Source organism: Lissotriton helveticus, chromosome 9 (assembly GCF_964261635.1).
Source record: "Lissotriton helveticus chromosome 9, aLisHel1.1, whole genome shotgun sequence".
Lineage (NCBI taxonomy): Eukaryota > Metazoa > Chordata > Amphibia > Caudata > Salamandridae > Lissotriton > Lissotriton helveticus.
The window spans coordinates 901012271-901156449 of record NC_136070.1 but is presented as its reverse complement, the minus strand read 5'-3'; positions in this window follow the sequence as shown (position 1 = coordinate 901156449).

Genomic DNA, 144179 nt, shown 5'->3' with positions numbered 1-144179 from the left:
ATATACATTTCTAACAAAGTCACAGGAAGATATTTTCTCGCCCTGGGCTTTCTTTTAACAAATCAGTACAATATGGGAATGAAGTCCAGGTTCAGAACAGTTGAATGAATTGGGTGCTAGAACACCTGAAAACGATGATTCCCAGAGGAAATCCCAGGATTGGAAAACAAAAGTTGTGTTCTGGTTACAGGGGTTATATTGTAACCCCATGCGACTAACTTTGCTTTTTCCAGAGAACGTATTTTGGCTTGTCTTCCTAATTGCAATATTGCAATCGATAAAGCGAAAGACGGCTAGGGTGTTAAATAAACGCAGCAGCTTTAATAAAAAGCAAATTTACTGTTACCGATAATGGCAACACGGCCATTAAGACAGAATGTAAAACTAGACCTAGACCTGACAGAAAATGTAAATATGGGGAAAGAAAAAATAAAAGTGATGATGACTGAGAGCAGATTTCAGAACTGAATTTGCATAGTATATTGCATCCATCGACAACACAGGTCGGTTTTACATGCCCTCCCAGTGCAGGACTATGAAGCTAGCTCCTCTGCAGGCAAAAAGCACAAGAAGGTCTTTTAAATAAATCGTTATTGCTCCAGAAAGTGGTGTTGCGACTGCTATTGCCTCCGTATAATAGCACCTACAGCCCTACATTCTGGGGCAATGGCAGCCACAGCCCCAAATTCCAGAGCAACAGCAACCATAGCCCCACCATCAGGGGCAAATGCAGCCACAGCCCTACCCATGTAACGGCGGCCAAAGCTCCCTTACGTGCAATGGCAGAAAAAGCACACCTTCCAGGGCAATGACAGCCACAGTCCTCTCTTCATTGCCTCAGAAGGGGTCAGCGCTGGACATCTTTGCTTCAGAAGCAGGGACTCTGACCGCCACTACCCTGGGGGGAAGCTTGGCTGCCTTTGGCACAAGGGTGACATTGGCTTCCATTGCCTCTTTGGGACTGTAATTGCCTCTGCTTTTGATGTGGGAACTGTGTTCATCACTGCACTAAGGGGGTAGGCTCTCACAAAGGGCTTGTGGCTGCCATTGCAAAAAGGGTGGAGTATCATGCCCGCTGTGAGAATATGGGTTGTTGTCCGAGCAGGATGAAACCCTGCTCAAGCAGCAACCACAATTCTTGTCATGGTGAACCGCAAAAGTCACTAAATATACCTGTGCTTTACCCTCTGGTAGCTTGGCACAAAAGCAGTTAGTCTTAATTTAGAGGCAATGTGTAAAGTATTTATGCAGCACTTAAAGAGTAATAAAGTGAAAACACAACACAAGAAAAATCCTAAACCAATTTAGAAAAAATAGAGTAAAACTTAATACATTATTTGAGGCCAAAATGACAAAAATCCCATCAGTAGTATCGTAGATATGCAATTTCAAAGATTTAAATAAAAAGTAGCACCAAAAGGTGCAAAGTGAAAACTGAAGGTATCTAGTCGACCTGGAACTGGGCAAAGTCACAAGTTCAGGCTGACCGTGATGGAGCTCTAGCCAGTCACAGGACCAAGTTTGGCCTGCTGAGGATTGTACCTTATGTCCTTGGTGTGCGGTCTGCATGGCGTTGCTTTGCGAGGCTTCGCGGTGTCTGTCACTGGTTCTGAGAAGCTGCAAGGGCTGCAATGCGAGGTCCTGCGTCAATGTGCATTGCACCGTGGCAGTTCTGATGAAACTGTGTGGTGAGGCTTTGTGGGGAATTTGCATGGCTCAGCATCAGTTCCGATGAAGCTGGCAGCTTTTCGGCAATACTTTGTGGCTTTCTGCATCCCTTGCTGTCAATTCTGACGAGGCTGGCAGCTATGCGGCAAGGTTTTGCATCACTTGCTTTCGGTTCTGATGAAGCTTGCAGCTGTGCGACGAGGCTTTGAATCGCTATTCACTGGATTTGGTGGAACTTTCAGTTAGGCCAGGATAAGTTCTTTCTGATACCAGCCAAGGACCCAGGACTTCGATAGGCACTACTTGGGGATCAGAACTCACACCAGCAGAGACCAGCAGGGCTCAGGCAGGTCCAGTTGCAGGTCAAGGCAAATCCCATTGCAGGTCGAGGCAGGTCCAGTGCAGCAGGTCAGCTGGGCAGTTGCAGGAAGTCCTCTGGAGCTTGATATGTCTCTGTAGCTCACACAGGAGGTCAGTCATATGACCCTTGGAGTCACCCGGCCTGTGATTAATGGAACAGGTCTAGTGTTCTTTCTCAGCAAGCAGGGCAGATCTCAAGCAGCAGGGCAACAGTGCATCATCATCTGTAGTATTCACACGTCCAAGAGTGTACTGAAGAGCTGGGTCTGAGGGTCCAACATTTAGACCTGGTGAGTGTTTTAAAGTGGGGAAGCTTCTGAAGTTTCTCCCTACAGAGGTGTATCGAATTTCCTTTCTTCTTGCCCTGGTCCCAGCCTGCTGAGGGCACAATAGGTTAGTGTGAAGTCCTTTGTGTAGGAACAGAGCCAATGCCTTTGAAGTGCAAGCGTGGTAGGTGACAGCTCCGCTCCGTCCCTATCAAGTTAGAGATGGCCTATCATGGCAAGATCCAGACCCTCTTTTGTGATACTGTCTAGGAGGGATACCCAAAAGCCAACTGCTAATCATGGGACCCAGGAACAGACTGCAGACACCAAATGGTTAAGACAAGAAAATTCAAACCTTCTAAATGTGGCATTTTCAGAATTGTTACTTTAAGCCGGACTTTACCATTAAAGAATGTTATAAATTACAATTCCTCAGACACCAAACATGACTTTCCTTCCTGCTCTCAATCAAAAGTTATTACCTATTAAATATAATACGTTAATTTGAGAGATTTTCACTACCAGGACATGTAAAACTTAAAAGCACATGTCCAACCTTTCTAAATACAATGCACTCTGCCTTACAGGCTGTTTAGGCCCTTCCATAGGGGTGATTTATATGTATTAAAGAGGAAGGTTTAGGCCTGGCAAAAGATTTGTTTTGCCAGGTCGAAATGGAAATTTAATCTGCACACAATGGCTACAATGGCAGACCTGGGACATGTTTGAAAGGCTATGGAAGTGGGTGGTGCAACCAGTGCTGCAGGCCCACTAATGGTATTTAATTTATATGCCATAGGTACTTATAGTACCACTGTACAAGGGACTTACAAGTAAATTAAATGTACCAATTGGTTATTAGCCAATTTAACCATGTTTAAAAGGAAAGAGCCCAAGCACTTTAGCACTGGTTAGCAGTGGTAAAGTGCATAAAGTCCTAATAGCCAACAAAAACAGGTTTAGAAAACAGGAAGGCTGAAGGCAAAAGGTTTGGGAGTGACCAAGTCCAACACCCACCATTGCACCTTGGGGACTGTGTATCCCTTTGTCCCATTGGGATCTATGGCATTATTGCTACAGGAATTTTTCTGTGCTTGAATGTTACCATGAGAGCTCAATCTAAGTAGCCAATGTTGTCTCTTATTTTATGTACTCTTTCATTTTATGGGAGACTTCTGGCCACTTTTGCCCCATTGTTGGGGCGATGCAGCTATTTTTGACTTTGGGGCTTGTGGCTGCTGTTGCCTTTTCTGGATGGCTGTGACCATAATACCTCAACACTGCGGGCCACTTTGCCATGTGTGTGGGTTTCTGTGTCATCCTTTGCTACAAGAGTGGGAGGTTGTGGCAACCTTTGCACTGACATGGCAGAGCTATGGCTGCTGTCGCAGCCATGCCTTACAGGGGCTGTGCACTTGTGGCTGTAGTTATCTCAATGTTCCTGTGACCACCTTTTACCGAAGTGGCTTTTACCACCATTTCCTGGGAAGAATCAGAAAACATATACGGAGAAAACTCACCAAATAATAAAATACGAGAGCAATCTTCCCCCATCCCCGCCCCACCCCCTTATTGAAGGTTCATAACCCCCTAAGAGATGAAGATCTTAACATTTCTTCCCATTGAGTAATTGAGTAGGGGCAAATGTCTGCACAAGTAAACCGGGTAAGTGCTTCTATGCTCAAGGAAGTAATCAATAGTCTTTTGGTGACCCTTCTGCAGTCATATGGGATTTGAAAATTGCATTCTTCTGCCTCGTTAATGAGCCAATCGGACATTTGGATTTTTGACATGTAATTATTCCTCTGATCAGTCAAAATAAGCGATTTCCAAGCTCCTTGAAATGTAGACAATTTTTTTTATTGGGCAAGGTGGTGCTTGGGTCTGACACCTCCTTTGTCCAAATGTGATTATCTATTTCTACTAGAATTACCTTTTTCTGACAGTTATCTTCTGCGCTCCCGTGTTTTCTCATGCTGAGAGAGCTCTATAACATAGATGACGGGCAAACGGTATTTTTAACTTGGTAAGATCAGGAGACTTAGTTGCAGAAAACAGATTAGTCACCTATGGGAATGATGATGCAGATAAGATGACAATCACTCTCTGCATGTGTCATCCTTCTTGCTTATGCCTTTGTGCCTTCTAGAGGCAAGATGGATTCAGGGGATTCTTTCAGTCACGGGCTTCTAGGAGACATCTGCATGACACCAATGTATTCGTCCAAATATGGATCCTGCTGGTAATAACTTGATGCATCTTCCACTAAAGATAGGTATTCAAGTAAGTTAATGTAGTAGAAAGAAGATAAAAGGATCAACGGATTGTGATTCCAGAGTGGATAAAGAAGGATAGAAGCTGTGGGCCTGATTCACAAAGGTAACTTACACTTTTGAGCAACTCTGGGGCATATTATCAAGAACGGAGTTAAGATTATCACCGCTTTAGCAGCAGGAAACTGCAGCTAAAGTGGTGATAATGGGCTTGATAATATGCCGTAGAGAATTCTAAAAAGAAGCCCATGTTCACACCAGATTATGGGCTTCTATGGGAATTCACAAGGGCATATAATCAAGCCCATTATCGCTGCTTTAGCGGCAGTTTCCTGCCGCTAAAGCGGCGATAATTTTAACACGGTTTCTTGTTAATATGCTCCTCTATACTTTTTAGCAAGTTTACTACTTTTCGATGCTCTCAAGTTTCACTTTTGTAGTAACTAACACCTATCTAGTAAGCTTACAATTTTGTATTTAGTCCAGTACTACACCTGCCAACAACTGACATTGCAACACCACCCCATTGATATTAATGGAGGTAGGGACTTACTCAAAAGAAGTTACAAAAAAAGTATAATTTACTACAAAAGTGGTTTGTTAGTAGCACTTTGTAGTAAGTTTTGTAGTGCTACTGTAGTACTTCAAAACCTACTCCAAAGTGCAGTTTGTGATTCAGGACCCCATTGTTTAGGTGGGTGGAGTGATGAGGATAGAAAAAGCGACTCAGACAATGAAGGGTGAGGAGAAACCAGAAGGCATCAAGAGACGGAGTGCTTCCAACTTAGGCAATTAAGATTGGAGAAATAGGAAATAGTAAGCAAATGTTTACGTGTTTGTGTGATACAAGGAAAGCAGAAATGAAGCTGACTTGTTATGAAAAGAGCAGAAATGCGGAAGAGATAGCAACATGTGTGCTGAAGGAGGTAGATTAATAAGAAGAAAGAAAGTCAAAGATAAATTGCAGATGTGTCTTACAGTAGTGGGAGTCCAACATGGAGAGATTTCCAGTAGTTTAACTAGAGGGCAAATGTAACAAGAATTTGCAATGCAATAGGTCTTGCATTTATGCGAGTTTGAGCTATTGACATTGCAAATAACAATGCCTTTTATTTTTGTTTTCGTTATCAAAACATAAATATGAAAACAAAACTAAGAGCCATTGTCATTTACAATGCCAATAGCTCAATCTCGCGTAAATGCGAGACCTATTGGCTATGCCAATGCTTGTTTTATGTTTGAGAAAGACCAGAGAGCTTTTGACCAGAGAAACAGTGCATGCCGAAGTAGGAGGTGATGGTACAATCCGTTGTAAATCTGCCACGCAGTAAAGATTGTTATCAGTGTTGAAAGAAGCATCTGTGTTTTTTATTGCACCGTGACCATGTAGTAGTAAATGTTCCCATTAGAAAGTGCTCGCATACGGGTGGGGTGGGAGGCATGGGGGCTGGAGGTTAGAGGAGGGCTGTTTAACCATGTTCGGGGACTGCAAATTGACTCTCGCAGCTTTTTTTGTTTGAAAACTTGAAGGTGTAAGTATAGTAGAAGGTCCTTTAGCCTAAAAGCGTTTGAATACTAAATTAACTTTGCAACGAAACTTAGGAACCTTTGGTTGCAAAGATAGTAAATTAGTAAAACAAAAAGGGTGGAGCAGCGGAACAGGTAGAATGCTTTGTAGTTGTGCGCAGCTAGAAAGACTGCTATCGTCCTTCTAAGAAGCATGTCTGTGTTTTGTTGAACCGAAAACAGTTGTCTCTGAAAGTAATCAACAGGAAAACACATGGCGGGGGCTGGTGGGAACGCAGGGGAGTGGGGTTAGGGGACTTTCTGTATTAACTATGTTGGGGTCATTGAACACGGTGTGCTGAATACGTTATGTGCACTTCATTTTTGTGCAAACAAAATCCCTTCCATCTGAAATAAAAACAATTTAAGCCAAAGAACACAAAACAAATTGTAAAATAAAGCAAAGCCCTTTGGAAGAAAAAAACACAGTCCGTGCCAAACAGGGAAAAAAGCCCTTCCATCAGAATTAAAAGCAGATCTAGCCAGGGAACAGAAAATATTTCTCAAAATAAAGCACAATTCCTTCACAAGAGAATAACATGGTCCGTTCCTCACAGTGAAAACGCAACCGCTAATGAAGCACAAATCAGCCTTCTAGTGAAGATTGTTATCTTTAGGTTTACCGCATCTGTGGAATACACATTACCTAAATTAAGAGAAACAGCAAAATGTTAAAGTTGGAAAAAAATGCAGATCACTGCTAAAGCCCGCAAGGCAAGCTGCATGCACGTTTAAATCAAGCAACCCAAAACCCCTAAATAAACACGTTCCGTACAACAAATAAATATCGCAAATGCAAAAACAAACACTTTATCACACCGGTGCAAACGATCACCTCCACGCACGTTCTAATTAAGGAACCAAAAACAAAAGAGTTCCAAACCAAAGACTTCATCCCACTTCTGGCAAGTTTACAGTAGTTAAGCGGTGCTGCGTGGGCGTTAACAAGCAAAGAAAAGGAGGAACTACAAAACATATAAACCACTAGAAACAAAGAGATTTTATGACACAAGCAAACTAACCAATAAAAAGCTAATAGGAGGAGTGCCAACACACTTAGTAATTACTGAAAGTCTCGGAGAGACAGCGCATGCGCTGCCTAGGCCTCGACCTAAAAATGAGGATCAATGTGGCATGGACGACTTTTTAAAAACTTTGTAAAGCATGCGTGGACCACTGAGAAACAAATATGAACTGTAGAAATAAGCAGTGGAGTTAATATGACATCAAGATTATTAACATTCTTTGAGTGATGGAAGAACTAGCGAATGGAATAAACGAGGGCAAAGGAGAGGAAGGCCAGGAGAGAAAGGCACATGAAAAATGAGTTTTTATCGTAAAAGTGATGAAGAAAGATTGATAAAAAGATTGTTAAAAATTACCACTCTAAGCAAAGTTGTAGGAAGAGAAAGACAAAAAGGGTAAATCATTGACATTGATGTGACAAGATAGATCAAAAGATCTAAGACTAGAATCAAGTTGATTAGAAAAGAACACTGTTCACTCAAAGATTCTCTGGGAAGAGGACTACAGAGAAGAATCATCTGGAAAGATGCTTATAGAACTAGGGGTGCAACAACTGAGAACTCAACATAAGCACAAAAGAAGAGACTAAAGTGACCAACTTGTCAAAAGCAGAGTGTAAGCCATTGTCGTCTGGGATTCTGCTTGTTTGTTGCCCATTCCTCTTTGTCAACCATAAAATATACACCCTCCTGCCTTTCTGCTAGGCCTTTGAGTGTCTGACGGGCCCTTAGGGACTATGTGTATTTCAGTCATACCCCCATCACCAAGGATGGCCTGCGTACCACATGTTCCCTGAGATTGATTGATTGCCAATGCCTGATGAGGCTGTGCTTGTGTGGCCAACAGTGCCTGGGTGGGATGAGCCTCTGTACCAACATTGCCCTTAAGGACTGTGCCTGTGTAGCCAACATTGCATGGATCATGTGTAACTGCATGCACAAATTTGTTCAGGGGTGGTGAGAGGAGGATGCAATTGCATGGCTTACAGTTTCCTGGGTGGAGGGCTGTACCTGCATGGCGGACATTGCCTCGGAGGAGTTCTGTATATGTGTTGCCCTGGGTAATATGCTTCCATGCTTGATTTTGCCCCAAAGCACTTGTGCTTATCACTACTATAGGACCAGTTCCAGTGTGGCAATCATTGGCCAAGGGCAGTGCCTGTGTGGTGCCTTGGAGGATCTCTGACCTCCATACTCTTGCAGGTGGGTTTGTGGCTTCAATGTCTCCTGGTGGGTGAGCTTTGGCCACCATAAACCTGATACACTGGAGTAACATCAGCCCCCACTGCCCCTGCTGTGCAGGGGGGCCGAGCCCCAGGGAAACCCCTCTTGCTCTGTGCACAGGGGCGAGCCCCTGGCCTGAGAGTGCCTGACTGGACCTGGATCATGGGGACCCCGTCCATATACTTTGCAGGGGGGGCTCAACTTTAGTTATGCCACTGCCCTGGTAGATGGGTAGTGGTTGCCACATGCCTACAATTACCACAATGGTGTGGGCTTTGGCTTCCATTGCTCCAAGGGGGTGGGCTGTGACTGCATTGCCCCAGGAGAATGGACTGCTTCTGTCATTGCCTTGAAGGGTGGGCTGTGGCTTCCATTGCCTCGGGTGGGATATGTGGCTGCCATTGCCCGGGGGTGGAAATCTGTGGCCACTGAGTTTTTCAGGACAAACCGGTTTATTGCTTGAACATTGGTTGTTCAACAGCAGCAACAAGTAGGTTTAAGAAAAGTTGGCTAATTAGTAAGAGCCATATGTATCAAGCCGTTTTCCCGCTTGCAAACGGGCTGATTCTCAGAATTGGCCCGTTTGCGAATTGGAAAAAGCCTTTTGGGATGTATCATCCCAAAAGGCAATCGCAAAATAGAGAATTGCAAAATTTGCTATTCTCTATTTTGCGAATGCAATTAAGGAATTGGAAATTGCGATTCCTTAAATGCAATTCTGAAAGCACCAGAAATTGGCTATTTGGCCTTAAAGAATTACAAATTACACCACCAACTTCAAGTTAGTGGTAATTTGGGATTTTCTTTAAAAAAGCACTTTTTAGATTTTTTAAAAGGGCCATATGTCGCACATACATGCCCTTAGGGCATGTATGTGCGTAAAATGTACACACATGCATATTTCAGGGGTGCAACAGGGTGTTTTTTTGGTACCCTTGCAACCTTGAAATTGCATTCTCTATTTGCGATTCTCTAATTGGAAATCGCAAATTGAGAATGTCTTCCATTCATTCCTATGGGCCTCCTAGCCCATAGGAATGAATGGGATGAATAGGAATGAATTTTTGCTAAAAATAAAAAAATAATTTTGCTAAAAATGTTGTGAATATGTAGGATTCACAAAATGTTTAGCAAATCCTACATACATTGCATTTTGCGATGCTCTAATTGCTAGTCGCTAAAAATCGCAATTTGAGAATCGCAAAACTCTTTATTGATAAATATGGCCCTAAGTTACATAAAGCAGGTTTTCGTTTTCATCTCCTAAAGTGAGATAAAGAGCACTGTTGAACCCAATCTAATCTCTGTTGGCGGTGCGATACTTCATTTTTCAGTTAGATTTGTACACAGCTGGTTTTCTTTTCACCCGAATTGGGAGGCCAGAGATTACCCGCTTATCATATAACAAATCATAGTTGGGAATTTGAAATGATTTCTTATAATTGCTTGCAATGATTATAGGCACCTTCATCAGTGCCAAGTTGACTATGCTGCTCTGAAATTTCGAGGCTGTCACTTTGAAATACTACATGGTGAGCTAGCGTCTGGCATCCAAGCTGCTCAAGACACCAGTGTCTAATTGGACTGCTGCCATCAGTATTGTCTCTTTGAGTGAAATAAAGTATTTGTCTTTTGAAAAAGAGAAGCACTGGGCTTGACAATCATTTTATTTTGCTTCTGTGTGCGGTGTTGAGTGTTGACCCTATGTACCCCCACACTTCCCTCCCTGTGAAGCCTAAGACTGCTCACCATCACTACCACTGAGAGTCAAGTGCTGAAAGGGTTGTACTTGTCCAGTTTGTAGAGCCATAGTACGACAGACCCTGGGAAAGTAGAGGCAAACAACTCCAGGCCCCACAGATATTGCCAGTAATCCCTACCTGGTCTGTGGCCCCACAAACATGGTCTGACAAATGGAGTTAACATTTGTTACAAGTGTAGCCCTGAGGGTCCCCTTAGAAATGAAAATGGTAAATCCTGTCATGACTCCACTGGTAATTCCTCCTTTTTTAATGGTATTTCACCAAGCAGGTGTAGTGTCCAGGTGAAACATAACAGATCCATGAAGTGCCACAAATCTTATGATCTCAGTTGGACCATAACTCCTGCCACTGGCCATATCTTGATTACAGGGGCACCTGTTTGAAGGCCAATATTGATACTGTAATGAGGCCACTCATGATCATAGCAGAAGTTAAGCTTTTCATTCCAGAGCTCCAGCAGCCTTAGTAGGTTTGTGGGTGTTGCACAACTCTTGACTATTTCTCAGTCCTTGGTAGGTTTCCGAAAATCAGGTTTTCCTTTGAAATGTTAAGTAGGCTACCCCCTTCTCACCTTGACTTCACTTGGTTTTGGGAATGACAAATCAAAGCTGCAGTGTCACAATGTACTTGCAAAGTGACTTGAGATAACACAGAATAACTTGACGGGAGATTACAGAGCCCACGCTCAGCAGACTCGCAGGCGTGATCTTGAGAGGAATAAAAATAAGTATAGAACATACCTCTAACGAATGACACCGCTACTTGTTATGTTCCATCAGAATCTTCAGATAATACTTTATCTTTCCAGCGTGTGCTTGTAGATCTCCAGCCTAGATATGAACAACTAAGGGGCTTATTTACAAGCCCCTTGTGCCGCCAGTACGTCACGTCACGTTGCACACCGGCAGCACAACCTGCTGCCTGATATTTACAAGGACACATAAAGCCACCCTGCATGGTTTTATGTGTGCTTGTAAATATCTCCCCTTCTCACGCAACACTATGCGTGTAAGGGGCATGACATGGGTGTTGCTGTGGGTGTTCCAACGCAACACCCATGTATTCTGATGCATTTTCAGATTTACGACAAATCGTAAACCTGGAAATGCGTCAAAGTTCTACGCCGTAAGGCACACCGAGGAGAAATGTTGACATTTCTCCTTGTTTTTTTCCTCTTTCAATGCGTGCTGCATTATACAACACTCATGGAAAGAGGAAATCACCTCAATTAATTATTTTTGTGCAGGAAGGTGTCCCAATCTCCCCAAGACGCAGGCCTCCTTGCACCATGGTGCAAGGGTGCCTGCACCGGAGCATGGGAGCCAAATGTGCGCCAGCGCAGGGGAAAGCACAGGGATGCGACATATTGTTGTAAGTATGTCACATACCTGTGCTTTGAAATTGAAATGTTTTAACAAAAAGGGGTAACCCTGTGTCCCTCAGAACCTGGGTATGCGTGATTAACAACAAAATTGGTTCTGTCGGGTGAGCGCTAATATTGCTTTAAAGGAAGGCTGGAAAAGCTCAGAACACAAACACAAAAACCTCTCTCTGAGAAAAACGTTTTTTATATAGTAAAAAGCTGGGAACACAAAACACGGCAATTACTTCATTCCGTTTTCGGTTCAGTATTATAAAACATGTTATTTGTGACTGTTGTGAACATAGTGACTAGTGCAAAGCATATAGTGACACTTATATACAAATATATACAGTTGGGGGACGGGGAAGGAGTAATGTCTTTTGTTGGAGGGCCAGTATTATAAAGTTAGGATTCCAAGGAAACTGATGGTAAATGTCCAAGTTCCTGGTGGTATCTTGGCCAAGTAAGAGCGTCGACGTTTCGACCCTATAGCGCCCCAGTTGGTGGTCGCGGCGGGTCTTTATCAAGACAAGGGGTTGAGGACCTGGAAAGGAAGGGAACGAGGTATCAGAGAGGGTTCTGTGTAGTTACTTCGTCATAAGTAACAAACATGCAGATTTACTCACGGGTGGGTCTGGATTCCCAAGGGAAGCTTGTCAGTCGACCTGGATGGGGGATGAAACTAATTTCAGACCTTATGTAACTGAGCACGATCGAGATTCTATTTGAGGTGTGCCTAAGTGAATATTTAAGCTTAGGCGATATTGGGTAAGTTCAAGTGATTAGTGTAAGGTCAGATTACGCTGGGAAAGGTCTGCAAGGTGGTGGGACCGGTTGCTTACCCTCGGTTCTGCGATCTGGAATAGTAATGCTGGCGGTTCGAGCAGTGTCAAAGCGCCATCAGAGCTGTCAGGGTAAAGCTCGAACAGAATGAGCCCAGGAAACCTAGGACGATAAGTATGCTCGTTGTTAAGCATCGCGTGTCAGCGATGATGACGCGACACGGCTCACCCAATCAACGTGGGGGCGTGGATTAAGGAGACGTGAGGTGCTGCTCCTCGAGGACTCATGGCACGTCCGTTGCTAGACAACGCTGTTTCTGTATCTTACGCCCTGATTGGCCAATGTGACCTGTCAATTGCAAAGGGATATTGGTGGTCGGGACCAACGTGTAATACTTAGAAACAAGATTTAGGGTTAATAATTGCAACAGTATATGGTGTTCAAATATACATACACAATAACAAACACATTAGTTACATCATTTTGAGGGTGGATATACAGTTCAAATGGCCCAAATTGAAGAGGAAGCCTATAACCAGGTTATAATAGGCCCATTTGTTTTGAAATCTCCTCGTGTTCATTCAATCCCTGATTCACAGAGTTAAGGGTGTGAATCCATTTACACTCTTTTCTGTTCAGAGAATTGGACAAAGAGTCACCTCTTGGATTTACATTGATCTTTTCCAAGATGCGCCACCGCATACTTTCAGGATCATGATTGTGAGTTATGTAGTGGTCCACCATGGGCGCCCCTTGAACTTTGCACCGAATTCTACTCATGTGCTGTAGTATGCGTGCCTTCACCTTCTGTGTCGTCTGTCCCACGTAGGGTTTGTTGCATGGACATAGAACGATGTATATGGCATTATTGGTATTGCAATTTGTCAGTGAAGGCAATGTATATGTTCTGTTGTTGTGAATGAAGGAGGGTCCGTCAATGCAAAGGGGACATGCTTTGCAGGCACTGCACTTGAAGTGTCCTTTCATGGGAGGTAGACCCAGGTGGTCTCTGAGGGTGGGTGGTTTAGATGGTTCAAGGAAAGCTTTTACTACGTTGTCCTTTATGTTCCTACCCCTCTTAAATGCAAAGAGTGGACTTTCATCAGTGTTGAGCTCGGATGCCACCAAGTTCCAGTATTTTAGTATGGTTTTCTTCATTATGTTGCTCCTTGAGTGAAAGGTCGTGACACAGACTAGGCTGGCGGAGGTGGACTTCTTTTGTTTAGGGATTAACAACTCCTCTCTCAGGCAGTACCAGGCTCTCTTCTTGGCCCGCTTGAGGAGACCTACAGGATAGCCGCGTTCCCGGAGGCGGTTCGTTAGTGTCTCACATTCTTTAAAGAAGTCTGTTTTCTTGGTACAGTTACGCCTCATCCGTAGGTACTGGCCAAATGGCAGGTTGTCCCTTAAGTTCCGCGGATGGTGAGAGTTATACTGTAGTAAGGTATTTTTCTCCATTGGTTTCCTATAGAGATCACATAGTATTAGACCCTCTTCTGTTTTGAATAGTAGATCAAGAAATGCAATGCTCCTTCTGTCATAGCGAATGGTGAATTGAATGTCTTTGCATCTTGCATTTAGCCATAGGTAGAAGTCTTTTGGAGCAGCTTCAGTGCCAGTCCAGATCATGATCACATCATCGATAAATCGCTTCCATATCGATATCGAATTGATGAATGGATGTTCTTCCGTGTACAAGTGTTGTTCCTCATACTGGTCCATATACAGATTCGCCAGACTAGGGGCATACGTCGCGCCCATCGCCACTCCCTTGCATTGAAAATAAAACTGTTTTTGGAAGATAAAGTAATTGCGCTTCATGGCGATCTCCAGTAGGCTCTCAAGAAAACTCGTTGGTATCCACTGTGGTGCTGGACGTTTGTCTAGTATGTCCTGTATGACCTTGATTGCATTGTTTTGGGGTATCGACGTATATAATGAAGCAACGTCTAATGTGACCATGAATTGGGTGGCTTCATCGTATGGTTGCCCCTCCACTAATTGGATGATGTGCATCGAGTCCCGCACATAAGATTTGGTTTCTTGTACCAAGGGTTGCAAAAAATGATCGATGAATTGGTTCACTGGTTCTAGTACGGACCCACAGCCGGATATGATGGGCCTTCCTGGAGGATTATTCAACTCCTTGGGTAAGGTGTAGATAGTCGGGATCCGGGGTTCTTTTTTGATTAGGAAGTCTCTTTCCGGTGGACTGAGGAAGCCCTGGTTGACCCCTTCCTCTGTCAGTGTTTCAATCAGTGTTCTTATACTCGCTGTAGGATCTCTCGGTGTCGGCTGATAACTCTCTCTTTCAGCCAGTTGACGTTGGATCTCTGTTATGTAGTCATCCGTATTTTGTAATACCACGCTCCCCCTTTATCTGCTGCTTTAACGATAATGCTGGTATTGTTGCTGAGCTCTTTTAACGCAAGGTTCTCTTCTTTTGTGATGTTGTATTTGATGTAGTGTCTTTCTTCAAGACTCGTCATCACCTCTTGCATTACCATTTGTTCGAATGCCAGTATCCGTTGGCTCATACAATAGGATCCAGGGGTGAAGGTGGATGGAGGTTTGAATGGAGTCGCTGCTATCTTGGGAGTGTAGTCATTCCTACCAAAGTAGTATTTCAGCCGTATTTTGCGGAAGAATTTTTGTAGTTCCATTTTTGTTGTGAAGGCATCTGGCCTGCTTGTAGGGACAAATGAAAGACCTTTACTGAGAACACTTCTTTCAGCAGGTGATATCTGATGATTGGACAGATTGATGATGGGATCCGTGAGTGGGTGGGTTTCTGGTATTCGGCCTCCCGTGTGTTGGGCAAGGTTGTTCTGTATGCCTTCAGTCGTGGTGGATGGTAACGGGGTTGCTTCCCGTGGCAGTTCTATTACCTCATCCGTGTTGGTTGGTCGGAAGGTTGGATTCTCTCTTTGAGCACTGGTTATCACTTCAACCTCAAGTTGTCGGTCGGTGTGTGGATCATCTCTTTGTGCTTCAGATGTCTCTGGTGCTGCCATATTCCCATTAGAGCCGGAGGCATTTTCATCTACCGCTTCGGTTACCATCTGTAGGTTTGTTTTCGGGTTGAGATCTCCCCATGCACCTCTGGTTGGTAGAATCTCACTCGTGTGTTCCCTCTCGCCGCCCCTCTCGGCCTGTTCCATGTTCTTCTCGGTGTCCAACCTCGTTGGGCTGTACCGCCTCGGTTGGGTGGGCGGTAGCCTTGGTCCGAGAGGTCAGACCTCGTGGTAAATAGCAAAAACTTAGAAAAATGCATTTAAATGCATTTTTCTAAGTTGCATGTTACACACACACATGTCCTTTGGACATGTGTGTGCGCAACACCAATGTAGATTACATTTCAGGGGTGCTACAGGGTGTTCTTTGGACACCCCTGCACCCTTGAAATCGCATCCTTATTTGCGATTAGCTAATTGCTAATCGCAAATAAGGAATAACTCCCCATGCATTCCTATGGGCCTACAGGCCCATAGGAATGAATGGGGAGTTATTGCTTATTTGCGATTAGCAATTTGCTAATTGCAAATAAGGAACATGTAGGAATCGCAATATTGCTTGCTATTCCTACATGAATCCCGTTTTGCAAGTCCTTAATAGCGATTCCTTATGAATCGCTATTAGGGGCTCGCAAAACGGGAGATTGATGAATCAGGCTGTTAGTGATTTGCCCAGAATCACAGGATGTTGAGTGTCATTGCCGAGACTTAAACCCCGTTTCCCAGATTTGAGATCCATCGCCCTATCCCCATCATACTTTTGGGTATGCCAAAGTATACAGCTTTTCTCAATTAGAATCCCTGACTACCTCAGTTCAGAACTGTTCCACTTCGTGAATTTTCTCCTTTGATTCTCTAGGCCAGTCGCCATAGCAACTACTTATGCTGCCTTTCGTACTTAAAGTTGACATATAGAACTATAAAGGGACAGTGTGAAGGCAAGAGGTGAACTGTTATACTGCTGGAAAATAACCAATTACAGGTTATGCATGGTTGAAAAAGATAGAACAAATCCACTAAGACAATTGAAAACGTCTGGGACTGGATTGCAAACATTGTGCTGGGTGGGTGATAATGAGTTTTCCAGCTCAAAAAGATCTTTTTTTTTTCACTCTCTTCTGAAAGATGCATAATTGGTGGGTTGTAGCTTCCAACCTCAGTTTAGGGACACATGGAGCATGGTTTAGAGTTGCCACAGTGAGTGAACTTCCTCAAATTAGTGGTTGAACTCTTCAGCAAATGCGGTTTTTAGTAGTTGGAAATCCCTGAGTTTCTCCTGGTGGAGCCTCAGCTGGCTCCACCAGTGACAAACATTGACCTGGTTGTCTGCCTTCCCCATGGGCTGTCAGGTCACAGAGGCGATAGCCCTGCCACAATTAAGGCATAGAGACTGTCACTAGATCCCACACAGGGAAGTCAAACAATGCCTGTCAGGGCAATGATTTTATTTTGTTTAGCAAAAATGAACTGCAGCTTTAGGAGTTTGTCGAGGGAAACAAAAATAATATGGTGTCATCTTAACAAACTCTTCTGCCTCAAGAGCATTCTCCACACTGAGTGATGGTGTGAAAGCAGTGAGATCAGAACAGCTTCTCCGCTATGGCGGAGGAGTGTTGCCCCCGCACCAGTAGCCTCAAAACTTGAAAAATAAAACCGATAATAAAACAGGTTTATTATCCTTTTATTTGTCAAGCTATAAGGTCCGAGTATTGGGGCTGTGGCCATCAAGTGGGCAGTCACGGAGGGGGAGTGATGGCACTGTTGTCAGTGGGCATGTGGGTTTGGCTGGCCAAACCGACATGCGTACTGAAATGTCTCCAACCTGGCTGCGTTGCCGGGTTGGAGACAGCAGGCACAGGCTCCCAGTCTCTATGGGAGTGCTAATTCAGGCCACTCTGGCCAATCCTGATGCTGCTCTCATGCTGTCAGCAGAATGAGAGCAGCGTCAGGATTGGCCGTAGGGGAGATTGGGAGCCTGTGCTGCAGTGAGGAGCAGAAGAGCGGTGATGCAGCGGGCGGCAGGTAAATCATTTTTGCTGTTGTATTTTTTGTAGGGTCATCGTCCATCTCCCCCCCCACCCCGCCACTCTGCCCTGATACCAGCCGCTACTGAGGGAGATCCCCACCAAGCAGAGAGTATCTCACAATAGGGGTGTGATCCCCAGTCAGGGTGGTGGAGGTCACTGTCCACACTGGTCTCATGGTCTGTAAAGCTGCCAGTCAGGCTCTGAATTCGCTCATAATGCCACGCGATGCTTTTTAATATGCAATTCATTGCAAAACTGCAGCCCAGGCATTCTTTTTTTATTTGCTAAATTGTAATTATTTTTACAAATGAAATACCAAAAATGTATAATCCTGAATGATGTATGTGTTCTTTTTATAGTGGGTCTTGGTAAGATCGACCACGGAGGCAGTGCACGAGTTAAGAAGCTGTGACTCACACACTGCCATTTAAACTGAGAGAAACAGAAAAGGTGATATATTTCACATGCAACCTAAAAACATAAAAAATGTGCAGGCCTGTGCAAAAGTCCAGTCATCTTTGTTTCTGATGATTGCTTGATAGCTGTATTGCTTTACCAGGAAGCCTCTTGGAAGTTGAGAGACTTGAAAAATGAGGCATTTAGCAGCTCTGCTTTAAGTAGAAAACCCAACTACAATATGTCAAGGAAGGGGTATTGTGGTAGGAAGTTGGTGGGTAATTACACAGCTTTAGTTCGTCAAAGAAGTGCTTTCATTTTTCGCATTCTCGGTGAAGCATCCATTGGGTAGATGGGTAGAACAATGAGGGCCATATTTATAATTTTTTAACGTGCCAAAACGCAGCAAGACACCTTGCTAGGCTGCGTTAAAGGGAGAGGTCAGAAATACGTCTTAACTTATCTTTTTATAAAACTAGCACAGATAGAAGCTTCCAAAAGATAACCAGAGCTGACTCCTTTACCAGTGATCATGGTGAGAAAGCTTACTGCCCAAAATCAGAGTGGCTTATCCTGTCAGCCAGATGAAATACTACTGTTCATTTAAAGTGTATTCCTTTCTATAATTTATGAAACTTGGGTTTTCATTCACATACACTGTTAAATAAAATACGTCCGCTTTTCCCAATGGATGGTCAGTGGCGGCTCCTCCCCTATGGCAGAGGAGTGTCACCCCACTGCATTCAAGGATTGCGATGTAGAAACATCCACTGGGAGCCTATCCGACCCCCAGGAAGAATTTTCTCCAAGAGTGGAATCCCACACGGGACCTTTAAGGCTATACACAGGCTATTTGTTTTTCCTGACGAAGACCCTATTAGATGTTGGTCAACTCTCACAGGTTTAGAAGGGTTGAAACGTCGAGCTCACTTAAGAAGCGTTTGTCCATCTTGACCATCACAGTCATAAGATATATATATTTAGGTCATTGTGAGATATCACTGTGTCACGCTCTGTCTGTATTTTATTGTTTGTGATGTAAATAATTTATGTATGTATTGTAATATATGATTGTTGATGTAGTATTCGTGTTTCTTTGGTTATGGTCAAATCACTGAGTGTATATGCCCTGTGTTTTTGATATTTTGCACATGAAATGTTTTGTTTCTAAAAAAACACATGATTTTTTGAACATAGAAAACTGTAGTTTGCTTCCAATAACACAATTATTTCGTATTTTTTCAATGATGCACGTGTTTAGGTGAAAATTATTCTTTTTCTGTGAACATTCAATGGGAAAAAAAAGTCGATTTTGTAAAGTGTGTTGTGGCTAGGCCAAACATTAGCATACACCCATCCAAAGAAACCTTGTGCCTCATGGGAGAGGAGATGAGGAGAGACCACATTTGAATAGGTCTTGCACAAAATCACCTCTGCTAAAAAAATTGATAAATGCACACATTTTCTCCTAGTCTTGTAAGTAAATATTTGGCGGATCTGCCTTAACAGAATTATGCTACTGTTTAGACCTATTTTTAAGTACACTCTTCACTTCCCCACTTCATTCATTTTGAGGCTGTTTGTGATCACGAGGTTCAAAATCAATTCAATCTGGAGGGTGGAGGGGGGCTGTGGTGTTACTTCCATTTTGGCTTCTGTCCTTTAATACAATCTGTCCTATAAACAACAAACCATTAACAAGTACTTAGCCTTCATGCAATCAATTAAAACATAACATGTTGGCAATTTAGCAGCTTCCTAGCCCTAGTCATAAACAGTGTAAGCAGAAGTCTACATCACTTCCTGTTTGGTCCCTGTTATTTATGAAACTTTATATGCCTCTATATTAGTATTAGGGGTGTTGCCTGATGCTCAGGGGCTTGAACCAACTGGTCATTGGCCTGCATAATTTTCCTGGTGAGGCCTTTAGGGCTAATGCTGATGGCCCTTCTATGGTGCAATGGACAGGTAGGGGGGCTCGGGGGATATGAGCAGGGCAGATCAGGGTGAAAATTGTGTTTGGCTTCACTCAGAATGAGCACAGACTTTTTTTTCCCCGGAGTTTTATATAGCTCGAACTTGACCCGAAGGTATCAGGTATCAGAGCGCTTTAAATGAGCACCAGTTACATTACACAAGGACACATTCATTTTTGTTAGAAACGGGGAGATTAAGGGCCAGATGTAGGAGCCCTAATACCGGTCGGAAACGGCCGATTTTGGCCGTTTCCGACCGGTATTAGGGATTTCAGATGTAGGGCATGCATTTACAGAATCGGTATTTTACCGATTCTGTATTTACCGATTCGGTAAAATTACCGAATCGGTAAATACAGACTCGGTAAAATACCGATTCTGTAAATGCAGATGTAGCTGGCACATGTCAGAGTGCCACAGGGCTTTAAGAATCGGTATTTTACCTCCAATCCAATTGGGTGGTAAAATACCAAATCCAGGTGTGCATGCACATGTGTGCATGCACACCTGTGCCATGTGACACACAGACAAGCCCTTAGGGCATGTCTGTGTGCCACATGGCGCACATGCCTATTTTTGGGGTGCCAGAGGGTGTCGAAGTGACACCCCCTGCACCCTTGCTGGAATCGGTATTTACCGATTCGGTGATTACCGAATCGGTATTTCCCATTGATTCCTATGGGCTTCACAGCCCATAGGAATCAATAGGAAATATCGATTTGGTATTTACCGATTCGGTAAATACCGAATTTTAACGATTCGGTATTTCCACATCTGGAAATACCTACATCTCCCCCCTTAATATTTACCGATTCATAAATACCGAATCGGTAAAATTCGGTATTTATGAATCGGTAAATATCATTTACCTACATCTAGCCCTAAGTGATTTGCCCAGACTCACAGGATGTTGAGCGTCATTGCCGAGACTAAAACCCGATTCCCCAGATTTGAGATCGACCACCCTATCCCCATCATGTACTTTGGGGTATGCCAAAGTATACAGCTTTTCTCAATTAGAATCCCTGACTACCTCAGTTCAGAACTGTTCCACTTTGTGAATTTTCTCCTTTGATTCTCTAGGCCAGTCGCCATAGCAACTACTTATGCTGCCTTTCGTACTTAAAGTTGACATATAGAACTATAAAGGGACAGTGTGAAGGCAAGAGGTGAACTGTTATACTGCTGGAAAATAACCAATTACAGGTTATGCATGGTTGAAAAAGATAGAACAAATCCACTAAGACAATTGAAAACGTCAGGGACTGGATTGCAAACATTGTGCTGGGTGGGTGATAATGAGTTTTCCAGCTCAAAAAGATCTTATTTTTTTCACTCTGTTCTGAAAGATGCATAATTGGTGGGTTGTAGCTTCCAACTTCAGTTTATAGGCACATGGAGTATGGTTTAGAGTTGCCACAGTGAGTGAACCTCCACAAATTAGTGGTTGAACTCTTCAGCAAATGCGGTTTCCCTGCCTCATTTAGTAGTTGGAAATCACTGAGTTTCTCCTGGTGGAGCCTCAGCTGGCTCCACCAGTGACAAACATTGACCTGGTTGTCTTGCCTTCCCCATGGGCTGTCAGGTCACAGAGGAGATATCCCTGCCCCAATAAAGGCATAGTGACTGTCACTAGATCCCACACAGGGAAGTCAAACAATGCCTGTCAGGGCAATGATTTTATTTTGTTTAGCTAAAATGAACTGCAGCTTTAGGAGTTTGTCGAGGGAAACAAAAATAATATGGTGTCATCTTAACAAACTCTTCTGCCTCAAGAGCATTCTCCACACTGAGTGATGGTGTGAAAGCAGTGAGATCAGCGGCAGCTTCTCCGCTATGGCGGAGGAGTGTTGCCACCGCCCCAGTAGCCGCAAAACGTGAAAAATAAAACCGATAATAAAACAGGTTTATTATCCTTTTATTTTTCAAGCTATAAGGTCCGAGTATTGGGGCTGTGGCCATCAAGGGGCAGTCACGGATTGAGAGTGATGGCACTGTTGTGAATGTGGGTTTGGCTGTCTGTCTTAGGACGGCAACACCGACATGCGCACTGAGATGTCTCCAGCCTGAGCTACGTTGCCGGGTTGGAGACAGCAGGCACAGGCTCCCAGTCTCTATGGGAGTGCTAATTCAGGCCACTCTGGCCAATCCTGACGCTGCTCTCATGCTGTCAGCAGAATGAGAGTAGCGTCAGGATTGGCCGTAGGGGAGATTGGGAGCCTGTGCTGCAGTGAGGAGCAGAAGAGCGGTGATGCAGCGGGCGGCAGGTAAATCATTTTTGCTGTTGTATTTTTTGTATTGTCATCGTCCATCTCCCCCCACCCCGCCACCCTGCCCTGATACCAGCCGCTACTGAGGGAGATCCCCACCAAGCAGAGAGTATCTCACAATAGGGGTGTGATCCCAAGTCAGGGTGGTGGAGGTCACTGTCCACACTGGTCTCATGGTCTGTAAAGCTGCCAGTCAGGATCTGAATTCGCTCATAATGCCACGCGATGCTTTTTAATATGCAATTCATTGCAAAACTGCAGCTCAGGCATTCTTTTTTTATTCGCTAAATTGTAATTATTTTTTACAAATGAAATACCAAAAGTGTACAATCCTGAATGACGTGTGCGTTCTTTTTATAGTGGGTCCTGGTAAGACCAGCCTCCGAGGCAGTGCAGGAGTTAAGACGCTGTGACACACACACTGCCATTTAAACTGAGAGAAACAGAAAAGGTGGTATATTTCACATGCAACCTAAAAACATAAAAAATGTGCTGGCCTGTGCAAAAGTCCAATAATCTTTGTTTCTGATGATTGCTTGATAGCGGTATTACTTTACCAGGAAGCCTCTTGGAAGTTGAGAGACTTGAAAAATGAGGCATTTAGCAGCTCTGCTTTAAGTAGAAAACTCGACTGTAATATGTCAAGGAAGGGGTACTGTGATAGGAAGCTGTTGGGTAATTACACAGCTTTAGTTCGTCAAAGAAGTGCTTTCATTTTTCGCATGCTCTGTGCAGCATCCATTGGGTACAAGGGTAGAACAATGAGGGCCATATTTATCATTTTTCCATGCGCCAAAACGCAGCAAGATACCTTACTAGGGGATGTATGACGGTACGATGCGGGCTATTACCACGCGTACCGTTACAACGCGTGTTTTACAACGCAAGTCGTTACCACGTCTTGCGCTGTAGGGTGCGGACTTAGGAATAGTTTAATTTACTATTCCAACACCAGTCCCCGTGGATAGTAGGGAAGGTGATGGAATAGTAAATTAACTATTCCTTGCCCTTGAGCGCTCTCCAGCGCAAGTCGTGGTTACGACTTGCGTTGTAAGAGACGCGTCGTAATGGTAGCGCGGAGTAACATCCGCGTCGTAAAGGATGTTCCCCCTTGGTAGGCTGCGTGAAAGGGAGAGGTCAGGAATATGCTATATCTATCAAGTTATGATGCATTCCTGTTGTCGCGCTGAGGCACTTTTGGCTTCCTAGCGCAATGCAGGCACCCTTGTACCATGGTGCAAAGGTTCCTGCGTTGCAGGCAGGATTGTTTTTGTGCAGGAAGGGACACCTTCCTGTACAAAAACAAACTTCTAACAGCCACATGCATCATTGTAGGAATTTGCGATTCCTAAATTGCGAAAATTAAGGAATCGCAATTTAGGAATCGCAAATTCCTATGCATCAAGAAATCGCAAAAGTTTTTGCGATTCCTTAATTTTCCTTATTTGCGATTCCTTAATTGCGAATCGCAATTAAGGAATCGCTTTACGTTGATTCCTATGGGCCTAGAGGCCCATAGGAATCAATGGGAAGGCATTCTCATTTTGCGAATTCGCAATTAAGGAATCGCAAAATGAGAATGCAATTTCAAGGGTGCAGGGGGGTCCAAAGGACCCCCCCCTGCACCCCTGAAATGTCACGTAAGTACATTTTACTCAGACACATTTCCCAAGGGCAGGTGTGTGTGTAAAATATAAGTTTAAAAAATGCACTTTTGTGCATTTTTGAAACTTTTCACAAATTACAATGAAGGTTTACTTCATGGTAATTTTCCCCTTCCTAATTGCGAATTCGCAATTTAAAAAAAATCATGCATAGCATTTAAGAAATCGCAAAATTTGCAGTTTCCTAAATGCTATCGCAGTTTAAGAAATCGCAAAAAATTGTGATTTCTTAAATTGCGATAAATGAAAAAAAAATGATGCATCCCAATAAAGGTTTTTGCATTCGCAAACGGCCGAATTTTGCGATTCGCACCGTTTGCGAATGCAAAAAAGCTTAATGCATGTGGCTGTAAGGCTTTTGTCTCTTTCTATGTGTGTTGCATTCTGCAGCGCACATAGAAAGAGGTAAAGGCAAGGAGAATTAAACATATTTCTCCTTGTTATGGCTCCCCTGGGAAGGCGTACCATTTTGACGCATTCCCAGGTTCACTACTGTTAGTGAATCTGGGAATGCATCAAAAGTGGATGTGTGGATGTATGGGAATAACCACGCTTCACCCATGGAACACCTTCCCAGGGAGAAGTAACGCCAGGTTGTAATTTGCGCTACTTTGCATTAATCCAGATTTACTATGCCATGCAGAGCCATGCAAGGTAGTTTGGCGTGATATGGTAAATGTCAGTTATGTGCTTGCATTGACCTTGGGTCACCTTGCGTGACGCAAGGCAATGCAAGCCCTTGATAAACCTGGCCCAGAGTTTGTATGCCCTTCATGCACCAATAGAAATTTCAGGAGCAGAAGCAGCTCAAATGTTGTACTTCCTCTGCTACTTCAACTAAGAAAATATGAAAACAGGCTGTCAAAGGAGAAGCAGCAGGCTAAATGATGCACCTTAGTCTTGTTAATTTAAAGAAGTACGTCTGTACAGGTCACATTTTCTAGTATTTATATAGTTATGCATACTGAATATCGAAGGCAGAATATCGATGGTACTAAATATCAAGAACAAAATATTGAAAAAAATATTGATAGGTAAATCTACATTTCTATATCTAACTCCACATCTATGTACCTACGTGGTTCATCTATCTTCACAGTACATTGATGTGGAGTTAGGACTTGTAAATCTATATTTACCAACATGCACTTACTTTTTGATATTTTGTCCCTCGATATTCGGTCCTTGGTATTCTTGTATGGTGGTATTCTTCAAGTCAACATTTGGAAGTACAACTATTCACACAGAGCAACATTTCACTCTCATTAATCATTCTGATTAAATCTACCCACGACATAACTCCTGGTGGAAAAATCCAGTGGCACTGCTACCTCCGGGCCACAGGGAAGGTACAGCTCTAGCGGCAGAAAAACCGGTGGTGAATGGACAACCACAGTTTTGGATGTGACAGTGGCCCAATTGATAGGAACCTTCCCCTGCAGTGTTAGTCAACAATAAGGGAGTTCTCTGTGCTGTGGCTGCCTGGATCATTTTGCAAGAGCCTCCAACCCAGTGACGGCCGACACAGATAAATACTGGTGAGACGGATGGAGGTGGATGAAGAGGGCACAGAGAGGGAATGGAGGGAATAAAGGGGGACGATGGGAAGCACGGGGAGCACGCAACGGGGGTTTAATGATAATAAAAAACACTTACCTGGTGCTGCCACCCACCTCACGCTCCTCTGCTGCCAGTTCCTTGTCCCAGCAGGCCCTGGGACTGCATCACAACTCCCCATCTAATCCCCACACTGCTCTCACGCATGAGAGTAGTGTGGGGATTGGCCTGAGGGGGCTGGATTAACGCTCACTCGGGCGCAGGAAGCCTGTGCTGTTTCTCCAACCCTGCTCTGTAATACAGCTGGGTTGGAGAAAACAACGTGTGCATGTCAGTTTGGCTGGCCTAAGATGGCTGGCCAAACTGACATGCACACTTAAAAGTGCACAAAATCCCACTCCTCCTCCCCTTCCCAAGGCCTGTCCCTGTCCTTCCTGGCACACGCTGGCTCAGCCAGCAGCTGAAAATTAAACAATAGTAAAATAAAATTTTATTTTTCAGCTGCTGGCTCTGAGCGATGGTCCTACGCCATTGTGGAGGAGCTGCCGCTGTTCCAGCCCGTGGCACAGATTTTCAGTCTGCATTGCATTGTGCTATCAACAGCCTTAACCTGTGAAACCAACCTATGAGATCGAGGGGTTTGTGAGTTTGTAGACTGTGACTCAAGCACAAGCCTTTAACTAGGAGAGAAACAGAAAATGCGGTCCATTTTAAATGTGACCTGAAAATACACATATTTTATACAGGGCCAGACAGGGAACATAAACCAGCCCCGGCAATTCTGCCGGACTGGCCTTTTGTGGGGGGAGGAGGAGGATGCTAGTGAGAAGCAGCACTGCTTACGCTTTAACAATGCTGCCACTTTTGTTACATAGGGCCGATATTGCAGTATGCTGCAAAACCGGCCCCCATTACCAAAACCAGCCCACACAACTTGAAAATCAGTCCCCACCCTTCCAGCTCACCGGGAAAATGCCCAGTGCCCGCTACGGTTAGCAGTCCGGCCGTGATTGTATACCTTGTGTTAGAAATGGTGTTCTCTAGTTGGTAATGTTTTTCACCTTTGTTCAAATAGGGACCCTTGCTTCGAGGCAGGGAAAGGGGGGTACACTCCTGAAATAACCCCTGCTCACCCCCTTGGTAGCTTGGCACGAGTAGACAGGCTTATCTCAAAGGCAGTGTGTAAAGCATTTGTGAACACATACAGTAATGCAGTGAAAACACTACAAATGGACACCACACCAGTTTAGAAAAATAAGTAATCCTTACTAGACTTGAACAAGACCAAACGACAAAAATCCACAATACAATATGAAGGATATGACTTTAAAATGGTAGAAATAGCTTCTTTCAATGGAGAATGGTAAATGCAACACTTTACTCTCAAAGTACCTTGGATGAGTAACGCAATGCAAACAAAAGGGTCGCAGGGAAGGCGATGCTTCAGTTCCTTGTTTCGGGCGAGGCGGCGCACCTGTTCCTTACTGCAGCGCAGGGGAGGCGATGCGTCTGTTCCTTACCGGAGAGGAGGCAAAGCGTCTGTTTTTTACTGTGATCTGGTGTGATGCGTCAAGATGGCGCCTCGATGTGATGTAACGATCCAGTGGGATGCAACAAAATGGTGTCTTTGATGCGATGCAACAACGTGGATGCAATGCGTGCACACCCAATGGCCGTGCAGCGAAATCGATGGTTTCTTGAGCCGCGACAGGCCCAGCGACATGCTATTCCGGTGATGCGACGGCAACCTCTGCCACGGCGACACGCTTCTCTGGTGATGCAACACGCTTTGTCAGCGATGCGACGGGGAACCGCTGCGGTGGCGACACGCTTCCTCAGCGATGCGACTGCAACTTCTGCGGCGGCGACACGCTTCTTCCTCGTTGCATCGCGCTTCCAGCTCCCAGCGACATGCAGTCTCCAGAGGGCCCAAAACAACAGCAGGCACCTCTCTGCAGGTAGAATTCCCAGCAAGGGAAATCAGGGGTAGGTGGTGAAGTCTTTGTGGCCCTGAGACTTCAGAACAGGAGGCGAGCTCAACTTCAAGCCCTTGGAGATCTTCCTCAAGATAGTTAAAGTACACACAAAGTTCCTTTTCTGCTTTCCTTTGCAATAAGAAACCACTGCAGGCCACCCCCAGACAGCAATACATAGAAGGGCAAACCCAAATAGTACTGGGTCCTGGGTATCAATTGTTACAGGGAAAGGGGTCCCAGTGCGTACTGTTTAAATAAAAAACAATTCTTTAGACACAAAATTTGAAAGTAATAGTAAAACAGCAAATGGTATGAGGTATGTTGTTTAATCACATCCTCATTGTTGTATTATATTACAGAATTCGTTATACAGTATCTGCAGCGTGCCCAGAGGAAAGGAGGGGGGTGGGGTAGGTAAAGTGGTTTTGTGAAGATGAAATCAGTCGACGTTTCGACCCCTTATGGATGTAGGTTTATTTGTCACCTTACTACGGGGTCTTCCTCAGGACTGGGGTAAGTGGCGTGAGTTAAAAAGAAGGGGGCACCTGAAACCAATGAAACAAAAATTAAACTAAAGAAAAATGCACCTATTCAAGAATGGGCGAACAAAATTGCCAATATTTACTATTACTTTCAAATTTTGTGTCTAAAGAATAGTTTTTTATTTAAACAGTATGCACTGGGACCCCTTTCCCTGTAACAATCCCCAAACAGCAAACAGCACAGGGGCAGTCTCCTCCTTCAGCTTCATTGGTTTCTCTCCTTGGCAAAGGTCTGTCTTGATTCCCAGAAGTGATCTAAAGGTATGGGGTCTGGGCCCCAATATTTATACTGCTAAATCCTTTGTTCTCTGAAGGCAAAGAGTGTCTGTGCCCAGCCAAAACCATTCTGTCCTCCCTGGTGCAGCTTCCTGGCAGGAGGTGGGTGCAGCATTGTTGAAAGCAGACCTGGCCCAGGTAGCTGAAAGGAAATATCCTCCCCCTAATCTCTATACTATGAAGGCTCAGGCAAATGAAAGGAAATCTGCTCCCTCTAGTCTCTATTCGCTGCAGGTCCTATTCAGCCCAGTCCGGACCCATCAGACCGCTGGAGCCAAGGCCCTCTCCAGCCCCCTGTCACTCACAGAACAGACATGAAATACACAAACCTAGCAGAGGCATACTGGATGGTAAGGCAAGAAAATACCCACTTTCTAAAAGTAGTATTTTCAAACACAGAATGTAAAAATCATCCACACTAAAAGATGTATTTTAACCTTCTGCGTTCAGGCATACTAAACTCATTTTTCTACCTTATTCCATGGGTCAGTTAGGATTATAAGAGTTTATAGTCAAACTGCCCATTCTGGCCTATGGGAACAGGTTGCCTTGCAGTAGTGAAAAACTAAATTGACTGCAATTCACTACTAGGGAATGCTACACACATCAGGGTATGTCCTACCTTTCACATACAATGCACCCTGCCCTTGGGCCTACCTTAGGGGCGACTAACATGTAGAAAAGGACAGATTTAGGGACTGGCAAGTGGGTGCACTTGCCAAGTCGACATGGCAGTCCCAGACTGCACACAGGCTCTGCAATGGCAGGCCTGAGCCACACTTTACAAGCTGCTTCTGTGGGTGTTACAACCAGTGCTGCAATCCCACCAGCAGCATTTGATTTACAGGCCCTGGGCACACACAGTGCACTGTACTAGGGTCTGCCAAGTAAATCAAATAAGCCAATCATGAAGTCACTAATCCATTACAACAATTTACAATAGGGAGCACTTGCACTCCAGCACTGAATAGCAGTGGCAAAGTGCCCAAAGCATCTAGACCAGCAAAAGCATAGCAGAAACACAGGAGGCAACAGCGAAAAAATGGAAGGGAGATCCACACCAATGGTGCCAGGTCTAACACCTTGCTAATAGTGTTTGTTTAGCATGGCAAACTTTTGAAGATGGGGAGAGTAAAGGAGTGGGCAACTGCTTTCTTTGCTAATGCCTTTAAGCACTACACTTTCCCCATTGAGTAATCATATTTTACAAAGGTGTTTGTCAAATACACTCTGATAATAAACGTGAGGCAGGCAAGTCTGGAAATTTTTAAAATTACTCTGAAGCACTGCTTCAGAAGCAGAAAGAACCATGGCTGCATATTGTCTGTCACGCATTGATTGTGTAGATGAAGAAGAGTGGCTCACTGGATGAGGAGGCTTGAAACATCTTCCTGCTGTCATGAATCACAAACTATGGAAACCAAATGTTGAATTTCTACTGAATGAGAGTTAGCAAAAGGAGGCAGCACCAGGAGACATAAGAGAGATGAGGACAGACAGTGAAAGATCAATGCAGCATCATGCCGACTATATACAAGGTGCAGTAGAAGATACCTTCCCTGCAGAGACCCTTGCGGGTCCCTAACCAAGAAAAAGTAAGGAGAGTACCAAAGGGAAAAAATTAGATCAGGCATCAGATGGTGAATTATGGTCCTACAACACAGAATGTATTCATGTTTGCCAGTAGTACATGTAAGTACTTGATCCTAATGATGCACTAATGTTTAGGCACCAAACACGTATTTATTAAAAATAAAAAGGTGCCATTTCGAGACAATAAGTATGATTTTTAATTAAAAGTGTAATTTTGTTTGTGTGAAGCATGTTTAATGTTAAAAATGAGAAGTGTTAATATGATAGCAAAATGTATGTATTTTTATAAACCAACAAGCTGATATATAATTATTGTATTGATAAATAAATATTTAAAGCTGATTTCTGAGTGATAATCACTACTACTGTCTGAGACACCTTATTGTATAATTAGCGTAACCTAACTGCTGCCTGAACTTGCAAGGTATCCACCACCTGACTGATAGTATTGCTCCATTAAACTGTAAAAAATGATTATCCGCTCTTGTACTGCCTGAGATTGTGAGATTTGTATATTATTTTATTTTTCGCACCTCAGAGATAAATTAAATAACACTTACAAGGGAAAGAATAGAAAAATGGAAGAACATCAAAGTAAAATTGCATATTAATGCTATGTTACATGCTAGGCCATGTCAAATTGCATTCTCTGAACTGCTTCTATCACCATTATTTTTTAAGGAAATTATGCAGAGAAGTTCACAATTTTCTAAAATAGATCTTAGGGCAGGCAAAATTGCAACACTCCTCCAAGGGATTGTCAGGCTTAGGTGGCACACAAAGTGGAATACTTCATGAGTGCGGTTTCAGAATCAATGGAAAAATGTGCTATAAAAAAGTCAATACAATGTTTTTCAAAAATATTCAAGGGGAAGAACCTCTGCAAACATTTGATTTAGCTTACTTTATTCGCTTACTCAAGGTCAGGCCAGGCCTTATGCCCCATGTCTTTCAGAGATCATAAGGCATCGCCCTCATTGTAGGGATTACGGTCCGACTGCAGCCCTGACGGTCTCCTTGAGACAGTTATAAAAGTATCAGTCTGTCCTTACGACCGATTGCCGTAGCACAATCCGGCGGTTTGACAGATCCTATGGAAGGCGGTGGGACCGCCATTGACGGGATGTCGGTGACAGTCTCACCACCATCGTAATCAGGCCATAATTATTCGACAATATATACACCATGATAGCATCCTAACACACTATGCTGAATGTACAATGCTTATTTTGCTTGAGCAATGTTTTGTTATATGATGCTTGTTTATGGTACTACACCCTTCTGCTGACTTTAAAGGGACATTTAGTGACCAAACTAAGGAACAAAACTCTTTCTACTCACTTCAGCGGTACATCTTGTGACCTGTGATACTTCACCACTGTGTATTTGTTGGTTTAAAGAGGAAGGAGCAGATAAAGAAATCTCTGCTGAGGAGGAAAGGTGGAGAGGGTGTATTTTCATCAGCATAAGCACTGTTGGGATCATTTAGATCTTGTTGTGCAGCCTGCCATATACACAAGTTGTCAAAGGCTTGGGCCTCTAACCTGGTGGTGGAGGATCACCTAGAATATATAGAGGTCCTTCCCACCTGGCAAGGATCTCTTTGTCAACACCACATCTACCACGCGCTTTTTCAGCAGAGCAGAACGCTCAGTGAGTGCTCTGTTTTCTGGCAAATCACCATATATTCTGTTGATCACATATAAATATAAAAGTTGGAGTTTTGTTCAGAAATACACAAAATGAATGGTGCTGATCCACAAATAATTTTCTCCCCGGTAGGGGTGTCTTTGTTTCCCTTGTCACTGCTCAGGACTGCCACATCTCCATGATGGAACCAGGTATGCAAAATATGCATCAGGAGGACTACTGTTAGTACAGTGGATCTTTCAGTGCAGGAAAGGTGGCGACCCTACAATAGATGGATTGCAACCTCCGATTGAGTGCTCCACCAGCAGCCGTGCAGCAGGTTCACCACTCTTAATGAAACAGGAGATCCATGAGTTTGTGGATGCAGATGAGCCACTTGTTTTTTAGCGGTTCCCTCATTCTGACAATTTCTAACTGACCTCCTAAATCATTTACATTAAATGGTTATTGTAATACAAGTAATGTGGTGTTTGGTGAGAAATCTCAACATTCAATAATGATTACCGTAAAATGGCACAAATCTGAACATGCACTAGGATTAGTGAGTGGTGCAAAGTTGCTCATGCAGTCAAGTCTTCTAAACGATGGTGCAAGACTAGCATGACACTGAAGATTCCAAAAATGAGCAATCATTTATGATGAATGAGTGATGGTAAACATCTGATCATACACTAAGGATTGGTGAGTGATAGGACAACCCCAGAAATGCACTATAGATTTCTAAGTAATGGGGGAATTCTAAACATGTGGTTGGGATTGTTGTCGATGGTGCAAATATGAATAATGATTTAAGGATTACTGAGTGATGGTAAAAAGTCTAAATATACATAATGATGCAAATGGTGAATAATCTTGGCACTATCGTCTTCACCTTTGCATAATATTTGCAATGGCATAAAGGTGAAAATTCTTGCATTTGCTATAGGCTCTCTTGGAACAATGGTGCCCAACAATGGTGTAAGGTTTGCATTTCAATAATGTTGGAAATTTGTTACACATTCTGTGGCCATTCTTGTTATAATGGGCCATCACTGATACATTGTTTGCACAAGAATAATATTGATCATTCTTGGCTATTTAGAACATTATTACTCCAGATGTCCGAGGTGGTAAATATCCTTTATTACAAATTTTTTATCACGCGGACTTTGACTCCGCATAACTTTTTTCCGCATTGTCCCCTACCCCGCATGCCATTACTGCGCATTTTTTTACATTGCACGTGCATTTATCACGCATGCCTTTACAACGAAAATCGTTGTAAAGGTATGTATGGTAAATGCGCATACGATGTAAAAAAAAAGAATTTGGGCGATCCACGTCGTTGTGAGGAATCAGGCTTTTGCGTTTCCTCACATCGACGTGCACCGCCCCTGACAGAGAGAGGACGTGATTGAGGAAGCAGAAGCAGTGAGAAAATACGAGAAGAAAAAGAGAGAAACCACGAGGAGAGAGAGGTAAGGGGGAATGGGCCTGGGGTGAGCGTTAATTTTTAAGGGATTATTGTAGTGTTTGTATAGTGAAGGGAAGTGTATGTGTAGTGTAGGGTAGTGTTTTAGGTTTTAGGGTCGTGTTTGTGTGGTGTAGGGTAGTGTATGTGTAGTGTAGGGTAGTGTTTTTGGTTTTAGGGTAGTGTTTGTGTAGTGTACGGTAGTGTATGTGTAGAGTAGGGTAGAGTTTTAGGTTTTAGAGTTGTGTTTGTGTAGTGTAGGGTAGTGTATGTGTAGTGTAGGGTAATGTTTTAGGTTTTAGGTTCATGTTTGTGTAGTGTAGGGTAGTGTATGTGTAGTGTAGGGTAGTGTTTTAGGTTTTAGGGTTGTGTTTGTGTAGTGTAGGGTAGTGTATGTGTAGTGTAGGGTAGTGTTTTAGGTTTTAGGGTCGTGTTTGTGTAGTGTAGGGTAGCGTATGTGTAGTGTAGGGTAGTGTTTTAAGTTTTAGGGTCGTGTTTGTGTAGTGTAGGGTAGTGTATGTGTAGTGTAAGTTAGTGTTTTAGGGTTTAGGGTAGTGTTGGTGTAGTGTAGGTAGTGTTTTAGGGTTTAGGGTAGTGTTAGTGTGGTGTAAGGTAGTGTAGGGTAGTGGGTAGTGTTTTGGTGTTGGTGTAGTGTAGGGTAGTGTTTGTGTAGTGTAGGTTAGTGTTTTTTGCAGAGTACTCTCACTTACCTTTAAAACTTTTACAATGAGTATACCTTTAACATGCATGCCTTTGCGTTGTAAAGGCATGCGTGGTAAAGGCATATTCGTTGTAAAAGTTTGCGTTGTGTTAATTTGCGGAGTGGTAGTATTTGCGGAATCATTTTTGCGGAGTGATGGTATGCGGGGTATTTGTATGCGGAAAAACGTCACATAATCGTCCGAGGTATCTACCTGTAAATCTAGTGTAAAATGCATCCATTCATCCTCTACCAAATTAATCCAGTACTACCCTCCATCATTGCGCTCATGTATAAAGAAACAAATTGGTCTTTGAACTCAATTGTCCTATAGTTATCCACGCAAAGAGTCTCTCATTCATTTATGTGTGCACTTACTCATCCAGTCAACCATTGTCTACTTATCACATTCACACACTCAAACTATCACCCCACCAAACCCACAAACTCAAAAACAATCAAGAATCACTTTCACTTATAAAATTGCTGTGCCTTTTGGCTTTGCCAATGCTGGTTTGTTGCTGAAGTTCTCTTTTTGTCACCTCACTGGGTCCTAAACAAAATGCCTATGTCGTCTCAGAAGCAAGAGAGATGAGGATATTTAGACCCATATATATATATCATATAAATGGGATTTATCAAGCCACGCAAGGCCACCTTGTGTGACCCTGTGTGACTTGATCAAGCCAGAGTAATGCAAGGCAGCACAAATCACTGCCTTGCGTTACTCTGCAGCATGTAGTAGTGCCATGGGTGGAGCATCTGTGTATCTATGCATCCACCTATGCAGTCTGACATATTCCCACATTTAACAACACTAGTATACCTGGGAATGCTTCAGGATTGTATGCCTTCCCACGAGAGGCGCAATGAGGAAAAATATCTTTATTTCTCCTCGTAGTATCCACCTTCTAAGGGTGCTGTATTCTGCAGCACACTTAGAAAGAGGAACATGCCTCTGAGGATTGTTTTTGTGCAGGAAGGTTCTCCTTCCTGCACAAAAACAATCCTGCCTACAATTCAGGCATTCTTGACACATGGTGCAAGGATGTCTGCATTGGCCCTAGACAGCAGTTTGTGTGCCAGAACAGACAGAGAGCAGAAATGTGGCGTATAATGTTAAATACAGCATATTCCTGTCCTCTCCCCATCACACACCGCAGCAAGGTGTCTTGCAGATTTGATCATAGTGCCTCTTCATTTTTTAATTGAATAATCAAAAATAGTCGTTCTAGCTCAGCACCCTAGCATCAAATGAGCATATTTAATTTGTTTGGAATGCTGCTAATTCTCGTCTCGCGAGATTGCCAGATTCCACAAAAAAAAATATTAAAGGTGTTGAGTTTCTCTTTTGCACGAAGTTATGAGCATACCTCTTGAGGCGTATACATGATCAAAATCTGTTTATATCACAAAAGCTTGTCCTGATGCAAAAAACATTCCAGATTAATTTGCACGTCTTTCTTCTTTTGTAATATAGGATGAAGAAAATGTTTTTTGTTCCACAACAAAATTAATTTAGCAATATTTTTGTAGTTTACAGGAAATGGATAAAATACACCTCCTCCTTCGCAAAATGTGAAATCAGGCTATGTGTTTGAAACAAAATATGCTTGTTCTAACTTTTGTTACACAAATATCAAAAATATTGTTAAATCAGTTACTTTACTGTTTTTTTTAAAGCAACAGAAATTAATAAGGATATCTGGGTTGCTAAATTCTGCTTAACTCATTTAAAGGGTTACATAAAAATGCACCTAATGTATTAGGGTTCGTATTACAGAAACTTTGCATTGATACCTCAAGAAAATTTTAACTATTGTTGCGTTTTTTATGATAATTTTGCTCCTTGTATGATATGGAATACAGCATACTATATTTGCTCCAAAATATATAATGGAATCAGATTTGATATTATTGATGTTATGCTTTCATTATATGAAATTAAGCGAACTCTTTGTCTAAGATTAATCAAACTTTCATGAAATGTAACGCAGCAAGACACCTTGTTGTGCTGCAGTGCATGAAAGGGAGAGAACAGGAATACGCCATTCTTAACATTATATGGCACAATCCTGTCATCTCCTTGCACTGGCGCACTTTTACCTGCCTAGCGCCAATGCAGGCACCCTTGAATCATGGTGCAAGTGCTATATTCCAAATAGGTACCCTGATATAGGCTCAGGTAACATCATAACTCTTCACCTAGATTCTCCCCTACATTACATACATACCGGTTCTTAGGGACTGACCTTTTACCTAGATACAACACTGCACACAGAACGTGGCATTTTACTTGGTAAAAGCCTCATACATTATGCATGAGGATTCAGGGAAGCACAGCTGGACTACCATCTCCTGTATAATATCTCTGTACAAATTTCAATCCCAACATCATCCTAAGTCTGTCAAAGTAATACAGTGAGGTAGAACCCCCCGGGAGACCTATGGGTATATATATACATCACATCTTGCTAAGACAGGCAGAGGAGACCGGGACTTCCCAGCCGACACACTGACCGAAGATGCTGAGGTTCTTGCATGCAGATACTCCAGCTCACCGTGGTCTAACATCCCTTGAGGGGTGTTCAACTCGAGACTAAGACGGAGTCCCACAGTCCTTCAATCCAGGTAATGGGATTGACTTTATCCTAGAGGGATTCTTGGCTTGACACCTACACCTACACACATGATAGGTACACTTAGGTACATCTAGTTAGGTAGGCATCGTAGGAGTACGCTCCTTTTATCATAATGTCTTTTATATACTCGTATGTATTCATGATCATTGCAAGGTGGTAGAACTCTATCATCCTTTTACTTTCATAGTGCTTCTAATCATTTATATCTGTTACTGTCTAATAGTTGTTACAGCTCATCTACTTTACACCAGAATAACAACTGCTCAATAAATACTTATTGAAAAACGTCCAGACCGTTTATTCTGTGTATCTCTCTGAGACCAAGTGAGCACGAGTGACTGAGCGAAAAATAGTACGCTGTTTCCACAGTCCTGAGGGATCAGGGTTGTCATGTTCGAAGGTTGCCAAGAACTATTCTCTCCTTGGTAAGAGGAGATTCTAGAGGCACTGTGAGCTAGCTGATACAAAAAGGCCAACATACCTAGTGGGGGTGTTTAGAATCAGTCCTACAGTGTATGTCGCCCGAACGCGCAGATCCTGTATAGGTTTTATAGGAACTACACAACACAAGGGTGCCTGCGTTGCAGGCTTGATTGTTTTATGCAGAAAGGGAGAACTTCCTGCACAAAAACAATCTTCTGAGGCTTTTTCTTCTTTCTGCGTGTTCTGCAGGATGCAGCACATGTAGACAGAGATAGAAATGGGGAGAAATAAATACATTTTATGGGAAGGCGTAGCATTTTGATGCATTCCCAGGTCTACCACTCATGGGAATTCTAGGAATGTGCCAAAATCCATTGGTGGATGCATGGGAACACTAACACTTCACCCATGAGTAACACAAGACAACAACTTGCACTGCTTTGTGCTACTCCAGATTTTACAGGCACTGCAGGGCCATGCCAGGTGGCCTTGCTTGGCATGGAAATCTGACATCGACATCAGTGTCCTTGCGTGATGAAAGGGCAATGCAAAAGTATGATAAATCTGGCCCTTCATCTCCTCTTTTCAGTTGAGAAATGTGGGATTATGTTTGGAAAATTTAATTCAATTTTCCTTACTTAAGTAGCAAAACAGTGACACCTCTGTTTGCTCTATATTTAAATGAAGGTAATTAATGGAATACATTTATTTTGTTAAAGTCTCTACTTTTCACATAAAAGGCTTTAGAAGGAATGAACATATGTACAGCAATGGTATCACAAACTATTTCACACAGTTTTGCACTAGTGGAAAGTTCTTCTGTAATGCAGACTGCAGCAAAATTAGTTTGCACCATTCACTATTACAGAAGCTGAGCCCAACATTCTTTGCTATGGGTTTTCCATCAGTGGAAATGTGTTTTTTTTTGTATTGCCCTTGGTGCATATAAACGCTGCCTCCTTCACTCGTTCATCTCCTGCTCTTTCTAGATACATTTTTCCTTCACTTTCATTTCTCCACTTATCTCACCTACTCTCTTCCCCCACTTAATTAACAAACTATTCAAAATGCATGCACGACTCATACCCCCCCCCCAACCCCAACGAGAGCTCCCAGGTGATGGGCTGCTGTTTACCTCTTTCAGTAATTTCCCATGTGGCACATGTGGCTTCTTTGTCAATTAGCATTGATTAAATAAGTTGCTACATATAGTTAAGCCTTCTCTTCCTAATACCTTCTCTATTCGTATTGTTGTGTGGCCCAGTTTGTCAGCAAAATATGTGACAAACTAAAATAAGTTATTTTAGATTACTGTTAACTTTAACTATTGGTAGGGTGTTAGTTTTTTGTTTTACCCCCACCGTCAATTTAGTTGTAAAGGGAAAACTCACTCTACTTTTACTAATCCACACCAATTCCTAACTCACTTCTATTTTTAGGTCTATCTGCAGTTAGCTTAGGTGTCTGAGGGACCTCATATTATCAATAATTTAAAAAAGTACATTAGGAAGTGGTAGATAGACAGTAAGAGCTGGACTGGGGCCAGCCCTATTCAGCCATTGGCTCTAATGAGCTATTTAAGGAACGTTACTGCTTGGATGGGCTGGCTATACAGCTCATCGTAATTCGTTTACATTTTCCCATCACGATTGCAGTTTTTGCGATGGGCTTAAAAAAAAGTCCCACACACCTTCACTCTCTTGATTCCTCTCTTTGCTCCTCTATCACATGCTTATATCACGTTCCCACTGTCTCTGCCTCATTCCCTACCTTTGTTTCCTTTCACAGATCGATTTCCATCATCTATCACTTTCATTTTGCCCTCCATCAATCCTGCCTCCTGCCCCGCTTTCTATCATCGTAACTCGTTATCTCAGCCTCTCTTGCTTTCACTTCTTTTTTGCAGCCAGCTTGCTTGTGAAGTGGGTGCTCTCTTGGATGTGCAGCATACAGTTGTTTTCTCTTTTTTCCCACAGTTACACTCCAGCCGATGTTTCGGTAATGCCCCGGTTTTCCCCACCTCCTTTGCTGTCCTCTCCCAATGTTTTGATCTGGGTTTTCGCCTTGAATTATTCCCATCCTCGCATGACAAAATATTGTGTAAAACAATTTGCACTTCAAAAAATATCGCCAAAATAATATTGATTAGACAATGTCACCATCCTATACCTCACAAAAAACCTCAAAATATTGCTAACAAAAATATTTATTTTGAACAATATCGAACACACAAATATCGAAACACAAACTATTGGCTACTATTTAAATATATAGACAATAGCACAAATATCGAACACACAACTACATTAATGTCACAAAAAAGAAGAAACATTTAATATTTTAATTTTAATATTTACGATGATAGCAACCACTGGGCCCTCACCGGCCTGGTCGCCCCACGATCCTCGCTCCTGCTCCTGCGCCCTCCTTCTGCCTGTGCCGCCCGATCTCCATCGTCGCCTGCTCCCGGCGCCCCAGCCGCCGCAGGCCCGCCAGAGAAGCCCGCACCCGGTTTTCCCGCCGCCGCTGCCTGCAGACCCGCCCCCCCGCCAGCCGATTGGCTAAGACGCTCCCGCCTCCCAGCTGACCCGCCCTCACTGCTCCCTTCTTAAGGGGACCCTCTACTCCCGTTCAGGAGCAACCACTGCGCCCTCACCGGCCTGGTCGCCCCACGATCCTCGCTCCTGCTCCTGCGCCCTCCTGCTGCCTGTGCCGCCCGATCTCCATCGTCGCCTGCTCCCAGCGCCCCAGCCGCCGCAGGGCCGCCAGAGAAGCCCGCACCCGGTTTTCCCGCCGCCGCTGCCTGCAGACCCGCCCCCCTGCCAGCCGATTGGCTAAGACGCTCCCGCCTCCCAGCTGACCCGCCCTCACTGCTCCCTTCTTATGACGCCCCCTCAGCGACCACGCAGCGGACGCGCGCAGCGGGAGCACCGAATGAGCGCCGAAGGTGCGCCAAAGGTAAGCCCCTCTGCGCCCGTCAGCGCCTGGACCGCGCCCAGCGCCAGAATCCCTGGCCCCCGCAGACACCAGCCCACCTGCCGGACCTACGACGCCGCCACCCTCAACGCACTCAACACCGGCCGAGTCCCGGGATGCTACCGAGCCACCCCTAGACGCACCCACGGACCCTTCAGCTGCCACGCCTGCAAGTTCACCTGCATCCAGACCTGCCTCGCACCAGCACCCGTCAAGCCGAACACCAGCAGCGCCTACCTCAAGTGCATCCTGCTCAACACCCGCTCCGTCCACAGACACGCCATCGAACTCTGGAACCTCCTCGACACCACAGCTCCTGACGTTGCCTTCCTCACGGAAACCTCGATGAACGACTCCTCAGCGCCCGACATCGCCATCGCCATCCCAGAGGGATACAAGATCACCCAGAGAGATCGCGTCAACCAGACTGGAGGAGGCATCGCCATCATCCACAGGGACACCATCCACATCACGACCAACACCGACGACACCCTGACTACCGCCGAACACCTACACTTCCAGATCCGCACCGACCCGAAGACCACCCTCAGAGGCACCCTGATCTACCGACCCCCGGGACCACGCACACAATTCAGCGAGGACATCGCCGACTTCGTCAGCCCGCATGCCCTCCCCTCCGCTGACTACATCCTCCTGGGGGACATCAACTTCCACCTGGAGAACAACAACGACCGCAACACCATCACCCTGCTCGACAACCTCGCCAACCTCGGACTCAAGCAGCTGGTGCCCACCCCCACCCACCTCGCCGGACACACGCTCGACGCCATCTTCTCATCCAGCGAAGACATCGCCTTCAGCCACGCCACTGGACTCCACTGGACAGACCACAGCTGCGTCCACTTCACCTTCAGAAGAACGACGATCCACCACCACCAGCAACAGGTTGCTCGAAGAAGCTGGAACAAGATCACAGCCGACCAGCTCGCCGCTTCCCTGAGCCAGCACCCTCCCGCCAGCTCAGCGAACCCAAGCCAGGCCGCCGACAACCTCACGAAGTGGATCAGCAACTGCGCGGACGAACTCGCCCCACTGAGGACCCCGCCCAGCAGACCCGGCAGCAAGAAGGCCCCATGGTTCACCGACGAACTCAAGGGCTCCAAGAAGAACTGCCGAGCCCTCGAGAAAGCCTGGAGAAGGGAACCAACACCGGACAACATGACCACCCTCAAGCTTGCCACCCGGAAGCACCACCAACTAATCCGCGCCACCAAGAAAACTGCATTCGAGGACCGGCTGGACAACAACGCGCACAACTGCAAGGAACTCTTCAACATCGTGAAAGAGCTCTCCAACCCCAACGCCGGAAACAACGACATCACCCCATCGCAAGACCTCTGCAACTCCCTCGCCTCCTACTTCCACAACAAGATCGCGGACATACACAACACCTTCAGCACTCAACCGACGCACGCCACGAACAAACCACCGCCCCCCACCACCACCCTCCGCGCCTGGACCCCGATCAGCACCGAAGCACGGTCCGCATGATGAACTCCATCCACTCCGGATCTCCGACCGACCCCTGCCCTCACCACGTCTTCAACAAGGCCGACGATGTCATCGCACCCCACCTACGGGACATCATCAACACCTCCTTCAACACCGCCACATTCCCGGAGAGCTGGAAGCACGCCGAACTCAGCGCCCTACTAAAGAAACCTACAGCGGACCCCACCGAACTCAAGAATTACCGCCCCATCTCGCTCCTCCCGTTTCCAGCCAAAGTCATCGAGAAGACCGTCAACAAGCAACTGGCCGCCTTCCTCGAGACGAATGGATCCCTCGACCCCTCACAGTCTGGCTTCCGAGCCAACCACAGCACCGAGACCGCCCTCATCGCTGCCACCGATGACATCCGAGCCCTGATGGACAACGGAGAAACAGCGGCCCTCATCCTCCTAGAATACTGTGCAAAGGGGTTTTTAGAAAATTAGGACTAGAGGGGCGCGCTGCCTGGGTTAAAACGTTACAAAGTGTGTGAGGAGCAAGAGTGTCGTTGTGTAGTGCGTGAAGAGCAGACGGCAAAACACCCTTAACCGTCCAAACAAGTCAAGAGACAAGGCAAATTAACAAAGATAAGCTCTCGCAACTACATGTGTGTTCATCAAAACAAGGTAAATTGACCAAAAGTTAAAAAGAGGCGCAGAAGCAGGTTCTTTGGTGTAAGTCTTCTTGTCACAGCAAGATGTTTAATTTTCTCCAGACTTGAGAATAATATCAATCGCCGACACGTGTTTCGTCGTGTGCGGTTGAGTCACACGACTCTTCAGGGCTGGTAATACAAAATAATGTAGGCAAGTTGTTATCTAAACATGTTTAACTTGATGCTGCATATGGTGACAATTGTGCAACCGACATGCAGTTGTGACGTGCGTTTGTATCGCACATGGTTGGTGAGATTTGGTGAAGAAACTTTCATATTCGGGCAAGTGATTGGTCTATAGTGCTAATGTGCACGTAGAGAGTGAGATGGACTTAAAAAGACCTATGTGTGGTCATGTGTCACTCGTACACAGTGGTCCTAGAAATTAGAGGGTGTTCGTAGTGATGGTGAATGAAACGTGAGATGTCAGATATATTTAATCTAATTAAATATGTGAGGAGGTATTTGTGTGGCCTCATGACGTGGTAGTGATAAGGGTGCCTATATAGGTTAAAGATCCAGAGAGCACAATTCATGCAAAATCTTCTGTTCTATGGATGATAGGTATTACCTTCCACTCCAATTCCAATGTGTGGTTGGAGTAAGTCTGGGTCTTTAAAAGCTCAGTTTCAAGCTATATAAGGTAAGGGTGAAAAAGAGAAAAAGGAACTCATAAGGAGGCTTCTAAAGGAAGCAAATGCTTGTAGGACTAAGTTGAGTCTCGGGCAGCAAAGAAAATCTTTCTCTTACCAATGGGTATTCTGTAAGTATATGAAACAGTCGATGCTGTTTGACAAAGTAATCAGTTGCAGTATATGGATAGAATTATCGTATCCCACTGGTAATTTCCATTTGAAAGTATAGCGCTATATAAAAAAAGGATAAGGGAATCATGAGTTTCTGTTACATAGCGCTATTCCGTTAGTTTAGACAAGTTCGCTATTTATAGAAATCTAGAAAAATGCTTGCCCAGTCGCTCTTAAAGGATAAAAAATTTTTGAAAATACAAAGGGTTACCTGTGTCTCGCTATGCTGTAAGGCGGGGAGCCGGGAGGGGATTCTTTATAGCGCCAAATTGAGGAAACGAGTATGTGACCTCTGCGGTGGTGTGCTGGCGAGTAAATACAAAATCATAGTAAGATAATTGTCCAAGGGACATGCGTTCAGAGCACTGCGCACCCAACGCTTATTAAATAAGACGCGGGTCCGTGGTGTACCGCACAGCGGTGGAGAAACTGACACTCACCCGCTGCAGGCAATCCCTCCTCTGTTAGTTCCCGGCGGTCGTCTCTCGTGTACGAACACGTGACCCCGGGAGAGGAGGGATTATATTGAGAATGGTAGACATGGAGGACGTACTCCAAAACGATGCATATATCAGCGCCATTACTAAGGGGGAAATCATATAGGAAAAGGAGGACGTCTGTGTCCCTAGGGGTTTACGGTCCCACATCTTCCCCACCTATGATGATCTCGACCGAGATCTCATGGTCAAATGGGAGGATTCACTAAATCTGAATTCTACCACACTTATGGACATCCTTATTGAAAGTGCTGACCGAAAGACCGCTAAGCTACAGACAGAAATCTCTAATATTGAACAAGAGATTAAAGATCTAAACAAACCCGAGGCCACCGTAAAGAATTACACCCTACTGGATGAAATTCTGCTCAAACACCAGACAGAAATAAAGAATAGAAAGGCACGCCAAATCAAGAGGGACGAGGCAGACTACAAAAATGGGAGAGTTTACACCTTTGACCGCAAATACGATTCACTGATCCCCAGACCTAGAAATAGCTCCCAACCTGGGAGACCCAACACTTCCAATTCCGCTCACTCTAGTACTACTTCCCTGAGTTCTACTGGACTCAGTGACATCGAGAACGAAATCCTTGCTAACGCACAACCTAACAATTCCAACTTTTTTTTAGAAGTGGAGCGGGTGAGGAAGGGCAACAGAACCCAGCCTCCACAGGCCGCAGTAGACCAAAACCCCATAGGGGCAAACGCGGGAACAAGCGAGGAATATCGCAGAAAACTGAGGTCAGGGACACAGAGGAACTAACAACACCACTTGATAATGTCCAAGTCATCAATCTTTCCTCAATATCATTGACACCTGATATGATTTCCCTACTCAGCAAAGGCCTTAACTTCAACCCCTATGCTACAGGTGACTTGTGTCAAACTAAAATCGACCTGTTTAAGTTTACACGCAACCTGAAACTCAAAAAACATTTTGTGGGATCACAACAGTTACAAAGACAACCTACTCTTGTTCCAACTGTATTTGACGATGTACCTTTGACTATTAAAGATGTACAAGCAACACACCTGCTTCTTTCTTTGACGGACAGGGAAGATAGTCCATTGGAAATGGAACAGTTACTGGAAGAACTTGATATAGAAACTGACTATAACATAACGAGTGGTCTGAAATGCAAATCCAAATGGATACCTACATTATCAGGTGGCAATACCATTGACAACTTTCACAAACGTGTTCTGGAAGACCTGGATAGAACTAATACCAGAAACCTAGACATTAAGTTCAAATACAAGGACAATCTAACTAGAGGTGAACGCTCGGCACTTTCAACTCTCAGTAAGAACCCCAATATCATCATTAGGGAGGCTGACAAGGGGGGTAATGTAGTGGTCATGGATCTAGTTGACTACAACAATGAGATCCATGGCCAACTGAGCGATTGCTCATGTTACGAATCACTCAACTACAACCCCACAGGTCCACTAACCAAGTTAATTAATGAACAACTGTTACATTGGAAACAATCAGGTCTTTTAGATGACAACGAATATCTATATCTCAAGGTCCACAAACCCACACATCCTTGGCTTTACACCCTACCCAAAGTCCACAAGGACAAACCATTCCCACCTGGCAGACCAATTGTGTCGGGGATTGGGGGTCCCACCGAAAGAGTCGCAGAATACGTGGACCTCTTTTTGGGACCTCTAGTGAGAAACCTTCCCTCATACATACAAGACTCAAAACATATACTAAACATCATGGCAGATATTGATTGGCAGAAAGACACCATACTGGTCACCATGGACGTAGTGTCCCTTTACACCAGCATTAACTTAGACCTAGGAATTGAAGCTATTACCAAGGTTCTTTCCAATAGACCTGCTTCACTATGGGCACACACTAACATGTTAATTCAAATGATGAAGATCATCTTGGAGAATAACTTCTTCATGTTTGATCGGAAATGGTACCGACAGAAGAAAGGAGTAGCGATGGGCTCCAAATTTTCACCCTCCTTTGCAAATCTCTTTATGGGAGCATTGGAGGCTGACCTTATCTGGGGCACCAAAGGAACACAATACACTGACTCCATAGTCTTTTGGGGCCGATACATAGATGACTGCTTTCTCCTGTGGTCCGGAACTGAGGAACTTCTTCATTCTTTTTTTGAATACCTTAACACCAACACTTGGGAAATCAGTTTCACCATGCAGCACAGCTTGACTAACATTGAGTTTTTAGACCTGGAATTCTATGTCAAAAACGATCACTTACACTCGAAACTTTTTAGAAAACCCACCGCATGCAATTCCATATTGCATGCTTCAAGTTTTCATCCTGAACATCAGATACGATCAATCCCCTATGGGGAATTTCTTAGGGCCAAACGAAACTGTAGTGAAGCTTGTGAACTTGATAACTGTATTACTAACATGAAGAACAGGTTTGAGAATAGAGGTTATTCTAAAACTTCCCTCAAGAGAGCAGAGTCGAAAACGAGAGCCATTGCAAGACCTGATTGTCTGAAAACACGTACTGAAATGAAATCCCCTGACCAACACGTCAGATTCATAACTGAATTTAATGCCTTAAACCAACTCACCAAAAAGAGTCTGAATAGACATTGGAAACTTCTACTAGAGGACCCCACACTGAAGGAATTTATTCCAGAGAGACCTTCCATCACCTACAAGAAAGGCTTCACTTTGAGAAATAAACTGAGTCCTACCGTTCCCACTAATACCACAGCACAGAACTGGCTTTCAACACGAGGCATTGGTTTCCACAAATGTGGATTCTGTTCTATGTGTATATGGGGCAAACACGGCACAAAAAACTTTGCAGGACATGATGGAATGGTCTATCAGATTAAACACAACATCACTTGCCTTAGCAAGTTTGTAGTGTACATCATCGAATGCCAATGTGGCAAGATGTATGTAGGGAGTACCATTAGGGCTCTCAAAGAGAGGATAGCTGAACATATGAGAGCTATACAAAGGAGGGACCCCAGATACCCGGTAGCCCTTCATGTCGCAGAGTGTCAACCCAGGGAGGACGACATTAAAGTACGTGTTTTTGGGATCGATCTAATTCCCCTCAATATCAGAGGGGGCAATCGTGAACTGATGCTCAGACGTAAGGAGGCCACTTGGATCATGCGCTTACGCAGCGTAGAACATGGGCTTAACTACGATTCTGAGCTCCAATATTTCCTTGGAGACTAGAATCTCACCGGGGGGATTCTTGGTGCACACTGACTGATTTTCTGTACAATAACTCTGAACTCTAGGGTGATGATAACAGATGACAACATAAGAGATTTCCTCTCTCTAGGAGTCAAATGTATTCTACTTCTGTGTTTCAATGTATCAAGACAACTATGTATAGTGTACCATATTACAAGGCCAAATGTTTTGATTATTAAGATTGACAGTACAGACAATTGTCTACTATTCGCAAACCTTGTTGTTTACGTACACATTCTGAGTCCCGCTTTTGCATTTGAAGACTTTGTTTAAATATATGTATAGACTTTTAAATGTACGGGGGTATGATGTGTCCCCCTTTTTTTCTCACATTTACTCACAATTTTTCGCACTTTCTTTCAACTATGCACCTTACATCTGAATAATCCAGCCACACCCAGGCTTGGCCCCGCATGCTCAACGTCACAGCTTCTTTTTCTTCTTCGTTTTTTGATAATTTTATGTCCACATAACAACTGACATAGGAATTTGATCTCTATTTCCCTTATCAATTTTGTAATTCTATTCCCATACATGAGCAACAAGTAATGATTTACATTGGCAAGCAGCGGGATTTTGTGATTCACTTACATTTTAGTGGACTACATTTACTCCTCTTCCTTACACCATGATTAGGTATTTTAATAATGGACAAGGACTGTTATTTCCATCAAATAAGACACAGACGTCCTCCTTTTCCTATATGATTTCCCCCTTAGTAATGGCGCTGATATATGCATCGTTTTGGAGTACGTCCTCCATGTCTACCATTCTCAATATAATCCCTCCTCTCCCGGGGTCACGTGTTCGTACACGAGAGACGACCGCCGGGAACTAACAGAGGAGGGATTGCCTGCAGCGGGTGAGTGTCAGTTTCTCCACCGCTGTGCGGTACACCACGGACCCGCGTCTTATTTAATAAGCGTTGGGTGCGCAGTGCTCTGAACGCATGTCCCTTGGACAATTATCTTACTATGATTTTGTATTTACTCGCCAGCACACCACCGCAGAGGTCACATACTCGTTTCCTCAATTTGGCGCTATAAAGAATCCCCTCCCGGCTCCCCGCCTTACAGCATAGCGAGACACAGGTAACCCTTTGTATTTTCAAATTTTTTTTATCCTTTAAGAGCGACTGGGCAAGCATTTTTCTAGATTTCTATAACTAGCGAACTTGTCTAAACTAACGGAATAGCGCTATGTAACAGAAACTCATGATTCCCTTATCCTTTTTTTATATAGCGCTATACTTTCAAATGGAAATTACCAGTGGGATACGATAATTCTATCCATATACTGCAACTGATTACTTTGTCAAACAGCATCGACTGTTTCATATACTTACAGAATACCCATTGGTAAGAGAAAGATTTTCTTTGCTGCCCGAGACTCAACTTAGTCCTACAAGCATTTGCTTCCTTTAGAAGCCTCCTTATGAGTTCCTTTTTCTCTTTTTCACCCTTACCTTATATAGCTTGAAACTGAGCTTTTAAAGACCCAGACTTACTCCAACCACACATTGGAATTGGAGTGGAAGGTAATACCTATCATCCATAGAACAGAAGATTTTGCATGAATTGTGCTCTCTGGATCTTTAACCTATATAGGCACCCTTATCACTACCACGTCATGAGGCCACACAAATACCTCCTCACATATTTAATTAGATTAAATATATCTGACATCTCACGTTTCATTCACCATCACTACGAACACCCTCTAATTTCTAGGACCACTGTGTACGAGTGACACATGACCACACATAGGTCTTTTTAAGTCCATCTCACTCTCTACGTGCACATTAGCACTATAGACCAATCACTTGCCCGAATATGAAAGTTTCTTCACCAAATCTCACCAACCATGTGCGATACAAACGCACGTCACAACTGCATGTCGGTTGCACAATTGTCACCATATGCAGCATCAAGTTAAACATGTTTAGATAACAACTTGCCTACATTATTTTGTATTACCAGCCCTGAAGAGTCGTGTGACTCAACCGCACACGACGAAACACGTGTCGGCGATTGATATTATTCTCAAGTCTGGAGAAAATTAAACATCTTGCTGTGACAAGAAGACTTACACCAAAGAACCTGCTTCTGCGCCTCTTTTTAACTTTTGGTCAATTTACCTTGTTTTGATGAACACACATGTAGTTGCGAGAGCTTATCTTTGTTACTCATCCTCCTAGACCTCTCCGCGGCATTCAACACTGTCTGCCACCGCACCCTAGTGCAGCGCCTCAGCAACGTCGGAATCCAGGAGAAGGCACTGGAATGGATCATCTCCTTCCTAGACGGAAGAACACAGAGAGTCCGTCTACCACCGTACAAGTCAGAGGCCACCGAAGTCATCTGCGGCGTCCCTCAAGGATCCTTGCTGAGCCCCACCCTCTTCAACGTCTACATGAGCCCCCTCGCGGCCATCGCACGCCAACACAACCTCAACATCATCTCCTACGCTGACGACACCCAGCTGATCCTCTCCCTGACCAACGACCCCGCCGCCGCCAGAGCCAACCTTCACGAAGGGATGAAAGACGTAGCCGAGTGGATGACGACCAGCCGCCTGAAACTGAACTCAGACAAGACGGAAGTCCTCATCCTGGGCTCCTCGCCCTCCGCCTGGGACGACTCCTGGTGGCCCCCCGCCCTGGGCACCGCACCCAAACCGACAGACCACGCACGCAACCTGGGCTTCATACTGGACTCCTCCCTCTCCATGGCCAGACAAGTCAACGCCGTCTCCTCGTCATGCTTCAACATCCTGCGCATGCTACGGAAGATCTTCCGGTGGATCCCCACCGAGACCAGGAAGATGGTCACCCAGGCCCTCGTCACCAGCCGACTGGACTACGGCAACGCCCTCTACGCCGGAACCACCACCAAGCTCCAGAAGAGACTCCAGCGGATCCAGAACACCTCAGCCAGACTCATCCTCGACATCCCACGACACAGCCACATCTCCGGACATCTGAGAGACCTGCATTGGCTCCCCGTCAACAAAAGAATCACCTTCCGTCTCCTCACCCACGCACACAAAGCCCTACACGATCAAGGCCCGAGCTACCTCTACAACCGCATCAACTTCTACGCTCCCAAACGCCATCTCCGATCAGCCAGACACGCCCTCGCCGCCGTCCCCCGCATCCGAAGAACGACAACAGGAGGAAGGTCCTTCTCCTACCTGGCCGCCAAGACCTGGAACTCCCTCCCGACCGACCTGCGCCTGACCCAAGACCACCTCTCCTTCAGGAAGAAGCTCAAGACCTGGCTGTTCGAGCAGTAGCAGCACCCCCCCCCCCCCAAGCGCCTTGAGACCCTCCGGGTAAGTAGTGCGCTCTATAAATGTCTTTGATTGATTGATTGATTGATTGATTGATTGATTGATTGAAACCAGTACCTCCTTTTTTACTTGATAAGGCTCAATAAACAAACTACACAAAAAATATGAATACATTAAACATCATAAATAACGTTGCAGATATGTAGGAAATTGGGTTATCAGTTGTGTAGGATGTGAGGTCCACAATTTTCTCTTACTGGGAACCTAGCTCTCCATTGTAGCACTTGACTCTCACACAGTAGCGATGCAGAACCATCTAAGACCTACTCAAGGAAGGTGGTGTGGACTTGTAATCTCCATTTACTGGCACACAAATCATTACTCAATAAATGATTGTCCAGACAATGCTATTTCTTAAAAAAAGTAAAGGTACATTTATTACACACGCACTACTAACTACTATGCATCAATTTGCAAATATATACATAAGGCAGATAGAAATACCTTGGTGACATTTTACAATCACATTTGACCCCTAAAGGGATCGTGGCTCCCAAAATCACAGAGCCCATCCAACTATCCATACTAATATTATAAAGAGAGAACCCAAACCTTTGAGGCAGGAAATCTCAGTAACCACAGCACCAATCACAACACCCAATACAGCGTTGGAAAGGGCAGTTGCAGCAGAAGGACATAGGCTATGCAGATGGATACAAAATTGTATAAAAATAATTGCAAAAAACTACATCATCCAGAAGGCCGAGGGCCAAAATAACATCAAACAGGAAATGATGTAATAATGTGACTCACTATATTGAGACTGAGAGCCTGGAGCCAAATTGCTCGTGAACAAGGGATATGCTATCCCGAAACGCGTAGATTTGTGCCAGCCTGCTTGAGAAACTCCATGCTGTGAGGATTAAATAAAAAAGCACATAAGTGAAGTCAAACGCGAGTTCGTCCCGTTTTTCTCCCAGCTGGGGGAATTGGTTGTGGATTTAAATGCGGCGTGGTTTTGCCGCGGGGATTTAGGAACCGGCGAGAGAGCGCTGCAAATTCTGGCATAAAGGAACCGAGGGGTATCAATATATATATATATATATCCATACTAATATTATAAAGAGAGAGCCCAAACCTTTGAGGCGGGTAATCTCAGTAACCACAGCACCAATCACAACACCCAATACAGCGTTGGAAAGGGCAGTTGCAGCAGAAGGACATAGGCTATGCAGACAGCCACCATATTCATTTAAAAGTTAAAAGCAAAGTAGTCCCTTGTGGGCGTGTCTGTGTTCCGCTGTGGGCGTGTGCTGGGGGCGTGACAAACGCTGGGGGCATGTGGTACGTTCCGCCCTTCATGCCATGTGAGTCGTAATTGCGCCGCATCAAGGGACCCGCTGGGGGCGTGAGACGCTGGGGCCGTGACAAACACTGTGGGCGTGTGTCTGCGCTGTGGGCGTGTGTCCGCCCTTCATGCCATGTGAAGCGACAATTACGCAATTGCGCCGCATCAAGGGGCACGCTTGGGGTGTGACAAATGCTGGGGGCGTGTGCTACGTTCCGCACTTCATGCCATCTGGGTCGGACATTAATCCGATCGTCTGCTGTGGCCGTTTGCTGGGGGCGTCACAAAGGCGTTCACCTCAAAGCGTGGTAAGTAACCATTCGCAAGACTCCCTTGGGGGACTGCCCGTTGTCTCACACATACTGGGGGTGCCGAATGCAGTGTGTGCCTTGGCCTGGGTGCGTCTGAAAGAGTCGAACGCAGTGTGTGGCTTGGCCTGGGTGCGTCTAAAAAGCACTCGGGCCGAAGAGTGTCGGTGTGGGTCATAAAAAAATAAGAACAGCGGGAAACAATCATTCAAGACTCACACAATTCTAATTGTTAGACGGTCGCCGCTGGCCCTCAAGCGGGGGTACACGCGACTGAGCGTGTCTGCGGGGACAATTACTGCAGCCTCTCATGCGCGCTGTTACTGAACTATCACATTAAACCAAATTACACGCGCCTGCTAACATCAGCCAGGGCTGTAGCCGGGCTCAGGCGGCGGATCACTACACTAATTACATGCGCCTGATAACATGAACCAGGGCTGCAGCTGGGCCTCAAGCGGGGGAACACGCGAATGACCGCATCTGAATACACACTTTAGACACATTCTATTTCATACCCGGACAACGTCGGGACGGGCTGCTAGTACCTAATAAAACATCACAATAAAGGGTTATCACTCTAAATAAAACAGGCCTATTGGCTTTATCAAGGGGTCATCACAACAAAATGTAAGGCAAGCCCAATGGCTTTGTCAGAAATCACCAGATAAGTTAGGAAGACCTGTGGGCTTTGTCAAAGGTGCATCACATTAACAGACAAATAATCCATGTTAAAAAGTACAATCATATCACTGTAATCATGAATCATGCAAAAGCATTTAAAATCACTGTCAGAATAAATATTGTACACATTATTGAAAACCAGCATAACAAGTCTGTGTCCTTTTAGATCACATAAAACACAGCAATAGAACCAACACCTAGAATAGAATCAACACCTTGAATAAAAGCCCCAACCGAGAGAAGAGTTGACTTTAGATTGCAAGGCTAGAGGGGTGATCATTTTGTTGACCCTGCAGACATAGGGTCACTTTACCAAAACTAACAAGAGGGGGGCTGCCACGCTCTAGCAGCTGCAAAGCACATTTTCAGTACCATAGGTGGTACCCTTATCCTCTGTTGCTAGAGGTGGGGGATCAAAGGTCAAGAATCTTCAAGTGTGGATATCTCAGGCCCATGCACATGTATTCATGTGTAACCAGCCAAGAGCCTCTTACCCTAGCTGTGTTGCAGCAGCCTTATCTTACAAGGCTGACATTGGTGGTAAACAAGAGCAGTCCATTTACCATGTGTTCACCAACAAAGATTTTTTTTTAATCAAAGAGTTTCAACTGATCAAATTATAGCACAAGTATATTACCTAAGGCCCTCACAGGGTTGTTTCTTGGCAGTGCTTTCAGCCCACCTTGCAGTTCACCGTGGAAATGCAACATTGACCAAATGCCCAGTCTGCCCCCGATTGGTGCCCTCAAGGAAGGGTGTGCCTTAGACAACTGCCTAGGAGACTTACACAAATAAATGACAGTAGTGTGTCATTTGACAGCAACAGTACTGCTACTAGGGTTTCATGAGTATAAATCATAATCTGTTAGTGAAAAAGGTTGTGGGAAGGTTAATGGTGACTGTGCCTGGGTGGGGGAGGGGGGCAGGTGTTTAACTCTACATCTGTGTGTCCCATGTGGACATTCTTGAACTCTCAAGTCTGCTTTTCACTGTGGGAACCCTTCCAGGAATCACCAGAGTAGTCCTGCTTGCATGGCACTCTGCTGTGAAATGGATCGAGTGGGATTGAAGTATTACGCTGGAAAAGCCCATGTGATGAGGCAGATGCTTCAACGCTCTATATCCGTTGAAGGGTTCAATAAGTGGGAGCTTATTGCCTTCTCGGTGTGGGGAACATTCGGCAAGGTACACACTTCTTGGATCTTCAAGCTGAAATCACGTTGCACAAGTATCAATTTTACCATTACTTTGGTTCATGGTCTCGTATTCCATTGAGTAGCCCTTAGCGATATACCTGATTTCAATGCAGTTGAATCAAAGATCCTCATGGACCCCATAGAAAAAGGGAGAAAATCCCAGATCTACGGAACTGTGGTGGTTACCTCTCCCGACCTCTCTTCAAATCTAAGAACCTGCTGGGACGGTAGGCTGGATCCATTAGACAATTCTGACTGGAGAGGCACTTGCATGCCACCAGGGTGTTGGTAATCTATTCAAGGCTTTATCTCATACAATTTAAGTACCTACACATGGCCTATATTATGCCCATGAGATTGTAGTAGGTATGCAATCTATCTGCACCTGGCTGTTTCTAATGCCCATGGGAGTACTTGTTCCACGTGGTATGGAAATGCCCTCTCACTGTGCAATACTGGCCAGGTGTAATTGCGACTCTCTCACAAGTGCTTGTGGAACCAGTGGAACCATCTCCACGTATTTCATTGTTGGCTATTGCAAATGACTTTGGGGGAACCTGAGCGGATCGCACTGTTATTGGAATTGGAAAGGTGCTCACCAAAGTGGCATAGCTAAACACCGGAATACTCCTTACCCCCTATCCTTGGCCAGCTGGCGGGCTGCAATGGATTGGTGCACTAAGCAAGAAGAACCCATATACATATCCAAGAGCTGTCCTCTAAAACATAAGTGTGGGGGAATGGTGGGCACATTATGGTCTGTGCTAATGAATACCTGGGCTTACCTGGATTGATCCTTTATGTAGATTTGCCTTTATTATGATGCCAGTGTGCCTACTGTTTTGTCACTGATTGCCTTTAAAAAAATTAAAATTGATTATAAAAAAAGAGTCAACGTTTAAAGTCCTGTCTTTTTCATTTGTTCTTCACATAAGTATAGCAATTAAACAAGCTATGCTACTCATAACACTGAAGAAGAAAAACTTCACTAGAAGAAGGCAGACATTTTGTGAAACTTGTGGTGGACGGCTATGGATATTCCATAGTCTGCCTTCACAGACTCTCACTGGGGGAGTGATACAAGCCGTAGGGCAGGAAGGCAATGACAGGTTGATTGCAAGGTTATTGGAGAAACAAATTATGGAGAAGAGATAAAAAAAGAAGTGGCAGGATGAGAAAAGGCATGTACGGATGCTTACACCTGGATACAGGAGCTAGATGTAGCACTTTGCAAACTGACCTCCATGGAACTTAGACAACATGGGCTGTGTGGGAGAGGGCAGTACACCACTGCTGCGTCCTGCACCGGCGGCATGGCGGGCCCCCGGTGGTGCTTCTTTTAAAGGTGGCAGTGAAGTCCATGCTGGGAAGGAACTGGTGTGCATGCACACAGAGGGGCACATGTTATGCCCCCCGGTGTGCATCCATATGCGGTGAAGGCACAGGGGGCCCTGTAAGGTCCCCTTTGTTTCCTCTCTGCCACGTTGTACATGGATGAGGAACCTCCATGACACCACTGGCGGAGAAGAAACTTGTAACAATGCTTGGACTGCTGCGGACCTGCCAAAAATACTGCAATCTCATGACTGCTGCACCACCTCCAGATTAATGGCAGTTCCCTGGTGAGTGCGGCAGTCTCAGGGAGTTCCGACCACCCAACTCGTAATAGGGCGGTCAGACCACTGGTGCAGTGATGGCTGCATCACCACCGCCACACCCCCACAAGTTTTGCAGTCCTCAGACCTCCAGACTTGTAATTGGGCCTCAAGTGTCAACACCAGGCTTAAGAGCATGTCCATTCCTGAGACAAAACTCATCAGGCCAGAAAAGGTTTAATCAAGAGACCAAGGGGCAGGGCATGGATTAGCTCCAAAATAGCGAACGCCACACTCTGTCACTTTAGAAATGCAGGGATGCACCGTATTTACAAAAATACGGTGCACCCCTGTGTTTCTCCCTGCGCTGGCACTAAATTAAACTGCCTAGCGCCATCGCAGGCACCCTTGCACAATAGTGTATGGGTGCCTGCATTGAGGGAATGATTGTTTATGTGCAGGAAGGGACTCCTTCCTGCACATAAACAATCATTCATGGTGCTTTGCTGTTTCTATGTGTGCTGCACAATGCACGACACATAGAAACAGCAAAAATAAGGAGAAATAAAGCATTTCTCCTTGTTTCCCCATGTTAAGACCAGGTTTTCCCCGGTCTTAATTTTGTCTCTGCCTCCTATTTATGCCACCCTTGTAAATAGGGAGCAGCGTCAAAATCAATGGGTGTTGCGGTGGAATGCCCAACGCAACACCCATTGCCCACCCCTTTCACACAAGGCATAGCACGAAAGGGTGCTTTATTTACAAAGCGCTGCTTTGTAAATAAGGCAAAGCTCCTATCATTACGGAACGTCAATAAAAGTGATGTTCCTGTCGCCATAGGGGATTGTAAATATGCCCCCAACTGCCTACATATCTCTCCTTGTCAGTATTTCAGCCCGTTGCACTGCATGCATGCCAGTCTGACACATTGGGCCAAGTGTAAAGACAAGCTACACAACACAAACAGAGAGAGCATACAGCACTCTTGTATCTGAAGCCACATCACACAAAGAGGCACAATAAAAAATGTCTTCAGTCATGTGGTTTTCTTTTCCCAGACTCTTTGCGTGGATAGATCCAAGTCACAAGTCCAGCACACATCCTCGGTGTGACAAGGACTCTTAACAGGAGACCCCCATGGCCGAGTCACTAAAAGCGGGCATACCACTTGTAAAACGTTAACGAATCTGACATTTCAGCACGGACTGCATACATTAAAACAACGAGCCGTATATTTTTTTTACAACACTGTAAACTGAAATGCCATTTTATCCAATTAACAGCTCAGGGCAGTTACTATGGCGCAAAATGAATCTGGCAGAGTGGCAATCAGAGAGAGTCTTGAGAAATGTTATTCCAATTTCTCTAGAACTCTTTGTTGGATAAAACCTGTTGTTAAGTCATTATTCTGCAAATGATCTGACCTGGCATTCTTCGCAGCTGTGGTTGAGTAACTATTACCAGGATTTAATTCAATTTGGGACACATTCTCAGACAGCAGCGAGATGTCCTAGCCAGCTAACATTATCTAAGCACTGATGTCAAAATAAATTAGTTGTGTAGGGGCAGGCAGGGGAGAAATATCTCTTAATAACTTGTCAACAGCAGGCGGAGAAGGAGTTGAGTTCATGTCGCAACTCAAGTCATCCAGTCCCCGCAGCAATGGCCGAACCTTGTTATTAAAGTAATAGATGAAAGTGGGTTGTTTCTGTGGGAGCGGAAGCAAGTACCTGTTTGCATCAAGTAGTGGAGAAGTGTGGCTCAATGGTTAGAGACCCCCCCCCTTTTGTATCGCAATGGTTAGAGCGGCAGACCCTGATGCAGAGGTCTAGCCCGGGACCAGGGTTCAATTCTCCGCCTCGGCGGGTCTTGAGCTCAAAAATTCCACGGACCTGATAATTCTCGCCTCGGTGCCTATTCCAATCATGGAGTCCCACTCTGCAACTCTGGGCAATAGCTTGCTTAATCTCCACAACGGCCCCCACAACACTAAGGATGCCTGGCCTCCACCTTGGGGGTGCCCAGGAGCGGACACCTCACAGGGAAAGCCAGGATGGGTTCCACAGCGGTATTTGTACAAGCGCCTTGAGACCCTTGCGGGTGAGTAGTGCGCTATACAAGTATCAATTTACATTTACAAGTAGTCACCTTCCATATTTGATTCGCTTTATGGGCACGAGGTGTAATGAAGAACAATAAATTTTTTTTTTTAAAAGGGTCTCATTAGAAGCTGACCCTCTGTCCTCTTTAACTCTGCCCCCCGAGTTACCGATACCCGGGGCATCAGTACCTCCTCAATACACTGGGATAATAAATTGGATCTGGAAGGTCCCCTTAGAAAAAACGAATTAGTGTGGACATTTTGCCATTTCGGACTGATTAACGTAGTCATTTTTCATTTTCCCAAGGTTTTAATCAAGAGTCAGTCATCTTGAAAGCAGGTGGAGTGTTTTGATTAAACAAAACACATTTGCGATATTCTCAACAATCTTGTGATTCCAAATTGGCAGGTAACACAACTACATGCCCTGTCCTGTCTCATACACATAGGAATGATTCACAGCCCCAATACACATCTTTCTATGTCAGAACCTCCCTCACCATCTTCTGTGGTGTTGTCCTTACTCCAGTGTCAGGTCAGCTGGCCACATACATTGGTGGGAAGTGTTGCCCTGCACGTGTGGTACTGTCCAACGCCAAGTCTGGTACGGAATACAGCCACTTGTTACTCACAATGTTCCCTACAGACCCTCCCTGATATGTAATACATGTTTGATCCAGCCATGTAGAAGGTTTTGCCACAAGGCGGGTAATATCTACTTTGCCCTAAACACCTTTGTATGGGGCATCACTGACATGATTAACCCCAATCAATACACTCAACAACTGTTTTTGTGTCATGATGTACCTATATTTGCCCATTAGATCCTTGGCATTTCCAAATCAAACTTCCACATAAAGCCAGTCTTCTAAATGTTTGTATTTTTGACATGCTGTTGTCCTGAGTATACGTAACCAACACCTGCATGCCTGCCATGTAATTTGATATTACAAACCTGCTCTAAATGAAGTGTCACTTTTTACCTATGAGACATTCTGATGTGCAAGATTGTGCCAACTAAGTGGGAAATAGACTAAGATGTCATAGAACCTGTCCACGTTGCATTTCCATCTTCAGCATGTGGACCTCTTACATCTCATGTCCCAATGTTTCTCCGTTTGAAGGTACATGCTTAGCATACCCTTGGGACATTGTTGAATAAACTCACCCTGATATCTTGGGGGAACCACAGTCAGCAGTTTAGCATGCAACTATCATTTCTCAGTCCAAAATTTAGACGCGGGGTAGTTAGGAAGAGTGAGGTGGGTTTGAGCAGGGTGTATGTTCTATACATACATAAAGAGTCGAAATCTTTAAAAACTTTCTTACAGACTTCATGGAGATAAGTACAATTGTGGGAAAAGGAATTTTAAAACAAGAAGGTCAGAAAGTAGTCCGAATCAAACTTCAAGATAAATGTAAGAAAAACTGTCAACAACATACCAGGCAAAAAATCCAGAAGGCAAAAAACCTGTCCAGACTCCAATGAAAAATGCAAGCAAGTACATAAAAAGAATATTCAAAAGTCAGAAAGGGGGGAATGTAAACATAAATCATTTCTCAAAGCCAGAAATGGAGCCTTCTGACCTTCTTAAACTTGCAGTTCCAGTGTGAAGGACTGGGCATTATGACAGTGGAAGCAGGGCCAGAAACCTTCAGGGAAATTAGAGGATGAGACACAGGAGGAGGAATGGGCATGGTGGAATGGGAGGGGCAGATAAAAAACAGGTTGGTAGGGATGCAGTTTGGACAAGAAAACAGGGATGCAGTCTAGGACAATAAGTGGCAGGTAAGTTCTCTGCCTAGCAGCCAAAGATTCCTGTAGGGAAGCTAGACATTTTCACACTACCTGGTTTAGCTGCCTAATGGCCCATGTTTTTTTGCTCCCTAGACACTAACTGCCTCCTGATATTCATTACTGTTTCCAAGAAGGGGGTGGGCTGGAAGTGTAGGGGGACATGCAAGAGACCAGCATGACAGGCACAAGCCTTACCCTTGGAATTGTTCTTGTTTGAAACCAGCAGTGCTTGGGAGAGGAAGAGTGGCTGAAGAGATGGCTGCAAGATGAGATGATGATTGGCCCTCATCCATCACCACCATCTCTTATTCCAAACCCGTCCTCTAGGCTCTTAGGGGTGTCAGAGACCACCTCTAATTCCATGCCCAGATTCAGTTGGACTCCAACGGGTGCGGGCTCTTCTTCCAACCACTTTTCCTACTTTTCTGTGGATGCTGTGATGGGTGCTTGCCCGACAGCCAAGATTCTCTGCTGCTGCCCAGAGGCCAGCTGGATTCGCCCTGTGTACTTGCTGGCTACTGTAGGGAAATAGTGACAAAGACCCATCAGCTGAGATGTGAGAGACAAAACATGTTGCAACATAAGCAACTATTCATGAGGATATATACACTGTAGAATGCAACAGTTCAGCAAGTGCAATAAAAGCGACTTCCAATAGTAGTTGGCATCTGTGCCTGCCTGTCACATGGTAACATCTTTGTAAGAACATGCCCTCCTCTCAACAACTTGCTTTGCTCTGCATAAACATCTGGGGAAAAATGACAATGTGGTCATTTAACTCAAATGTCATGCTATGGCTTTACATACCAAAGCCATTCGTGACAACCTTATGGGAGATTTATTTACACTGTACCCTTACAATGAATAAGTAATTCATCAGTAAATCAGTAAATAAAGAATCCCCGGGTCCGAGTTTGAATGGAGGTCTAGCATGTGACTCAGGATATCTAAGTGTGTAAACTGGGGATTCCCTTTTTAAGGACAGTTCCCCTCACACACCAGTGGTGTCATGCGTTTTCCCTGGGGTACCTCCTCATGGGAGAACCTGGTCCTCAGGTGGGCTACAACTACAACCCCCTCACTGCGAGGGAGGAGCTCAGGGATGTTTTTCAATTGGAAGGTGGGTCTACCAAAACCCCATGATGGCTCAGTGTGCGCTAAAAGAGTGCAGTGCTATATTGTGAGTGAATAAGAAATGATTAAAACTAGCTATGGGGTCAGCTCTGACGTTACTTGTTTATTTCAGCAGCCCAGTGCCACAGACGGATGCTGCCTACCTCAGGAACCGCATTACTGGCGGTTGCAGCACCCGTATCATTAGGCCACAAAGGCCGTGGCAGATGTGGTGAACTCTGCATACCTCATAGGGTACAGGTTGAACATACTGAACTGTGAAAAATTATCCTGGTTCAGTATTGTTTCACTTATTTCTATTTACATGTTACTACACACACCTTCACTTTTTATGCAGTAGCTACATCACCAACCCTGAAGAAAGCCCGACACTAACTGAGGTCTATTTGACTGAAACATGTTGGTCTTGTAAGAGCACAGAGGCCTTGAATCCTGGCACCTGTACTACGAGCGATATTCTGATTTTAATACTGGCACTGGGCAGATGAAATACACAAGTAACGTCGTAGCTGACCCCGTAGCTAGTTTTAATCATTTCTTATTCACTCACAATATAGCACTGCATGATACTATAGGACTGATGCTGAAGAACAATCTTGTGTACTGCATTGCACATTGACAATCTAGATAACAATTTGGATTGAACAATTTATGTAGGGTAACAGCCATAAAAGGAGGTTACTATGCATGACATAAAGTATTAAGAATTACATCATGAGGGATGCTGCTGTTCATGTCCCTCAGGGGGAGGTGTAGAATCAAGTAGGTGGTCCACAAGACCCTCTGTTTCAGTGTGGTGAGCCAGGGTCTTGGTCTTCCTCTTCAGCCAAGGGGACCACCTGACAATGTCCATTGTGTTAAACTGGGATCAGACGCAGAGATCCTCACAGTGCTTGCACTCACCCTGACCCTTTCTTATGGTGATCCCCACAGCAATATATATTCTGATGATGTTTTGCCATGCTGCTAGCCAGGCATTGAGGCTCAGCTGTTAGTGGAGGACTATGGAGAGCTGAGGTTACGAAAATAATACCTCCTCTCCCATGATGCTGAAGTCTTTCTGGTTGAAGTTGGTGGCCCTCTTGGTGCTCTCCTTAGTCGTGTATGGGCCATGTAGGGGATTAAAGGGTCGATTTAATTGTTAATGGAGGGGGAACTCCATCGCGACAACGGAGTTCCCTCCGCACAAACGCAGTGGTACGTCTGCCCGATTTATATGCGGGTGGACCATTTTACGGTGGTGACTACTCCACCATTGCCATAGCCAAACCCTCTCTGATGACCTTACAGAGTAAGAGACATAGGAGAACTCTCTGTAAATCCATCTGCCCAATTAGGATGGGCGGATATAAGGCAATTTTTTACTGTCTGTCACTTCCAGACAAACCCTGGCAGTGAGGGACAGTAAAAATAAAACAAAAAAAACCTTGCCATGGGAAATGACTCTCACGGTGAGAGGGGCTTTATCTTTTCTTTTCATAAAGAAAATCCTGCCACAAAATTTTCTTTTTGAAAATAAAAAAGAAACCAACTTTGTGCAAGGCTGCATCATGTTGTTGGAGCCCTGCACCAAACTGTGAAAAGCATTGACATAAACCACAGTGAAGGCGGTTCTTGCCAATGCTTTATAAATAACTGTCAGCTTAGCAGTCATATATAAATTAGGCGGGTGGAATCTCCATAAGGGCGATAGAGTAATTTACTCTATCACCCTGGTGGAGAAACGAACCATCCGCCTATAATTAAATCAGACCCTAAATCAGGACACAGATCAGTAGGATGGATGTGGATATCTTTTCACTTTGCCGAATGACACAGGAATTACTGATTCAGCTCTTCTGCATGGTTCAATTCCACAAATATCTGGATTGTGTACACTTATATTGTTTGATGCAATACATTAGACAACATATAATCTGAAAAAAAAACTTGTTACAAAAGAGAGAAAGTCCTTTCTGATTTATGAACCAACAGATCAGTTTTGGTTAATTCGATAGTTATAGGACTTAGAAATCTTTGAAGAAAAAAGCATAAGATCTGTAGACTATTACAATGATTAGGTGGAAAGGAATACACAGTAGGTGGAGTATTCACAACTGGCAATGTGGTGAAAATGATGTGTACAAAACAGTACATTCTCTAACGTTATTCAATTCTAGTCTGAACTTTGGTCATGTAGGTTGTTAGCAAATATATATGGACATTACATTGCCTTACAATGTAGTGGTGTTAAACAATTGTGTCTCAAGATGGCATGTGTGGACTGAGGTAAGTTCCACATTTCAGAATTGACTCAGTGCAGAGACTGTTTATTGCCCTCACTGTTGGATATCATGAATAGGGCTAGGAGAGAGGGCATTTTTCCATCTCAATGGAAGAGTGCGGTGGTTAAGCCCCTTCTGAAGAAGCCTACACTTGACCCAGAGGTGCTTAAGAATTATCGCCCCATCTCTTTGCTTCCAGCACCGGCAAAGATGATGGAGACTTATCTCAATCAACATCTGGCGGCTTTTCTGGACTCCTCGGGTCTCCTGGATCAATCCCAACATGGCTTCAGGAGGTACCATAGTACCGAGTCAGCACTCACGGTCGTTTTGAATAACATCCGTATGGAGGCAGACCAGGGACACACCACCATCCTGGTCCTCTTGGACCTGACAGCTGCCTTCGATACCCTGTCCCCTTCGGTTTTAACATCTCGCCTGAGGGAGATAGGGGTGGGAGGGACGGCTCTGAGTCTGCTGGCCTCCTTCTTGGACCAGAGAGAGCAGAGGGTCAAGTTGAGAGAGTTCTTATCTCCATCCCTACCGGTGCAATGCGGGGTCCCACAGGGTTCGGCATTAAGTCCGACCCTGATTAACATCTACGTGACCCCGCTTGCCAGGCTTGTAAGATCTTTCGGGATGGAGGTAGTCTCTTATGCTGACGACACACAGATCTTGGTGTCCCTTTCCCATCTGGGTAACTTGTCGCCGTTCAGCTTTAGGAACTGCATGGAAGCTGTTTCCTTGTGGATGATTCACAATTCACTTAAGCTGAAAGGCGAGAAGACTGAGATCTTGGTGTTTGGCCCTAACCAGAACATCTGGTCTCCTGATTGGTGGCCGCCCTCTCTGGGAGCCTGTCCCACGCCTACGGAGTCGGCGTGGAACCTGGGAGTGTTGATTGACCCCGCTCTCTCCATGACCTTGCAGGTAAACAGAACGGTTGCTACCTGCTGGGGTATTATTAAAACACTCAGAAAAATAAAACATTATCTGTCTCCTCAGGCGCGGAAGCAAGTGGTGGTAGCTCTTGTCGCTTCGCGACTAGATTACTGTAATGCTTTATATATTGGCATGAATAAGAGCTTGTTACAGCGTCTTCAGACTGCCCAAAATGCTGCCGCCAAATTTGTTCTGGACGCTCCCAGATCAGCGTCAGCAACAGCAGCTAGGAAGGCCTTACACTGGCTTCCCATTGAATCGAGGATTACATTCAAAACTCTCTGTCTCACTTATAGTGCCCTCTCTGGTAAGGGTGCTGAGGGTGTTAAGAAGCTGTTGCTACCATACGTATCGGGTAGAGACTTACGCTCCTCCTCAAAGAACTTGCTTGTGGTACCTCGTTTCCGCAGGAATAAGTGGGGTGGTAGGGCTTTTTCTTCAATCGCCCCTAAGTTATGGAATACTCTTCCTTGCGAAATTAAATCTAGGCCCTCCGCTCTGCTTTTTCGAAAAGCCTTGAAAACTTGGCTGTTCGCTAGGGCGTACCCGTAGTTACTTTATATTTGTTTTCATGGTTTTGTTGTTAGGCGCCTTGATGCCCTCGGGCTTAGTTGCGCATTATAAGATTCCTTTCATTTCATTTCATCATTTCATTTCACTCAGCACTGTTCAGAATAGTTGGACAACCAGAGAGGGAGCTCAAACAAAGTGTATTGCTAAAAGTGGTTGTGAACCTGCAGATCTTGATTAGTGTGCCCTAGCTCAGCTCTATGAGCAGGATTGGGATAGAGTATAAAGCAATGGTGTAAAACATGCAAAAGGCAAGGATGCATTTGCACGTGTACTGTTCTTGACACATCTATAATCAAAGTATCAGAAGCATATTGCATCCAATAAATAAAGATACATTAGTGATTGTTATTTGTCAGATATAACGAATTACTCCAATTTCAACATTCACATTTGAAAATGAGGCTTACCACACCAAAATCCACATTTCTAATATTTTCCAGGCATTTTTACCCCAGTTAATATCAGCAGATTTTACCTGCTGATATTTACTGGGGAAAATTGCCTAGGGGTGAAGTTTGCTGGCAAACTCCTGATTGCAATATGTGCGAAACCAGAAATGACACCACATATCACAATTAAATAGCTCTGGTAATCAGACCCAACGCGTGTGCTATACCTTATCTTTGATCTGTGTGTGTGTGTATTCTTTTGTACCTCATTTGGGGCACAGTGTTTGGAGTGAGATGATAGAAGAAGGAGTATATGCAAGGTTCAGTTGTCAAGAAACAAGAAAAAAGATAACTATAGGCTGACTTACACATTCATACACAAGTAAATCATACTTATATTGTGAAATGTAATCTGGCCTACACAGAAGTGAAGAGGTACTGGTGCTGAAGACAAATTGCACATCTATGGAGTCCCACTATATCACTGGAGGTATTCGTCTTATGAACTGGTTCTGGTTATGTGTACAGTTGGAAATAACCACTTTAAACAAGACAAGCCAGAAAAGGTATAATCTCTTGAAGTTTCTATGTCCCAATACATACACCCCATGTTTATATTTTGAGATTTCAATGTTGCTCTAGACCTCGTGGTAGACCATACTCATATGAGAAAGCAAAGGTTGTGGAAGGCGCTAAAAGGTTAATGAAAAAAGTAAATCATTTTAGATATTTGGTGAGATAAAAAGTCCAAAAATAATGGTTTCCCCCACTACTCTGAGAAATATGCACAGCACTCACTCTTACTATGAATTAATGGCTATTCAGGCAAAATGATTTAAAAAATTGATCAGATGATCATAAGAACTTATTTGATAAAGGGGTACTACAGAAGTTTATACATGAATCCTGCCTATTTTGCAAGACAAATGATGATACTGCAAATCCACAAATAATATGGGATACCTTAAACCATATCTACACCATGTCTTAACAGAGATCTCTTACAGATTTGCCTAAATATATTAGCAGGAGTAGTGTCAACTGGTAGAGGAATTGAACACAAATACAGACACATTATTGAATGAGAGAGTAAATAAAGAAGAAAAGCCTAATGTAGCTAAACGATAAAACCCTTCAGTAAAAATCCAAATAGAGGTTACCTATGAGACTGCCCTCCTCACAGAAATTGAACAGGGGAGAAAAGTGTATTAGAAATTGTGCTGAAAATGTTTTCTCATAGTCCAAGCACTAAATTGAAGATTAGATTAGGGAAGAATTTGGGGCCTCTGTCTACAAAAAGGTGTTATACCTTCAGTTTCAGATATAGATTTATTGCTGGAGGCAGTGGAACTTCTGCCCTTCTGATGGAGCAGGTTGAGAAATTAGTAGATACCATCAGACAGTAGGAAATTGATCTTGTGGTTAAAGTGCTGGTGAGGAGGAAAGTGGCTTGGTGAGATGGGCTTCCATTAGAGTTATTCAACCTCTTCATCCAAGCCATAAGCAGCCATTTCAGAAACTTGACAACTTTATTCTGGAAGGAGGAAAATTCATTGGACAAAGAAACTCTCTCAATGATCCTAAACCCAGCAAGAAACAAAATAAACGGACACAATTAGAGACACATTTGAATCTTGAATGCAGATGGCAAGTCATTTGCTAGTATTATCTTTGAATGATTAAGCAATTCCTTCCTACATTAATCCACAATAGTCAAAAGGAATTTAGTCCAAAAGTCATATGACAGATCTTGTTCATAGCTTAATGTGTGAAAATTAACTATTATAGAATGCCTATTGTTGTACTGCTGTCAACGTGTTAAAAAGAGAATTTGTATTAAGATATCTTAGATTGTAGGATAGTTAATGTATCTGATTTGTATTTAATACAGCATTTAAGGTGTTAAACAAAGTATTGTGCTGTGTTGTATTGTGCCTTAGGAATAAAAACACAAAATATGTAATGAAAGCTAGCATAAAAAGATATGCATTTCGGGTGATGTACCCTTCGTCAAGGAGCTCGTGTACCCGGTGTTGTGAGGCATTCGTAGTTAATGTGTTCCGCGTCCCGGTGTCTGCTTCGGCGTTTCTCCTCCCGGAACCCACTTCCTGGGTTCCGGGAGGAGAAACGCCGAAGCAGACACCGCTCGGGACGCGGAACACATTAACTACGACACAAGCTCCCTGACGAAGGGTACATCACCCGAAATGCATTGGAGCCATTTCTAAAATGTGTAATACGCTAAACAAGAACAATTAACTCACATCATGAAAATCAGGAAACTAATGATGAAATGTGAATAAAATTTGGAAACGACCAACATTGTGGAAGCTTGTTTTCTCGAGCACCGAAGGTGTGCACAAGACACAGGGATGTCACCAAATTGTGTGGTGGCACATTAACCAAGTGTATCTTAGACGTGTGCCGGACGGACACGCCACCTGTATGTAGCACCCAACCATCTAAAAAAACGAACAAAAAAACGGAAAACACCAAAAAATTCAACGCAACCTGCTGTGCGCCCCCCTACCCCATCTTTTAGTCAGTTTTACAAAGGTTGCAACATCTGATTCTGGAAACCGCCAGCCCCTATCTTTCATGGATTTTCCATAAAAAACTTTTGGAAAACTAGAGCCTTGTAAGCTTCTGGATTTGACAAGGGCCCACAATGTGTTTTCTGATAACCAGGCAGTGTCAAATACCATTGATCAAGCTTTTTGCCTGTAGGAAATTACAATGAAGTATGTCCACCTAACAGGATGTAAGAAAACATTTTTCTTTTTTTTTGTAATGTTTATTTTATTTTCACAGGTCACAGTATGTTGCAGACATATATATATATAAGCAATTCATACAAGGTGAGCATGAAAAGGAAAGAAACGAAGGACGAAAAACTACGCAGATGAATATAGTTATACTTAGGGCCTTATTATCAAGAAAGGACGATACATTATCGCCGCTTGATAATATGCCCTTGTGAATTCCAATAGAAGCCCAGGTTCTGGTGTTAACCTGGGCTTCTATGGGAATTCACAAGGGCATATTATCAAGCCCATTATCGCCGCTTTAGCGGCAGTTTCCTGCCAATAAAAGCGGCGATAATGTATCGCCCTTTCTTGATAATATGGCCGCAAGTTAGTTAATTTCCTAAGATTATCTTAAAAAGATATCACAAGTAAAAAATACTTTTTTTCTCTTTTCCATTCCCCCCCACACTACATTTCTACATATGATTAATCATGAAAGACAATAATAAAATCCCACCAAGAATTTTTCCAAATCTTATTAAACTTTATCAGCAAGGAAAGGCCCCTTGCATTGGCCAGAGTGAGCTCCGATTCATATATCTGATGCATAAGGATGCATCATTCCATATCCTTAGGGGAGTTCCCCGAGACCCATGCCCTAGCAACAAAAAGCAGGGCAGATACTTGCATAATTATTACTAATCTCTGAATACCTCCCTCAAGATCATATTTAGCTCCCTTCATTCATTCTTCAACAGATAGCTGCATGGCAAAACCAGACTTAAGGACATACATAATGTTTGTAAATAAGGACACAGTGCAAACATATGCAAGACATCTGCGCAAGAAGATTGCACTTAAGACATTTTGTTTTATCTGTTAAGGCCGTTGCTCCCCATTTTAAAATTACATCTGGGGTACAATATAAAAGACAGACCGAACGCAACTGTTGTAATTTAAGATTAACAGAGTTTACAGAGCAATCTAGCAAATCTAAAGACGTCTGAATCTCTTCTGCCAAAATCTCAGATAAGAGAAGCCGGCCATTTTTAAGCTGAGAGCAGGGTATCTTCTACAGCAAGTTGTGAAAATGCCTGACACGTCATGCTAATAGTAGGTTTAATACCGGCCTTAAAATAGTATGAAGAAAGTTCTGAGCCTTTAATGTCTTACGTATATCACAACCCATCCACATATAGTCCTCACTTGCAGGTATTTAAAGAAAGAATGACGTGGGATCTCAAAGACATCTTGCAAATCAGAGAAGGACTGAAAGCCATTAAGATTGAATAGTTGGCCCATTGTTACAATCCCGCAGTGTGCCCAAACCCTACAAGTTGGATCCCGGAAAATAAGGGGAAAAGCAGGATTGTCCCATATCGGGGTATCTTTATTAATAATACCAACCGAATATTTCTTACAGATCCCCTTCCAGATAATATCTTTTAGTATCTTAAAGCGTACCCTTTTGTAATAGTTGTGGTCTCTTAGCCAATAATAAAAGCCTAACCTCTGCTCTAAGACCTAGCTGGGAGCAGAATGCTGTTGAGTCTGGTCATCTAAGGTTAGTAAACTGCTCAAGCATGCCGTAAAAGCAGCCCAGAAATAAAACTTAAAATGTGGGAGTGAGAGCCCTCCTTTCTTATAGTGAAGTTTCAGAAATCTAATGACTCGCTTGCATGCCTGTGGCACCAAAAACAACTTCCAAAAGCGCCTTCTAGATGTCTAAAGAAAGAGCCCCGGGACCCTCAAAAGAATTGTCCTGAACAAATAAAGAATTTTAGGAAGAATATTACTTTTAATAATATTTTGTCATCCAACAATAGTGAGTGGCAACTTATTCCATGTGTTTAATTTAAGGATTATTGTAGATAGCAATGTTTTGTAGTTTAGCGTAACAATATTGAAGACCTATGGGGATAACCTAATGCCTATATAAACCACTGAGGCAGTAACCCCTGGATTAAAAGAGTCGGAAGTAAAAATGGGAAGAGCCTGTGTTTTAGATAAATTCAGCTTATAGCCAGAAAAATTCCCCAAAATACATGCTTCACTGGTGATCTGACTAATTGCTTTTAATGGATTAGAGGCAAAAATCACCACATCATCAGCATATGTAGTCAGTTTCAGTCTTTGACTGCCAAGGACCAGAGACTGAATTGCTGTTTTCCTGGGGAGAAACTGTAAGTACGGCTCTATATAAAGAGCAAATAATAAGGGGGAGAGTGAGCATCCCTGTTATGTCCCCGGTAGATATGAAAAATAATCCGAGTAGCTCCCAGCATGGGCAATCCGAGTACATGGGGTCTTTTATAGTACCTGAATCAATTTGATAAACTCTTCGCTTATACCAAAGGCACACAAAGTGATCAATAAGCATCCCCAAGCAACATGGTCAAACGTCTTCTCTGCATCAAGTAGACTCATGCCCATATTTGTGTTGCACTTTCCGGCAACAACAAATGCCACAATTGCCGTGCTAGTATGCCCAGTGGTGTCACTACTTGGGACAAATCCATGTCTGCTGAGGGGATACTAAGACCAAGATTGCTGGAGCAAGACGGCTGGCCAAGATTTTTACAAACCTATATGATCCCAGATCTTCAGCTGGTGTATTCTTTTTTAAAAAGACCACAATGTTAGTTGTGTTCAGCTTTCTGGGCTACCCTTCCTGCTTGAATAGATTGAATGACCATAGAAAATTCCACTCCCAGTAGCTCTCAATGTGGGATATGTACGCGGAAGTGGCGGATTGAGGCGTTAGCCGTCATGGCTTAAAGCCTCACTACGCCACTTCTGAAATGCAAGGCTGCACCATATTTACAGGGATATGATGCAGCCTTGCATTTCCCCCTTAGCATTGTAGCGCCAACGCAGGGACCCTTACACCATAGTGCAAGGGTATCTACGTGCAGGGGAGGATTGTTTATGTGTAGGAAGGTGTCCCTTCTGCACAGAAACAATCCTAAAATGTCCCTTTTATGTGCGCTCCGTCATGCAGCACACATGAAAGCCACAAAATGGCATTCTTTTTTACAGATTGTTTAAGTACAGGAAGGGAGATCTTCCTGTACATAAACAATCCATGGCAATTTGCTTTTTCCATGTGTGCTGCTCATGGCAGTACACATGGAAAATGCAAAAACGAGAATAAATAATGCATTTCTCCTTGTTTCGCCAAGTTAAGACCAGGTTTCCCCTGGTCTTAATTTTGGCGCTGCCTCCTATGTGTGCTGCCCTTGTACATAGGGGGCAGCATCAAAATCAATGGGTGTTGTGGTGGAACGCCCACCGCAGCACCCCCTGCCCACCCCTTTCATGCTAACCATAGCATGAAAGGGGGCCTTATTTACAAGACAACGTTAAGCCACGTTAAGTGGCTTAACGCTGCCTTGTAAATAAGGCTAAGCCCCTATTTCTACCTCAACATCAAAAAAAGTGACATTGTGGTAGTGATAGGGGCTTGTACATATGCTCCTAAATGTCTTATACAACTTAATAGGTGGAGAGTCCTCACTGGCCGCCTTGCCAGAGGGTAGGGCCATTAGTACATCCACAATTTCCGGCATCAAGATTTCTGCCTGTAAATCATAGGCCTGCTCCTCAGTTAGAAGGGGTAGGTGCTGAATATATTCTGAACACTCACCCTGATCAAATTCTTGCGTCTGGCTGTATAGCTCACTGTAAAACTGGGAGAATTGTTCCAAGATAAGTGTAGTATTCATATAGAGCTTCCCGTCTGCCCCCCCCTAGTTGCCTGGATTATACCTTAGATCATTGCTCTGTAATATGATGTGCTAAATTTCAAACAACCCTTTCACCATATTCATATTTTAACTTCCTGTATTTGACATATCTGGCCTCTGCCTGCTCCTTCAATCTACGTTTAAAAGAAGATCACATTTCTAAATGTTGGAAAAACAACTCTCGCTCATCAGCCGGTCCTTGAGTAATTTTAAGGGCATGTAATATTTCAAGTTGGGGAATGGCTTGAAGTAAAACATAAGATTCTTCAGAGATGGCTCTAGTTTGCTTAACTATGTATTACAGTTTTATACCCCAGACCTATGCTTCATTGTGTCCTATATTATTGTTGGTGAAGCTGATCCAATACTAACACAAAAAAATCCCTAAGTAAGCATTAAACATAATTTTATATTCGCTATTAGTTAGTAGGTGGTGAGGAAAGGTAAACTTAGAACTATTAGACTTATTCCAATTCACACCAAATGAAAAATAAAAATAATTCAAATTATGATCTGAAATTAACATGCTCATTTCCATATTATCCAGCAGCGAGCACTTAAAGAAAACCATATCTATCCTTGAATAGTGCTTGTACGGAGAAGAGTAATATGTGTAGCCAGGCTCTGTTGGATATAGAGTCCGCCAAACATTGCAGATCCCATATAGCTTAGTCAGATCATTAAGAGATGCCCCTGTTCTAAGTTTATGAGGGATAGCACTGCGATTGGTCGAGTCAATATTGTAGTTCATTACACAGTTAAAGCCGCCCATTAAAATCAATTCTCCTGCCTAGTCCAGTAATTCAAGCAATAATGTGTCAAGTATTTCTGAATCATCAATATTTGGCCCGTAGACGACACATAACAATAACTTAAGTGAATATAGTGCCAGTTATACCATTACCCACCTTCCTCTGGTGTCAGCTGCCGTCTTTAACACTCAGCCTTTAAATTTCTTGGAGGAAAGCAACACCACCCCTCAAATCAATATAGTTTGAGATGTACAGATAACTATAGTAGAGCCCAAATGCTTAAGTAGAGCCCTATCTTTATATGCCAGGTGGGTCTCATCAAAGTCACCAAATGAGGTTTATATTGCCCAACCTCCTCCCAAACCAATTGTCGTTTGCTCCAAGCATTAAATCCTGACACTTTCCAACCCATACATTGAATCTTAGCCATCTATGCAATATGAATAGCCTGAATTCCCATACTTTTGACATTCCAACATGAAATTCCAATGGGCATAAAGACACTTAGGGGCCGATTCCGATTCGGGTCGGAAGGGCTCCGAACACCGAATCGGTTTGTGTCGGACGGATTCCTTTCCGACCAAGCGATTCCGATCGGAAAGGAACCTGACTCGGATTTCCGGATGGCCTACGACGGGCTCAGAGAGCCCGTCTGCCATCCAGAAATCCTCCAGTACTCCCCCGGTCGCCTCTTTATGACCGAGGGAGTATGATGGCAGTTTTTCACTGTCTTTTCATGCCGGTCTGTCCGGCACGAAAAGGCAGTCAGAAACTGTCTTTGGGGGCCCCCAGCAGGGCTCCCATGGGTGCAAGGCCACAGAATGGCAGCCTGGGGGCACCTATGGTGCCCCTCTGTGGATCCCTGCACCCGGTGGCCGGCACCTTGGGGTGCCGGCCACAGGGTGCAGGGATGAACTGCACCCATGCTTTTCTCAATGCAGGCATGCATTCCGCTCGGAATGCATGCTTGCATTGTGAACCATACAAATGCAAACAGGGTTCAGTCGCATCTTAATAGCAGGGCCGTAACCGACCACAGCAGGTTGGTTGGTTATGGCTCCTGACCGATGTCGGACGGACCTGAGTCCGTCTGACATCGGAATTAGCCCCTAAGTAGTTTAGATGTAAGGGTATGCAGTTCTTGCGACAAGGAAAAGTGCTAATAATCAGGTCAGTGGAATGTCCTCCAACAGGAGTAAATGCCCTCACACACCCCGAGAGGTGTCATGCTTCATCATCTGGGCGTGCTCCTCATCGGGCTGGCACTGCATTTCCCGACGGGCACCTGCGAAGGGACTGTTTGCCGGAGATCTTTTAATTTTACTGTTTGATGACTGTGGGTATGTGGGGTGTGACGAGTAGTGTAGTGAAAGGGTTTTTGAAAATAGGTTCAGTGATTTATTAAAATAGTAAACGTCTTTTAATCACCCCTTTCACTACACTACTCCTCACACCCCACATACCCACACTCATCAAACAGCATAATTAAAAGATCTCCGGCAAAGAGCCCCTTCGCGGGTGCCTGTCTGGCATTGAAGCGCCAGCCCTACGAGGAGCACGCCCACATTATGAAGCATGACACCTCTCGGGGTATGTGAGGGCACTTAGTCCTATTGGAGGATATTCCACCACCTTTCTAGATTATTAGCACTTTTCCTTTTCGCAGGAACTGCACACCCTTGCATCTAAATGATTAATACCAGTTCTTGCACCTACGGAGGCATCTTGGATTAGGCGGTTCTGCTGAACGTGATTTTGCCCACATCTCGCCGCACCCGCCGCCGCATCGCACAGGAGTGCGTGGGGCTCCGACAGCTAGTGCAGAGGATCATCAAGGCGGCTTGGGCGTGAGGCTCGGCGGGGCTGCGAGCGTGCGGGGGACTTCAACTACCAGGAGCCCCTGCTAGACCGGTAACCAGCATCCGGTCCGCTCTCCCTGCTGGCCCGCCCCCCACCCACCTGAGGGTTGTAAAGGCGCCCTGTATCTTACCTCGGCGGGACACCAGTTCTTGCACCTACGGAGGCATCTTGGATTAGGCGGTTCTGCTGAACGTGATTTTGCCCACATCTCGCCGCATCCGCTTCGCGGGTGCCGCATCGCACAGGAGTGCGTGGGGCTCCGACAGCTAGTGCAGAGGATCATCAAGGCGGCTTGGGCGTGAGGCTCGGCGGGGCTGCGAGCGCGCGGGGGACTTCAACTACCAGGAGCCCCTGCTAGACCGGTAACCAGCATCCGGTCCGCTCTCCCTGCTGGCCCGCCCCCCGCCCACCTGAGGGTTGTAAAGGCGCCCTGTATCTTACCTTGGCGGGACACCAGTTCTTGCACCTACGGAGGCATCTTGGATTAGGCGGTTCTGCTGAACGTGATTTTGCCCACATCTCGCTGCACCCGCTTCACGGGTGCCGCATCGCACAGGAGTGCGTGGGGCTCCGACAGCTAGTGCAGAGGATCATCAAGGCGGCTTGGGCGTGAGGCTCGGCGGGGCTGCGAGCGTGCGGGGGACTTCAACTACCAGGAGCCCCTGCTAGACCGGTAACCAGCATCCGGTCCGCTCTCCCTGCTGGCCCGCCCCCCGCCCAACACGCCCTCCTATATCATAATTTCTAACTCCCGCAGCGCGGGACGCAGCTCGGGGCAAAGACCGGGCTAAGAGCGGGCCGTTTGAGGCCGTTCGAGTACGGCAGAGTCCGGCTCGGGCCCACCCCCCCTGGCCGTTTTGACGTACCTAAGGTAGGCGGACTACCTTACCTTACAATCTCCTGATATTTGGTACAGTGGGGACGGATATAAGTAACATCAACCGACAGTGTGGTTTCATATTTAACCTACACCTCACCATGCCCTTAAGGTCAGGTAAAGAACGCACAGTCCAAATCCAAACTACCAAGGGAGTCGTATCAGGCCCACTAGACGCTTTCATCACCCGGGCCATGGGGATATTGGAGAAAGAAATCTTGATGGTGGAAAAAAGACTCTCGCTTGACCTTATTAGCGGAAATCGCTCATCGTTGGGCGGACTAGCTACCACCACCAGCCCCGTAGCACATGCTGCTTTTAATTGTGTACAATCTATTTCAACGGATGCTATTGTTCATCTAGATAGCGTGGGGGAGAGCCCAACTGTTCGCATATTGGAGGAAGATGCGTACAGCTTAGATGACTCACAAGCTAGCCAGGGGGATGACTCACAGGCTAGTGCGGGTCCCGAACCTAGTCAGATATCTGGTTATTTACCCCTTAATGTTTCTAACACCGTTGTTGCCACAAATCCCGCAAGTACAGAAATTTTTTCTAGAAAGAGGAAACAAGACTCTAGACTTTCGGGGGGGAGAGAACGTAAGATCCTAAAAACAAAAGATACAACAGACAATGGGAGCCAGGGCTCTGGGCACTTTTTAGACACCCAAACTCCTTCTGTATTTCCTAATGTGCTGTGCCCTTCCCTTACCACCTTGGGCTCCTCGAACCCCTGCCCAATGTGCCTTAACAGCGATGAAATCCTGTTAGTAAAAATGGAGGCCATGTTCAAAACCCTACTACTACCTGTCCTGGAACGGACCAGGTTAATGACCTCGAAAATAGACAGCATGGAGGCTGTAGTGAACTCAAACCAGGCCATGTTACAAAAATTGACCGGCACCAGTCCTATAGGAGTCATCAAAACACAAATAGCCCCGAAGACCTTAAGTGCAAATAACATTTCTACTGGCAACCCTGCCCATAACAAAATACCAGGGGTAGACACTAATATGACCACAGGGGGGGGGGGCAAAAGCTACATCTTCTAAGCCATCTGCGAGTACCCTAACACAGGCATCTAAGTCGAAGGTCCTGAAAAACACAATTTCCGTAGGCCCCAAAACACTAGGCCACCCCCACAAGTACAACCCAATCCTGTCCCTCCCCGTCTCCTACCACACGGAGATATAGCTGGCCAGCGTAGTAACACCAACCAAAGGGTGGAGAGGCTTAGAAGGTTTACCACCCCATGTGCTGATCTACCTGTGGAGGCAACACGCTACACAATAGTATTAACAGGTGTTGCTCCATTAAAACCTGGTAGTAAGGAGTCGTATGGGGACCTCCGCAACAAAGTGACCTTTTGGTTAAACAAAAATCGACCTTTACCCCCCTCCTCACCTACTGAAATATTATTTGTAAGGAGAGTGGACTGGGTGGGCCATGGTACTAAGGATCTGGAGGGAGATTGCATTTTAATCTCGTTTAGGGACCCATGGGTGGTAGACACCATTCGAAGAGAAGCTAGGTTTGCTCGACAGGGGGACGTCCAAACACTGGGCCTATCGTATTTCTATCCCCATAGGCAAACTCCCATTCAATCACATTCAAATTTTGGTCAACTTCCTGCTAGAAGATACCCCTTGGAAATAACACCCCTTGCCCAGCAACGTCCATTTCTCTTCAACCACTTTGGTCCCCTTTCCGACCTTGAGGCCATAGATTGACATCATATAACACCTTGTTTGACCCCCCTTGCTGAAGTAGTTGGTTACGAGCCGACGAGGTGGAATAGGGAGACCCCACATTCAATTGATAATCTAGATGTAGTTATGGGAGGTTTAGCCACAAGGGAGACTACCTCACCAGCATCCAATGACGATTCAGAGGCCACGATGAGTGGAGACTATATGGATAATCTTAGGTCTATGGAGAACAGGAAGGTTAGAGGGTGCATCCAGGTACTTCCTGCAGTTTCCGCCCTGCCACCCCCCCTTGGGGCATCTGTCCTAGAAAATTTGAAAATACTATCCTGGAACATCGCAGGGATTAAGGCCCGATTGCTTTCTGAAGATTGGATAGAGTTTGTGGATAAATTTGACATCATCATACTCCAAGAAACTTGGGCACCTGAACCAGTCTTCAGGTTGGGCTATGTTAATTTCTTTAAACCTGCGATCAGAGGGGGCAAAGGGCGTTCCTCAGGTGGCTTATTGATATGGGTCAAGCAGTCATTGGGACTTCATCCCACAGAGCTATCTGTTCAGAACCCGGATCTCCTTATAATTAAGCTGAGCAAGGCCAGCCACCGGGATCTGATTATTTTCAACATATACGCCAGAGGTATGCCTGGTGGCCGTAGTCCCCCGTTGTTGAATGTTATAGATCATGAGCTTGTTGAAATAGGTAGTGGGAATGTTACCCTCTTAGCAGGAGACTTAAATTGTACCATCGAGCCATTGTATGACATAGGGGACAGCTGGGGCTCGGCCGAGGATGCCGCTTGGGACATTCCTGATTTGATGGTCGGAAAAACTGTTAAAGCGACCGAGGCAGCAGTGAACTGGATGGCTCTTTGCCTAAACAGGGGTCTCCGGGCTTGTAATGGCCGCACAAGATCGGATAAAGGAGCCAACTGTACCTTTGACAATGGTCTAAGGCGGAGCCGTATTGATTATGTCCTTTTAAAACTGGAACATTGGCCCCTGGTAGTGGACATGGAAATAATAACGCGCCCAGAAAGTGACCATAACCCCTTGTCGCTTCTACTGAAACTGCCAGGCATAAAGAGTCTGGTGGAGCCTACCACTTCACAGACAGGGGATGTCTTCATAACTAACGATAGGAGGAGGCTGAAATGGTCCAGGGTTGTGGAGGATGAAACCTTATGGGTCAATGTTAATACTGTGGTCAAAAATGTATGTAATGAAATGCTAAAACTTGATTTGTTGGGGGGTAGCCCGGAATTGGCAGATATTGTTATTAATCTCCATATTAGTTGCTTCGACCATTTAAAGTCCCTACTCTCTCTCCCCTGTCGGAGTGCTCCCTCCAAAGCCAACTCCCATTACCAGAAATGGTATAACAAAAAATGCAGGGAGGCCCATACAGATCTTATTAAAACTATCAAATCTTGCGATATGGGCGCAGTTAAAGCAGTTAGGTTACGTTACAGAAAAATCCAGTGGGAAGCAAAACGGGAGTGGGAGGATAGGTTCTGGTCGGATCTCTTGGATGCCTCAACTTCGAACAATCCGAAAAAGTTCTGGGATTTAGTCAAATGGGGGAAGGATCCTGAGACGTGTACCCCGGCAAATCATGTATCTCCAGAAGAGTGGGTAACCTTTTATTCTGCCCAATTCAGTGTTGAAAATCCCAAACCTCTACCAATCTTGGGAAAGCCATCCCCGTTACATATATACGGGGAGAACCTCATTTTTTCAGAATCAGAGGTCGAACTTGCTCTAGGCTTGACCCTGCGAGGGAAAGCTCCCGGTATGGATCTCATCCCAGCGGATCTGTTTAAATCAAATCCCGCCTTGTGGCTTCCCTATATAACAATGATTGCCAACTCATTAGCCAAAGGAGCTAGTATACCAAAATCATGGAAGGGAGCCGAGATAATACCGATATTTAAAAAAGGCGACAGGTCCAATCCAGGGAACTACCGCCCGATCAGTCTCATTGACTCCATACAAAAAATCATCGTACGTATGGTCTTGGGACGGGTTCAGGGCTGGATGGAATCTGAGGATATTTTATCTCCCATGCAGGCGGGCTTCAGATCGGGTATAAGTACCATCGACCAGGTGTTCAGACTCTGCCTGATCTACTGGAAAGTGGTCTTGCTCGGTGGCGGTACCATCTTCGCAGCATTCATTGATCTGAAGTCCGCCTTCGATCTTGTGCCAAGGGACAAACTGTGGGGAGTTATGAGAAACTTGGGTTTACCTTCAGAACTACTTGACCTCATAATTAAACTCCATGAGGATAATTATGCGAGGGTGAGGTGGGGAGGCCAGGGACAAGTGACGGAAACATTTCCCGTAACTAAAGGTGTCCGTCAGGGGTGTGTCCTGGCACCAACACTCTTCCTCCTGTTCATCGATCAAGTGGTGAAATTTTTTTCGGATACCCCCACTGATGCTCCAATGCTGGCCGGGACAAGATTCCCATTGCTCATCTTCGCCGATGACACACTACTCCTCTCCAGAACACGCTGGGGTCTACAGCGGGCGCTGGACCGCTTTGAGGAGTTCTGTGCCATTAACAATCTTGCGGTGAACGTGGGAAAAATAAAGTTCATGGTTTTCTCGAGAAACCGTCCTGTACGGAGCTCCGTGAGTTTGAGTGGAGTCAACCTTGAGCAAGTTGAGACCATGACTTACCTGGGGGTTACCCTAGACAGCCGCCTGAGATGGAAAGATCAAGTTGGCGTACAACATCTTAAGTTAGCACGGCTAACTGGCTGCCTAATAAAGGAGCAAAAGAGATCCATCACTAAGCGAGTTACCCCAGCCCTCAAGATCTATGACGCCAAAATTAGTACTGCAATCTTATATGGCGCAGATCTCTGGGGCCACATGGACCTCTCAAATCTCTTTAAAACCCAATGCAAGTTCCTACGGAACCTGGTAGGTCTACCACAGTCGTCTCCATCTATTCCCCTCTGTTTGGATCTGGGGTGCCTTCCTATCAACGAGATGGCCAGATTCAGATTGGTGGCCCTGTGGAGGCGAATATGGACCTCCCCTGACCTGTCTTTATTTGCGAAAGAACTAGCAGAAGTCAGGTCAATTGGTGGTTCTGGGAAAATCCCATGGCTCCAAGCTGTAAAAAATATTCTGGTAGATATGGGTTTAAAACAACTCTGGGCAGCTCCCTCCACTAATATCTTTCCCTCCAAACAAGAGTTTAAAGCATTGTATTGGGCGGCTCTTCGCCAAAATCGAGTTTCGATCTCCAGCCTTACCAGCCTCACGGGCAGATTCCTTACTTTTAAGTTAGACCTGTCTCGTGAGCTTTACTGGGATGTTATTAATAAACCGCTGGACAAGAAACACTACCACCAGTTCAGGGTAGGTGCTTTGCCATTGAACACCTTTGTAAATAAATGGTCCACTGGTATCTCAGATCTTTGTAAGGGCTGCTCGGGGCAGAAGGAATCTGAGGGCCACTTTCTTTTTGCCTGCCCTAGCTACTTGGCGCCGCGAAACAAATGGTTAAAACCACTGTTCCAGCGTTTACCATTTCGAAAATCTGCATAGGCCATTTGGGCGCTAAGGACTATCACTTCTGAGGTTTTCGTAGTGAGCCTAGCCAAATACCTGGGGTGGGCCTGGATTATCAGGTCAAAACATACGTCAAAGTTGTTAGAGCCCTCTAATACTGCTTCATAAGGTGGCAAACTCAGTCTACGGCATAAACATACGATTGCATTGATAGCACTTTTGGCATTTTATGAATGAAATGGTGTCCCATTGATTGATTGTCATGGTCTGCTATGTAATTGTTAATTTTTATGTTCTTATCAGGTTTCTTATTTAAGATGTTTAATACTTTTTTAAAATCTCTTTATAATCAATTTATCTAAGGTTTATTATTGTATGGTTTATTTGGTCTATTTTATGTGTATGTAGTTTTTGTCTACTAATGTATTAGTTTTTATACTTGAACTTAGTAGTTGTGTAGTGAGATTTTTATTAACAGCAAACACATCTGTAGTTGTTTTTTCTCCTGTAAAAAGTTTTTCTAAGTTATAGCTTTTATAAATGTATCACAATGTGTCTTTTATGATTTATCAAATCGAAATAAAGACTTGAAACCTGAACCTGATTAAATAAGGGAGCACTTATGCTGGACCTAACCAATAGCTCCCGGTTCCTCCTGTTTAAATGTTCCTACAAAGTATGTCTTGCATTAGAAATGCATGCAATAAAGCTAAGAGCCCACCGGCCCCACCCAGATCGATAACAACATGCTAACACAATAGCAAAGAAACATAGGACAAGTGGCATAGTTTTTCACAAAAAATCAATTGTACTTCTGGCACTTTCTCCGTAGCCTGTGAGTTTGGATCAAGGCTCTGCCCAATGGCCGCCTGACAAATAGTTCCGCAATTATGTATTAATTCACACAGGTTTTTATTTGCTCTGCAGTTGTATTTAATATTGAATTGTAGCAATCGTGTTTCCTTTTCAATTAACAATCAGTCACGTTGATGTTGCTGCCTTCATTCTGCGATTTTCACAACTCTTTACTTATTGATGTTTTTCACAGACTGAGGGGCATATATACAAGCCCCTAGCACCACCGGAGCAACACTTTTTTTGATGCTCTGGTGGCGCTATCCCCTGTACCATATTTACAAAGTGGCGTTAAGCAACTTCTTGAGGCTTAAAGCCGCTTTGTAAATATGCTACCCTTTCACTCAGGTATCGAATAAAGTGACGTTGTGGTGGTGGAATCCCCTTGTACATGTGCCCCTTAGTCTCAGAACACCAGATTATAACACTGCTTTGAGAGGCATTTTTAGAAGTAATAGTAAGTACATCATGGGCTCCCTCAATCTCTGATGACAATAAAGGAAAGACACTTTCTATGTGCATCATATATGTGGACCTGGTTGTTATTATTACACATAGATTTTAAGGTTGCACAGGAGAGATTTTGGACAGTGCCCAGTCTGAACTGATGCCTTTCAAGGTGCTGTAATGAAGAAAGGGGAGGCAATGTGTTGCAACATTTATAGCTCTTACTAATGCAAAGTGTAGTCCTGAAGCACTTATCCACATGAACAGTAAGCTATGCCATGTATGGTGTGCAGTTGTAAGTGTTTCTTTTGGCTTGTGATCTTATGTGAGAAGTGTTCCCATGTGTTGTTTGATGAACACCAAGGTGTGGTTATCATGTTATTATTGGATGCAGCATGCCGCAGTGTGGTGTTGTATTTTCAGTCTGCTGACAGCTGTGATCAGCTCTGCAGGTTCCATTGGTATTTATGGTGAATGTAGTAGTCTGCCAGCAGCCATAGCTGGGTGTTACCGAGGTCAGGAGTACATAGTTTGTTGAAGAGTGGAACCAGGATTGATCCAAAGTTTTCTAGTTTTATGTTGTACAGTACAAACACTGGGTATCTCCTTCTCCCTAGAGATGGCTTGGCCACCTTCAGTGCTTCACAGGGTGATGTGTTGCTTGTGGTGTATTGATGAAGAAGATAAGACACATACTAAGCATCAGGGCAATTCAGAGCAGCAGTGCTAAATTACCTTGCTCTTCGCAACAGGGCCAGTCGGAGATTAACTGGTCAATCTGATACTGGGACATTTTCACCTCACCCAATGAGCAATATTTGGTTTACAACTCAGTTAGCTTTTAGGTTCAGGACATCTTTTCCTGTAATTGTTGCTGTCATGTTACACAGCAAAAAAAACATGTACGTATTTTAATGATTTTTCTGAATTTTTACCTGTCTTGCGTACGTGTGAACTTCTTGACTTAAAAATGCAGGTGAAGGCAGACTTTTAAGAGGGTGATCCCGACGGAATGGAGAATTAAGAGGGTGATATTGATTTGAAATAGTGGGAGATTCCAGTTGCCAGAAGTCAGAGCTCACAGATTTATGTCACCAAATCTGCAGTAGTTTTGAAAGCTTGCCCAGATTTTTAAAAAGTCAGATGTTTGCTACAAATGTAGGAGTACCAGATAGAAATGAATTGCAAAATGTTTTCCTTTGTGAATTGTAGTCTTCTTCCCATTTGCAGAAGTTGGGTAACCTCCACACAACCCATAGTTTTTGGCTATTCTTAGGTCAAGCTAAATCAAATGTAAGATCATTTATAAACAGCAGTCTTCTAGTGTTCATAATTAAACATAGCTAATGTGAGTTAGTTATCTAACTTTCCAACGGTGATGTTTAATTTACCAGCATGGCTGCTTAGCACAAATGACCTGCAATACAACAATATAAACGTTGTCCACATGGTACTCCTGCCTGTTATAAATTGGATGTTGACTGTGTCAACATTTTCTATTCTTGCTTATAACCTTGACAACTATAATTATGGATAAAGAGCCAGGTCCCTCCAAAAGGCAAGAAATTAAGACATACTACTTTCATCAAGAGTGGGAGAACACATTTTTATTGACACAATTTAAAGACAACTGGGCATGTTTAATCTGTGGAGCAAAAGTTGCAGTGGGAAGAAAGGGCAATGCTGAGGGGCATTTTTCAACATTGCACATGCATTTTGAGAGGAAGTTTCTTAAAGAAAGCCGCCTGAGGTCACAAAAAGTAAACAAACTAAATTCTGCACTACAGACACAGCACTCTTTTTTTTACAAAGCCAACAAAGACAGCCACTACGGCGACTGCAGCATCTTTAAAATTACTCATCAGTTGATCTAGCACAAAACAACATTTTCAGATGGAGCCATTGGGAAGGAAGCAATGCTTCTAATGGCTGAGTTCTTATTCAAAGATTTCTAAAATAGCCCTAAAATGTGTCTGCCATTTCAGATGTGGATAGGGTGGAACACTATGGGAAGAAGGGTATCTGCATTATTGGTCAACATGATAGAGCAGAGAGTGGGATTTAAAGACAAGCAAATCATTTTCAATTCAGTGTGATGCATCTGTTGATGCAAGTGATATTGCCCTGTTGACTATGTTTATTAGAATGGTTTTTGAAGATTTCACTGATAAAGAGGAATGTTTAACTTTATTGCCTCTGAAAACCACAGAGGACATGACATCCACAATGAGGTAAAGAATGTATTTGTGAAACAAAATGTACCATTGAAAAAGTTAGTGGCAATAACAACTGATGGCACACCCGCAAAGATAGGATGTCATCCTGGTTTCATTGCCAATTGTAAACAGATCCAGATTTCCTTCCATTATTGAACTACCCTTGCATTATACATCATTAGGCAATATGTGCCATGGTAATGAAGTTTGATCATGTGATGACTCCTGTTGTTAAAATTATTATTATTTAAATTCCTGCTAAGGCCAAGCAGCACCAAACCTTCAAATTATTCCTTGAAGAAATATCAGCCGAGTATGTTGACCTTTTACTGCATACTAAGATCTGATGGCTTAGAAGGGGAGAAAACTGCATAGATTTTTCACTATTGCCAGAAGTGAAAGCTTTCATGTAGTCTACAAATGAAGTTACCACATAGTATCAAACACTGAATGGTTGCTCAATTTAGCATTTTTGCCAGATGTGACAGAAAAAATAAAGGGCTTGTACTGCGAATTACAACGAAAAAAACAAATGAATCACCAACATGATTAGTTCTGTGAAAAAAAGCATGTACAGAAAAGAAAAATGCGGCAATTTCCATCCATGCTCCAAATCCTTTCGGAAAACAAAGCTGATCTCCTGGATATAGAAAAATACAGTAGCCTCCTGGTGAGGCTTAATCAAGAGTTCATTGACAGATTTAGTGAATTTGAGCAATTAGAGCTATGTGTGATGTGTACTCCATACCTATTCGTGTAAGTGGATGGTATTGACATTTCTGAGAAAATTAGTGCACTTCTTAAGCTTGGCTCTGCTACCATGGAAATGGAAATTGTCACACTTCAAAATGACATTGCATTGAAAGCAAGGCAATCTGACATTAATTTCTGGAATCTTGTGGATGCTGAAAAGTATAAGAACATCCACACAGCTGCAATGAAACTTTTTTCCCTGTTTGACTCTACTTTATGAAGCTGTGTTTTCTGATATGAACTTTGTAAAATCTATATTTTGAACATGCATGACTGATGAACATTTGAATGACTCCATTAGAGTTGCCTTTCAGGCTATAACCCAGATTACAGGGGATTGGTGGACACCATGCAGTGTCAAATCTCTCGCTGAAATGGTTTGTATGCAGTTGCAATGAATACACATTCAGTGACAGATACTGGTGAAATCTAAAACCCAGGTATCTGTTTCGTTACTGACACCAAGAGAAAAGTTGCTGCAGAGATGAATCTTCAGCACCTTAGAATGCTTTTTATTAGTTGAATAAAAACAAAGGAATGTGTACTGTAGGCCTGATTTACTAACACCAAGACAAAGTAGCCAGAGAAAAGAATCTCCAGCATCTTTCCAAATTTTTACTAGCTGCACGAGATAAGAACAAAGCAGTGTTTACTGCAGTTAGAACCAAAAAAGCATGGGTGCACCACACCACAATACACAATTCAATGAAAGCAATTATATAGACCAAATCCAGTAGACAATGAGAGAGAAGTTCCTCAGTTAAATCTCTATATTCCATTTTCTTATTGAGTAGCGAAACGCAAAGTGCAGCCAACACGTTTCGTCCAAATACAGGACTTTTTCAGGGAACAAAGAAAAGGTTATGGAGGTCGTCCAAGGAAAAGCCACGACTAGTCCAGCACAGTATAACGCTCAACCCCCAAATATGAGGTCCACAGGCGACACCACCTGCGTGCTGCGTAATAGGCCATCTGTAAACGAATTTCAGGCAGAAATGCTTCAAAGTAGCTTTCAATTTTGAATGCCGCTCTTGTTTATAAAAAAGGATGTCAATGGACCTACACTCTAAAAATGTGTACAAGAGTTGCACGGCTACTGCCTTTCATGAATTGGTAGGTGTGTGCTATTTAGCAGGTAAAGTGGACCTGGCAGGGCAAACACGTAATGGCCTTAGGAAAAGGTAGAAATCTTCCTGGATATTGATGCCATTCTTTATTTCTTTTTCATAAGAGAATGCTTAGTAGGTAAAAATAAATATCATGTAACTCTCCGCTCTGCATTCACCTTTGCTGAAAGTCCATGCGTTGCACCAGTAAATTGACTTCCGGCAAAGAGGGGTAGGCATCTCTCAGTACTGTTGGAGATCAACCCCCAGGCGGGTGGGTGATGGGATGAAGGAAAGGATTCCGTCGAACCAGCATGATTGTGGGCAAACAAGAGTCAACCCGGTCTGTCAAAAATGACCACATACACATATGTGAGAATGATAGTTGATATTGGAAGAGCGTTACGAGTGATATGGGAAGACTGTGTATTTGATGTTTGAGTGTAGGACTCAAAGATCCTTGGTGCAGTATACATTTGACGGCCTGCTACTGATTTGTACCAGACCCAGTATGTTTTCTAGCACAAGAGACCTTTGTCCAAAGTCTTTTGACCAGTGCTCCATGTGTTATGGACTCTTCTGCAGTTTAAGGTCCACCCTACTGGTTCTCCATTTAACAAGGGTGACTGTCATCCCCATGACCAGGCCATGACTCTACTAAAGGTTGGTGGTAGCCGGATTATAATAGTGGGTTACATGCCTTTTTTTACCCGAGCTCCAGAGGGGAGACTTCATACAGGTTCTTCCCGACAGATCCTTGTAGTATATCATGACTGGCCCCTTCATTCCCCGAACTGTATGTGGCACCGCCTCCATCAGCATAGCACATGGGGTTGGGCAGCTATGTTGAGGTTCCCCTTTGTGTATATGCATTCCCAAACATTTAGGGTGCTCTATAGATAGGGCCACTGAAATTATGTGGCAGGGGAGGGCCACATTCTGCATCTGGGTTTCCTAAGTTATGTGGCAAGAACAGACAAATTACTTGGCAAAATGTGGCACAGGTTGTGATATCATTTCCTCATTATCTTGTCATTTTTACACGTTAACTCTATCTGGGGGCATGGCCGACCGTGGCAAGATGGAGCACGCAATCTAGGTTTGCCCAGTGCCTCCACTCACGGTCCGTTGCCAGCAGTCCATATCCTGGTGCTTGACCACCTCCATTGCAGCTCAGTTGGAGTGTGCGGAATCTGTAGGCCCCGAGAATCACTTTGAAATGCCCAGAGAGCTGCTGTGGTCTGCTGAATGACTCCGAGGCTGAGGAACCCGCATGGAGAGTCTGGCATGGGGCCTTGACTGGTGAGCCTGAGAGAGAGCCTGGACGGCGCTCCCCTGCAGTGCGTGGGCTGTGACCAGGGTAGAAGTATTCCTTGTGGGACTCGCTGCCAACCCTCTGACTCAGGAGGGGACTGTCATCCTCTTGGACAGGGGACTGTGGAGGCCTGAGGTAGCTGGTGCTTGGGCCACAGGATGGTCTACCGCGGTGGGTGGCGTGGCCTGCGGCCAGGGTGAGGAAGAGGTGGCTAGCTCCCTTTCCCCCATTTGAGGCACTTCGCAGCTGGGGGCCTCTCTGGCTTCTGAGCTGTGCGTCTCGTCCCAGACACTGACTCCTCTGACTGACCTGGAGGCCCTGGGCTGAGGTGGTGGGTACCAACGATCTTGTGCTTGAGGCATCATCTGTGGCACAAGAGAGGCCTAGGATTACGCAGGTTTCGCCGCCTGTGCCGGGGCGGGATCATCAGCCACTGTGGCATCACCCGTAGAGACATATCTTGAGTACATGATCAGAGTAGATCCACCTCCTAACTTACACCAGTTAACACCTGGTCTGCACTTCGTTGTGGGTGTGCTTTGCGTTAGAGTGGCAATCACCCTTTTAGCCTACGTCTTGCCATTGCCTAAGTGGCCCTTGAGTGCGGAACAGCTTCACTGCCCTTCTCTCTCTCCCCTACTCTTCCCTTGCCTACATGCATCTTCTTGGGCATCTGCCTTATGGATTCAGACTATGGGGAAGTGTGGGGGTCAGCAGCCCTACTCGCTGGGTTGACAGGGGGCGCTGTCTCCGGAGCAGAGCACACAGGGTGATTATGACCCTCCCTCGGCTGATAAATGGGACAAAATACTAGAAGCCATAGCAGAGTCCCAACAGGACCTGTAAACCAAGATCGACACAGTGGCACTGGAGGTGGGCTTATTACATGATGATCACAGGGAGCTATTGGGAGAGTCACCCAGACAGAGTGCGCACTTAGTGAGCTGCGACCTGCAGTAACGGACCTTGAAAGTCAGGTTCAATCTTTGGTGACCAAGGTGCGGGAGTTGTAGGACAGGGCAGAAGACTGTGAGGGACGCTTCTGTTGCAACAACCTCCGGTTGTTAGTTTTCCTGAGTTAAAGGAGGGCAGAGATCGGGTCTCCTTCTTCAAATGCTGGCTTGAACAAGCCATTGCCCTGGTGACCCTTTTTGCCCACTACCTGGCAGAGTGAGCACACAGGGTTCCGGCGAGAAGACCTCCTCTGGGTTCATGTCCTAGACCAGTGATGATCCACCTCCTGAACTTTTGAGAAAAGGAAACCATTCTAAGGGCTGCGTGTACCGCAGATCCCCTACAATATGACAATGCATGTATCTTCCTTTTCCCAGATTGCACACAGATGGTCCAACCTCGGAAGGTCCCCTTCTTGGGAGTTAAGAAGCACCTGAGGCAGGTGGACCTCACCTACTGTTCGTTTTGCCCAGCAAAGCTTAAAGTACTGGCCAACTAGACCAGTTATTTTTTCACGAAACCTACTGACGCCTGGGACTGGTTAGAAAGCCGCTATAAGTCAACGACTCCAACCACACCAATACGGGGATCTCGCATAGAGGGACGTCGGCGAGTGAGGAGATGGCAGAGCTGTGCTGATTTGATGCCATGTGTAAAGGGGGCTCCCTCACAAAGGAGACCAGCAGTTACGCACTCTGGTGGCTGTGCTGCATCTGGTGGCAGAGTGTTCCTCCCCCTCTGTCACAATTCCCTGAAGATTCACAATCCAACACTAGCTCCATCGATTCGTTGAGCAGTAACTCTTCAATTATCCTATCGATTGTCAACCCCCAAACAGCAGATTTGTTAGCTTAGCTTCTTTCTTTGTTAATGAAACATTTATGCTTGAGTGAATGGGGCCTTCCTTTCTCTCTGCTATTGTTACCCCCTGCGGGTCACTTACAGTCACACTTAAGCTGACACACACTTAAACTGTCCATTTATGTTACAACACTGTGTCGGGCATGCCTAGAGGAGTAGGTTCACCTAGTGTTCTTTACCACTACTCTCCCATATTAGGATACTGGGCAATTGCCTACGAAACTGCCCCCTCCCCCCTTTTAGACAATGTTCTCTATTTTTTAGCTGGAGACTCGTTGACACCAGCTAATAGAGTTCCCACACAATGGTTCTGTTTGTCCACTGTTTGGGTAGTCACTGTTTTGCGTATACCCTGGGAGGGGAGCCGGGGATTATGTTAATCTTGCTTTTTACTTTTTTGCAGGTCATATACCACACACCTTCCTGGTACTGGGTTGTGCATCTACCCCATATCTCTAATGCACCATCACTAAAGTACAGGTACTTAGTTAGAATGTAAGGGGAATGGGGACAGCATGTAAGTGACACTTAGTTCAACAATACATATAGCGGAGCAACACTCACAGTGCATTTCTCCAGGGAACACAAGTGGTAGGGGCTGAAGATGTCCAGTTACACAAACGGTGATGAGGGCTGTTATTGCACTATGTATTTGGGGTTTTCTCAAGAGCCATTGTCTGGATATGTTTTGCTGTTCCTTTTAAATGCCTTGCCATGGATATTAACCCTGAGGAAGATACATATTTTTGGAGGGCCAGCTTGATGGCTGTCCGCTCCTACTGGGCAGCATCTATGCACCAAACGTGGCTCAGCAGGTCTTCCTGGCTCGCCTCACATTTATCCTTACGAAGTGGGAACACATCCATGGCTTATTGGTGGGGACTTTAACAACGTGCTTGACCCTGTCCTTGATCGTTACATCCCCCACTACCGACCACCCCTGTAGTTGGGACTGTGGCAGGACGCATTAGTCCCTCCTTGACAGATGGCATGTATTATATCCAGATGTGAAGGTCTACTCCTAATTCTCCCAACCCCACGACTTCCATGTACGATTGGACTGTATTCTCTGCCACCAAGAGGTCCATGCAGGGACAGTAACCCATCAATATCTTAATCAGACCTTCTCCGATTCTAACGCGCTACAGTTACACTTAGACTGGGGTCCCTCCCGTATGCCCATACCCATGTGGCAGTTTCAACCAGCCCTGTTGGAGAACAGCATGTTCCAGGAAGCAACTCAGGAGGTGCTGACTAGATACATTACAGAGAATTGGGGCACAACAACGTCCAGACCCATAGCATGGGGTACGCTATAATAGTGCTCCATGGGCACTGCATTAATGCTGTAGTGGGAGTGCAGCCCGACCTGCACAGAGAACTAACGGCCCTAAAACAGCCCCTCAGCGCATTGGAAGTGGCATCTTGCAAAACCCTTGAGGGTCTCCACGTACTAATGGACACCAGGAGCAACATGTCTAACTGGTGGCCCAACTGAGATGCTTTGATTTCCGGGCCTATCAGGCCAAGATGGATGCTGAGGGAGACAAGACTGGCCGACTATTGGCCTGGCTAATCCGCAGTGTGAACCTAAACACGCCTATCACTGTGATTCACCAGTCGTCCGCTCCATACTATCATAAGCCAGTTGGACATTCACACCACTTTCACAATATACTATAGGGCACCTTATGACCCGCCAGACACTGACCAGATAAACACAATGTGTGCCTTCTTAGAGAACCTTGTGCTGCAAATGTAGATCAATTGGCCCAAGAAGACCTGCTGCTGCCCCTCATAGAACAGGACCTTAGGACAGCTATAACAGGGTTAGCTATATGTAAAACTCCAGGCCTGGATGGCCTGTTAGTCTTTAAATTACTGGAACTATATCATGTGGCCTTGTAGGAGGGGAGATTACCCGCAGCACTCTGCGAATCCCTCATAGTTTCACTGCCAAAACCTGACAAAGACCCATTAGAGATGACATCCTACAACCCTTTGTCCCTGTTGGGCATAGATTATAAGACTCTCAGTAAGGTCATTGCAGGCTGGCCCCTGGAGCATATGTCCCGGCTGGTACACGCTGCCCACAATGGCTTCATCCCTAGCCATTGCACTACCCTTAACATCAGAAGACTCCATAGAGTATTGGAGCTGACCCCGTCCCATTGCCCACATGCTGCTTGCCTAGTGATCGACTTGGAGCGGGCGTTTGATTCTGTTGACAGGGCCTATATGTTTGCAGTGCTCTCCCATTTTGTCATTCTGACACGTTTGTTGTGCCTTATTCGCTTGTTTTACATGGCCCGAGTTAAGATAGGCCAACTCATTACAATCCTGATGGAGATCAGTCGAGGCACAAACCAGGGATGTTCACTGTCCCTACACTTATTTCCGCTGGCAGTGGAAACATTGGCCCAGTATCTAATTTACCCCTGTGCAGGCCCCTAGGCAGATGAAATTTCAGAGCCCCATTCGCAAATTATCTCCTAATACCAAATGCACCAGATTTTTTTACAAACTAACAGCCACCAGGAAATGAGCTTTTAAGAGACAAACTGTTATGTGATCTGATGTCTCATTTTTATGTACTTTAAATTGTATTTTGATCCGTTGTCGCGTGGCCCCTAAAAGGTGTGGGATCCATAGGCTAGGGCCTACTTTTCCTATTTGGTAATCTGGTACTGCACTGGCCGAGCATCGGGGTGAGTTGCACTGCCTCTCTCTATGCGAATTATGTCCTCATTTGAATCCCCAACATTAGGCAGGAACTTGGGAGAATTGAGATGGTCCTGGTTGAATTTCAAGAAGCCTCTAGATTGGGTGTGAACTGAGTGAAGACATGTGTGTTCCCTGTCAGCCCACATTTCCTGCCACATTATCTAATGGTGGGACCCCATCAGGTGAAAAGGGAGCCTCACATATTCTGGTATCTTGATATTTGGATATACCATGAACTCCATAATTGAATAGATGATAACCTCCCCTGGGCCATTCCCTCCCTGAGTCTGCAATTACCATTCTGGAGAAACCTTCCCCTTGCGGGTCTCGTTATCCAAAATGGTAATGCTACACTGTTTCCTTTATTATTTTTATAATCTACGGGTTCACCTACCGAAATCCACCTTTAGTACAATGCATGGCATGCTGGGGACCTTCAAACTGAACAATGGGCATCAGCCTGTTGCCCTCTGGAAACTCCAACTGCCGGTTGATAGAGGGGGCTTAGAGGCTCCTAATTATGAGCATTACTAACTGGTAGCGCAGCTGCAGTGACCATCCTGGTAGCTGGTGGGCCGGCACTTGGCAGAGCTGCCCACCCCCCCCACTGCCAGGTCCATGAGATGTTGCTGCCAATGGGGAAACTCCCTCCTCATTCCACTAAACTCCTGACCATCGCGTATATCAACTATATCAGAAGCCTCCATCTCACCCGACTCTTACCCCATATTCACCAGAGATATGCATTAGTTCCATGCACCCCTCATGGGAACTCCTTGGGAAGGAGGGGACAGAGCTATGGGGGACAGAGGGAGTTGATAGCTCGTCGTTCAAAAATTCAGGCCGTGTGCCGTTTGAACAGCTCTATGCGTATCATATTCTGCCCTTGGGTTATTTTTTACCCTATTGGATTCTGTTGGTTGACCTGCAGTGCAATTGGCAGATTATGGATACAGAGCCCAACCACCCCCCCCCCCCCCCATAACATGCAGTCCCATAATGGGTAGTGGACGGCGCTTAATTACATGGTTGACACACGCAATGGTTCACACAATGCCAGATATGTTGCACCCAATTAGACAACATTGGGAGCAAGACATCGACCGCGCCCTAATGCAGAAAGAGTGGTACAAGGTACTTCTATACCCACGTAAGGCTTCTCCCAATGCCAAATTCCAGTATATACATTATAACATACTACACAGAGCGTAGCTTACACCTGCAAGCTTGCATAGAATATGTGGCAGTATATCGGGTTGAGGGTTTATAGGGGAATAAGGTGGGAAGTAATTTAATTATAATTAATTAAATATGTTAATTAATGTAGTGTTATTTATTTAAAATTATGAGTTATATAATTGTTAATTGGTAATTGATTAACTTTTAATGGCTAATTAATTTTATTTAATTGATTAATTGATAATTATTTTAATTTATTTATTGGTATATGTTTCTAATTAATTGTTAATTATTTTTTATTTAGTAATTTTTTAATTTTTAATCGTCAATTAATTTTATTTAATTGATTAATTGATAATTATGTTAATTTAACTAATTTAATTTTTGTAGCGGATTGTGGGTTTCTAGGGGAATAGGGTGGGAAGTAATTTAACTATAATTAATTAAATATGTTAATTAATGTAGTGGTATTTATTTATAATTAATAGTTATATAATTGTTAATTGGTAATTAATTAACTTATAATTGAGAATTAATTTTATTAAATTGATTAATTGATAATTATGTTATCTACTTTCCCTACTGTTGCACTCACTGGAGTAGGAATAGTAATTTTTACCCCTACGCTATCCAACCCTTTCCTTACTGCTGCACTCTCTGGAGTGGGAATAGTAATTTTTACCCCTACGCTATCCAACGCTTTCCCTACTGTTGCACTCTCTGGAGTTGGAATAGTAATTTTTACCGCTACGCTATCCGAAGCTTTCCCTACTGTTGCACTCTCTGGAGTGGGAATAGTAATTTTTACCCCTACGCTATCCAACCCTTTCCCTACTGTTGCACTCTCTGGAGTGGGAATAGTAATTTTTAACCCTACGCTATCCAACACTTTCCCTACTGTTGCACTCTCTGGATTGGGATTTGTAATTTTTTCCCCTACGCTATCCAACCCTTTCCCTACTGTTGCACTCTCTGGAGTGGGAATAGTAATTCTTACCCCTACGCTATCCAACCCTTTCCCTACTGTTGCACTCTCTGGAGTGGGAATAGTAATTTTTAACCCTACGCTATCCAACACTTTCCCTACTGTTGCACTCTCTGGAGTGGGATTAGTAATTTTTACCCCTACGCTATCCAACCCTTTCCCTACTGTTGCACTCTCTGGAGTGGGAATAGTAATTTTTAACCCTACGCTATCCAACACTTTCCCTACTGTTGCACTCTCTGGAGTGGGATTAGTAATTTTTACCCCTACGCTATCCAACGCTTTCCCTACTGTTGCACTCTCTGGAGTGGGAATAGTAATTTTTACCCCTACGCTATCCAACGATCTTGCGCTTGAGGCATCATCTGTGGCACAAGAGAGGCCTAGGATTGCGCAGGTTTGACACTGACTCCTCTGACTGACCTGGAGGCCCTGGGCTGAGGTGGTGGGTGCCAACGATCTTGTGCTTGAGGCATCATCTGTGGCACAAGAGAGGCCTAGGCTTGCGCAGGTTTCGCCGCCTGTGCCGGGCGGGATCATCAGCCCCCGTGGCATCACCCGTAGAGACATATCTTGAGTACATGATCAGAGTAGATCCACCTCCTAACTTACACCAGTTAACACCTGGTCTGCACTTCGTTGTGGGTGTGCTTTGCGTTAGAGTGGCAATCACCCTTTTAGCCTACGCCTTGCCACTGCCTAAGTGGCCCTTGAGTGCGGAACAGCTTCACTGCCCTTCTCTCTCTTCCCTACTCTTCCCTTGCCTGCATGCATCTTCTTGGGCATCTGCCTTATGGATTCAGACTATGGGGAAGTGTGGGGGTCAGCAGCCCTACTCGCTGGGTTGACAGGGGGCGCTGTCTCCGGAGCAGAGCACACAGGGTGATTGTGACCCTCCCTCAGCTGATAAATGGGACAAAATACTAGAAGCCATAGCAGAGTCCCAACAGGACCTGTAAACCAAGATCGACACAGTGGCACTCGAGGTGGGCTTATTACATGATGATCACAGGGAGCTATTGGGAGAGTCACCCAGACAGAGTGCGCACTTAGTGAGCTGCGACCTGCAGTAACGGACCTTGAAAGTCAGGTTCAATCTTTGGTGACCAAGGTGCGGGAGTTGTAGGACAGGGCAGAAGACTGTGAGGGACGCTTCTGTTGCAACAACCTCCGGTTGTTAGTTTTCCTGAGTTAAAGGAGGGCAGAGATCGGGTCTCCTTCTTCAATTGCTGGCTTGCACAAGTCATTGCCCTGGTGACCCTTTTTGCCCACTACCTGGCAGAGTGAGCACACAGGGTTCCGGAGAGAAGACCTCCTCTGGGTTCATGTCCTAGACCAGTGATGATCCACCTCCTGAACTTTTGAGAAAAGGAAACCATTCTAAGGGCTGCGTGTACCGCAGATCCCCTACAATATGACAATGCATGTATCTTCCTTTTCCCAGATTGCACACAGATGGTCCAACGTCGGAAGGTCCCCTTCTTGGGAGTTAAGAAGCACCTGAGGCAGGTGGACCTCACCTACTGTTCGTTTTGCCCAGCAAAGCTTAAAGTACTGGCCAACTAGACCAGTTATTTTTTCACGAAACCTACTGACGCCTGGGACTGGTTAGAAAGCCGCTATAAGTCAACGACTCCAACCACACCAATACGGGGATCTCGCATAGAGGGACGTCGGCGAGTGAGGAGATGACAGAGCTGTGCTGATTTGATGCCATGTGTAAAGGGGGCTCCCTCACAAAGGAGACCAGCAGTTACGCACTCTGGTGGCTGTGCTGCATCTGGTGGCAGAGTGTTCCTCCCCCTCTGCCACAATTCCCTGAAGATTCACAATCCAACACTAGCTCCATCGATTCGTTGAGCAGTAACTCTTCAATTATCCTATCGATTGTCACCCCCCAAACAGCAGATTTGTTAGCTTAGCTTCTTTCTTTGTTAATGAAACATTTATGCTTGAGTGAATGGGGCCTTCCTTTCTCTCTGCTATTGTTACCCCCTGCGGGTCACTTACAGTCACACTTAAGCTGACACACACTTAAACTGTCCATTTATGTTACAACACTGTGTCGGGCAGGCCTAGAGGAGTAGGTTCACCTAGTGTTCTTTACCACTACTCTCCCATATTAGGATACTGGGCAATTGCCTACGAAACTGCCCCCCCCCTTTTAGACAATGTTCTCTATTTTTTAGCTGGAGACTCGTTGAGACCTGCTAATAGAGTTCCCACACAATGGTTCTGTTTGTCCACTGTTTGGGTAGTCACTGTTTTGCGTATACCCTGGGAGGGGAGCCGGGGATTATGTTAATCTTGCTTTTTACTTTTTTGCAGGTCATATACCACACACCTTCCTGGTACTGGGTTGTGCATCTACCCCATATCTCTAATGCACCATCACTAAAGTACAGGTACTTAGTTAGAATGTAAGGGGAATGGGGACAGCATGTAAGTGACACTTAGTTCAACAATACATATGGCGGAGCAACACTCACGGTGCATTTCTCCAGGGAACACAAGTGGTAGGGGCTGAAGATGTCCAGTTACACAAACGGTGATGAGGGCTGTTATTGCACTACGTACTTGGGGTTTTCTCAAGAGCCATTGTCTGGATATGTTCTGCTGTTCCTTTTAAATGCCTTGCCATGGATATTAACCCTGAGGAAGATACATATTTTTGGAGGGCCAGCTTGACGGCTGTCCGCTCCTACTGGGCAGCATCTATGCACCATACGTGGCTCAGCAGGTCTTCCTGGCTCGCCTCACGTTTATCCTTATGAAGTGGGAACACATCCATGGCTTATTGGTGGGGACTTTAACAACGTGCTTGACCCTGTCCTTGATCGTTACATCCCCCACTACAGACCACCCCTGTAGTTGGGACTGTGGCAGGACGCATTAGTCCCTCCTTGACAGATGGCATGTATTATATCCAGATGCGAAGGTCTACTCCTAATTCTCCCAACCCCACGACTTCCATGTACGATTGGACTGTATTCTCTGCCACCAAGAGGTCCATGCAGGGAAAGTAACCCATCAATATCTTGGTCAGACCTTCTCCGATTATAACCCGCTACAGTTACACTTAGACTGGGGTCCCTCCCGTATACCCATACCCATGTGGCAGTTTCAACCAGCCCTGTTGGAGAACAGCATGTTCCAGGAAGCAACTCAGGAGGTGCTGACTAGATACATTACAGAGAATTGGGGCACAACAACGTCCAGACCCATAGCATGGGGTACGCTATAATAGTGCTCCATGGGCACTGCATTAATGCTGTAGTGGGAGTCCAGCCCGACTTGCACAGAGAACTAACGACCCTAAAACAGCCCCTCAGCGCATTGGAAGTGGCATCTTGCAAAACCCTTGAGGGTCTCCATGTACTAATGGACACCAGGAGCAACATGCCCAACTGGTGGCCCAACTGAGATGCTTTGATTTCCGGGCCTATCGGGACAAGATGGTTGCTGAGGGAGACAAGACTGGCCGACTATTGGCCTGGCTAATCCATAGTGTGAACCTAAACACGCCTATCACTGTGATTCACCAGTCGTCCGCTCCATACTATCATAAGCCAGTTGGACATTCACACCACTTTCACAACATACTATAGGGCACCTTATGACCTGCCAGACACTGACCAGATAAACACAATGTGTGCCTTCTTAGAGAACCTTGTGCTGCAAATGTAGATCAATTGGCCCAAGAAGACCTGCTGCTGCCCCTCATAGAACAGGACCTTAGGACAGCTATAACAGGGTCAGCTGCATGTAAAACTCCAGGCCTGGACAGCCTGTTAGTCTTTAAAATACTGGAACTATATCATGTGGCCTTGTAGGAGGGGAGATTACCCGCAGCACTCTGCGAATCCCTCATAGTTTCACTGCCAAAACCTTACAAAGACCCATTAGAGATGACATCCTACCACCCTTTGTCCCTGTTGGGCATAGATTATAAGACTCTCAGTAAGGTCATTGCAGGCTGGCCCCTGGAACATATGTCCCGGCTGGTACACGCTGCCCAAAATGGCTTCATCCCTAACCATTGCACTACCCTTAACATCAGAAGACTCCATAGAGTATTGGAGCTGACCCCGTCCCATTGCCCACATGCTGCTTGCCTAGTGATCGACTTGGAGCGGGCGTTTGATTCTGTTGACAGGGCCTATATGTTTGCAGTGCTCTCCCATTTTGTCATTCTGACACGTTTGTTGTGCCTTATTCGCTTGTTTTACATGGCCCGAGTTAAGAAAGGCCAACTCATTTCAATCCTGATGGAGATCAGTCGAGGCACAAACCAGGGATGTTCACTGTCCCTACACTTATTTCCGCTGGCAGTGGAAACATTGACCCAGTATCTAATTTACCCCTGCGGAGGCCCCTCGGCAGATGAAATTTCAGAGCCCCATTTGCAAATTATCTCCTAATACCAAATGCACCAGATTTTTTTACAAACTAACAGCCACCAGGAAATGAGCTTTTAAGAGACAAACTGTTATGTGATCTGATGTCTCTTTTTTATGTACTTTAAATTGTATTTTGATCCGTTGTCCCGTGGCCCCTAAAAGGTGTGGGATCCATAGGCTAGGGCCTACTTTTCCTATTTGGTAATCTGGTACTGCACTGGCCGAGCATCAGGGTGAGTTGCACTGCCTCTCTCTATGCGAATTATGTCCTCATTTGAATCCCCAACATTAGGCAGGAACTTGGGAGAATTGAGATGGTCCCGGTTGAATTCCAAGAAGCCACTAGATTTGGTGTGAACTGAGTGAAGACATGTCTGTTCCCTGTCAGCCCACATTTCCTGCCACATTATCTAATGGTGGGACCCCATCAGGTGAGAAGGGAGCCTCACATATTCTGGTATCTTGATATTTGGATATACCATGAACTCCATAATTTAATAGATGATAACCTCCCCTGGGCCATTCCCTCCCTGAGTCTGCAATTACCATTCTGGAGCAACCTTCCCCTTGCGGGTCTCGTTAACCAAAATGGTAATGCTACACTGTTTCCTTTATTATTTTTATAATCTACGGGTTCACCTACCGAAATCCACCTTTAGTACAATGCATGGCATGCTGGGGACCTTCAAACTGAACAATGGGCATCAGCCTGTTGCCCTCTGGAAACTCCAACTGCCGGTTGATAGAGGGGGCTTAGAGGCTCCTAATTATGAGCATTACTAACTGGTAGCGCAGCTGCAGTGACCATCCTGGTAGCTGGTGGGCCGGCACTTGGCAGAGCTGCCGCCCCCTGCCCCCCCCCACTGCCAGGTCCATGAGATGTTGCTGCCAATGGGGAAACTCCCTCCTCATTCCACTAAACTCCTGACCATCGCGTATATCAACTATATCAGAAGCCTCCATCTCACCCCGACTCTTACCCCATATTCACCAGAGATATGCATTAGTTCCATGCACCCCTCATGGGAACTCCTTGGGAAGGAGGGGACAGAGCTATGGGGGACAGAGGGAGTTGATAGCTCGTCGTTCAAAAATTCAGGCCGTGTGCCGTTTGAACAGCTCTATGCGTATCATATTCTGCCCTTGGGTTATTTTTTACCCTATTGGATTCTGTTGGTTGATCTGCAGTGCAATTGGCAGATTATGGATACAGAGCCCCCCCCCCCCCCCAGTACATGCAGTCCCATAATGGGTAGTGGACGGCGCTTAATTACATGGTTGACACACGCAATGGTTCACACAATGCCAGATATGTTGCACCCAATTAGACAACATTGGGAGCAAGACATCGACCGCGCCCTAACGCAGAAAGAGTGGGACAAGGTACTTCTATACCCACGTAAGGCTTCTCCCAATGCCAAATTCCAGTATATACATTATAACATACTACACAGAGCGTAGCTTACACCTGCAAGCTTGCATAGAATATGTGGCAGTATATCGGGTTGTGGGTTTATAGGGGAATAGGGTGGGAGGTAATTTCATTATAATTAATTAAATATGTTAATTAATTTATTGGTATTTGTTTATAATTGTTAATTAGTTTGTAATTTGTAATTAAATTTTAATTGCCAATTAATTTTATTTATTTGATTAATTGATAATTATGTTAATTTATTTATTGGTATTTATTTCTAATTAATTGTTAAATAATGTTTATTTAGTAATGTTTTAATTTTTAATTGTCAATTAATTTTGTTTAATTGATTAATTGATAATTATGTTAATTTAACTAATTGAATTTTTGTAGCGGGTTGTGGGTTTCTAGGGGAATAGGGTGGGAAGTAATTTAATTATAATTAATTAAATATGTTAATTAATGTAGTGTTATTTATTTATAATTAATAGTTATATAATTGTTAATTGTTAATTAATTAACTTTTAATTGCCAATTAATTTTATTTAATTGATTAATTGATAATTATTTTAATTTATTTATTGGTATATGTTTCTAATTAATTGTTAATTATTTTTTATTTAGTATTTTTTTAATTTTTATTTGTCAATTAATTGTATTTAATTGATTAATTGATAATTATGTTAATTTAACTAATTTAATTTTTGTAGCGGGTTGTGGGTTTCTAGGGGAATAGGGTGGGAAGTAATTTAATTATAATTAATTAAATATGTTAATTAATGTAGTGGTATTTATTTATAATTACTAGTTATATAATTGTTAATTGGTAATTAACTTTTAATAGAGAATTAATTTTATTAAATTGATTAATTGATAATTATGTTATCTACTTTCCCTACTGTTGCACTCACTGGAGTGGGAATAGTAATTTTGACCCCTACGCTATCCAACCCTTTCCCTACTACTGCACTCTCTGGAGTGGGAATAGTCATTTTTACCCCTACGCTATCCAACGCTTTCCCTACTGTTGCACTCTCTGGAGTTGGAATAGTAATTTTTACCGCTACGCTATCCAACGCTTTCCCTACTGTTGCACTCTCTGGAGTGGGAATAGTAATTTTTGCCCCTACGCTATCCAACCCTTTCCCTACTGTTGCACTATCTGGAGTGGGAATAGTAATTTCTACCCCTACGCTATCCAACGCTTTCCCTACTGTTGCACTCTCTGGAGTGGGAATAGTAATTTTTACCCCTACGCTATCCAACCCTTTCCCTACTGTTGCACTCTCTGGAGTGGGAATAGTAATTTTTACCCCTACGCTATCCAACCCTTTCCCTACTGTTGCACTCTCTGGAGTGGGAATAGTAATTTGTACCCCTACGCTATCCAACCCTTTCCCTACTGTTGCACTCTCTGGAGTGGGAACAGTAATTTGTACCCCTACGCTATCCAACGCTTTCCCTACTGTTGCACTCTCTGGAGTGGGAATAGTAATTTTTACCCCTACGCTATCCAACGCTTTCCCTACTGTTGCACTCTCTGGAGTGGGAATAGTAATTTTTACCCCTGCGCTATCCAACCCTTTCCCTACTGTTGCACTCTCTGGAGTGGGAATAGTAATTTGTACCCCTACGCTATCCAACGCTTTCCCTACTGTTGCACTCTCTGGAGTGGGAATAGTAATTTGTACCCCTACGCTATCCAACGCTTTCCCTACTGTTGCACTCTCTGGAGTGGGAATAGTAATTTGTACCCCTACGCTATCCAACGCTTTCCCTACTGTTGCACTCTCTGGAGTGGGAATAGTAATTTGTACCCCTACGCTATCCAACGCTTTCCCTACTGTTGCACTCTCTGGAGTGGGAATTGTAATTTGTACCCCTACGCTATCCAACGCTTTCCCTACTGTTTCACTCTCTGGAGTGGGAATAGTAATTTGTACCCCTACACTATCCAACGCTTTTCCTACTGTTGCCCTCTCTGGAGTGGGAATAATAATTTTTACCCCTACGCTATCCAACGTTTCCCTACTGTTGCACTCTCTGGAGTGGGAATAGTAATTTTTACCCCTACGCTATCCAACGCCTTCCCTACTGTTGCACTCTTTGGAGTGGGAATAGTAATTTTTATCCCTACGCTATCCAACGCTTTCCCTACTGTTGCATTCCCTGGAGTGGGAATAGTAATTTTAACATTTCTGCTATCGTACGGTAATAATATTGTATATTATTTAATTATATTATGTTACTATATATATATGTTTTAACAAATATGATTGTAAAATTTTTTTTTATAACTTTCATTAATTATTCAATTTTTATAAGGTAATTTAAGTATTTTTAAGTATATTTCAGAAATTCATTTTTAATATTAATTTAATTTAACATTGTTTTTAATAAAATCGATATTTTTTTAAACTATATTTTTGTAAACGATATTTTTTACTCGATATTTTTGTACTTACCTGTTTGTAAATACAAACTCGATATTCTGTCTGTCGATATTTTGTCGCCGATATTTTTGATAGTCGATATTATGTCCCTCGATATTATGTCAGTGATCCGTTCTGGACTTGCCTAGAAGCACATTCATTGTGGGGGAGGGTCACAGGTGTTCTGACAGCTGTCACGGGGAGGGAGGAATTGAGCAACATGGAAGTGGGTCTATTGGGGTTATTGAGACCCAAAAAAGTAGGGATAGCTACTAATCCTAGATCTAGCCCTAGCCCTGCTCTTGACTCGTAGAGCTATCGCCAGGAAGTGGAAAGACACTCACCTCCCTGAATTGTCATACTAGCTTGCAGCCATGCTAAGGTGGTGCAAGGCTGATTCAGTAGCCGTGCATAAAGAGGAGCCTAGGGGCTTGTGCAGGACCCCCATTGCACTAGAGTGGGATACGCTGCTGCATGAGCTACAGGTGCTTGCTGAAGAACTCTGAGATTCCATGTTGGATAGGGGGGTCTGTGAATGATTTTCATTCTCAGCCGCGGTCGGTAGGGGAGTACCTGCCGGGGCGGTGACGTGGGGAGGAGGAGGGGCAGGGTGGGGGGTAGTAATGTATGGATAATGGAGGTTTGCAGGTAAGTAAACATTTAAATAAATCAAACAAATTATGTTGCGCGCACTGCATCCCCAAATGCAATGCAGTGCGCGCAACGAAAGTCGGTACTGCCCTGCTACCATCATGCATGCATAACTTATCTACCACATTCCAAAACCTATTTTAGGGTTCCAGCAGATCACCTAAGCTTGGCGAGCATTTGTCAACCAGTTCCATCATGGTTTTGGAAACATCATCACTATTTCTGGCCTCTTCCCATTCCTCAGGTCTTGTGGTGTCCTCGCTTACCCACATCACAGTTGTGAAGTTTCTACATTACCAAATTCTTTCATTGGCAAGTGAGATAAACAATCTGTTGCTCCATTCTTGATGCCTCGGTGCTACTCTAGCAGATAGTTGATCTCACATTGAGTTTCCATACACCTCTTTATACTCGGAATAACCCTCTCAGAATGAAGGGGAGTTCTTGAAAGCATGAAATGCTGGATTGCCTATGCACATGCTAATGCTTCGGTCTCTATCACTGAACAGTTATTTTCTGCTCCTTTCACGTGTTGGCCAGGTCTTCCTGTAGACGACTCAACAAACTTCCTGGTAAACAGATGGGGCATGTCACTCATAGTAGCTATCTCAGACTCCTGATTACAGTAAGTCTAAATTTACCTTTAGATGCTGGGCCAGGTTTCAGGAGGGAAAGCCCCCCCCCCCAAAAAAAAAAGATAACACTTTCCAAAACTGCAGGTCATTAAACGTAGACAAAGGTAAGCTAGAACAAATGCACAGAAGTGATAATAAAGAGCAGGGATCCAAAAAACAGGACCCACAAGCAATCAACTATCATAGCCAGAAAAGTTACAATTTATGGGGCATCTATTTTTTCCCCCTTTTCATATCTTATTTCCAGCAAATACTTGACCAATACCCAGAAAGCAGAAGCCCTCCATATTTCTTTGATAGGACGTGTAGTAAATAAGTATACAACATGCTAACTTTTCCAAAAAGGAAGATCAGAACTGGAATAGCAATAAGCTGCGCATATTTTACCAAAAACATAGGAAGACAGCACATGTACACATGAATATTCTTCATTGTCCTAAAAAAAACATGCTTTGGCAGAGGCCAGCCCAAAGGGCATCCTCAAGAACTCGGCATTAAAAGGAAGAAAAATACGTTAAAATTCTTGAGGAGCAATATATGATGGCACAAATGTGATAGGTGCATGACTCTAAGCAATCTAGCACCTCCCAGCATGGTTAATATTTGATAAGTGTGCCTGCCCATTCAATTGTCTATTGAAGTCACAACGATCAAGAAATACGCAGTTTTGCTTCTCCCATCCTTGGCTGCATATACCACGGACACCAGTCTTTTGGGGGCTTCTCCTTAAGTCATTCTCAGATTTAATTTCCTTTCCAGTTGACCTTGAAGTGAGCCATCGTCCAATCAGGAGCTCACCTGAGTTTATGGGCGACCAGTTCGGCACCCTTTTAAGGACAATCGTGCTCAGAATTCCTTAATAGTGCCACTAGCACAACCTACTCAGGTGGATTTGGATTCCGTTAAATGCCAACGTGCCTTGATGCCTTGAGTCCAGCAGATAATCTTCAACCTGGCGACATATGCTTTACCAACCGTCTCCTTGCCATTAAATCTTATTCGTATCCCCTCTAATCTAATCAGGTCAATGCTTATTCCCCCATAGCTCGCTGGAGATCCTGTCACCATAATCTTTTCCAGTTTTTGTCACTTTGAAACAAAACACAAAACTTTGGGAAAGCCTAAAGGCTAAAATGTTTAAGGCAAAAATACAAATGAGCCAACAAAAATAATTAGCAACAATTGTCGCTTTGATGGACCAGAGTTTCTGTCCAAAAATCTAGTTTGAGCATATAATGCAAAAGTCTATATATTTTGTAAGCTGTTTTGTAAATTTTTCACATAATACAACTGTTAGACGGGGACCTGGAGGGTCGGCCGAGCACAGTGATCGCACAGACAGGTAACTTCCCCCCCACAGATGGACACCACACAAAGATCAGGGTAACACCTTTTATAGGCACTTCTGGTAGTAGCGTGGTACGATACAAGGCGATCAGGACACGATGATCCTCTCAATTCTAGTCTCTAGTAAGGGAAGGGGGTAGCGGGACAGTCTTGGTACCCACGGGTACGGAGGTGTAACGGTGATAGCTCACAATCCTCGAGCTCGGTGTTCGGATGGGTCAGACCGCGGCAGCGCCGGCAGGTCCCGCAGAGGTCGTAGGTGGCAACGGGCCGCGGCAGCGCCAGCAGGTCCCAACGAGGATGAAGGTTACAACGGGCCGCGGCAGCGCCAGCAGGTCCCACGAGAATGCAGGTTGCAACGGGCCGCGGCAGCGCCAGCAGGTCCCACGAGGATGAAGGTTACAACGGGCCGCGGCAGCGCCAGCAGGTCCCACGAGGATGAAGGTTGCAGAGGGCCGCGGCAGCGCCAGCAGGTCCCACAAGGATGAAGGTTACAACGGGCCGCGGCAGCGCCAGCAGGTCCCACGAGGATGAAGGTTGCAGAGGGCCGCGGCAGCGCCAGCAGGTCCCACGAGGATGAAGGTTGCAGAGGGCCGCGGCAGCGCCAGCAGGCAGGACAATAGTCACAAGGCAGGGCTGTGGCAGCGCCAGCAGTCCGTCAAGGATGAGTTCGTCGCGGTGTCTCTCGACTCCAGGATACAACTGCCTTCCTGTCCTGGGGCGGCCTCAGTTATAGGTCTGGCGCCCTTTGATGTCCGGACCCTCGCTCTTGGAGGTCGGGAGGTCTGGGATGAGGGAGTCCAGACACCCAGCAGGGGGGTGGAGCCAGCGCCCGAGGAGGCTGGGGGTGCTCGGCACCTGGCGGGGGAGAGCCATCGACACTTCTTACTCCCATTGACCTGCCAAGTGGTCCGTTCACCTCCTGGGTGGAGGGTGGTGCCGGGATGTCGGGGCCTGGCCAGGCCCAGGGTTGGGGTCGGGCTGAGGCCGCGCGGCCGCGTGGTGCCGTGTCCAAGATGGCGGCTGGGCCGGGCAATGGTGCTGACGGTGGCCCGGGCCCTGTCCTGCGGGGAGGGAGCGAGCCCTTCATGTGGCCTGTCCAACATGCGTCCCCCCCAGCTGAAGGCGGGGAGAGTCACCCATCTTCTTGGGGACTTTCCTCGTCGAGGCGGAAAAAGCGGGACAGGCCATCCGCGTTGGCGTGGTCTTGGCCAGGACGATGCTCCACAGTGAAGTCCATTCCCTGCAGGGAGATGGACCATCGCAATAGTTTGGGGTTCTCCCCCCGCATCTGCATGAGCCATTGCAGCGGCCGATGATCTGTCTGTACCCGGAAATGGGTTCCGAAGAGGTACGGCCGGAGCTTCTTGAGGGCCCATACCACTGCGAAGGCCTCTCGCTCAATGGTGCTCCAGCGCTGTTCTCGGGGCAGTAGGCGTCTGCTGATGAAGGCCACGGGTTGGTCCACTCCTTCGGGGTTCAGTTGGGAGAGGACGGCCCCAATACCATGGTCGGAGGCATCGGTCTGCACAATGAACTCGCGGCTGTAGTCGGGGGCCTGGAGCACCAGAGCGGTGCACATGGCGGCCTTCAGCGTCTCGAAGGCCGCGTGACAGTCGGGAGTCCAGTTGACTCGTTTCGGGTTGTTCTTAGACGTGAGTTCCGTGAGGGGCCCCACAATGCTGCCATAGTCCCTCACAAACCGCCGGTAGTATCCGGTGAGCCCCAGGAAGGCTCGGACCTCTGTTTGTGTTTCGGGGGGTTGCCAGGACTGGATGGCAGCTACCTTGAGTTGGAGGGGGGCCACCAGACCGCTCCCCACTTGGTGTCCGAGGTAGGTCACGGACCCCTGGACGATTTGGCACTTGCTGGCCTTTATGGTGAGGCCGGCCTGTTGGAGGGCCTGCAGGACCGCTCTGAGGTGGTGGAGGTGGTCGGCCCAGTGGCGGCTGTATACCGCGATGTCGTCCAGGTAGGCGGCGCTGAATTCTTCGAGGCCCGCCAATACCTGGTTCACCAGTCTTTGAAAGGTGGCTGGAGCGTTCTTCATGCCGAAGGGCATCACTCTGAAATGGTAGTGCCCGTCCGGGGTGGAGAAAGCGGAACGTTCTTGGGCCCTGGGGGTGAGGCCGATCTGCCAGTAGCCCGCTGTCAGGTCAAAGATGCTTAGGTAGCGGGCTGCCCCCATGCGGTCGACTAGTTCATCTGCCCGGGGGATAGGGTGAGCGTCGGTTCGGGTGACCGCGTTCAGCCCCCGATAGTCGATGCAGAATCGGAGCTCCGGCGTGGTGCCCGGTGCCGCGGCCTTGGGGACCAGGACGACCGGGCTGGCCCAGGGACTGTCCGAAGGTTCGATGACTCCGAGGGCGAGCATCTTGGAGACTTCTTCTTGGATGCATGTACGTACCCGATCCGGTACTCGGTACGCCCGGTGTCGGACAGGAGGACTGTCCCCCGTGTCCACGTCGTGCAGGCACCAGGAGGTGACTCCGGGTGCGAGGGAGAACAGGTTTGCGAACGGCAGCAGGAGGGCCCGGCAATCTTGATGCTGCTCTGGGGTCAGGGCCTCTGAGAGTCGGACCCCGTCCACCGAGCCATCTCTTTCCCGAGTCCTCAGTAGGTCAGGGAGGGGCTCGGAGTCTCCTTCTGTGCCACTGTCGGTCGCCATCAGCAGGCTGAGCTCTGAGCGCATGAAGTGGGGTTTGAGCCTGTTGGCGTGGAGGACCCGGAGGGGGTTCCGGGGGGACTCCAGGTCGATGAGATAGGTGACGGGACTCCTGCGCTCGATCACCTTGAAGGGCCCCGTCCATTTGTCTTGCAAGGCACACGGTTCGATGGGGGACATCACCCATACCTGCTGACCCGGTTCAAACTCGATGGAGGAGGCATGTTGGTCGTACCACTTCTTCATGTCCTCCTGACTGGCCTCCAGATTGGCTTTAGCGATCTCCCTGAATTTCCGGGTCTGATTTCGGAGGGTCAGGAGGTATTTGTAGACGTCCGGAGGGGTCTTTAGGGGGGCCATTTCCCATTCCTCCTTCACTAGGCTGAGAGGCCCGCGAACGGGGTTTCCGTACAGGAGTTCGAAGGGGCTGAAGCCGAGGGACTTCTGGGGGACTTCTCGGTAGGCGAAGAGGAGGCACGGTAGTAGCACGTCCCAATGGCGGCGTAGGGGTTCTTCCAGCCCCATGATCATCCCCTTGAGGGTGCGGTTGAACCGCTCGACCAGTCCGTTCCCCTGGGGGTGATAGGGGGTGGTGAAGCGGTAAGTGACTCCGCACTGCTGCCAGAGGGATTTCATATACTTTGAAATAAAGTTCGTACCCCTGTCGCTGACGACTTCCCGGGGGAAGCCCACTCGAGAGAAGATCCCCATCAAGGCTCGACCCACTACTGGGGCTGTTATAGTACGGAGGGGGACCGCCTCAGGATAGCGGGTGGCGTGGTCCACCAGGACCAGGATGAAGCGATGCCCCTGTGCTGTTCGGGGGTCCAGGGGCCCCACAATGTCTATTCCCACCCTTTCGAACGGGGTGGTCACCACGGGGAATGGTTGTAGGGGTGCCTTGAGTTTGCGGCCGCTCTTCCCGCTGGCCTGGCAGGTCGGGCAGGACCGGCAATGGTTGGAGACGTCATTTCTCATTTTGGGCCAAAAAAAGTGAGTCACCAGGCGGTGGTAGGTCTTGTCTTGGCCCAGGTGCCCGGCCAGGGGGACATCATGGGCTAGGTTCAACAGGAAGTCTCTGAAGTGTAGGGGCACCACCAGCACTCGCCCGGCCCCCAGTTCTGCGATTTTCTGCTCGCTGTACAAGAGATCATTGTCCCAATAAACCCAGTGGGCCCCGGTGGTGTCTCCTTGGCTCTGGGCGAGCGCTTGCTGTCGCAATCCCTCGAGGGAGGGGCAGGTCTTTTGCTCCTGCCGGAATTGTTCCTGGGTGGGCCCCCCTTCTTGACGCCACTGAGCCAGGTCGGGAAGCTCGGGGGGCTGTGTGGACCCCTCTGTGGTGGGGTCCGGGTGGTCGGTCTGGAGGAAGTCTTCTTCTGGAGTGATCGAGGGCGGAGGTGCGGCCCATTCTGGTTCTTCTGGTCTAGGGATGGTGCGGGTGGCCATGGACCGGGTGGTTACGCACGCCCAGTCCGGGAGACCCAACATCCCCAGATGCTCTCTTCTTTCTACAGCGGCCCACGGGGAGCTCTCGAGATCGTTCCCCAGGAGGCAATCCACGGGGGCATCGTCGCGGACAGTTACTTTCAGCATGCCGGACACTCCTCCCCATTCGAAGGGGACGCAGGCCATCCGACACAGGCTCTCCGAGTTATCTGCCGATCGGACGGGGCAAAGTACGTTTGGTAGGATTTGTTCTGGGGTCACCAGGTGACAACGGACGGCCGTCACACTGGCCCCGGTGTCACGCAGGGCCTCGGCCTTGCGCCCATTGATGCTCACCCATTGGCTGTACTTCCGAGTGTTGGCGGGCAGGGGAGTCCGCGGGACCATGTCTCTTCCTCCCAGGCATGCCAGGGTCATGGCGGCGGGTTCCCACTCGAACTGCTCCGACTCATAGGTCTCCGTGTCTTCGGAGACTTGTTCTTCTCCCAGGGCGGCGGCCGCCATCTGGCGGGGCCCGGGGACCTGGTTCTTCGGGCAGGTCGGGTCACTGGCATAGTGGCCGACTCGCTGGCATCGATGACACGTCACGTTAGCTCGGAACCCCGGGCGCATCGGGGGGTTTCCCCGGCCTGCTGGGGCCGGGGTGGCGTTAGTGGGCGCGGCCGGGACGGCGTCTCTGCCCTGGCCCGGGCCTCCTCCTCCTCCTCGGGGACGATGATGACCTTGGTTGGTTCTGTTCTGCTCATTCGGCCCACTCCGGGCCACTCGGGTGCTCTCCCACCGGTCAGCCTCGGTGGCGAGCTGCCGGGGTTCAGTCAATTTACTGTCGAGGAGGTGCTGCCTGAGCTCGACGAAGCAGTTGTTGGAGAGGTGCTCCCACACAATGAGATTGAAGAGTTGTTCGTAAGTGGTTACATTGTTACCCTTGATCCACCCCTCGAAGGCTCGGCTGAAATAGTTCACGTATTCCAACCACGTTGTACCTGGGATCCGGGTGCAGTTGCGGAACCTCTGGCGGTACATTTCGGGTGTAAGCCCATATCGACTGAGGAGGGCGGCCTTCATGTGGTCATAGGACGTCATTTGATGGTCCGGAAGCTGCAGCAGGGCATCACGACCCTCGTTGACGAATCTCCCCCATAGACCGGCTCCCCAGTCACTTCGAGCGACCCGGTGGGCGGTCATGGCAATCTCATAGGCCTTGAACCACTGCTGTATGTCGTCGTTCCGGTGATATTCTCGGACCACATCCTTGGGGATGTGGACCTTCTGCTCGGTAGGACCCGGGGAGTGCGGTTGCTCGGGCACCCCTAGGTTTTTGTTCAGTTTGCGTATTTCTATCTCCGCTAGTTTGCACTCGTGCTCGTATGCCAGTCTTTTTTCTTCGAGGTCTCTCTGTCTCTGTTTTTCCTCTCGCTCTTCTCTGAACCGTAAGTGTTCTAAGTTTATTTTTTGTTCCGCCAGTTTCAATTCTCCGTCTAATCTGAGTCGTGCCAAGTCTAACTCGTGTAATCTATTTTTTTCCCGCTCTTGGATCTCTTCACGGGAAGGGCCTGTTCTCCGTTCCTCCGTCCGGGTGGTGTTGACTTCCGGGGCTGCGGGGTCCCGGGGGGTTGCGGTATTTGTCTCTGTCCAGGCCTCTAGGGCGTTTTTGAAGTCTTCTTTTGTGCTTAGCCCGGTGGTAGCAATGCCTAAGTCCATGCAAAATTGTTTGAGCTCTCGGTGGTTGTATTCTTCCAGCTTTTCCATCTGGAACTTCTCCGCCGATCCGCTCTCTTTGGTCGTCATTGTGGTTTCAGTCGTAGGGTGAGTTACTGTCTGTACGGTACGCGTTGGTTCGGATCGCGCCGCTAGCCACCAATGTTAGACGGGGACCTGGAGGGTCGGCCGAGCACAGTGATCGCACAGACAGGTAACTTCCCCCCCACAGATGGACACCACACAAAGATCAGGGTAACACCTTTTATAGGCACTTCTGGTAGTAGCGTGGTACGATACAAGGCGATCAGGACACGATGATCCTCTCAATTCTAGTCTCTAGTAAGGGAAGGGGGTAGCGGGACAGTCTTGGTACCCACGGGTACGGAGGTGTAACGGTGATAGCTCACAATCCTCGAGCTCGGTGTTCGGATGGGTCAGACCGCGGCAGCGCCGGCAGGTCCCGCAGAGGTCGTAGGTGGCAACGGGCCGCGGCAGCGCCAGCAGGTCCCAACGAGGATGAAGGTTACAACGGGCCGCGGCAGCGCCAGCAGGTCCCACGAGAATGCAGGTTGCAACGGGCCGCGGCAGCGCCAGCAGGTCCCACGAGGATGAAGGTTACAACGGGCCGCGGCAGCGCCAGCAGGTCCCACGAGGATGAAGGTTGCAGAGGGCCGCGGCAGCGCCAGCAGGTCCCACGAGGATGAAGGTTACAACGGGCCGCGGCAGCGCCAGCAGGTCCCACGAGGATGAAGGTTGCAGAGGGCCGCGGCAGCGCCAGCAGGTCCCACGAGGATGAAGGTTGCAGAGGGCCGCGGCAGCGCCAGCAGGCAGGACAATAGTCACAAGGCAGGGCTGTGGCAGCGCCAGCAGTCCGTCAAGGATGAGTTCGTCGCGGTGTCTCTCGACTCCAGGATACAACTGCCTTCCTGTCCTGGGGCGGCCTCAGTTATAGGTCTGGCGCCCTTTGATGTCCGGACCCTCGCTCTTGGAGGTCGGGAGGTCTGGGATGAGGGAGTCCAGACACCCAGCAGGGGGGTGGAGCCAGCGCCCGAGGAGGCTGGGGGTGCTCGGCACCTGGCGGGGGAGAGCCATCGACACTTCTTACTCCCATTGACCTGCCAAGTGGTCCGTTCACCTCCTGGGTGGAGGGTGGTGCCGGGATGTCGGGGCCTGGCCAGGCCCAGGGTTGGGGTCGGGCTGAGGCCGCGCGGCCGCGTGGTGCCGTGTCCAAGATGGCGGCTGGGCCGGGCTATGGTGCTGGCGGTGGCCCGGGCCCTGTCCTGCGGGGAGGGAGCGAGCCCTTCATGTGGCCTGTCCAACAACAACTCAATGGAAAAATAAGCCCATGCTAGAAACTGCTATTTCATCAAAACTAACTAATGAGCAGGGGGAGGATCTTCTTACGAGAAAGAATGCCAGAATACATAGGAGCAGAAGTACAGATACATAAACAAATGCAGACTTCAGTACTTTCTGAAGTTCACACTTCTTGCTGCCAATCCTCATAACAAGGCTTTGCTTAATACGTAGTCCAGGGATTTTGCAAATGTACAACATCCATTAAAATAGCTGATGGGGCTCAAAAATCCATAAAACATAGAAGGTATGTTAAGGTTAATGTGTACATTAGGCTAGTATAGAAACAGCATTGCTAATCACTATAGCACACATTTGTGTACTTTAAGGTGTAATGACATTGGTGGGTTTATAATAAGCATTGACACTAAGACACAGCATGAGATCAATGTCTAGTAACTTCTCAGTAACCAATCAACATGTACAGTGAGATTGAATCGTCCAAGATTGAAATTTACCTTACCTCTAATTTGGATTTCACATTATAATATCACCTCTGTATCACCATCCACGGGCTCATTTGTCACGTTTATATTTAAAACAATCTTCCTTTTTCCCTCAGCCACTTCACCCACATTCAATATCTTGTTGTTCCTGCACTCTTGTGCTAAATGACTTTCCTTACTGCCCTTCCTACACAAGCATTCCATTGATCACCATATTGTTGATGTACTTGATCCCTTAAGTGTGATGGATATGTTCTAACGTGGGCCGCATGCTCACTGTGCCATTGGAACCAAGCTGTATCTGGTTGATGATCCCTAAAAAGGGTGAAACTAGTCAAGGGCTCCTTGAATTCCATTTCAGGGAGGACCTGGCAGTGCAGGCTGGACTGTTCCCAGGAGGGTTAGAGTCCAGACAGATTTACAAATGCCGGAGGTCAAACTGAGGTAGCATGGTGGGCGAGGAATGATGGATTGGGGTTTGGGCCAAATTTTTTCCAGTGGCTGAGAATAATTCTACTTTCTGCCCATCACTTTGTTGCAGTTGATGCCCTACATAAGACGGGTATTCCTGTACATGGGTCTCGTGCTCACTGTGCCATTGGAACTAAGCTATGCCTGTGTGAGGAGCCCTAAAAAGGGTGAAACTGGAACCGGGATGCTTGTATTCTGTTTCAGGGAGGATCTGGCCTGGGGGTTCGGGCTGGACTGTCCTAATGAGGAGCAGAGTGGAAACAGATTTGGGTATGGCTGAGTACAAGCTGAGGTGGCATGGTGGGTGAAGAACAATGGATTGTGGTGTGACCCCAAGCAATTGCCAGTGGTTGAGATTGATTAAAGCACTCCATCCATCACCTTGTTATTGTTGCAGCCTATGCTCTAAGTGCAACAGGTATGCCAAGACATGGGTCCCGTGCTCTCTGTGTCACTGGAAGCAAGTTATACTCGGATGATGAGCCCTAATAAGGGAACCAGTGGTCCTGAGGTTCTGAGTTGCTTGCATGCCTTTTCAGGGAAGGTTGTGCCCATCAGGAGCAGGGTCCAAACAGATTTGCATATGACTGGACCCAAACTTAAGTAGTACAATTGGCAAGCGATGGATTAGAATGAGGCCTTGAGTTATTGCAAGTGACTGAGATTAGTTCAAGCATTCCATCCATCACTTGTTGTTGCAGTTGACTTCCTACACATGTTCTTAAGAAATAGGGACTGCCTTTACAATATCTAGAACACAGGGCATATGCTAGACAAACAACATGCAATAAGAATTTGTCCTTTTACAGAAGTAAAAAAAATCAATAGGTGAATTAATGAAGCAGAAAGACACATAAACAAGTATCCAACATTTTTACTGTGGTACAAAAAGTGCTCAGTACTCATGAGTGTTCACACAGTGACAAATGAAAAAATAATGCAGTGTGTACACAAATATGATTGCTGCACATCCTATAAAGGGTAGCATACACAAACCAATCGGACAATTTATAGATCGTTATCTACAACCCAGCATCATAAAAATGCACACATTTGTAAAAGACACGACTGATTTCTTAAACAAATTACAACAAATCAAAATTAAAAAGGATGAAAATGTTCTCATGTATACAATAGATGTCAAATAATTGTATACTTCAATACCACGCAACTTGGGAATAGAAGCTGTTGAACACACACTTCTACACACGGACATAAATCCAGACATGCAAATATTCCTCATGGAGTTACTACAATTTACCATGTTTCAAAGCTATTCTAAATGGAAAGACCAGTGGTTCTTACAAATGTCTGGTACTTCCATGGGCAATTGCGCCGCACCGGCGTATGCTAATTTGTTTATGGAGAAATATGAACAGGACATCATCTTAACCAAACACCCATGGGTTGATCATTGTAAATTATTCCTACCCTACATCGATGACATGTTCATAGTATGGAATGGTCCAGAACCTATACTAACAGAAGCATGAAACAAACTCAATGATATAAATGAAAGAATCCAATTCATGTACGTCATACAGAAAGAAAAAATTACGGGACATATTAACAAAAACCTAATTAAAATTATCGCCGTTTTAGCGGCAGGAAACTGCTGCTAAAACGGCGATAATGGGCTTGCTAATATGCATTATAGAATTCCAATAGAAGCCCAGGTTGGATGCCCTGGACATCTAACCTGGGCTTCTAGTGGAATTCTATAATGTATATTAGCAAGCCCATTATCGCCATTTTAGCAGTAGTTTCCTGCCGCTAAAACGGCGATAATTTTCACAAGGTTCTTACTAATATGCCCCAATATTTTTTGATGTTGAAATAAAATTTACAGACAACACATTCGAAACTGACATCTATAGAAAGCCCACAGATCGTAACAATACTTTACACTACGGGAGTTTTAATCAGGGAACGTTGGAACGTCACTTACCCTATTCTCAAATACTTAGGGTAAGACAGATAGTATCCAACCCAGAGATGGCCACCAAACAGTTAGATGAACTAATGGAACGCTTCACACAGAGAGGCTACCCAAAATTTCTATTGGACCAAGCTAAACAGAGATGCCATTCCAAAAGCAGGACAGAACTCCTACAGAAATCACCTAACAAAGTTACTAATTGTATAGTGATTGTGTCTAAATACTCAACCACAAGCAAAAGTGTTAAATGAATCATAAAACAACAATGGTCAACTTTGACAGTAGAACCAGATTTTAACAACTTGTTCGCTGACCTTCCAATCTTGCATATACCAGAAACAAAAACATGGGTGAAATGCTGAAGTTCACAACAAAAGAGGACAAAGAAATTTACAAAGGAAATATGGCATGCCACAACTGCAAAAACTGTTAACATAATATCAGGTGCCACCGTCACACATCCCAGAAAAGGCAACAATATCAAACTATCAGTCACAGCCACATGTGACACCATGAACACAATGTACTTACTAAAATGCCCTTGCGGAGAAGTGTATGTTGGAAAAACCAAACGCAAAATCAAAGTGAGAATCAAGGAACATAAATCCAACATTTGCACGAAAAACACAAAGTCAGTTTTGGCAAACCATTTTCATGAAAATCATCATAACATCAGTCAATTAAAATTCTTGCTCCTTGAAGTGGTGGCCAAAACAGAAGGTAGTAACAACAGAAAATACCTTCTCCAGCGAGAAAATTACTGGATAAAAAACACTGGACTGTATAAAACCATATGGAATGAATGAGCGCATGGAATTTGCATGCTATTTATGATGAATGAGTACATAGAGCCTGCTTGTGTCTATGACTTTGACTTTCTTACATCACAATGTATTAGACCACAAAGAACAGATAACGCATTTCTTCATTTATGTTTTCTTTTTCATTTGCGTCCCATAAGTGCCAGAATTTCTATGGTGCCATCATTGATTAATCCACCCATTATCGTTATCAATCTATGTTCCTATCCAAATTGATGATATGGTAGAATGTTTACACCTTTATTCACAGTCATTATAACAGAATAAACATCACCCACAGGATTCTGGTGCACACAAGCCCCCACCTTATGAACTTTACTACACGCTCACACTCGTAGTTACACCAAAACCACCACTCACAGATAGCCGCCAATAACACAGACCCGGATAGTCGTTCGTTGATTACTAATGCACCTGGTATAAACATCGCAGTCACAGCCCCGAACACATACCACAACGTTGAATTGAGAATGGAAACGATAACTGGAATGTAAGTTCCTTTTTAATATCGTACAGCGTGTAAACTGCTTGGTTATTTAGTTCACCTGGGGCACCCGAGTGCACATGTTTTTTCTTGCACTAACGTACACACGGTCAATAACGCACACTACCGCATGGTTTCGCGAGTAAGCCTTTATCGCAAGTGCAACATTGTAAATATGCGAGTAGCACAACTGGTGAGCTTACGAATGCACACGTGTTATCCTACCACAAACGAGCAATGGGTAAAGTTCCGCTCTCATGAGCGTACCAGACTATATCGCCCCGCGAGTTAGCTCAACACTGTTAAAACTCGCAAGCGTGACTAACAACTCGTTAGACTGCTAAATCTATTCACCGTCACCCGCTAACCAATTCCAAACTCCCCCAAACAAAACACAGTGGGCACAATAACTAAACTTTCGACAGCATGATTTACCGTAGGGGTACATAGTCAATTTCGAACTAGAAACTAACACAGTGGCACTAATAACCACATCAGGCTTCTCACAGAAGCTGGAGCAAGATCACCGCCGACCAGCTCACCACTTCCCTCAGCCAGAACCCACCTGCCAGCACAACGGACCCTAACGAAGCAGCCCGCAACTTCACACAGTGGCTGACCGCCTGCACCGACGACCTCGCACCATTGAAGAACTCTCCCAGCAGACCCAGAAGCAAGCAGGCCCCCTGGTTCACCGACGAACTCAAGGACTCCAAGAAGACCAGCCGCACCCTCGAGAAAGCCTGGCTCCTCGACCAGACCGCTGACAACATGACCGCCCTCAAACACGCCATCCGCAAGCACCACCAGCTCATCCGCACCGCCAAGAAGAAATCACTGAAGGTACGACTGGACAACAACGCCCACGACAGCAAGGAACTCTTCAACATCGTCAAGGAGTTCTCCAACCCCAGCACCGGCAACAACGACATCACTCCTTCACAGGATCTCTGCGACTCCCTCGCCTCGTACTTCCACCGCAAGATTGCCGACATCCACATCAGCTTCGGCGCACCATCCACGCACCCAACCGTCGAACCAACGCACCCCACCGCCACCCTCCGCACCTGGACCACGGTGACCACCGAAGACACAGCCCGCACGATGAACACCATCCACTCCGGATCTCCAACCGACCCATGCCCCCACCACCTCTTCAACAAGGCCGACTCCACCATCGCACCCCAACTCCGAGACGTCATCAACACCTCCTTCAACACCGCCACCTTCCCGGAGAGCTGAAAGCATGCCGAGCTCAGCGCCCTACTGAAGAAACCTACAGCGGACCCCACCGACCTCAAAAACTTCCGCCCCATCTCGCTCCTTCCTTTTCCTGCCAAAGTCATCGAGAAGATCATCAACAGACAGCTGGCCGCCTTCCTCGAGACGAACGGATCCCTCGACCCCTCGCAGTCCGGGTTCAGAGCCAACCACAGCACCGAGACCGCCCTCATCGCAGCCACCGACGACATCCGAGCCCTGCTCGACAACGGAGAAACAACGGCACTCATCCTCCTGGATCTCTCTGCAGCGTTCGACACTGTCTGCCACCGCACCCTAGTCCAACGCCTCAGCAACACCGGCATCCAAGAGAAGGCACTGGAGTGGATCATCTCGTTCCTCGCCGGAAGAACCCAGAGAGTCCGCCTCCCCCCATTTAGTTCCGAGGCCGCCGAAGTCATCTGCGGCGTCCCGCAAGGATCGTCACTCAGCCCCACCCTCTTCAACGTCTACATGAGACCCCTTGCTGCCATCGCACGCCAACACAACCTCAAGATCATCTCCTACGCCGACGACACCCAGCTGATCCTCTCCCTTACCAGAGACCCCGACACCGCCAGAACCAGCCTACACGAAGGGATGAAAGACGTCGCCGAATGGATGAAGAACAGCCGCCTGAAACTGAACTCAGACAAGACGGAAGTCCTCATCCTGGGACCATCGCCCTCCGCATGGGATGACTCCTGGTGGCCCCCAGCCCTGGGCACCGCTCCCAAGCCAACAGACCACGCACGCAACCTGGGCTTCATCCTGGACTCCTCCCTCTCGATGACCAGACAAGTCAACGCCGTCTCCTCATCATGCTTTCACACCCTTCGCATGCTTCGTAAGATCTTCCGATGGATCCCGACCGAAAAAAGGAAGACGGTCACCCAGGCCCTCGTCACCAGCCGATTAGACTACGGAAACACCCTCTACGCCGGAACCACAGCCAAGCTACAGAAAAGACTCCAACGCATCCAGAACGCCTCTGCCCGACTCATCCTGGACATCCCCCGACGCAGCCACATCTCCAGCCACCTGAGGGACCTGCACTGGCTCCCCGTCAACAAGAGGATCACATTCAGGCTCCTCACCCACGCACACAAGTCTCTCCACGACCTGGGCCCCAAGTACCTCAACGACCGCCTGACCTTCTACACGCCCACCCGCCAGCTACGATCCACTAGCCTCGCCCTCGCCGCCGTACCACGCATCCGAAGAGCCACCGCCGGAGGCAGATCCTTCTCCTACCTGGCGGCCAAGACATGGAACTCCCTGCCCATCCACCTTTGGCTGACCCAGGTCCACCTCGCCTTCAGGAGACAACTCAAGACCTGGCTATTCGAGCAGTAGCGAACCCCCTCCCCCAAGCGCCTTGAGACCCTTCCGGGTGAGTAGTGCGCTATACAAGTATAATGATTGATTGATTGATTGAATAACTCACAGCTCATTCTTTGAAATACGAATGAACTCATGATAGTCCATTAATGTTCATACTTGACATCAGTAATTTCTGATCATCCTTATGCTTTGAGCACCATATGCACCACCATTTAACCGAGATTAGTGTGACCGCATGCAATCACAGGCATCACTGTTACATTATAATGCACATAGGTTTAGTCTCTCTCATGATATTCTATGTTTGTTATAGGACTGATCCCTGACGAAGGGTAAGATACTCGAAATACATTGGATATCCTAATCCAGTTATTATGATTTAAGGTTCACTGCTCAAGTTGAAGAAAGTGAAACCACAAGAATTACCACAAAGAATTAATAAAAACAAGGATTGTACATTTTTCTTGGATTACCTTTTTTACAACCTGAAGATCCTAGAATTAGGACATAGCGTTGTGCCCAGGAGGACACACCCTTTATAGGATGTGCAGCAATCATGTTTCTACCTGATGTCGTGAATGGAAGATGCCACCCCAGGAGCACACATAATACTGATTACCTAACTTACTACTTTATGAACTTTGTTGTAGCGCATATTTAGCCTCAGTCTGTACACAAATAAAATGAGCAAAGGAACCCAATCAATGTTCCTTAATGTCCAATAAATTATCTGTCCATCAAGGGGTACAATCATATTGGTTCAATTTGCCCTTTATGCCGACGTTGTTTCTACCCTAGCCTTGTTGCGTGGTCATCATCAGGACTGTTGAAATTTATATGGCGCAGCAAGCCCTGTACTAGTAAAAATGAAAAGTACATATTGAGGTGATATCATGTAAATTGGTGTCCCCAAAACATATTTATTGAAATAAGGGGTAAACTAATCTACTCACTGAATCCGGTAGAGGAATCTGACTGAATCTATAAATGAGCCAGAAATAAACTATCAGATCTGAATCAAAAACTGTGTCCCCATCATCAGGAAGTGTGATACCTTTAAGGAAAATACCTTAGAGGGAAGGTTCTGCCAGTTAGAACAGAGTTAATAGAATCAGCAACTGTGAGAACCAAAAATAGAGCTTAACTGAATCATGGGAAAACTAAATCATGAAAAACAAATGAAAGGCAGGTCATTTACCAAATATTTACAACATACCTCAAGGAACTTTCTCAAGAATTGTGGTATCATTAAGATAAATACCTTAGGCCTTGGGCCCTCAAGTAAGAAATGCCCCAGTCTTTGTCACAAACGCTCCAGAATTTAGGAAAGGTCTCAATTACAGTGCTAATTCCTGTTCCAGACACTTGCTTGCACTTGCCATAGATGTGGCTTAGAACACGGTAAAAAGGAGATAAAAACAATTACTGAGTTAGAGAAGAAAATTCTCGAGGCCCAATCACGTTCTGATGCAAAGGCAGCATTGGAAATCTACATATAACAATTGAAGAATTCAATACTAATGAACGGAACAAAAAACACGAACAAGGTCCAGAAAGATATCTCAAAAATCAAGAAAGACTAAGGGGCAGATTTATGTTGGTCATGCGCCACGTTTGCGTCACGCAACTGCGGCGTAAACGTGGCGCATCCCTACGACCCATTTACAACGTGACGCATCTAGGCAGATGCGTCACGTTGTAAAGCCCTGCGCCACATGTGGGCGTTCCGGCGCAGGGTGGGTGTTCCGGGGCAGGTGCGCCTCGCAAAAGTGGCTGAGTGAAATCTATAAGATTTCACTCAGTCACTTTCAGGCCAATGCTGCGTCAAAACCCTGCACCTGCTTGAAGCAGGCGTAAGGCTTGACAAAGCATTGGACAGATAGGGCACCCCCGAGCCTTGCTGGAGCTGCGTCGCGCTTGCGACGCAACTCCAGCAATGCGCCACCTTTACGGCACAGATGCGTCACGCATCTGTGCCGTTTTTGCCCCATGGTGCGCCGCATGCGGCGCACCATGGGTGGCGGAGCTGCGGCGCAAAATAACTGGCGCATCCCTGGGGATGCGCCAGTTATCATAAATCTGCCCCATAGTATACACATACTTATTGGATGAATTTTACACACAATAGACAATTGACATCACTGGTCCTTAGAGACCTTCAGAGAGATGCAAAACACATCCGTTTGGGACTTTCTTTGAATCCTCTGTTAGTTCTGTGTATGATTCTTGCCCAGGTAAAGGTACCAGCATTGGTCGGACAGCAAATCCTGGTTTTCAGACCATTTTTTAGGACAGTTGAATCAAAACCAGGGAAAAGGATGGGGGATGGATCAACCACAGAATTTTCTCCCGGCAAAAGACACACACGACGAATATTTTACAGGTGAGACCAACTGCCTAGCGCCAGCACAGACACCCTTGCACCATAGTGCAAGGGTGTCTGCTTTGCAGGGAATGATTGTTCATGTGCAGTAAGGTGTCCCTTCCTGCACATAAACAAGCACTAATGGCGAATTGTAACTTCTATTTGTGCAGCTTTGTGCAGCACTTATAGAAGTTGCAACTTGTCACTGTCTAATGATTGTTTATGTGCAGGAAGGGAAACCTTCCTTCACATGAACAATCACTAGTGGTGATTTGCTCTTTCAAGTGTGCTGCATAATGCATAACGAATAGAAACAGCAAAAACAAGGAGAAATTCATCATTTCTCCTCGTTATGCCAGTTTACGACCAGGTTTTCTCTGGTCTTATTTTTGGCGCTGCCCCATATTTACCAGAGAACAACTAAAGGGTTTGGCCAAAGCGCAGTAAGGCTGCGCCGAATAACAGTTTGAACAAAACAAGATGCCAGTACTGCTATATCAGTTGACTAATTTCATGTACAACGACTTCAAACTGTTGCTGCACAAAAACACACAAATATCAGATTTAATCCTTTTTATTATTTAGACTCTTTTTTTGGTTATTTATACAAAAGAAGGATTTTTTCAAAACTTAAACATAGCGGAGGGAGAGGGAGGTATCTTAAAAACTGTTTTATCTAAACGTGATGTGTAGGGGTAAGAATATGCACCAAAATAAAGAAGACCTCAGTTACACAGACTCATTTATGCATCAACATTCATTCCGTGAAAAAATCTCTCAAACACTTCTTACTCACTAAAACAAACATACGAGTGGAAAAGATAGGGGTAAGAACCAGTGTGGGAATACCCTCATCTAAACACAGGGAATTCTATTTTAGTCGTGAATAGGGGGGTATTGGTGAAACGTTACTACAATAGTTTTACAAGTCACAACAAATAATACAAATACAGGCCGTCAAACAATTATTTCAAAAGCAATCAAAACTCTTTGCAAATAGTAATGACACAATGATAGGCCTAGACAAACAACATGGGGTCGACGCGTTTCGAAGCCCCTTAATTGCGGAGCTTCTCTTCAGGACCTTGGGGGTTCACTCCTGTAGAACGACAAAAAAAGATATATATTCCTTACTAACCTCACTCCTGAGATACAACCTTCAACTTCGAAAGAGACCAGCAGGACTTTCAAAAATTACCTTATCTTCTTTCCATAGAAAAAATGGTCAAGCTCAAATTCCCATAGTTTTGTAAAGCAAAATTCAGAATATCTTGTGTATTGAAGTCCCAATCGTGGACTGTTGATGAAAGAATGGAAAAAAGTCTATTGAGGTTCATGGTTTGAAGCCCACATGAGAACCGGCGATCAAAGAGTACTTTGTTTTCAAGTCAGACCCTTACCTAAACAACGCGGCTCTTCCTTCCAACACTCTCTCGTGTTGTTGTTTTCAGTAATTTTGGTGTCCGAATCAGCATTTGTCATGGAACCCAGGGAACCAAATCCTATCAAAATAGAAGAGCGCAGAGTCTTTTTAGCCGTACTTCCGGGTAATACAATTTCTCCATAAACATTTTGGCAAGAGAAATGTTGATGAACCTGATTGAATGTGGAAGTCTATTGCACAAATGGAGTCTTGGTTACAACTCTATTTAAAAAGGAAACAGATCGAAACAATGCGTTACACTTCTCCAGCTACCATCCAAGAAGTCTGAGAGAAAATTTACCACTAGGGCAATTTCTGCGGATCCGCAGAAACTGCTCGTTAAAAGATGAATACATGTTTCACGCCAACGCGCAAAAAGAAAGACTATCATCTCGAGGATATCCAGCCAAACTATTAAAACGTGCGCTCAAACGGGCATGGTGGACTCCCAGAGAGACTCTCCTGACAAAAAAAGAAAAGAATGACCAAAACAGAATAGTTTGTGTGTCCACATTTTGCCCAACGTCAAACTGGCTTAAGAAGGAGATCTGTAAAAATTGGCATTTGGTGAAAGATTTAGATGTACGATTGGTAGAAACACCACTATTTGCCTTTAAAAAGGATAGAAGTGTGGCCAATCACATAGTTAGAGCAGCAATGCCAAAACAGAAACCACATTCTCTTAGAGATTACCTGAACCTTCCACCAATTACAGGCCACCATCAATGTGGTACATGTGTATCTTGCTCTCTCACAATGGAAGGAGATCTTTTCCAGCATAATGGCATCAGTTGGAAACACTCCAGATTTTCGAATTGCAAGACAAAATATGTAATTTACGGGATCATATGCCCATGCAACAGGCTTTATATAGGCAAAACGAGCCAAGAAGTCAGACAGCGAATAAACCAACATAGATCGCGAATTAAAAGAACTGTCCTCACTGCGCCATTGGTGCAACATTGGATTGACCATTCCCATACTGAAAATGACCTAAAATGGACAGTCATCTCCAAGGTTGACCCTGATCCAAGAGGAGGTGACCTGGAGGCAAAATTATCATCTCGGGAAGCACTGCTCATCCTCAAATACAATTCGGCAGTCACAGGACTGAATGAGATGTCCGAATTATATCACCTCTAAAAAGTTTACACCACTAGAGGGTTCATCCGACCTATCTCCCTGTACATTCAAGCTCAAATGGGCTTACACCTGCAAAATTAAAAAACCCCTTCGAATTCTGCCATTTTTCGGAAATCACCGCTTTGCTACACATGAGATAATAATGAGTTTCCGTTGAGATTTTACCGAGTATGTTCCAGCGTACATTATGCCAAAGGAACTAAAATTCCCATGAAACCGAGGGGCTCCATACACGTCATATACCACATGCCGGTATTGACGCACATCGCAGCGCGACGGTCCATTGACAGACGCCGCGCCACGGAGAGGAGACCCGTTCCCGAATAAGGTGAGCTAGACCATATGCCTCGAACTTAGACACGGGCCGGTAACCCCTCATGGCATATTGATGTTCCCTTCTCCCCTCCCACATTCAATCAGGGGCGGACCTGCACAGAGGGAATCAGGTTCATCAACATTTCTCTTGCCAAAATGTTTATGGAGAAATTGTATTACCCGGAAGTACGGCTAAAAAGACTCCGCGCTCTTCTATTTTTATAGGATTTGGTTCCCTGGGTTCCATGACAAATGCTGATTCGGACGCCAAAATTACTGAAAACAACAACACGAGAGAGTGTTGGAAGGAAGAGCCGCGTTGTTTAGGTAAGGGTCTGACTTGAAAACAAAGTACTCTTTGATCGCCTGTTCTCATGTGGGCTTCAAACCATGAACCTCAATAGACTTTTTTCCATTCTTTCATCAACAGTCCACGATTGGGACTTCAATACACAAGCTATTCTGAATTTTGCTTTACAAAACTATGGGAATTTGAGCTTGACCATTTTTTCTATGGAAAGAAGATAAGGTAATTTTTGAAAGTCCTGCTGGTCTCTTTTGAAGTTGAAGGTTGTATCTCAGGAGTGAGGTTAGTAAGGAATATATATATTTTTTTGTCGTTCTACAGGAGTGAACCCCCAAGGTCCTGAAGAGAAGCTCCGCAATTAAGGGGCTTCGAAACGCGTCGACCCCATGTTGTTTGTCCAGGCCTATCATTGTGTCATTACTATTTGCAAAGAGTTTTGATTGCTTTTGAAATAATTGTTTGACGGCCTGTATTTGTATTATTTGTTGTGACTTGTAAAACTATTGTAGTAACGTTTCACCAATACCCCCCTATTCACGACTAAAATAGAATTCCCTGTGTTTAGATGAGGGTATTCCCACACTGGTTCTTACCCCTATCCTTTCCACTCGTATGTTTGTTTTAGTGAGTAAGAAGTGTTTGAGAGATTTTTTCACGGAATGAATGTTGATGCATAAATGAGTCTGTGTAACTGAGGTCTTCTTTATTTTGGTGCATATTCTTACCCCTACTGATCACGTTTAGATAAACAGTTTTTAAGATACCTCCCTCTCCCTCCGCTATGTTTAAGTTTTGAAAAAATCCTTCTTTTGTATAAATAACCAAAAAAAGAGTCTAAATAATAAAAAGGATTAAATCTGATATTTGTGTGTTTGTGTGCCCCATATTTACGTCACCCTTGTGAATAGGGAGCAGCATCAAAAGCAATGGTTGTTGTGGCGGAACGCCTACCACAACATTCATTGCCGCCATTTTTACGCTAAGTGGTGCGTGTAGAGAGGACTTATTTAGAAGGTGGCGTTAAGCCATGCTAAGTGGCTTAATGCCGCCTGGTAAATAAGGCGAAGGGCTTATCACCATCAGAACGCAATAAAAAATGACGTTCTGGTGGCGATAAGCCCTTGTAAATATTCCCCTTAGTTTGAAAGTGTGTTTCCTTGAAAAGTTTGACCCTGAAATTACCAGCCATACTAATCAAATGCCACCATCTATGTTCAGCCCACCCAATGCTAAGATTCCAGCAGAGATATTAGCATTTGGAAATGTGGTATCAATAGAATGATCAAAACTCAAAGAGACTAGTCAGTGTTTCCCTTATAATCTAATCCTTGATGAAGGAAATACCCTGAATGAGCTCAAAAGAAATAATCGCATTGGGATCAAATCGGCAGACAAGAGTGGGGTATTGTAATCCAATGTCTCCTACAAATTTAAACAAGAGATCTACAGGAAATTAGAACACAGAAATCATTATACGTCATTGTTATTTAGTCCACTTCATTAAATCCAAAGAATTACTTGGGGAGATTACTACAAGGGCTACCAAAAAAGATTTTGTGAGTAACTTTGAATCTGATTTCCTGAACACTAAATATCCACATATCCCAGTTCTGTATACGCTATCAAAGATTCAGAAGGATCCCAGCAGGCCACCAGGCAGACCAATCATCTCTGGGTGTGGTGCTGTCCAGGAACCCCTTGGCAAATATATTGACTTTCTCTTGAGAGACTTTGTCAAAAAAACACAGAGCGATATAAAGGACAGCGGTGAATTGATTACCAATATTGGAGATTGTAGCTTCGATGGGAATGAGGACATACTTGTATGAATGGATGTAGAATACCTATATTCATAAAAAATATACCTATATTCAAACATACCTGAAGATGAGGGGATTTAAGTGATTTCAGACCTTCTAGGTACTTGTCCAGACCCTATTGTGGTGATCAAAGAGTTCAATATATCTCTTGATGAGATGGCTGTCAAGAAGAATTAATTTGAATTTGAGCACACATATTACTTGCCATCTAAAGGGACTTCTATGGGGTTTGTTTTAAGCCGAACTTTGCCATATTATTTGTGAACAAGTTTGACTGTTGGTAAATGTTTTTATCCCACTTCTAACCCTTACCACAATCACATTCAGCAGTGGAAATGATTTATTGATGACATTTTTATAATTTGGCAAGGAAATTAACATATCCTGCATGAATTCTTATCATGGTCGAATTCCCTCTTACCGTATATAAGATTCACCTACACCTAGAACCAGAATTCCCTTGATATTCTTGACTTGGAAATCTGTGCAGATGATAGCCAGCTGTGTGGCAAGATATTTCAGAAGCCAACAGAAAATAATACATTACTTCATTACAAAATAATCATTCACAGGTGCTTAGAGATAGATTACCATTTGGTCAGTTCCTGTGTATTAATAGGACCTGTAAGTGGAGATCCAACTATTCTAGAGAAGCATAAATTCTTAGCAACAAATGTTGGCCTGTGATTACCTAAGAATATTGATGAAATGATCCATGAAAAGAGCTCTGTATTCTCCAAGGGAACACCTTCTTACCATCAAGGACAAAAAAGAGACTGACCACATTGTCTGTCTTACCACATTTTTAATTGTGAGTAATGCACTAATCATAAATTGTAAAACGAATTGGTATTTACTCACCTCCATAGGTCTTACTGACCAGATTCCAATGTTTTCCTTTGCAGGGGTAGGAACTAAAGGGATCATTTGACTTGAGGCAGCATTCATTCTGAACAGGCCCGCACCAATGTAGGCTGCTATTTACAATTACATCACCTTGTAGGAGATTATAGTAATGGAAGTTGTATTATGTGTAACCACACTATGGACCACAGAGAATCTTTTTATTGAAGCATTAAACAGGGACTATTCTAATTGGAATACGAACAATGTAATCTATTCAATCTGGTGTCCCTGTAATTTGATTTTTAAAGGCCAGACCTCTAATAAAGTCATGGTCAGACGATGTCCATACTAGATTTGAATCTGATGTAAGAATCTCATAGCCCAGTTGTAAGTCATTTTGTGGAACTGGGCCAAATAGAAAATGATATTTGTTGGCAAGTGGTAGAGACAGTGAAAAAAACAAGGCACGGTGGTGAAATGCAAGCTTTGATAAATATAGCCGAATGCAGGTTGATTTTCATATGTAATGTCATTATAAGGGGCCTAGTACCATGGAAAAATTCAGCCTGGTTGCATCAGCAAGATAAGCTAGCTCTATGGTTGATTCTGTAATTGTTCTTCTTGGGAGAATTGCTGTGATCTTCTATGCATTCAATGAATTTGCACCTATATTCAGGGCCTCTGGAATTATGTACTGTGCGACTGTGGCTTTTGATGTAATTATGGATTTGCTTAATTTGCCACATAATCCGTCTTCCGCTGCATGATGTGCAAATTTTAACAAAAATAAATTGTATTTCTAGCTCAAATCGTTCAAAGAGTACTAAAAATGCAGCAACTCATGTTGCAGCACAGTGGAAGGCCCTTTGCAAAGGTTGACTGGCTACCTTTCTGTTTCTTATTGCTATATTTGGGTGTTAAACAGGTACTAATGTGGTGCAACCTTTACCCAGATGGAGGAAAGTGAGTATATGTTGCAGTAATCCCCCCCACCTGTTGTCTGATTTCTGATGCACTTTGATTGAATGTGCACTGGGTCCTTGCTCATCAGGTTTACAGTGCATGTGTTCTTCCCCAAAACTGTACCTTTGTTTCCACAATTGGCACCCCTCTGGCCCACATATGAGACCCTTGTAAACGGTACCATTGGTACCAAGAGCCTTGTGACCAGAGAGGGTTCCTAAGGGCTGCAGCATGTAGTGTACCATCCTCAGAGACCCCTCACTTAACACATGGACACTGTAATTGCAGTCTGTGTGTCCTGGTGCAGACAAAAATTAAGAGTCGACACGGCAGACATCCCTGTGTTTCAAAAAGAGGGATTACTGTGCCCTGGAAGATATAAAGGAAGTCTAGGTACTGGATAGTTTATAAGGGACAGTCAACAAGACTGTTTCTTGTTGCCCGCACACATGCTTAGGGATGTCAAACTTCATCATAGGGCGAGTGCTCCTCGTCATGCTGGCACTGCAATGCCATATGGGTCCCCCGAAGGGTCACTTTAGCGGAAATCTTTTAGTGTTAACACCATTTGATGAGTGGGAGAGAGTCCTGAAGGGATGTTACGTGGTGTATGTGAAAGAGTGATATTAATACTGGCTAGGGGATATCTATTCTGTGTTTAATATGTGGATTCCCTTGTCAGATAAAAAGACCTGGTAGGTTATTGCTACTGTCGGAGCTGTTAAGTTCCCTAGTAGCCAAGTGTTATTTCCTTTGTGAGATAGAAATGGGTCAACATGTTTCACACCCCTTTTGTAGAAAAGGACGGTGCACCAAATAGGAAAATATAAGAGAGCTTCAAATTTATCCAAAAATCCTTTATTCTTTTCAATTTTTTAAAACCTCAGCCAATGTGTTTCGTTCCATTGGAACTTCGTCAGGGCTCATTAGTCACTTGTGGGTCCAAAAGATGTTCCTAAAGTAAATGGCCCGAATTTTGCCTCGTTCTCGCCAACACGCTTGTTGTGACGAGTTGTCGGGATATAATTCTCAATTAATCGTTGGTAGTATCCTAATGGGCCAGAATCTTGGCACAGATATCTCTTATTTGAAAATCAACCAGAGAGGTAATTCAGTTAGAGTTGAAAGAAGGCCAATATGCGAAGGGTTCGCATTAATCCAGATGTCTGAAAGCACTCAGCCCACAGTTCTGATAACCTTATTTCTAACACGACTCAAGTAGTCGTTGACAATAATTTAACGACAAACAACCAAAATTCACGGCCATTCGTCCTCAATATCATGCAGCATAAATAACCGCAAAGAGTAATGACGGACCAGGAAAACATTTCTTGGTCCGTCGATACAAAGGTTTCTGAATGGCACAAAGGACGGACGGCTGCTACACAGGTCGGTCGTCTTGTCATTACTCTTTGCAGTTATTTATGCCACATGCATATTGAAGACAAACGGGCGCAATAAATTTGAAGCTCGCTTATATTTTCCTATTTGGTGCACCGTCCTTTTCTACAAAAGCTTTGGCATCTGTTTCGCAGTGGAGTATTTGTGCGGCGAGCTCCGGACGTGTCTTGCAGAACCTATGGACTTATATTTTTACTTTGAAATTGTATTGCTTAACCGTGGTCAGCCGCACAGTTCGTCTTAACTAGCTCTATGTTTCACACCCCTGTTGGTCTAAACAGATCCCTGGCGCTTTATCAGGACCACAAAAATCCAAGGGAGGGTAAATAGCCTACCACTCTTGTGATTCAGCAATGAGCGGGCCCCCTCTAACAGGGTGGTACCGACTCACGATTGAGATCCCTGGTTGTTTGGCCTAGAAGAGAACATGGGAAAAGAAGAAAACAAGGAAACAAGACAGAAATCGTGGCAGGGTTAAAAAATGTTTCTCTCATAAGTGCTCCTTATTAAAAAAAAGGTCCATTAGCGGCAACCACTGTGTGTGTCTGGGGATAGTAAAGCCACCAGACCTATCTACATACATACACGGCTCCATATTGGCCAGAAGGTCCCTTAGCTTGGACCTCTGTGTGAGTCTGTAGCTGGTATAATCACCAGACGTATAAACATACACATAAACATGGTAACGGCACAACCATGTGCAAAAGAAACAATTGATGGACGGAATGCTGGACAATGCAAACATTCACCCCCCCAGTCACAAGGATCTGGGTTTAATCCATTTTTATTTTGCTCACCACACAACACCACACCACACCAGTTTGGACCCAGCCATATTCAAATCAGTCTTGACCCTTTTCCTTGTGGGAACAGTCCAGCACGAACTGCTAAGCAAGGTTATTCGTTGACCAGAAACAAGCATCCTGGGACCAGTTTCAGGGCATCACTCTTCATCAGCCAGGCTAGCTTGAATCCAGTGGTGTAGTGAGCACAGGACCCACGTCTGGGCATAGCCTTTCCACTTAGGGCGACATATGCAAAAGAAACAATTAATGGCTGGAATGCTGGACAATGCACACATTCACACCCAGTCACAAGGATCTGGGTTTAATCTATCTTTCTTTTGCTCACCACACCACCCCAGATTGGACCCAGCCATATGCAAATCAGTCTTGACCCTGTTCCTTGTGGGAACAGTCCAGCCCGAACTGCTAAGCCAGGTCCTTCCTGGACCAGAAACAATTGAGACCTGGCCTGGCAGTTCGGGCTGGACTGTTCCCATTGGGCGCAGGGTCAAGACTGATTTGCATATGGCTGGGTCCAAACTGGAATGGCATGGTGAGCAATAAAACAATGGATTTAGGCCCATATCCCCGTACTGGGGTGAATGTATGACACTGTTCTTCATGCTGTCTATCATTTGTTTTTTGTGCATTTGTCACCTTGAGTGGGACGGGTATGCCCAGGCATGTGTCCCGTGCTCTGCATGCCACTAGAGTCAAGCTATCCTGGCTGATGAGGGCTGCAAACCCGAAACCGGTCCTAGGATGCTTGTTTCCAGTCCAGGGAGAACCTGGCCTGGCAGTTCGGGCTGGACTGTTCCCCTTGGGTGCAGGATCAAGACTGATTTGCATATGGTTGGGTCCAAACTGGAATGCCATGGTGAGCAAAAAAAACGATGGATTTATGCCCATATCTCTGAACTGGGGTGAATGTATGACATTGTTCTGCATTCTGTCCATCAATTGTTCTTTTCGCATTTGTCACCCTGAGTGGGACAGGTATACCCAGACGTGGGTTCCGTGCTCTCCATGCCACTGGAGTCAAGCTATCCTGGCTGATGAGGGCTGAAAGCCTGAAACCAGTCCTAAAATGCTTGTTTCCAGTCCAGGGAGGACCTGGCCTGGCAGTTCGGGCTGGACTGTTCCCTTTGGGCGCAGGGTCAAGACTGATTTGCATATGGCTGGGTCCAAACTGGAATGGCATGGTGAGCAAAAAAAGATGGATTTAGCCCCAGATCTCTGTACTGGGGTAAAAGTACTGCACTCTGTCCATCAATTGTTCTTTTTGCAACGTTACAACCATGAACATTAATATCCATATTGCTGTGTTCAGCAAGTGTGATGCCATCCAGTAGTAGAATTTCAACACATTGGTAGTATGTATATTATGGGTTCATCTGTGTTAAGGCTAGGTCCCTTAGTATGGACCAATGTGTGGGTCTTGAGATGACAGCATCACCGATGTATAAGCATACACTCATGCACAATAGCATCACAGACATTAGAATCAATATTGCCGTATTTAGTCAGTATGATGCTATCAAGCAGTGCTATTACTACACATCTGTAGCTTGTCTTATTAAGCTTTGATCTGTTTTGAGGACATGGTTTGTTAACCACATTTCCCGTATTAAATTGTTGATGGATGTAATATGATTAGGCATGCTGGATTCATCAATTAGTGGTCAGGAGAGGTGTGTCCCCTCTCAGCCAGGACGACCCCCTTAAGATGTCCCTAGCTGAAATTAAGCCCTCCTTAGAAAATCCTTCATGTTGGAATGAAAGGATGTTTGCCAGTCAGGTTAGGGGATGACCCCTCCCCAGAGGGAGGGGACATACAATGGGTGGAATTACCCTAAAGCTAAGTAGCCCATTGGTTACTACCTGCCAGTACCTGTAACACCCGTAAATTCAGTATTTAGGAGAACCACTGAACCGTGATCCTCAGATTCCTGCAATCTATGGAGAAGAATGATGAAGACCACACCATGCAACAAAACCCTGAAGACAACTACCGGCCTGTCTCCAGCTTTAAAGACTCTGCAAAGAACACAACGCCTGTCCTATGGCCAATGACTTCCAGAAGCCCGAGGAAGACTGCCTGTTCTTCAACAAAGACCAGATCTCCTGAGGACAGCTGCCCTGTCAGAAGAAGCCAACTACAAGGACTCTGTATCCATTTGGGGCTGTGACTCTTGCCCACTCTGCAACTGGCGCCCACAGCCCACGTGGCTCACCTGTCCAGTGAAGCCTCCTCAGCGATCCTGACCTTGACACCAAAAGTGGCTGACCTCTCCTGGACTCCACAAAGATACCTGCAGTCTCATCATGAAGGGTTCCCCTGACCGCGACTGGCTCTGGTAAAGAAAGTCAAAAAATTAAAGGCAACCACTGCATCTTCAGCCTCCGACTTGGGGCAGCCCAGCCAATGGTGCCCAGGCATCCACCAACAACCCTAATTACCTGCCTAGCTGTTGGCCACCTTCATCAAGCCTCCTCGTCCGAGTCTGCAGCCTAGTTGTACGAATTAGATTACCATTTACTTGCATTGGGCGGTCAATGCTGATTTGCACCCTGCACCAGGCCGCCCCTGTGCTTCTGTTGGTGTATGGTTGGTGCTGCCTTGTGGCTCCCCTTGTGCTTGCTTTAACCCCTGGGGCCTGCGCCCTGAAACAGTGGGTACTTACCTGTAACCAGCATCTCTTTTTAGTGCCCCCAGTCACATTGACTAACATTGGGCTCAGTGACCTCTGCACCCCGTTGCCCCAGTGCCGCTGGTAGTGCAGTACCTACCTTGATCTGACCCTTGCCCTGTGTTGGTCTAAACCCCCGAAGACTGGATGTGTAAGTCGAGTGCTTACCTGTAAGTGTAAATGTAATTGCTTTGCATTTCTTGTTATTTGCACTGTGTCTATCTTTTACATTGTTAAGTTACTGATAGTGTTGATTGACACCCCAAAATATTTTCAGTATCACTGTAAAGTATTTTTACTGCTTTTGCAAACACAATTCCGCTGTACTTGAAAAGCATTGCTATTGTAAAACTGGTACTTACCTGCAAGTGGAGTTCTCTTGTTTCTAGAAATAAAAGTAATATTTTTATAAAAAACAATTCGTCTTGGATTTAGTCTTTGAGTGTGTTCAATCATTTCTTGCCTGAGTGTATACAAAAAATGGTTATCTAAGCCCTCTGATAAGCCTGACTACTCAACCACACTATCACAAAAGAGAGTAAGTTATTATCTACTTTAACCTCTGTCAAGCCTCTAGAGAGCTACTGGACTCTGTGCAAACTATACCCTACTTTGGTATAGTATAAACAAAGCCAGCTTACTACACCAGATATTGTTCGCAAGAGTAAAAATGACAAATAATGAAATAATATTTTAACAAGTTTGCCTTTCTTTGCCGCATAATTTAGTAAAACATGCTGTATAATTTGACCCTCCCCGGCATCATAGTTCCAGGGGCCATGCATATATTATGTACGCTGACTGCTAATGATATGTACATATGATCTTTAGTTTTTTCAGGACTGATTCAATTTAGCAGGGCACATGTAGATTGTTGTATACTTCCAGTATACGTAATGATTGTAACTCCATAACTATTAATGCACTATTTTGAAATATTTTGCCCCAAAGTGTCTAGCAATGTGAAACGGTGACTGTGTATTAATGATAATTGTTTTGTTTATGAATGATGAGTCAGGACTGTTTTCTCTATATGGGAACTTTTGTCCTCCTCCCCTCTTTTTAAATCTACAAAATCACACTCATTTGACATTTTTTAACAACTGGCATTATTTTCGCTTCACCAAACAGGTTTTGTAAATTATACCAAACTGGCAGGTTTTTCATTTTTTCTAGCCAATTGGAAACTGTACCAAATTGACAGATTTTTCCCTGCTTTCTACCTTCCTTTTTAGGTTTCGTAACCTGGCGAGGGGCGAAGCCACTCCCAGATCGAAATCTGTTGTTTCTAATAGTGAGGTTAGGACAGCCTCTGTTTCCAATTGGCTAGCTCCATAAATGGAGGCTAGCCATTGGGAGGCAGAGGCTGTCAATCGCGCTTTCTCTCGAAAACGCGATTCGGGGGCGTTTCTGGTGCTTTTTTTAAGCCCCGCCCCTTTGTCCCGGGCCGCGCTGCGATTGGCTGCCGGCCCGGGACACCCCCGTGACGTCATTCCCGGGCCGCGCTGTGATTGGCTGCCGGCCCGGGACCTGACTTGTTAGCTCTTTATAGGCAAACCCACGCTGAGCTGCCAGCCCCTCTCTCCAGAGCAGGTACTTTGCTGCTTTTGCCGACAGGTCACTCCACCGCCCTCCACGCTCCTGCCCTCTCCCTGCTCCTGGATATAGTTGCAGCTTTTTAGCTCTCTATAGGCAAACCCACGCTGAGCTGCCAGCCCCTCTCTCCAGAGCAGGTACTTTGCTTCTTTTGCCGACAGGTCACTCCACCGCCCTCCACGCTCCTGCCCTCTCCCTGCTCCTGGATATAGTGTCCTTCCCGTCCTCTCGCCCTCCCATCACTGCTCCACTGTTGCACTCCTTGCTCCCTCCTCTCCGGTCCCGGGAGATGGCCGAGGGCAGCTCCTGCGCGCGCTGGCCGTCCCCCTCCTGCTCTGCTTCCTGACTGGGAAGCGGCCGCCCTCCGCCCTCCTCCACAGGCACAGGAACAGGACCCCTCCGGCGCCACGCTCTCTTTGAACCGTTTGGTGGGCGTTTCCAGCATTTATCATTTCACCCTGGATAGCCCCCATGGCCGGGCACGAATGAGACTGGTTCCAGCGGGAGGAGCTGATTGGACAGATAAGTGACATCCGAGTCCAGAATCTGCAAGGTAAAGGAAAAAACATGTTTTCTCCAGAGCCTGTTTCTCATTCCTCATGTTCTGTGCTGTTATGTGGGTTGCGCTACCCCAGCAACAGCTAGCTGTGGCTGCTTTCACCGAGCACAGATCACAGCCAGATCGCTGAAAATGTTATCTATCATGTTTTTCCCTTTTCCATGATAACGCCGATCTCCCTCAAAGCACGTCAGTTGCAGCGGCGCGTGTTGTTGTATTGCATTATTTATATTTGATTTGTTTGTGTATGCGTTGCTTTTATGACGTTCCTGCATCCATCAGGCTACAGGATTGTGTAGCAATGGTGGGTGGGGGGGCTTAGTCTTGGATGCGGCACGAGCCTCCGATGTTTTCCGCTCATCTTTTCTGAGTGTTTGCTGCTGTTACTACTTTGCACATTTTGTGTGGGCTGATTCAGGCAGTGTGTGATTGATGTTCGTCTTTGCCACTCTGAGGCTGCGGGGCAGTGTGCAGCGAACGACTCCTTCAGAATCAACAAAACAGCGTGTGTTGGTCTTAACACCGCTTTGGCGCACTCTGGCAGTCCTGGTGCGCGAGGGAGACTGGAGCCAATCAGGAGGGCTCTCTGAAGTTCAGCACGAGTTTTAGCACAAGCAGCCTCCGCTGGGTGGTCCTCCCCTCTTATTAGTATAATTGATTCGGAAGAGAAGTGTTGCTGCTTGAACTGCCTCTCAATCTAAAATCACTCATTTCAGAACATCGCTGGCATGATGTGACAGAGAACTTCAAATGCTAACAACTTGCATGCTGCTTCACTTAGTTTCAAACGTACACATCATTTAACTGTTGTTAGTTGTAGGGTGGCCGGATGGCTTCACGTCACAGGAACGCCGCCTTTCCATTCTTGCACTTTGATTTCACATATCAGAGCATTCTGGGAGTTGTAGTCTTAGTTAATTTTGTTTGAGTCCTTTGGAACAGCCAATACATGCGACAACAATGATATGTAAAATCAAATTTCAGAGCCACATGGAGATCCTACATATTCGTGCAGAAAGGATCTCTTTCTACACTCTAATTTATGCCATGTGACCACGTTATCCAGTCATGAATTGTAGCTAATAGCTCACTGTAGTCTGGGACTTTAGTTTTACTTTAAAACTGTACATACGAGTTCAGGCCCCCCAGCATGCAGAGTGTTGTTTACTTTTACAATTAGTATTGGCCCATAAAAGGGTGCCCTATTTATTACACCCTGTATTCCGACAGTTGACGAATGTAAATGTATTGGGAAGAAGCGCAACTAGAGCCAAGTTTGGGGGGCTAAGAAAAACTTTCGGGTGGTGAGGCTAATTCTTCCAGCAATAGGCAGAGTGGAGCTGCAGGGGCTCTAAGAAGGGGTGAAAAAACAACAAAGCCTCAATTACTATAACTGCCCCAAAAATTGGGCTAATGTGTGGATTTTGGTGCTTAACGCACCGACACGTCATATTATTTACCAGCTTGTGTGTGCCCTTGTAAATTTCGACATGTTTAAGCTGCTGACATTTAGTAGAAGAAAATGCGCCGAGGTGTGATGCTTATCACACAAATTGTAATTGAGCTATGTGTGGCAATAGAATATACCGTTTGCAGTAAATGAGACCCAGTTCCAAATGGGGCATAACATACAGATTTTGGCGTTGCCATATCCTGTTATGTATTGTACGAGGCATTTTTCTCCAGGTAAATTGTGGCAGTTTTGACTTAGCAAAATATACCTGGGGAGAAGTGCGGCGGCTGTAGTGCTTGTCTCACAACTTGTCTTTGCCACGTGTGCTGTAATTAAGTAAACATCGCTACAAAAATAGCTCAGCACACACAACTGGTTTTACAAACCATGTATGCTGCTATTCAACAAAGACCAGAGGTCACGGGCCGACAAACAGTGCCAGGCCTGGTGAGAGGCGGAAATATTTTCCGTGGGTGCTAAAGAGGCCGAGACAAGTGTAACTTTAGGATTCTGTTTCCATAAAAGCTTCTTTCTTTTTCCTGCACCCCAGGCAAGGAAGAGCCTCAGTGTAATATGTCACTGCTCAGAAGCGAGCATTTTGAAGAAATGATCAGTATTTGCTTATTTTCCTTACACGAGGCGCTGGCTTCTATGTGGTAACAAATTAACTCAAAATAACTGCAAAAGACAACTTTGTTTGCTGTGTATGCTCTGGAGATGATGTTAGCCACAAAACAAATCTAAAATGCCTGAAAAAACCTTGTGCCGAGCATTCTGTGCCTCAAGTGGTGCATTAAAGGCTGGTGCATGGAGTTGTCCTGCTGCTTCGACACAGCACCCTGTCCGATCCTGCTGAGATGGTGCTCCCTCCATCTTACGTTGCTTTCATGCATAGATCTGGTCGCCTTGTACGCTCTCCGTACCAGATGCCATGTAGCGTATGCAAGGGGTAGAGATCTGTTTTGATTATTGTAAATACACCAGGCAAAATTAGACCCACCCCTCACAGACTCCGACGAGCCGGATGTCCACACGTGGCTGAGAGCGGCCGGCGCGGCTACCAAAGGGAGTTCAATTGGATTTTGGCTAAAACAATGTTGACTTTGCTGGGTAACCATAATAAAGAGTTCCCAGCCCTGTGGACAGGCTAGACTGCTTTACTGGCAGCGCGGTAATATGCAAATTAAGCGCTGGGTGCGAGGCTCCTTTTCGGAGAGCACTGTGATCAACAAAGATGTCAGAGAGCTTTGCATGTGTGACTAAGTACTTTCATGCGGTGATCCTGGGCAAATCACTCCTTTCCCCTCTTTTCTTATTGACAAAAGCCGACAGTGCTTAGAAATCTGGCAGGCTGTATGAAGAACTATGTAAAACATACGGGAGAGATCACTCCGTTCAGGCTGGAGGAGCTGTAGGTAGCTGCAGTGTGTTATGATTATCTGATAGTGCCTTCTATCGCTAGTAAGGCTTCGAAAAGCTTTCTTAGCGTGATCGCCGTTTTCATGCTATTAACGGATTCAATGAAAACTATGCTGCACCGGCCTATCTATAAAGCTGCAGGGTGTTGTTTAAGGGAATGGCGGGGTGTAAAAGCAGAAAACGCATTATTTTAGTGATTTCATTTAGAGTTGTGCTATGGTGCAAAGTACTCACTCACTCACACACTCTCACTCACTCATTCACTCGCATACTCACTCACACACACACACACTCACACCCACTCACTCACTCTCTCTCACTCACTCACTCACTCACTCACTCACTCACTCACACACACAATCACTCACTCCTGCCAGCCCTCCAATCGTAAGGTAATAAGGCGCCAGGGTGCTTGGAGTAGTCCAACAGTGTTAATGGGATCAGGGGAAGTGTTTTTTTGTTCTGGACCGGTTTCGCTTTTAAAGTATAGTCACCTTGTAAAGTTCTCTCAGGAAGTTAGTATAATATAATCGTAATAAGAACATAAAGAAACAGGCGTCGCGTCCTTCCTGCTGTCTTTGGCTTCCTGCTGCGTGGGAGAGGTGTGGCGCCGCGGCCAGGGCGACTGACGCTGGAATCTGGGGACCACGGTTCGATCCCCGGCTCCGGCGGCAGGTTAGCCCAGCGTCACATGGTGCTGGGCTTACTGTGAAAAAACTCTTGCTTTGGTAAAGGAGTTTATTGAAGTGGCACCCTGAAAAACCCTGGAATACATTTCTTGTGAGGTACTGATGTTAAACCACACTTTGTGTAACTGCTTCAACAAAGTATGTTTAATGACCCGATGCAACACCCACTTTTATATTTTGCCAGAAAAGTCTAGGATTTAGAAATGAATAAACTGTGCATTTCGGTTATGTTCTCCAAACCCCTCCACATAAAAAATGAAGATCTACAGAATAAAAAAAGCTAATGTATCCCCGAGTGACGGGATGTCTGTGTAGGTTTAGGGTCTAGTCAACGAGTCACCAACATATAAAAGATGAACGCACGTTATCATTTCCAACCGCTTGACATTGCTCTCTTGTTTCACTCTTCTTTATCCGATTCCTGCTTTTTAGGCGCACCACCTGTCGATCCTTTTGGATGGGTAAATGCAGGTTACAGCAATGGAAGGCCACTAGCACTTTTCTTTTGCACCCATTGGAATCATATTTTCCTCTTTCATATTTATATTGATTCTTTTTGGCAAGTACATCTGCTTGCTCGGAAGCACCTGTACTGTTCTATTAAAATTAATATGCCATATTTGTTTAAATTTACATAAAAAGTAAAAATAAAAAATAAAACACTGCACCATTTTGCCAAGGACAGGCATATCGGTTTTGCCAATGCTTGTTACTATCTACATGGCCTTGCACCTGGATAAAATTATGGTGTATTCTGCAGATTTAACTAAACATACTCAACACGTGAAAGTAGTGGTATACAGAACTGGAGATCTAAAACTGGTTTAGTAAAATGTTGTTTCCACAAGATACTATTATAGGCGCTATTAAAGGATATTACATTCTGATAACATTGTTCAGTCAACTTCCGGTTAATAATACACATAAGCTCGTCGGATACTGCCTGGTTTAGCACACGCTGAGGAGCCTCCACGAGCAAGGTGAACACTGCATTCCAAGAAGAGATGAGATTGGATACAAGGGTAAACAAGCACAACGAAAGCCAATAGTTATTGATTAGGACAAGGTGCCTCTGGATACACCCATCCACGTTGTCACTCATCCACCTGTCAATGTACACGTCCATGTGCACAATCATTCATCGCCCAAACACTTATTCATTCCTGCACTCACACCTTCATTTACCCACCTCTTGTAAGGACCGCTACTAAGCTGAAGGGAAACATGCCTAATGGGCATCAATGTGGTGCTGAGGCCTACTGTATCGCCAATAAGACTCAGATACTCAAGGGGATAGAGAGCTCAATCTAGAGTGAGAATGCGATGGAGTGTAGCAAGGTCAGTGATGTGCAATGTGTGAGATTCCAGTGAAGTATAGGATATTAGTGATAAGAAGGTGAGACCCCACTAAAGTGTATGAGGGCAGTCATGTGAAGTAAGACTCCAGTGAAGTGTGAGAGGGCAGTGATATGTAACAAGTGAAACGCTAGTGAAGTGAACAGTGATGTGCAATGAACGAGACTTCAGTGAAGTGTATGCGGACAGTTATGGGAGGATGAAACCCCGCTGCAGAGTACAAGGGCAATAATCTGTAGGTGAGACCATAGTGAAGCACAAGCGGATAGTGATATGCAAAGCTTGAAACTCGCGTGAAGTGAATGAGAGCAGTGACATGCAATGTTTGGGACACCAGTGAAATGTATGAGCCCAGTGATAGAAGATGAGACTCCTCTTACCTGCATGAGTGCAGTGATTGTGATTGGTGTTGTGAATGTGTGCTCGTGTTTGGCTTGTGGCTTCAGTCGTCTTTTTTAGCAAGATAAAGGTGAGTGCAGCGTTTCTGTAATGCCCCGTGTTTTGAATGTTGACTTTTGCACCGAATGCTCCTAACACGTAATGCCCAGTGTTGTGAATGTGTGCTCGTGTTTGGCTTGTGGCTTCAGTCGTCTTTTTTAGCTCGATAAAGGTGAGTGCAGCGCTTCTGAAATGCCTCGTGTCCGAAGGCGAAACCGTTGCATTGTAAATGCTTGTTTCTAGTCCTTCTGATTTTTTACTCGTGACATGAGATGTTAGTCCTTCTTCAGTTTTGACTCATGATACACGAGTCTGCCATTTTATTTTTAAAGTATGGTGTGTGAGCTGCCTGCTTCCTATCTCCTTGCTCATTGGGATGCCAACTGTTGCCGCTATATCTGTGGGACGCCCTGTCTGGCTGAATGTTCACCAGTTGCGGAGTTGACTAGTGGGCTAATTCTCGATACCTTGCCTTGTGAATTTAAGTACCTTGTGGTATGTTGAACATATTTGGTAAACGGCCAGCCTTTCATTCGTTTTTTTTTTATGATTTAGTTGTAATTGATTTTTCATGATTCAAGTAAGCTTTGTTTGCACTGTCATGTGTATCTTACATGTCGTTTTCCTCAATGTTACCCAAACTATGTACATTGTCTGCTGCTTCTGCTATGAACACATTTCCAAAGAACACTCTTGGTTGTGTGCCACATTGCATTTTCACATATAGTTTGCACATGTGTTTGTCCGTTTCCTGGGATCTAGTGTGCACAGCCAGGCAAGGTCAAACAACATTGCTTTTTGTTAATCTCTGTGGTCGGACACTAGCACCTAGATCTAATAGACACACCCAGCTGTTGATTTTTGAAAACACATGTTTTGTCAAATAACCTGGGACATGGTGTTCTAAACACACACACAGAGCGGAGACTGGGACACAGCGCAAAGGTTCTGAGACAAGAGAGATGCATCAGCTGGGATGTAAAAGAACTATCTATGAATGCTAAGGTAAGTGGTCCGCTGCCAAGCTTAGAGATCTTTAATCTATTATCTATAATCATTTAGCTTTCATAGTAAGGGTGGGTTTAGGCAAATCTGTCAGATAATATGATATGACTATGGTCTATTCACTATGCTAATGACATTACTGACCAGTATTTATCTGCTAGTTGTGGAGCAACTAATGCATATTAGAGCACAATCATTTAAATACAGATTAATCATTTTTCTTGTATTTCTTTTCTATTTATTGTGGACAAGTACGAGTAAGAGAACAATAGGTGGTGAACTGCTACCACAATTCGGAGAGGGTCGTGTTCTGGGGTGTCAAAACACTTGTCTCTCTGGAAAGGTTAGGAGGGCAAGTGAAGCACAATGAGCAAGCTGGATTCATGTCCAGAGATACTGATGGGGTATGGTGACTCAGGTGCATATTAACAAGGGCCGGCGATAAATATCGCAAAGCGCGCTTAGCGCTTGCATATTTATTGCCGGCTATCTCTGGAATTTATCACCCGGTTAGTGCGTTATCAACAACGCGCATTACCGAGGCGATAAAAATTCCAGAGATAGTGTGGATATCGCCGGTTTCCATGGTGGAAAACGGCGATATCCTAGATGATAGGGCCTGTGGTCTTAGCCACAGAATCCACCCCCCATGTTAAGTATGCCTTAGTCAGGAATTTAACAGACGTTAAATTTCTGTGTTAAGGCATACTTAACGCGATTTAAATAATCGCTACCCTTCCTTGTTAATATCGCAAAGCTGCCTACGCAATATTTTCACTGGTTGGTTTCACACCAATGCCTACTTTGCATCTTATTAGCGATGTAAAGTTAGGCATGCTGGAAACGGGCGCTAAGTTAGCAAAACACCCAATAGTGTGTCTTTGCTGATAATGCGATAAAATTATAGCCGCTTTTCGGCCAAAAATGGCCGCAAAAGCAGCGATAATTTTATAGCGCCGCCTTGTTAATATGCCCCAAAGTCCCTACATGCTGAAGTTCTATGGTCCCAAGCATAGTTCTGTTCCGTTTTGTGATAAATCACATTGCAAAGCACACAACAATAGTTATTTGTTTCAGTGCAGTATTTTTTTTTAAAGCTACAAAATATTTATGGACAGGATGAGAATCACCAACCGGCTGGACTACTCCAATGCACTCTATGTGGGAACCACCACTGAAATCATGAGAAGGCTCCAGCCAAAACAGAACTCAGTGGCCAGACTGATCCTCAACATGCCCAAACTGACCCAGATCACCCCACACCTGAGGAACCTCCAATGGCTCCCCATCCAGAAAAGATGCCAATTCAAGATACTGACACATGGCCTCGATGATCAAGGACCAACAGATATGAACCACCACTTGAACATCCACCAACCAACCAGAAATCTTTGCTTCACCTTCCTCGCCTTTGCACAGACTCCACGCATCTGCCATAGCCGCAGCGGAGACTTTAGAAAAAAAAAACAATTGGCACCGGGTTTTGTGCATATATTTCAAGAAGGGACTTAGACGTTGTGCAAAGAAACGAATTGCCACCATATATATTCCTGATATATATATCTGTTTTATTATTATAGCAATGTTGTGTTCAATTGTTATTTCATCTTTTTCTCTTTTTTTCTTTTTTCACACTTAGAAACAGTGATTATTCATACAGGTATGATTATAAAAGACAATGATACAAACAAAATACAAAAGTTATATACAACAATACATCAAATACAGAACCAAAATTCCATTCAACGCGTTTCGGCGTGTGCCTTCCTCAGGAATTCTGTATTTCTTTCATAATAGCAGTTACTGAACTGGAGTCCGGATGGACTAACTTTGCTATATGGATATTTGTCAAATTTATGGTTCCCGCAGTCTTACATGTGTAGAGCTCCCAGAGGACGAGTACACAGTGAGGATTTTTCAAGAGGCTTCTCTTTATGTCCTTCCAGATGAAGATTAAATGAATTATCTCTGTGTTCTCGAGTAGTGACCAGCTTGCAGACGCCCCGTGTATGCTCCAGACCTCCATATAAGAAGATATACCAGCTCATGGAGAATGTTCGAGAACACAGAGTTTTAGACGTACTCCTTGCACAAATCACGACGCGACATTAATTACACACAGTGTCCTCTTTTTTGGTATCAGCGGCCAAAGAACACTCTCTATAGTGACCATTTTAATTCATTTAATCTTCATCTGGAAGGACATAAAGAAAAGCCTCTTGAAAAATCTTCACTGTGCAAAACAATTCAGATAACTGCATAAACATTTCAGCATTAGAAAAAAATTCCTGTGGTTTGTTTGTCCATTCCAATGGTCATCCCCCTTCGAATTTCATTTGCTTCCTCAATGTAACCATCTTTGGTGCCATTTTCTCACACATTTCCTTTACCTATCTTGTGGTGTGCTCCATTCCCTCCACTATTGCCATAGTGTATTTGAAAAATGGATTGTTTGCTAATAGTTTTTTTTGTAACATTCAGTTGTTTGTGCTCCAAAGTAACTGATCTCTTTTCCAACCTTTCATATGCTCACCATAAAATGAAGACATTCCACATACGTGTTTCACTATTTCCATTGTTCCCTACAGCCTGGCAAACAAAATTATGGCATTCCAAAACTACATGAATGCAAGAACCATTGTGTCCTTCTAACATTTTCAGTAACATTTCATACGCTTGATTTGCCACCCCTGCCTCATTTCCTAAATTTAACTCTTCAATGCATTCATGGATATTCCTCCCTTCAATGTTTAAATTATGTAAAAGTATGCCATGTATCCTTGCAGTAGAAATGTTCCTCTCCAATTGTAATCTGATATGACTCAAATATTTTTTCCGTTGCTTCCATATCAACATGGGGGCATATATATATCAAAAAATGTCGGAGCGCGGATCTGTGACAAATTTGGCAGAGCCACACTCCGACATTTTTCAAATGCACTGATGCACTGTATTCACAAGAATACAGGGCACCCCTGTATTTTCCCAAGTGCTGGTGCAAAAATAAATGGCCTACTGCCAGCGCAGGCACCCTGCAACCATGTTGCAAGGGTGCCTGCACTGCATGGACAATTGTTTATGTTCAGGAAGGGAGGTAGTGACACCTTCCTGCACATGAACAATCACTGATGGTAATTTGCTCTCTCTATGAGTGCTGCAGAATGCAGCACACATGGAAAGAGCAACGAATGAGGACAAATGAATGATTTCTCCTCATATCGCCCTTCTAACGTCTGCCATTTTATGGCATTCGTTTTTGGTGCTGTCCCAGCCTTGCAAATCTGGGGCCACGTCAAAAAGCAATGGGTGTTGTGGTGGAACGCCCACATCAACACCCATTGCACACCCCTTTGCCACAGAGGACTGCAGCAAAAAGGGGCATATTTTCAAGGTGGCATTAAGCCACTCTAGTGGCTTAGCACCACCATGCAAATATGGTAAATGGCGCTACGCCACCGGAGCATTAAAAAAAGTGATGTTCCAGTGGCGACAGCGGCTTGTAAATATGCCCTGTGGTTTCAACTGCTTCTGACAGGAAGAGAAGAGTTTGTGGCATGCTAGCCACTGTCATAGCTTTCTACAGAATAATCCCCAGGTATGTGGCTACTCACCACAGGTAATGTATAGCATCTGCACAGTATATTCTGTAAAAGTTAAGTAATTAGAACCAGTGAAAATTGATTTCCAGTCACAAATCATGAATCTGCTCTCATATGAAACTTCCAATAGTGAATGAATATAAAGCCACCATCGTCAATAACCCCAAGAGTTCAAAGGTCAGTATGCTACTCAGAATACCGTATTGCTCCCAAGCTCAGTTGCTAAGAAATGTTTATTTGTGTTGCTTACTTTCAGAAACTCTTAGCTGTTCAATTACTTTTCTGCAAAATGCTCTTTCACTCACTTTAGTGCAAGAAATCGGCATAACGTTAACTGCCTCAATGAATCGTCACCTCACATCAGCCTCACAGTGCCCCCTAAATGGCTACTACATTGGGCTCCATGCCATTTCACTATGGGGGAGATTTACTAAAATTTTACGCCATATTTGTGTCACAAAAGTGACTCTAATCCACGCAAAATCTTAATTTTCTAATTTACTTTCCCTCGCTAAACCCATTTACTTTCCAGCGCTAAATGTGTTTAGCGTGAGAAATATTGTGAAAGTAACACAAAGCAGCACATAGCGCTGCTTTGCATTACTTAGCGCCAAGGGGGCATACCATGGGTGAAGCATGGGCATTCCCATGCAACCACCCAAGGTTTCTGAGGCTAAACCAAATTTACAAAAAAAAGTAAACAAGGTTTAGCATCAGAAAACTGTGCACTGTTGAAGTAGGTGCATGGAAGAAGAAATGCTTTCATTTCTTCTTCCTTTTCCGACTTTGGGTCCTATTAGCATGGAGGGTGGATCGCCCGCCAAACCACCCCGCCAGACGGCC